The sequence below is a fragment of the Rhododendron vialii genome, chromosome 7a (assembly GCF_030253575.1).
Source record: "Rhododendron vialii isolate Sample 1 chromosome 7a, ASM3025357v1".
Taxonomy (NCBI): domain Eukaryota; kingdom Viridiplantae; phylum Streptophyta; class Magnoliopsida; order Ericales; family Ericaceae; genus Rhododendron; species Rhododendron vialii.
In genome coordinates, this window is record NC_080563.1 from 22282060 (window position 1) to 22426238 (window position 144179).

The 144179-nt window shown below is 40.1% G+C and overlaps 6 protein-coding genes, 2 long non-coding RNA genes and 1 pseudogene across 9 annotated transcripts; 4 read left to right on the top strand and 5 right to left on the bottom strand.

Annotated features, from left to right (window-relative positions):
* Positions 1–20082: 20082 nt before the first annotated feature.
* Positions 20083–38424, top strand: LOC131333280 (uncharacterized). Its single transcript, XR_009201765.1, has 3 exons — positions 20083–20204; positions 36517–36608; positions 37652–38424. It is a non-coding gene; the product is annotated as an uncharacterized LOC131333280 (long non-coding RNA).
* LOC131333281 (uncharacterized) lies at positions 31455–31877 on the top strand. Its single transcript, XR_009201766.1, has 2 exons — positions 31455–31621; positions 31698–31877. It is a non-coding gene; the product is annotated as an uncharacterized LOC131333281 (long non-coding RNA).
* Positions 38425–41873: 3449 nt separating the features above from the next.
* LOC131334139 (uncharacterized) lies at positions 41874–53124 on the top strand. 2 transcript variants are annotated; one of them, XM_058369016.1, is made up of 6 exons: positions 41874–42233; positions 43079–43213; positions 43327–43394; positions 44136–44291; positions 47149–47400; positions 51387–53124. In XM_058369016.1, the coding sequence occupies exons 2-6, from the start codon at positions 43153–43155 to the stop codon at positions 51729–51731; spliced, it is 882 nt and encodes a 293-aa protein (XP_058224999.1). In that variant the 5' UTR covers positions 41874–42233; positions 43079–43152; the 3' UTR covers positions 51732–53124. The 2 variants fall into 2 exon arrangements, with proteins under 2 accessions (XP_058224999.1, XP_058224998.1); XM_058369015.1 differs by lacking the exon at positions 41874–42233 and having other exon boundaries at positions 42888–43213.
* On the bottom strand, positions 52790–55090 carry LOC131334140 (uncharacterized). The gene is made up of 4 exons (XM_058369017.1): positions 54957–55090; positions 53258–53415; positions 53071–53179; positions 52790–52988 (listed from the first exon to the last, which is right to left on the bottom strand). The coding sequence occupies exons 2-4, from the start codon at positions 53389–53391 to the stop codon at positions 52887–52889; spliced, it is 345 nt and encodes a 114-aa protein (XP_058225000.1). The 5' UTR covers positions 53392–53415; positions 54957–55090; the 3' UTR covers positions 52790–52886.
* Positions 55091–56803: 1713 nt separating this feature from the next.
* Positions 56804–59470, bottom strand: LOC131332808 (uncharacterized). Its single transcript, XM_058367107.1, has one exon. It carries the CDS (start codon positions 59468–59470, stop codon positions 56804–56806), a length of 2667 nt encoding a protein of 888 aa, XP_058223090.1.
* Positions 59234–60525, bottom strand: LOC131332809 (uncharacterized). The gene is made up of 2 exons (XM_058367108.1): positions 59892–60525; positions 59234–59802 (listed from the first exon to the last, which is right to left on the bottom strand). Exons 1-2 carry the CDS (start codon positions 60523–60525, stop codon positions 59759–59761), a joined length of 678 nt encoding a protein of 225 aa, XP_058223091.1. The 3' UTR covers positions 59234–59758.
* A 3959-nt stretch (positions 60526–64484) lies between these two features.
* LOC131333440 (uncharacterized) lies at positions 64485–65995 on the bottom strand. Its single transcript, XM_058367965.1, has 5 exons — positions 65700–65995; positions 65499–65560; positions 65096–65387; positions 64917–65014; positions 64485–64829 (listed from the first exon to the last, which is right to left on the bottom strand). Exons 1-5 carry the CDS (start codon positions 65716–65718, stop codon positions 64524–64526), a joined length of 777 nt encoding a protein of 258 aa, XP_058223948.1. The 5' UTR covers positions 65719–65995; the 3' UTR covers positions 64485–64523.
* A 3371-nt stretch (positions 65996–69366) lies between these two features.
* On the bottom strand, positions 69367–77910 carry LOC131334063 (protein NRT1/ PTR FAMILY 1.2-like; annotated as a pseudogene).
* Positions 77911–116274: 38364 nt separating this feature from the next.
* Positions 116275–131679, top strand: LOC131333333 (uncharacterized). Its single transcript, XM_058367797.1, has 4 exons — positions 116275–116672; positions 117264–117380; positions 117522–117592; positions 131244–131679. Exons 1-4 carry the CDS (start codon positions 116490–116492, stop codon positions 131494–131496), a joined length of 624 nt encoding a protein of 207 aa, XP_058223780.1. The 5' UTR covers positions 116275–116489; the 3' UTR covers positions 131497–131679.
* The last annotated feature ends 12500 nt before the right edge of the window (positions 131680–144179 follow it).

Sequence of the window (144179 nt, forward strand, 5' to 3'; positions counted from 1 at the left end):
AAGCTCCAGATCCAAAGTCGTTCTTCTCAATAAATACTGTCTGGAAAGAGCCCATTTACAGAATTCTTTATCGAATAAAGAATCAGCCCTATTTCAAATGGCCTCCAACTCTAGGTGGGAATAAAGATGCAAAGCGTGCTACGAATCAACACTGCAGCTACCATAAGGATTGGGGCCATATGATAGAGGATTGTGAGATGTTTAAACAGCATCTTGATGATCTGGTCTCGCGAGGTTATCTCAAAGAATTTATCCAAGAAGATCTCAAGGATAAAGAAAAAGCAATGGAATTGGATTACGAACAGAATCCAAAGGAAGTAATCCATATGATACATGGATTAGCCGAGCCTTATATGAGAAATGAGGTGAGATTGCTTCAGAGACAGATTAAACACGACCAACATATGATGCAGTTGGGAAAAAAGAGAGGGCGAAGCGAAGAGGCATGCAACGAAGGCATAGTTTTTTCAGATGAAGATCTGGGAGGAGTCCAGGTACCTCACAATGACGCATTAGTCATAACCCTACGAGTTGGGGAATATGACATGGAAAGAATCCTGGTGGACTCTGGGAGTTGCACTGAAGTGTTGTATTACAATGCATTCAAGAAATTGGGACTGACTCAAGAAGACTTGGTACAATCAGTAACCCCTTTGGTCGGCTTTGGAGCAGGAGCAGTTTGGCCATTGGGAAAGGTAACTTTGCCTGTTCGGGCTGGTACAGTGGTACTACGAACCGACTTCCTAGTGGTGGATGTACCATCCTCCTATAACGTGATTATAGGGAGAACATGGTTACATAAGATGAGGGCAGTCTCTTCTACTTTCCATAAAATGGTAAAGTTTCCAGGGTCCAATGGGATTGAACAGATCAAGGGTAACCAAAAGGTAGCTCAACAATGTTTGGTATCCATCATAAAAAGAATCCAAAATGCCCACCATGTCAATACAGTGGAAATTCCAGATCAGCCGACAGTTGAGGATATCGGTAAGGATCCAACCGAGAGGGTAGTTGAGGGTTTGAAGAAAACACAGATCAACGAGACTGATCCAGATAGGTATTTTTTGATTGGGGAATCACTGCCAGCAGAGGAAGAGACTGAATTAATAAGTTTCTTAAACACTTATATCGACGTATTTGCCTGGACACCAGAAGAAATGCCAGGGGTGAGTGCAGATGTTATCTGCCATCATTTGAATATTGATCCACAGCATAAGCCGGTCATTCAAAAGAAAAGAAGGGCAGCCATACAGCACGTTGACGCTGTAATTGAAGAGGTGGACCGTTTGTTGGAGGCCAAAGCAATACGTGAAATCTACTACCCAGAGTGGTTATCCAACACCGTTGTGGTGAAGAAAAAGAATGGAAAGTGGCGAGTCTGCGTAGACTTCACTGACCTGAACAAAGCCTGCCCAAAGGATAGCTTTCCTCTTCCAAGGATAGACCAGTTGGTTGACGCAACTGCTGGGTACGAGCGAATGAGCTTCCTCGACGCATATCGGGGATATCATCAAATTGCCATGTTTGGGCCAGATCAAGAGAAGACTTCTTTTATTACACCATGAGGGTTGTATTGTTACAATGTCATGCCCTTTGGATTGAAGAATGCAGGCGCAACATATCAGAGATTGGCAACCATCATGTTCAAAAAATTGCTCGGCAAAACTATGGAGGTTTACATAGATGACATGGTGGTGAAATGTAAAACTGGGCAAGGCCATATAGCAGATTTGAAGGAGGCTTTTGAAATCTTGAGGAGATACAAGTTGAAACTCAACGCCTCGAAGTGTGCGTTTGGAGTCGGTTTTGGAAAGTTTTTGGGCCACCTTGTAACTTTGAGGGGGATAGAGGCGAATCCCGACCAAATAAAGGCCTTACAGAATCTGCAAAGTCCTCAGACAACGAAAGTAGTCCAACGGTTGACTGGGATGGCAGCGGCTCTTAATCGATTTATTAGCCGGTCAAATGACAAGTGCAAACCTTTCTTTCAGCTGTTAAAGAAAAGAGAAGGGTTCAAATAGGGAACAGAATGTGAACAAGCCTTCCAGGATCTGAAGGGATATTTGGCCTCTCCTCCCCTTCTTTCGACTCCAGAACCAGGTGAGTCTCTAGTTTTATACTTAGCTGTTTTTGAGCATGCTGTGAGTGCAGTCCTTTTGAGAAATAAGGGATCCGAGCAAATCCCTGTTTATTATGTGAGCAAAACTTTGTTAGATGCCGAAACAAGATATTTGCCCCTCGAGAAGTTAGTCCTGGCGCTAAGGACAGCAACCAAAAAATTGCCACATTATTTCTAGAGCCATAAAGTTGTGGTTTACACTGAGTTCCCATTAAAATCACTACTACGAAAAGCAGACTTCTCGAGAAGGATCTCAACTTGGTCCGTTGAGTTAAGCCAATACGACATTGATTATCAATCGCGCACAGCAATCAAAGGCCAAGTGTTGGCTGATTTTGTGGCAGAATTCTCACCCATAGTTGCACCTTTGCCTCCTACGAGAAAGGAGTGTGAAGCAAAAACACCTGTAACGAAGAAACAGGTATCAGCCGAACAAGATCCCTTGGAATGGAAGCTGTTCGTTGATGGATTAGCTTGCAACACTGGATCAGGAATCGGGGTTGTGCTTTTACCCCCTGAAGGATCAATGTTGGAACTATCTGTTCGGCTAGGGTTCAATGCATCAAATAACGTGGCAGAGTACGAGGCACTCTTAGCTGGTTTGAGAAGTGCAAAAAACCTAAAAGCTGAACGTGTTAGGGTGTATTCCGATTCACAACTCGTAGTCCATCAACTGTCTGGACAATATGAAATCCGGAGCGAAAAGATGGCAGCCTATGTACAGGCGACCAGAGATCTGCTCGATACCTTCGAAAGGGTGTATATTGAGCAGATAAGTTCTGGAAAGAATGCTCATGCAGATTCATTGGCATGGTTAGCCGCAGCTGTCCCAACAGAGTTTAAAAGAAAGATAGCCGTGGAGTATCTGAACGAGCCGAGCATTGGGAGAAGCATAGAGATGGTCTTGGACGTGAACCAAGGACCAAGTTGGATGGACCCAATTGTGGAGTTTTTACGAGATGAAACACTCCCTTTGGACAAAAAGGAGGCTCATAAAATAAGGACCAAATCTGCTCAGTTCTGGTTATCCCCAGAGGGAAAATTGTATAGAAAATCTTTTACAGGACCCTACTTACTTTGTGTGCATCCTGAAATGGTGCAAAAGTTCCTCCACAAAATTCACGAGGAAACTTGTGGAAGCCATGCTGGTGGCTGGTCCATAGCCCACCGAGCAATCACCCAAGGATATTGGTGGCCGTACATGCAAGAAGACGCTAAGGTATACGTTAAAATTTGTGAGAAGTGTCAGAAATTTTCACCAATGATTCGAACACCAGCCGAGGATCTGGTGCCGCTGACAAGTCCCTGGCCGTTTGCTCAATGGGGAATGGACATAGTGGGTCCACTACACAAAGCAACTGGGAATCGAAATTCCTGCTAGTTGCAACAGACTATTTCACTAAGTGGATTGAGGCAGAACCATTGGCCAAGATCACTGAACCTATGATAGAAAGGTTCGTGTGAAAGAGCATCATTACTCATTTTGGGGTCCCATACTCATTGATTACAGACAATGGATGCCAGTTTCAGAAGAAGTTCAAAACTTTCTGTGCCCAGTATGGGATAAGAAATTACTACTCAACTCCGGCCTACCCTCAAAGTAATGGACAGGCAGAAGCTTCTAACAAAACAATTCTTGATGGAATTAAGAAGAGGTTGGATAGAGCAAAGGGGAAATGGCCTGATGAATTGCCATTGGTACTTTGGGCATACCGAACAACGCCTACGAGGTCTACGGGAGAGACCCCCTATTCATTAGCATATGGAACAGAGGCTGTTATTCCATTGGAAATAGGTCTGCCGACCAACAGAACCACTTTGGTTGAAAGTGAAGGAAATGATAGAACCTTGGAGATTGAATTAGACCTTGCCGAGGAACGATGAGAGCGGGCCCTGGTGCACTTGGCCTCATACCAAGAGCAGCTCATCAAAAGTTACAACAAGAATGTACACCCACGAGAGTTTGGTGTTGGAGACCTTGTGCTACGAAAGGTGCTCGGCAATACTAAAGTGGCTAATGAGCAAAAGTTAGGGGCCAATTGGGAAGGCCCATATCGAGTTACAGAAATTGTGGGCATTGGGGCTTATCGATTGGCAGACTTGGACGGGAACCCAGTGCCAAGACCTTGGAATGTCCATAATCTGAGAAAGTTTTTTATATGAATATATTTTTCTTTATGCACATCGTGATTGTGTGAGAGTTACGAATTTTGTTATTCTAATTGCAAGGGGTACGAATAATGCCCTCTTGAGTTTTACAGATTATGAATGAAGTTACTTTTTTAGTATAACTGTTGTGTTCTTGGTATTTGTTTTAAATACGAACTACGAGATTAGTTTCCCTCATTCGTATTGGGGAGCAGGGTATAGGGTAAACATTTAAGTACGTGAAACTTAAACACAAGTATGAAACACTTGTGTGATTTTCAAACATTTAAGTACGTGAAACTTAAACACAAGTATGAAACACTTGTGAAATTTTCAAACATTTAAGTACGTGAAACTTAAACACAAGTACGAAACACTTGTGTGATGTTCTAAGTACGTGAAACTTAACGAATACAAGTATGGAAATACTTGTATGGAATTTAAACACTTGAGATGCATACGAATACATGCATAAAGTACGAGAAACTTAGACAAGTACGAAATACTTGAAACATGCACAAGTACGAGAAACTTAAACACTTGGCTTCATACGCATACATGCTTAAAGTACGAAAGACTTACATAAGTACGAAATACTTAAACGTTTCAAACACCCATGATAAAACCCAACATTTGGAAATTGTATCTTGAAGGGAACAATTCAAAACAGATGCCAAACAGAAAAAGAAGACTGAACTCATTCATCTTCAGTGAGATCTTGAACAGTTGTAGGAGCAGTTGTAGGAGCTGCTGGTGCAGTTAAGTCTTCTGTGGTATTTTCATCTCCAAGTTGACCACCACTGACTTCCTTTTGGCCAGGGTTGGTCATATCATTATGAGGTTCCACTTCAGTAACAGGTTGTTCAGACACGTTCACCGCCTGCTCTTCATCTCTCTCCTCTGCAATATCTTCCTCACAACCAGCAGCAGCACTTGGTAGTTCAATGTTGGTCCAAAGGGGAGATGATTCAGGAATCTCAGCTTTTGCAAGGCAGGCTGTCCAGGAAGCCACCCAAACTTGGTCCTAAATTCCAGGCATCTGGTTTGTGTAGCTTTCTGTAGCAACTTTGATTCCTTCGTTGTATCCCTTTTCAAATGCAGCTTTGGCCTCAGTCTGGCTTGCCCCGAGTTCTTTCAGAGTTTGATTCAGACTGTCCTCAGCCCCCTTCAGTTGTCCCTTGAGTCCATCAGCTACCCCCAAGGCTTGGTTTCTCTCTCTCTCGAGCCTAATAATGGTACGTTGTAACTTGGTGTTCTCACTGACAAGTTTGGCGCGTTGGGGCTCGGACTGGCTGAGCTTCTGAGCCATGGCCACCATCTTTTGCATCACCTGGAATGTTCAAAACAGATAAATATAGATACCAAACGATATGAATTACAAAGAGAAATTTACCTTGGCATTATGGGACATAAAGGAGCTCAGGAGATTGTCAGGCGACATTGCAACTTCTTTCTGCATATCTCCGGGCAACAAGAAGGCCTGGGACAATGCAAGTGTAGTCCCATCAGTCTCAACACTGTCCCAAGCAGTGATAGCTCGGTTCTCGTGAGAGAAAGAGGGAGCCCACGCAGGAGCAGGAGATGAGGAGGATGGTGGGGGTCTATCTTGGGATTCTTCCACACGTTGACGTTTTTCACGATGAAGGGCTTCAATTTCTTCTGGAGAAAATCCTAGGGGAGCATCAGTTTGAGTCTGGGGGCGACGACCATGACCTTGACCACTTTGGCCCCGACCAATGCCACGACCTCAACCAGGAATGGTGAGAAGGCTGCCTAAGTCAATTGGCCGGTTCATCTCCGGAGGTGAGGGGGTGTAACCACTGGAAGAAGAGCTGGATGTGGAAATGGAAGCCTCCTCAGCAAGAGGGATCGGTTCGTCAGAGATTGAAGGTGTCCGAGAATGCCTTTCTTCTTGTTCGGGGACTGGTCTTGAAGGACCAGCAATAACGGGATTGTCGGCTGCACGGGTTCGCCGATCAATAAAGCCATCGTACGAGGCTTTGTAGCTGAGAAGTACCTGAGCTGCTCTTGCTCGGCCTGCAAGGTATGTCCCTTCACTGTTGAATGCAAGTGCTCGTTTGATATCTGCTACATGAACTTGAGGGGTTATGATATTATAACCTCGATTGATGTTTGATGCTGAAACGTAAACAAAGCACAAATAATTAGAAGCATGAAAGAGCTTTTCCTATGAAAAAAGGAAGAACATACGAATTAAGAGGAAAGCACTAACGTGGGCTCCCGAATACGTGAGGGGCATGAAAACCAATCACTTGGCCGTCCTCATCTCTGGGTTCGAAGTTGCCCGTAACGATCAGAAAGTCGTCGTCATCCCCTCGAGCAGAGTCAGGGAGTTCAAAGACAAGTTTCTTTCTAGAATCCCTACTTTTTAAGTAATATGTAAGGGCATCCCTGGTTCTGGAGATACTATATAAATGATGAATGTCGTACAAACCTAGAGAGGTCCCTAACATCTGATTTAGGGCATTTATACCCATAACTACTCAAAAGAAATTAGCAGAAACCTGCATTGGGGAAAGCCTATAATATGCTAGGACTTGGCGAAGCAGGGGAGCCAAGGGAAACCTAACCCCGCCTTCAACGATGGCCACTACTGGAATGTGAAGGGTGTCAAAATCAAAACTTTCACGAATGGCATCCTCAGGAGCCAGAACAGTAGCTACGTTGTTAGGAATCTCGTAACGAGATCTAAAATTTGCCATGGTTTGAGGAGTATTACAGTGCCTCCGAAATCTCCCCATAGATCAGAAACGGTTTTGATACTTTGAAAAGTATAGAGAAAAGGGGACGATGAAACCCTAAAGAGATTGTAAACAATCCACCAGAGAAATGGAGCAGTAAGAAGAAGAATGGTGACTTACGAAATTAGTCGATGGAATCCCTAAGAGCGGAAAGGAGGAGGCCTTGAAATGATGAACAGAGCTTCAATGGCGGGTAAATGCTTGAAACTTCTTTTTTCTGCAAAGGGAGTCTAAGAGAAAGATTGGGGTTTTGAAAATGGGATGAAAACCCAAAAATACCCTAAAAGTGGGGTGGCGTACGTGAAACGTCACCCCAGACGCCATTTGAGTGTTCCGTTCCCCAAAACACGTCTGTCCGCATTAAATGTGAGCAATACAATGATCGACACGTGTAAAGATTAGCGCTAAAAGCTTGTGACGCCCAAACGAAAAGAAGTTTTCGCCTTGGCAAAATGACGAAAAATTGCACCAATCTATGAAATAGGGTGCAGGGACAAAATGAATTTGCTCGGTAAAAGAGCTTTACTCGTCATCTGAGTACAATATAAACGAGTAAGGCTGGGGAGCAATTGTAGGGAGGTATTCCCGAACAGGCCCAAGAAGAGCCCGAGCACGGTGAAGGAAAAAGTCAACGCACTATGGACCAGTGACATGAGAAGTCATGGGTCCAGAGAGGTTGTACGAAATCTTGGTTCAGTAAAACACGAGATGTTATTGGACCAAATACAAGGAAAGTGACATGTGATGCCACTGATTAGGTAGCTTGTTCCATGAAGAGAGAGCCGAACAGGAGGAGAGTTCCTTAAAAAGGAAATGGTCCAAATCGTTGATAAAGGACCAGTTACATGTGAAGTAACTGGTCCAGGCCGTCTGTGCCGAACAAAGAGAGAAGTCCTATTAGAGGGAACATTCTAGAAGGGTCCAGAATCACTGGTATTCCGTTAAGGGATGAGATCCCAAGAATATAGGATCTAAGAAAGATACCCAACGAGTATGGGATGTTCGGCTTGTTTTGGAAAGAGTCCTACAAGGATTAAGGAAATAAACTGATAAGGGAACGAGAATCCAAGAGATCCTAGTTTTCCTATACGAGGTAGGAAACCTAGGGCAATATGGATACTTGGGCAACAAGCATCCATAAATCTATAAATATGAGGTAAACCTAGAGAAAAGAGGTACGCAATACATTGTATTATTCGATATTCTTCTACTGATAATTAGGGTTTCTTTAGTACGAAATACTAACAAAGGCATCGGAGGGCCTTTGCCACGAGAGGCAAAGGTGCACTCACTCCTTGTCTATTTTGCAGGACAAGGGTTTCGTTGACAAATTAGGATTCCGGTTAAGAGGCACGTGAAGCCGTTGCATTCCAGTGCTATTCAGAGCACTACTTGAATTTGTCCACCTACACCAAACATCAAGCTTTCTTGGAAGATCAAAGTCTAGTCCTAGGCTTGCATGGCTAGGTTTAGTCCTTTTGATTTGAGCTTGGAAGATTTTTATAAGAAAGGAGAGTTTGTACATAGTTTAAAATTGAAAAATGTACAAAATAGGACAATGGAGGTTAGATTTTGCTTGGAAGAATATACAACCAAGGATTTTAAGTACAATGGAAGATCAAGCCCAAGTCCAAGTCCAATCTCTTCCTCTTTCTCTTCTCTCTCCCTCCTCTCTCTCTCGGCCAACTCTCTCTCTCTCTCTCTCTCTCTCTCTCCTTCTCGGCCGTCCTCTCTTTCTCCCTCTTCTCTCTCATGTACTAGTACATACACACGCGCGCGCGCACACACACACACACACATATATATATATATATACTATTATGTACAAGAAAGACAAAAATATTACGTACTTTTGGTACTTGTGTCAAAGAGATCTAAAGGCCAAGATTTTCTTATTAAACAATAGAATTAGCACATGTATACTTAGCAACATAAATATTCATCCAAGTACATATATTTATATATAACTAAGGTACTATGAATCTAGGTAGATCACACCTCTCATTAATTTAAACCAATTGGGTACAAAACCCCAATATAAAATAATATTAGAGTACTTAGGAAATCTTAGGTCTATTAAGTCCAAAAGTACCTACACAATATAATATAGGTACAATATCACATGGGCAATTAGGAATGATTTGTTTATTAAGCCCTAGTACTAAGTTGAAAGACTAACCCTATTACCCAATGGATAATAAATCCCCTAGTATTTATTGTCCAATGGACAAAAGTAATAAGAAAATTTTTATAGTTAAATAATAAAAAATGTCCTTTTAAACAACTATAAAATTCTATTTTTTTTATAGATATTAGTACTTAATCAAATCTTTCAATGAATACTTTTAATATAAAGAATAGGGTTTCTATTACCCAATGGATAAAAGTTTCCCTAACTTTTATCATCTAATGGATAAAGAAGAAAACCAAAATAATAAAAGAAAATAAATAAACAATTTCAAGTCTAGGGTTGAAAAGATTTTCAAGGTTCAAAGATGGCAAAAAGGTCCATCTATGGTAACTAGGTGACTTCCTAGCTCGGTTCCTCCAACTAATTGGTTAGAAACTAGACTTGCCAAGTAGGGCTTAAAGTCAAGAAACGAACTTTGAAGGGCAAAAGTGTAATTATGACAAACTACAAGGGAATAAAAGATAATTTAAAGCAATCTAGGCAATTTTAAATAATAACTCAAATATAAAACAATTTTATTTATTTATGAAAATTCAGAGTTATTACAGCTTCGGTTTACATGTCTCGCTCCAGGCCATTCATCCATCTATGGTAACTAGGTGACTTCCTAGCTCGGTTCCTCCAACTAATTGGTTAGAAACTAACTAGACTTGCCAAGTAGGGCTTAAAGTCAAGAAACAAATTTTGAAGGGCAAAAGTGTAATTATGACAAACTACAAGGGAATAAAAGATAATTTAAAGCAATCTAGGCAATTTTAAATAATAACTCAAATATAAAACAATTTTATTTATTTATCAAAATTCAGAGTTATTACAGCTTCGGTTGACATGTCTCGGTCCAGGCCATTCATACGCTTTCTAATTTGTGCTTGGTGGAACACCGCTGTTGTTACTTTGAACATAGTACGAGGCCTGAAGTAAGGGGACTTGATGCTTCTTTGTCCCTAGATCAATGCAGCCATGTCTTTGTGAAACCATGCCAAGATATCGATGAATTCTTCGGGTTTGTCTGATCGGGCGCAATGCTTCTTTGAAGACAGTGTTGAGCCAACTTTGAACCTTTTGGGGGTCCACTTCTTCTTTCAAGTTTATTTGAAAACTATTATTTCAATTAATAGGCTGAGAATGCCTTTCGTCTTCCCTTTCGGCTAGGGAACACATTTCATTGGGGATGATCCCATCGAAATCTATCCCTTCATCGTCAGGGTCGACATAGTTTATTCAAAAGCCAACGAAGTACTTAGAAGCAGGATAATTCATATCATAAGAAAGCCCCTCGGGGTTACCAAGTACAGCAAAAGACTTGAATTGAAAATAGAAGCTATGACATGGAGGGTCAAGAGGCACAAACTCCGACTCAGAGCTAGACTTGACAGACACTGTGTCAGACTCAGACTCCAAAATGTCAATGCAAAATAGACGCGGTTTAAAAATGCAATTTTAAAAGCTATCTTTGGCTTCCTCAGATAGAGGTGGGATCTAGAGGATATCAAGCCCAAGGAACAGCACTTCGGCTTCCTCAGCTTCTTCGACCAAACCTACTTGATGCTCCCATGAACAATAGATCTCAGCCCGTCAGTCCGCTCCTTTGTAAGCTCCTCATTACTGTCAATCCAAGTGTCGGCAGTGAAGACCCCAGTTGCCCGACCTACAGCCATCATGTTAATCTCCGGTTCAGACCGGGATGGATACGATTGGTTTGGGTTGGCTTTCTGGGACGATATAGTGGCTAGGGTTAATATGGTGGAGTTGGGGTTGATTTGAGTGCAGATGATGGATATTTGACCAACTAGAGGGTCAGAGTTATGTTGAGGCAAGGAGTTGGAAATGACGTTGGACTTTGGTGGAACTTGAACCGTGCCATTGTCAATGAGATCTTGAATCTCATGTCGCAAGCGAAAACAAGCATTGGTGAGATGGCCAGGCATTTGGTGGAAAGCACAATAGGCGTTAGGGTTGCAGCCAACAGATAGGACTTTTGGTAAGGGAGTTGGGGTCGAAGGTTTGAGATGCCCTGACTTGACAAGTTTTTCCATCACTGCGGATAGAGGTGCCTCAAAGACAGAGAAACTCCGAGGTTGGTTTTGGCGGGTTTTGAGACTAGGACGAAGGTCAGCGGAACCTTTGCTTGATTTACAACTACATTGCGTTACACCATCGAAAGAATGCACTCTTTTGCCTTTGAGGTTGATTTCATCACCGTGGATGTCTCCCTCTTCGGCATTGGCTTTGAAAAAGGATCCAGCATCCTCTTTCGGGTGAGTTCCAGCCTCATGAAATTCAGCCAGGTCTTTGAACATGTCTGCCGAGCACAGCTTGATTCCAATTGCTGGAGGGTGGTAGGCTTGAGAAGATTCTTTGGCTAGTCCCATATCCGGTTGCGGGGCTATGGCGGTAAAGAGGTTAAACAGCCCTTGGACAAGAGGCATTTGCCTATCCATTTTGTGACTCATTTCTTCTACAGCCTTTTTCAACTCAGCTAGCTCAATTTGAAACGCCATTTCGGATTCGAAAGTGACAGTGAAATAGCCCCAGCACAAGTTCCCGAGTAGGCTTGGCGCTTCCCTTCAGTGAGATGGCCTAGAGCTTTGTGCCTTATTCTCTTTGCTATTTGAAGAATTTTTTTCTAAAAATTCCCCCTAGATTCCTCCTACTTCTAACATTTCTCTCTCTATCTCTCTCCACTTATTATCCTTACTATTTTTCAAAAAACTTTTCAAAACACAAACCAAACACAGCATTGGACAGCAAAGTAAACGAGAACTCAGTGAGGTTCCTGCAACAATTAGAATGTAATGCACATGTTGCCATCTTCGGTGTCCTCCTAGACTTTACAACTAAAGACGAGTTTGTCTTATGATGTTCGGACGTTACCAGAATCCTCGGAAATCTTTTTGAGGGTGTATCCTTTGAATAGATCGACTGATCCTAAGAGATGTCAAAACAAACTAAGCATTTGTCTATTTCGTTCTTGAAATTTCCACTTGGAATTCGGAACAACTCGGTATTGATGACATGGCACCTTAACTTTGAACGCCGCAGTGTATAGTGACTTCGCACTTCAACCTGGGTAGTGGCAGTGACACGACATCCATACTTTGTGATTCCTTATTTTCGGTTGAAAATTCAATCGGGCATGAGCCAAGGATTTAAAAAGGTTTGATTTCCAAAAGTCTCACTGATCTAAGGACTTCGAAAATTAGCAAGGTGCACCATCAAGATGCACGACTCTTCATCGAACCATGGCAGCGTCATAATAAGCATAAGACAGACTCGAAAGAGAGACAACCTAGAAGCCGCCCTACAGTTTTGACAAAAACTTTGTTCTAAGCAATCAAAGCTCGTCCCTACTTTCTCTCTTGTCAGTGACACAAAGAACTCAATTCTTTAAGGTCTCCCTTCTTTGGCAAAGAGACCATAGTGTATAGCAATTACAATTTAGGAACCAAATCATTTATTAAGCATAATGCAGAAGATAAGAACAAGAATTCACTTAGTATAAATAAAATGCCCAAACAGGGGCCCAAGATATGTTCCAGTTTAATAAAAGCCATGTCATGACTTCTTAACAGCTCGGAGCTATCTTCTTTTTCCTTTTCTTTCACAGTTTTATACTCTTCTTCACCCTCTTCCTTGCCAAATAGAGCCTTTAAACCAAATTCTTCTCTAAAGCTTGTGTAGTGGCTACCTTTTCTTGAGACATGAGCAGTCCCCAGATAGAAATATCAGCCTGGGTTTCCACCCTATCTTCCTCGAGTTCCACCCTTCGACTTTCTTCTTACTCGTCCTCGTTGACTGTGTAGACATAAGGGAGATAAGTTACTTCCATTTGGCTGAATAGTGATGCCAAGGTGATCCCATCGAACGGATCATCATACTCTCCTTCCATTTCATCAAAGTTGCTTTCTCCCATTCTATACGGATTTGTGCATATGAAATCTAGATCCTCTTCTTCCTCTATCCATTGGCAGTAGTCGCATTCTTCGTAGGGATTGACCCATGGTTGCATTTGGAACTCTTCCACTTCTTCTATAAAATTGATCGTTTCCCAAACAATGGGAGGCGTTGGAATTTTAGGACGATTGGTAGGGACCACTATTTGAGTAGACTCAAAGCGGGCATGCCTTCTCATCATAATGACCCTTTTCTTTTCCTTCTTCCTATTTTCAAACTAGATACGCAACCATTCATCATCCTCTACAAATGGAATATCTGGATCCTCAAGTTATGTTTCGCCCAGGAATGCTCTTTCCACTTCCTTAGCTTTTCTTCTTTTGCCTGCTTCTCTTCATCACTTTTGTCAGACATGTCAAGATCACTCACCTTTGATTTATCGGACTCACTATTTTCCTCTTCCTCCATCATGAAACACCCATCGTCCTCTGGGAAGGTAAGGGTTGGTTTGGCTTGGGTAATTTGGACAATGTATTGGCTAGGATCATATGTGAGGTAGGCTTATGAGATTGATATTTTAGGGTGGTGATTCAGCATTATGAGTAGGGAGCGGGTTGGCTTGTACATCGGGCTGTGGAGGTTTTATGGTTCGGCTATCAATGAGGTCTTGGATGTCATGGCGGAGATGCATGCAGCAATCTATTTCATACCCAGGGTGTTGATGGTAAGCACACTATTTGTTGGGATCACGGTTTGGGCAGTAGGGTGACTGAGGAGGTGATTTGTTCAAGGGTTTGAGATGCCCTTGGCGGATTAGAATGGTTAAGCCATGGGACAAGGTCATGTAGAGAGGGTCAAAGTTGCGGTGGGGGCGATTTGAGTTTCGAGATGAGCTAGCTTGGAAAGGGTCTTGTGGTAAGGCTGGGCCAAGGGTGTTTACGAAGGCATGAGATGTACAGGTTGGGAAGGTTTTCTTGGGTGGAGGAGCTTCTTCTTTTCCAATGAGTCCCAGCTTGATTCCTTCTTCAATCTGTAACCCAGTAGCTTGCAGGCATTTGAAATCGGTGATAGCCTGAGTGTAGATATGCCTAAGATACTTGGGCTGCAGATTCTTGATAACTATCCTCACTTGGTCCTCCTCAGAGGGATGGTTCATCATCTTGGCAGCCTTTTCTCTCCATCTAGCCACAAAGGTAGCAAAGTCTTTGCTTAACTATTGCTTGGTCATCTCCAAATCTCAAGTAGTTAACTCAATTTGGACATTGTATGTGTACTGCTTGACAAAAGCGTTGGCAATTTCTGGCCAAGTATGATAATGAACAAATTCCAGGGTGAGAAACCAATCAAGAGCATTTCCAGTGAGAGTCCTTTGAAACAGTAGAGTGATGAGCTCATCACTTAAGCCCATTGGCTTCAGGGTGCTGATAACATGGCGAACATGGCTGGTAGGGTTACTAGTCCCATTGAACTTCTCGATGTTTGGCATCTTGAACTTCTCAGGCAGTTGAGAGTCTGGGAAGAGGCAAAGTCCTTCAAAGTCCAGATTTTGATCCCCTTGTGAATGGGCCAGAGCATGCTTGATTTCTTTGATCTGTTTGGCCAACTCGGGATTTTCTGCCAGCACTACTTTATGATGATTCTCATCTTCTTCCTCGTCCTCAGCATCTCTTGCTGCTTTCTCGGCTAGCAAAGCAGCAATTTGAGCTTGGAGATCGGCGATAGTGGCATCGTTGTCTAACATTTTCGTTGCCTGAAAGAATCAAAAAATGGCTGCTAGGGTTTTGAACATCGATCAAACGATTGACAGAACATTTCAGAACTCTGGAAAAAGACGATCTGGCAGTTGAAGGAAGGATCTTACGGCCAAGGAATGGTTCTTGCGGGCGAGGAATCAATCTCTCAAGGAGATTTTCAAGCAACAGATTTCACGGGTGAAAGAATGAAGTGGAGGCCATGACTCGTGAGATCAAATTTACGGCCAACAGAAGTATTTTCCCAGGTTGTTGTATTTCTGTCTGAAAGGCTATTTGGCTTGGAATTGGGTCCTCTAAGTGGCTAAAAGTACTCACCAAAAGTCCTTAGGTTTATGAGAAGTCAATGATCAGCAATTACTGTATCCATTCATCATTGGGATGGTCCCCAAGGTGGGACTTGAAATAATCATTAGGTCAAATTATGGTGTCTACACATGGCCAAGACTAACAACTACTAACATTGCAACTACTAACAAATTATTGGAGACCAAAACCCTAACATTGCAACCAAAACCCATAAATTGCAAACCCTAACCCAAAAAAAAAAACTTACATGTGAAACGGATTGGATTCAACGTGATTGAAATGGATTGGGACGGAATCAATGGCCAAAGGAAGTACGCACACGTCTCCGATTCTTCTAGATCAAAGAGGAGAGCAATGGAGACCAAAGCTTAGAGAGAGAGAGAGAGAGAGAGAGAGAGAGAGAGAGAGAGAGAGAGACTTGGTATGTATCGTGTTTTGAGAGAATGAGAAGGGAAAGAGGGTTTTGATTCATACGATGCTGTTTTATATTCAGGGGCAAAATTGTCCCAACTGTTTCACCGGTGTTATGCTTACCATGTATTGGTGATTAAAACTAATGGTACCATGTATTTGTGGTTTCAAAACTGTAGACCGTGAGAGTGGTAAATAATGCCTTCGTCCTCCATTGTTCGGTCATTTTCCCCATTTTGAATTTGGCAATTTGGGGCTGGGAGAAGTGGGTGACCACATGGGAATGCAATTTTGTTCACCCTTCTTGAAAGATGGTGAGTATTACCCTATCTCTTATTGGTTGAAATGGTGTGGATCCCACCACAAAGCGATGTCATGCTTACCATGCAATACACTTTTTGGTAAGCATGATATCACTTTGTGTTGGATTTACATCATTTCAACCAATAGGAAGGAGTGTAATGTTTACCCTCTGAAGTTGAGGGTGAATGAAACTCAACTCACCAGATGGTGGGACCCTTTAGTGCCAGGTAGGTCATTGTTGTCTTCTTGGTTTCTTTCCTTACTAATAGCATTTCTGATTGCCAAAATTATTTTCCACACACCTATCCATTTTTCCAAACACCGGTCCATTTTTCTCAAAATTGCCACATTTATTCTCCAAAAGTACACATATGTTTTTAGACAACGAAACCCCCCATTCTCCATATTATGTGAACGACGTTGCAACCCCTACCCCATATATTTTGTAGGAGCATCTCCTACCAACCCTCCAAAACTCCAAATTTTCCTCCATTCCTTCATTTTGGAGGAAAACATCACTCCTACCTTGATCCTTTGGTGCTGTAGAGCACCCTCCGCAATACACAGCCATTCGTCTCGGCAATGGACGGCTCGGATTTGTAGAAGTTCGGATTAAATTCAAGCCCTTCATATCGAGATGAAGGGTCGGATCCACCGTGCAGTGCGACTATCGCACTACAGCAACTCCCAATCCATCCTACCCACCCTCCATATTTTTCTCCATTTTGGAGGATTGAGTTTCATCCTCCATATCAATTGGGGGATGGTGCTGTGCAGTAGTGTGCATAGCACCGTGCTACACCCCTCCGAGCCATCAGATCATGCATCCGATGGCTCAGATCTCATATCGGCAATAAACGGCTCTCGATTGTGCATCCGATGACTCGGAGGTGCGCAACACAGTGTTGTGCACCTCTAACCCGAAGTCCTCCTCCATATATAGAGTATGGAGAAAAGTTTTGGAGGATCCTCCAAGATTACTTTTTCAAAGTAAAATGCAAAAAAAATATTAAATTTTGAGTGAGATGAAATAATGAAGAGTGAGGGAGTATTTAAAATAGAGTGTGAATATAGAGATTTAAAGGGTTGTGATTGGAGTTTATGTAGATAGTAAAATCCTCTATATTCACTTTTTGATTAAACAATATTAATTTGATCCTCTAAAATGGAGATATAAAGGATGTTTGATTGGAAATGCTAAGTAGATGATACCTCTATAGTACAAAACAAAAGGGTGTTCTGTGGACCTCACATAAGTTGTTAGAATGGCTCGATTGATATGATCCAAGAGCAGTGGTGCATCCTCCCATTCCCAGTTAAGTGTCCACATTCTTTGAACATAGTACATTTATGCCATCATAGATATGAAAACTAGGGTTGTTCGCGGTCCAGATTGGACCAGATTCCTAGGAATCCGAGGACCAAATTGCTAGACATGGTTTTTACATAATAAAATCTGTATCCGAATCCAAAAGTCTTACGGTTCGGTTCCAATCCAATTTGTGACTCACAAATCGGTTACGATTTTATCCACTGATTACATTACATAAGCAAGCAAAAATGAAGCTTAAGCACTTATCAACAAAAAAAGAAGAAAAGAGAGTAGCCGAAGCACATAATCCTACACTAGATATCCATTTAGCCAAACAATACACTAAACTGGTTTCTACTTTTTATATTTCATTACGGTTCATTACATAAATGAAACAAAAAATATCAAAGTGGGACAATAAATAAACACCAAAGAAGATCTTCCATCAAAATGTAAGGCACGACAATCGGCAACAATATCACTCTAGAATTGGATTAAGTGAAACATTTTGTAGAGCTGCAAATATGAATGAAGCTAAATTAGATTATAGTAAAATGTAGCATATAAATTAACTAAGTTATAAAACTGAAATACAAAAAACAAAATAAACTTAAATTATACACACACATACATACACTAGTGTTCAAGTCAAGGATCCTTGATTTTGTTTCAATCTGCTCCTCATTGTTCCCGATCGAATTTCGATGATTTTAGCTGCTGAGATGAAGCCCTTTCCTATCATATTTTTTGCCGATTTCTAACGGGTACCCATATAAACACATTGAACGGTTTGAATCATCGAAATTTGATCGGAAAAGTAGACTTCTGCACGAGATCCGGACCGTAAGAAAAATCAAGGATCTCTGACTTGAACTGGACTGTACATATATATTTATTATGTATATGTAATAAATATCTCACGGTCCGGTTTAGTTAATTCATAGTTTTGTAATGAAAATCCGTGGGCCGAACCGTGAGTCACAGTTTTCTAATTTTTCAATTCGTGTCCAAACCATTAATCCACGGACAAAATTTAAAAGGGACGAATCAGTTAGGTCCGAATCGGTTTCACAGTTTACCGAATTTTTTGAGCAGCCCTACTGAAAACTCAACTCTAAACACTGTTAGTTTCAAAATGGGAATTGATATTCACACTTTCTTTTTTATCCACACTTTCTTTTTTAGTTTCTAGTGTTGAAAGTGTAAATAAGAAAAAAGAAGTGTGAATATCAAACCCCTTTCAAAATTCAAAATTTATTCCACCCACCACACACACCAACCCCCCCCCCCCCCCCCCCCCCTTCATTTCGATTTCAAACCCTGAGAAACTTTTTGGTATACCCGGGTATACCACAAACTTGGTATCCCCTCCTCACAAAAAATGTGACACTTGGCAAGCTGTAATTTACAAGGACTTCAAGTGTAATTATTCCTTTCCAATTCATATTGGCGCTAAAACAATCTCTTTTTCCAGCACAAATGCTAAAAGCTAAAACAACTGTGCTACTTGCACTTATGTTTTTGCACATATATTTTTGTGGGGCCCATATTGAGATTTCACAAAATGATCCGAATCGTTCATCTTTTTAAAAATATTTTTATGGAAGGTTTCTGTAAAAAATCAACTCCAACGGATATTGGTAAAGGCTTTCTTAGAATTCGTAGGGCAAAACAAAATGATATAGTGATTGTAGTTTTTGTTTAATTTTTGGCTATTCTAGTTTTGTTAAATCTTTGTGCTTTCAACGGAAACTTTACTATTGTTAAATTTTACTGCGGACCTTTTATTTTTTGGAATGGTCTAAATCCTCATAATTTATACTTTACCTTTAAATTACAATTAAAAAAATAAACCCTTGAAACATGTAGTTACTTATTCATAAAATAATGATCTTTTTTTTATTTGGAGCTGGAAATATAAAAAAATATAAAAATGGATGAGAAGATAGCAAAGAGATTAGCAGGGACAGCAGCACAATGTTTGGACAAATAAGTCAATTGGCTTACTTTTTTGTCCTTATTCAAAATTTTTTCGCATTTGTTAGTTTGTCGTTAATTTTTGGGGGATTATTGCATCGTCAAATTTTTTTTTGATTTCGATCATAATTTTTTACTTTTAAGATTCCTCTCGTCATGACGATGCAATAATCCCTCAAAAATTAACGACAAACTAACAAATGCGAAAAAAATTTAAATAAGGACAAAAAAATAAGCCACTTGACTTATTTGTCCAAATAACGTGCTGCTGTCCCTGCTAATCTCTTCGCTATCTTCTCATCCATTTTTATATTTCCAGCTCCAAATAAAAAAAAGATCATTATTTTATGAATAAGTAACTACATGTTTCAAGGGTTTATTTTTTTAATTGTAATTTAAAGGTAAAGTATAAATTATGAGGATTTAGACCATTCCAAAAAATAAAAGGTCCGCAGTAAAATTTAACAATAGTAAAGTTTCCGTTGAAAGCACAAAGATTTAACAAAACTAGAATAGCCAAAAATTAAACAAAAACTACAATCACTATATCATTTTGTTTTGCCCTACGAATTCTAAGAAAGCCTTTACCAATATCCGTTGGAGTTGATTTTTTACAGGAACCCTCCAGAAATTTTTTTTTAAAAAGATGAACGATTCGGATCATTTTGTGAAATCTCAATATGGGCCCCACAAAAATATATGTGCAAAAACATATGTGCAAGTAGTACAGTTGTTTTTGCTTCTAGCATTTGTGCTGGAAAAAGAGATTGTTTTAGCGCCAATATGAATTGGAGAGGAATAATTACACTTGAAGTCCTTGTAAATTACAGCTTGCCAAGTGTCACATTTTTGGTGAGGAGGGGATACCAAGTTTGTGGTATACCGGGTCTACCAAAAAGTTTCTCTCAAACCCTTTCCATTTCCACGGTTCCACCCCTTCGTTCTTTGCTTAGAAACACTAGTGACCAGGATGGGGATGTTGCGACCTCATGGGGGAAACAATTTCACACTCAAGACTACAACGTTGGTGAGTCCGTCGCTCTCGCTCTCTCTTCCATTTGTCTTTTCCCATCTCTTTTCTTTTTTATTTTGTGGGTGTAGGGGTTCGATTTAAGAGGGACCTTGACCTGAGTTAGTATTCCTCTTCCGCTGCTCTGTTCCTCCGCCTCTGAACCTGCAACAAGTCACTAAGGCTGGAATAGCCTAGTGACCCTCCGACGATCAAGTTAGATGTAAGGAGAGATGTTTTAGGTCTAGGGTTAGGGAAAGATGGCATATCCCTCAAAGATGAATATCCCTTTGTATTTATAGACCTAGGTTTACTTGGCCTCCAAGCTAGCGCGTAGAGGTCACGCTTAGGTAACCGCCTCGGGTGACGTCATAGATGACGCGCCAGATAAGACGGTTACGAAGCACATGGCCAGACCTGGCTCTCATGATCCTTTCCGCCACGCGTCGCTATTGGTCCTCTCTTGCTATGCAACATTCTTCCAAGAGGCTTTAACGGAATGCACACTTCGGTATTTAACCGAAGCGTAGACAGGAGACTTGATACCAACCGAGTAAAGAGAAGGATATACAGAGGCCCGTGCTGATATGAGGCCTCGGTTAATGATGGTCCGGTTAAATTACCGAGGCCATGACCGAAGCCTCCACAATAGCCCCTCAAGCCCCTGGAGCTTTGCACCTCTGCTTCAGGGTCTTGATCCCATCGTATGAAATATCAGGCCTTGATCTTTTTTAGAGAATAACCGGAGAGTGAATTTGCTTCGGTAGATTCCGTTCAACCCGCGCCAGAGAAGAGCCACGTGTCAGCAGTTGCCGAGGTCTCAGAATAAAAAGGCTGTCTCGGCACGTGCCATGTCAGTTGATTGGTACGAAACGTCGCTTCGGTGACACGCGTCATTACGCCTAAGGTCTGAAAATCCGGCGCCTGTCCTCGGTGCAGGGTCCTTGATACCAGCCGTCCGATGGTAACACATGTCGATGATTTAACGACTCGGTGCACGATGCCTCGTTTCCCGCGCAGCGCTCCATCTCTCCCATTATAAATAGGAGAGACAGAGGTGAGACCATCACCTTTTCCTCCGCTTCTGAAGTCGATTCGCCGCCGCCGTCTGTTTCCAGCTTTTAGTCGAGATTTCGAGCGTTTTGGTTGGGAGAGCTTGCACTTATTTGAGGTATGACGATCTCTTTGCTTTAATCTTCATGTTTTGACCATTGTTTTTGAGTTTCTCGCCGTTTCCTGTGTATATTCCGGCTGAGCAACCGCTCGCCACCGTCTGGTATAGGGCGGCGCTGGGCTTCTCCGGCGCTGCTCATGTTTTTCCCGAGGCCTAAACTCATCCCGAGGCCTAAATTCATCCCGAGACCTAAATTCATCCTGATGCCATAGATATAGATTTCTGAACCTCAAAGACTCTTCTCGAAAGGAAAGCGCTTTCGTAGGAACCGGTAACCGAGGGTTCCGAGGAGTGATGACCATTCCGTCCCGAGCGTTAAACCTTGATTCTTCCCTGAGCATATAGCTAACGGGTTTTTTGCATTCTTTTCCTTGGTTAGGTAGAGGCGAATGGTCATCGAGCTCTCTTTGGACAGTTCCAGTAGTTTAGGCGCTTCTCCCATCGAAATTCCCGAGGATATTCGCCAGACACTTCGGGCCCTAGCATTTTTTCAGACTCCAATCGATCGCATTGAACCACTCGAGAGCTCCTCGTGAGGTGACGACGTTCGACCCCCAAGAGATGGAAGCCCCAAGTACCTCGAACCAAGGTCCGGGTCCATTCGCAGATGCCCCTGAAGAGGTTCGGGGACGCAGGAGGGCGATGAGACCATGCCCATACCAAAACCAATATTTTGATGGCTCCTCGGCTTCTTATGCTGAATTCAAGAGGGTGTACAGCGTTCCCCATGACGTTGACGTTCGGGTTTTACCGAACAGTGACCCCAAAGACCTTCCACACCAGGAGGGAGCGCTGATCTTCCCCTTGATGGCTATCACCGAGGGGGGCGTTAGATTCCCCCTACATCAGTTCGTCCGAAGGGTTCTCCGAGCCCTCTCTCTCACGTCTTTTCAGCTCACGGTGAACTCCTACCGGATCATTACAAGCATTATAGAGCTGAGGAGGCAATATAACCTTACGTTTGGACTCGAGGAGCTCTTCGGTGTTTACCTCGTTGGAGTTAACCGAGAGAGCGATCGACATTACCTTTCCTGTAGGACGGGGTATGATACATTCCTTATCGACCATCTTCCCGACTCGGAAGAATGGGCGAGCATCTACGTGTCGGTTACTGGCAATTTTATGTTTGGGCCCGGGGAAAGCGCGGACACTGCCACTACGGTTCAGTTCAAGACCGGGGCTCCTGGTCGGTAGAAATCTCTTTTTGCCTTCTGTATATGTTAGCACATTTTTCTTTCCTCATCGTATATTGATTCTTCCATTGCCTTTCTTTCAGCCGAGGGCATCGTTGCAGAGCTTCGAGGAAGGGCTATCCGAGCGCTCATAACAGCTACTTATGCCATTCCTATCACGAGTTGGTACGCACCTGACCTGCTCGGATACAAACCGACTTACACCGGTTATTTGAAAAAATAGCCGAGGCAGCAAGGTGTTCCTCGAGCGGGACGAGGACGTGGCCGAGGGAGAAGCCGAGGAAGTGGAGAAGGGAGGGGAGGCGGAGGAGCTGGGGCGCCAGAAGACGAAGTAAGTGATTCTGGTCCCCGAGGCGTGATCCGAGAAGAAATTGACCGGGAGACCTCAGAGAGGACAGGACTCAGCGACGAGATGAGCGGTCGTGGAAGAGAAGTGCTCAACCTTCGGCGCCAGAGGCCACGTGGACGGGGCGCTGGCGTCACGATTGGCTCACCGAGGGCCGGAACCTCGAGGGTAGTCCCTGTTTCTCCTCAGGAGCCTCCGGAGAAGAGGGCTAGGACTGAGGAAGAAGCCTTCGGACAAGGAAGGAGCGGGGAGCCGATCTTGATAGACGAGATAGGAGCTAGAGGAGATGAGGGAAATGTGGAGAGCAGGGGGGAGCCGACACGGGGACTCGTGTTCCGGCGAGGGAGGTCCCGTGGGCCCCCGAGGTTCGTCACTACTCGGGGCACCTAATTCATCATGCCGATAGTGCATCCTCCAACATTGAGACAGCGTTTGGGCTGCTTCGGTCGTGTATTCTTCCGAAGGACACCCGAGCCGTCGAGGGTTGCACCGAGGATCTCATAGGAGAGATAGCGCAGGCGCTTCTGAAAGTAAGTTACTTTTCTTATCCCCTTGATAAAGTTACTTTTCTTATCCCCTTGATTGAATGTTGGAACTTGATCATTTTTACTTGTGTTGGTAGGCCGGAGCTCGGGCGCTCGTGGTGAATGACCGATGCAAGGCACAAGGGCAGGAGATAGAGCTGCTGAGGAAAACCCTTGCTCAGAGAGAGGATGACCTGAAGGTGGCGAGGGAGACCTGCGACCTCTACCTGGCAGATTTTCAGAGGTGCGATCGGGAACGGGTAATTGCTGAGGGGAGGGCCACAAAAGCTGAGGAAGACGCTAACACCTTGAGGGTTGTTGGAGCCCGGGAGGTTGAGTTTGCAAGGAACAATGGCTACAATGAAGGCTGGGATGCTGCAGGAGTAGAATATAAGAAACAGGTCCGGGAGATAGAAGCCGAGCTCTTCAGAGATCGGTTCTTAGACAGAATTCGGTACGGGCATGAGGCCTTGATAAGCAAGCTTACTCTGCCAAAGGGTTCCGAGCCTGAGCCCCCTCCTGAAGAGCTCGTGCTACCAGAGGAGGAAAGCGAGCAGGTGCTGAACCCAGAGCCCGAAGCGACCGAGAAACAAGTTGACCCCTGCACCCCTGTTTCCTGATGATGCATAGGAACTTTATCCCTCGTAGCTCTGAAAAATACTTTAATCTTTTGTTTGAATGGTCAGTTTACTGGACGGCTCCGGACATTTGGAGTTTGCCGTTCCAGGGATTGTAATTGTTTGATAATGAAGCAGTACCCTTTTGTTTATGGTTTGTGAATGAATGCTCTTCTTTTCTTGAATGTTTTATCGTTGAAATGCTTGTTTGATTGGTTTGCTCCTTAGGTTATGATGCCCCTACTTCGGTGGGACTTGAAAAGTTTGTAGAAACAAGTTTAACCGAAGCGTTAACCGAATCGTTTTGTCAAGCATAAAAAAAGATGTTTAATCAAGAAAAAGTGACTTGATCTGAAGCCCCTGCTTTTAGGAGGGTTTGTAGGGACCGAATTAGAAGCAATTTTTTTAATGAATTTTGGGTTTGCACGCCCCTGTTTGTTTAATGGAAATTAACATAGTGAGAGGGCGCGAGATGGTAGTACTGCTTGGGGACGTAGGCTGGAGTCGCGAAGGGATATGGCTTCTGCCATAGGTTCGAAACGTAGCGAGTCCGAGCAGTGAGAGACTCTTGGTGGGTCGGTTTAAGGGGCTCGGGAGGAAGCCGAGTATCCTTAAAGCGAGTGACCAGAAATCCAAACGACCGAAGAGGCCTAGGCGACTTGGTGGGAATTTTGTCCGAGGGTATCACCTAGGAGAACAATATCCCTGAAGTCGGTATGAAATGGTCTGGGCAAGGACGGACCGAGTGTAAATAATTTAAACAGCAAAGGGTACGAATAGAGCCAAAGAGAATTCTCATTCAAACTTGTTGGATTGCCGTCAATACATAAGGACGTTGCCTTCGAAACTTTAAAAGAAAATGCAACATAATAGAGATTAATTGGGCTTCGGTAACCGAGAACTATTCGTAGAACTTCTTCAAGTTGTTTGCATTCCAAGACTTGGCAATGGGGGAACCATCCAGCTTCTCCAATTTGTAGTTACCAGATCCGAGGTGCTTGAGAACTCGGTAGGGACCCTCCCAATTGGGCATTAGCTTTTGCTTTTTGGACTTTTCCATCACTTTTTTCCAGACGAGATCGTCAGGCTTGAACGACCTGAGGTGCACGCTTCGGTTGTAGCCTTTTGCAACCTCCTGTTGGTATGATGCAAGCTTGATCCTTGCGTTGTCTCGTTCCTCTTCGGCTAAGTCGAGGTCCGAAGCAATGCTGTTGTGGTTGACCGACTCATCGAAGTTTTCTGTACGCATTGTTGGGAGTCCGACTTGGAGAGGGATGACCGCCTCCATTCCGAATGCCAAGGAGAAAGGAGTGCGACCGGTGGATCGCCGAGGCGTCGTACGGTAACCCCAGAGTACCTTGGGTAGCTCTTCGGCCCATTTTCCTCGTCGTGACTCGAGTCGTCGCTTAAGTCCAGATGAAATTGCTTTGTTTGCAGCCTTGGCCTGTCCGTTGCCCTGGGGGTAAGCCGGAGTGGATGTGTTCCATTTGATACCATATTCGTCAAGCAGGGCCCGGTACTTCTGCCCTGTAAACTGCCTTCCATTGTCAGTAATTATGGCGAACGGCACACCGAAGCGAGAGATGATGTTTCGCCATACGAAGCGGATGACGTCTGTTTCTTCAATGGTAACCAGGGGCTCGGCCTCGACCCATTTTGAGAAATAATCGGTTGCGGTTAGGAGGAACTTGAATCCACCCGGAGCGACTGGGAGCTTTCCAACGATATCCATACCCCATTGGGAGAAGGGCAAGGGGCTGGTGAGAGGGCAAAGGTCCCGGGCCGACTGATGGATAATGGGAGTGAACATCTGACACTTCTTGCAACGTTTGATGAACTCTTCAGAATCCTTCTTCATTGTCGGCCACCAATACCCCTGAGTGAGGGCTCGGTGGGCGAGTGATCGTCCACCGGAGTGACAATCGCTGTCGCCGGCATGAAGTTCTTCGATGATGCCCGGGACTTGATGTGGGTGTGCCACCAATAAGTATGGCCCAGTAAATGATCTTCGGTAAAGCTTGCCGTTGGGATTGAGCCAGAAGAGAGCGGCTTTGTTTCGGAGTCGGTGAGCTTCCTTTTTGTCATTGGGAAGGGAGTCATCCCTCAGGTAAAGGACGATTTCATCCATCCAGCTCGGGCCAAGCTCTATGTTGAGTACTTCCTTTTATAGATCTTCGAGCTCAAAACTGGGCTTGTCAATAGAATTGAAGGAAATGGAGCGGTGTCCGGTACATGAGAATGCCGAAGCGAGCCCTGCAAGGGCGTCAGTGTGGGCGTTCTGTTCCCTGGAGATATGCTCGACTCTGATTGCGTTGAAGCGTTTAATGAGCTGGACTGCGGTGCTTAGGTAGGTACGCATGCAGTCGTCCCGAGCTTCGTATTCTTCAGAGAGTTGGTTAACCACCAATTGGGAGTCGCTATAAACGACGAGCTCTTCGATGCCAATGGCCTCGGCAGTTTTGAGTCCGGAGATCAATGCTTCGTATTCGGCCTCGTTGTTAGAGGCTAGGAAGTTGATGGAGAATGAGCTTTCGTGCAAGACACCGGAGGGTGAAAGAAGAACGACGCCTGCACCTGCGCCTCGGCTGTTGGAGGCGCCATCGACGTACATTTTCCAAACATCTCCGTGAAAAAGCTGCCATGTTGTGCTAGGGTTGGCCTGGAGTACTGCCTCGGTGCTCGGGGTGGGTGCCAAAGCGGATATGTTGGGCGGTGTGAGCTCGGCGATGAAGTCGGCCAGCACCTGAGCCTTTATTGCTGTCCGAGGCTGAAAGTGGATTTCAAAATTTGCAAGCTCAACGGCCCATTGTGAGATTCGGTTGGAGAGATCAGCCTTCCGGAGAAGAGATTTGAGGGGGAACTCGGTCAGGATGATGATGCGATGCGACTAAAAATACGGGGCAAGCTTTCGGGAGGCTGAGATGAGAGCGAGCACGAGCTTCTCCAGGGGGAGGTAACGCGTCTCGGCGGGAGTCATGGTTTTGCTGGAGTAATAGATTGGCTGGTGCTCCCGGCCCTCCTGTCGGACGAGCACCGAGCTTACAGCGTGTGGAGAGACAGCTAGGTAGAGGAACAAGTCCTCCTGGTTCTGAGGAGTGACGAGGAGTGGAGCCGTGGAAAGATACTCCTTTAGTCGCTGGAGGGCTCGGTCACAATCTTCTGTCCAAGTGAAGCTTCGTCGGCTGCCCTTTAGGAGTGCGAAGAATGGCTAACATTTGTCCGAAGAACGACTTATAAACCGATTCAGGGCAGCTGCCATGCCTGTTAGACGCTGAACATCACGCTTGTTGTGGGGAGCCGAGAGCTGATCAATAGCGCGAATCTGGGAAGGATCGGCCTCAATACCGCGTCGGGAGACGAGGTGGCCAAGAAATTTGCCGGAACTAACACCGAAGACACATTTCTCGGCATTGAGGCGGAGCTTGTGGTTCTTGAGTATCTCAAAGACTTCGGCGAGGTGAGTGAGATGATCACCGGCGCGCAAACTTTTGACCACCATGTCGTCAATGTACGCCAGCATAGTGTCGCCTAGTAATCGCTCGAACATTTTGGTTATCATTCGCTGGAAAGTTGCCCCGGCGTTTTTTAAACCGAAGGGCATGACAAGGTAACCGAAGATCCCGTGGGGGGTAATGAAGGCGGTGTTCTTAATGTCGCCTTCGCTTGGCAATCTGGTGATAGCCTCGGTACGCATCCAAGAAGCTGAGTCGCTCATGTCCAGAGGTGGCGTCGACGAGCTGGTCGATACGGGGAAGAGGAAAGAAGTCCTTTGGGCAAGCGTCGTTGACGTTTGAGTAGTCGACGCAGACACACCATTTGCTGTTCTTTTTCTTGACTACGACGGTGTTGGCCAGCCACTTGGGATACTGGACCTCTCTGATTGCCCCTGCGTTCAGGAGTCGGTTGACTTCTTCAATGACGGCCTCGGAGTGAATAGGAGAGGACCGTCGTGCCTTCTGTACGACCGGTCGTTTGTCTTTGTCGATGTTGAGCTCGTGGCAGATGAAAGAGGGGTCGAGCCCGGGCATCTCATATGGGGTCCAGGCGAACACTTCAATGTTTTGGTTGAGAAAAGCTACCGTCTCATTCCGATCAGTGTCACTAAGTGAGGAACTGACAAGGAAGAAACGGGAGCCGTCTTCGGTTATTGGGATGGTGGCCACGTCTTCAACGGTTTTGTCGTCAGGGGATCTACCGACGTCCTCCAAAACTGGGGCCTCGGGGGCTTCAATGAGATTCACCCGGGAGGTCTGTTTGTTGCTTCGGACGGCGTTGACGTAGCACTGCTTGGCCGCGGTCTGGTCTCCGTACAAGTCTTCCTGGTGCCCGTGAGTGCCAATGAAACGTACCACTTGGTGATAGGTGGAGGCAATCGCTTTAAGCTTATGCAGCCAGGTTCGCCCCACAATGGCGTTGTAAGGGCCAGGGACGTCAACTACCATAAATTCCATTTGAAGTGTTACCGAGCCGGCGCGGACAGGAAGAGTGATCATACCGATGGGCCAGACAGGAGCTCCGTTGAAGCCGATAAGAGGAACTTCGGACGGACAGAGGTCGGTGTCGGGAATCTTCAGATCCTTGAACAGAGAGTAGTACATGACTTTGGCCGAGCTGCCCTGGTCTACGAGGACACGACGGACGTTGAAAGTTCCGATGCGTAGCGTGACCACGAGGGCGTCGTTGTGGGGAAGTTGGATGCGGTCGAGATCCTTTTCGGTAAACGTTATTGTCCATTTGGAACCGTCATCGGTTCTGGGGCGCTTTGGTTCGGGACCGACTAACATGACCTGCTTGGAGGAGGAGGCTTCATTCAACTCGGCCCGGATGACGTGAGCGGCCTCGGGGTTCAAGGGACCGTGTATGACGTGGATTGTCTGGACCTCTTCCTCGGTATTTGTTTCGGTCCATTGTGCCCGAGCCGTCGTCTTCTCGTGATCGATGAAGTTGCCGAGGTGGCCACCCGCAACAAGCTGTTCCAAGTAGGCCTTGAAGGGCTTGCATGCTGTGGTGAAGTGACCTTGTTCGCTGTGGTAACTGCATCGGACGATGGGATTCTTGATTTTCTCATTCTCGGTTCCTAGGTTTTGATTTGGGAAGGAGAAAAAGGGCTGGTCCTTCACTTGGTCGATGATCCGGTAGATGGGAATGGTGAAGACAATTTTTTCAGCGTTGAAATCGCTTGGCTTCGGTCCCCTCCTCGGCAACTGCTTGATTGTGTTGACCTATTTCTTCGGTGTTGGGACAGGTGTGGGAGCCGGTATGGATACCGAGGTGTTTAACGTCTTTGAACTCGTGGGCTTCCCGATGCCTCTCTCTGCCTTGAATTCGATGAGCTGACACCAACCCTCAATTCGAGTCATAAGGTCCTTTATAGAAATTGGCTTATGGCGAGCGAGGTCGTCGTAGACTTACTCGTCCTGGCAGGTGAGACCGAGCTTGAATCCTCGAGCAAAGATGACGCCGTCGCAACCCTCTATCTCGTTGAATAATTCCCAATAACGGCCGGAATACTGCCAAAGCGTTTCGTCGTTCCTCTTGCGGAGGGCTAAGAGGGAATCGATCTCCTTCTCGTGCTTGTTACTTGTTACGAACCGGGCCATGAAGGCATCACAGAGGGAATCGAACAAGGAGATTGACCGAGCCGGGAGTTGATTGAACCAGGTGAGGCCCAGGTTGCCGAGGCTTGCAGGAAACACTTTGCACAAAAATGTGTCGTCCGAGGGTTCATTCCGAAGGAACAGAGACATGACAGTTTTATACTGAACCAGATGAGTGTACGCCTCGGTTTTGCAGTCATATTTGGCAAACTTGGGTTGGGTGAATCCTTTGGGGGGGGGGGGGGGGGGGGGGGGGAGGTGGTAACTGAGTCGATCTCTCTCGTAAAGGGAGAGGTCGTGAGTCGTGTAAGTCGCGCGTCGCGATGAGGTCGGATCGAACGGTCGGGGCCGTCTGGACACTCAGTTGCTATACGCTTCTTGGGGACAAGTTTGTCCAATCGTTCATGTTCCTTTCTCTTTGGAACAATACTAACCGATCTTCTGGAAAAATGCTCTTGGCGATGATGGCGGTAGCTGTCCCGAGCGGAGAGCTCGAGGCGCTCGGTGATCGGGCTCCTGCTGTGTGCGCCTCGATTCTGGATCTCGACAAGGCCGTCATCCCCCCTGGCTGCCCTTGTGAGGCTAGGGGTAGATTCCCGGCCTGTCCTGCCCACTAGGACCGAGTGGGTGGAGGAGGCAGAGACGCTCCCACCACCGAGTCTGTCAAAGGCCGATGGCCTCCTTCGAAGTTGCACAGGGGAGCGGGAACGGTCCCTGTCCGATGCATCTTTTGGGGCTCGAGTGTGCGCCGCCCTTGGTGACTCGAGACGATCCTTGACTGAGGGGTAGGGTTTGTGCTCTAGTAGGTAACCGGCTTCGTGACTGCGTGGGGGGGGGGGTGTGACGGTTTTTCCTTCCGCCGCGACTTCCGGAGGAATGAGATGGGGAGATTTGGAGGAGGTGTTTGATCTCCGCCAACTCATCTCGGACGTGTCTGTCGCGGTCCATGACCGTCGTGAGGTCGTCGATTTTCCGCTCAAGATGGCGGATGTAGGAGTGGAGCTCGGAGGATGGGCTTGCGTCTGGAGCTGACGCTCCGGCGCCAACTCCGATGGATACATGGGTCTTTCCAAGGGCGGTTGCCCCGCCGGAGGCCAGGCTGTGGTCCATGAGGGAACCGAGCCCGTGGGCGGCACCACCGTGAAGGGCGTCGTCGATCTCAACCATGTTTGATTCTGGACGTTGAACGGAGCAGAAAGGGGGAGGTGAAAGTTGAAAGGGTGGTTCGATCCCTAGCGGAGTCGCCAATTGTAGGGGTTCGATTTAAGAGGGGACCTTGACCTGAGTTAGTATTCCTCTTCCGCTGCTCTGTTCCTCCGCCTCTGAACCTGCAACAAGTCACCAAGGCTGGAATAGCCTAGTGACCCTCCGACGATCAAGTTAAATGTAAGGAGAGATGTTTTAGGTCTAGGGTTAAGGAAAGATGGCATACCTCTCAAAGATGAATATCCCTTTGTATTTATAGACCTAGGTTTACTTGGCCTCCAAGCTAGCGCGTAGAGGTCACGCTCAGGTAACCGCCTCGGGTGACGTCATAGATGACGCGCCAGATAAGACGATTACGAAGCACATGGCCAGACCTGGCCCTCATGTTCCTTTTCGCCACGCGTCGCTATTGGTCCCCTCTTGCTATGCAACATTCTTCCAAGAGGCTTTAACGGAATGCACACTTCGGTATTTAACCGAAGCGTAGACAGGAGACTTGATACCAACCGAGTAAAGAGAAGGATATACAGAGGCCCGTGCTGATATGAGGCCTCGGTTAATGATGGTCCGGTTAAATTACCGAGGCCATGACCGAAGCCTCCACAGTGGGTTTAATCTTTGTGCCTGCTTTCAACTTTGAACTGCCAAATCCATTAGCGATCTCGCTCTTTCTACTGTTTGGAAATCCACCTGGCGTTTCCTTTTCCCGCCGCAATCTTAATTTTGAGATCAACTTGGTATTCCGCCGCCACAGATCTCACAAAATGGTGGAAGATGAGTCTGCGTCACTCCGAGTCTTCGGCCACCACAGGACTTGAGGGATGGCCACCCATCATTAGCTTCACCTATAACAGCTTCCTTTGTCTCTGACGGCATCAAAGCTGTGTGAAGTGGCAGACCCACTCTTTCTCTCAAACTGCATTACCTTCATGATTTAGAGTGTATTGTTAGCTCACTACCTGTTTGATGAAATGTCTCAATGGATTCCTCAGGTAGATGTTCTTAGTCTAAATGGAAATTTCTAACTTGAGATGCTTTATGGTTTGTCTAAATGTAAAATCTTTACCTGAATTACCCAAAAAAATCTTTACCAGAAATTCTTATTGGATTGGGCCAGTTCTCTAGCCTTGCCTCTATTTCGTTGAAACCTTAAGAGAAATAATGTGGCTGAGTTCCTTTTCAATATGGCTGTGTAACGACCCTGAATTTTGGTCAGTAAAAATTTCGTTAAAAATTTGAATTTTATTTAATTTACTTATTTTCTTTTGAGTGGCTATATGTTTTCTTGTAAATTTCGTTGTAGTTAGATTTTGGTCTCGACTAGAAACCCTACGTGACCAATTTAGTTAGTTTTCAACTGACTACTTGGAGGAACCAAGCAACCAACGTACCTAGTTACTCGATGAACCTTTTGGACCTTTTGAAACTTTTGAACCTTTGCCTTTACCCATTGGACCATAATGGTTAGGGTAATTTTTGTCCATTGGACAATAGGCCTCCTATTAAAATATTTTTGGTAAGTACAAGATATAATATGTTAATGGCTTATAAAAACATGTGCAAAGTACATTTATTCTTTGTATATTGAGGATTCTCCCACCCCTCCATTATCCATTGGTTAATAACCACAAGGGTAATTTTTGTCCATTGAATAATAAACTTTTTATTATAAAAAGTACATGTAGTCTTTTCAAAATTTTATTTTAATAAAAGGTACTTGTACTCTTTTGTCCAATGGTTATTAACCGCAAGGGAAACTATTATCCATTGGGTAATAACTGTTAGGGAAGTTAGTGACCATTGGATAATAGAGACTTTTGACCAAATAAAGTACCGATGTGACTAGAGAATCTTCCAATAAAGTTGATTTGACTAGTCAACCTTTTTCAACCCTAGAAAATTACTTATTTATTTCCTTTTATTAATTTGGTTTTATTCTTTGCCCATTGAACAATAAATTTTAGGGAAACTATTATCCATTGGATAATAGAAACCCAATTCTTTATATTAAAAGGATTTTTGAAAGATTTAAACAAAGTACTATAATCTTTTGGAAGTAGACTTTTATAATTACTTTAAAAGTACTTTTTGAATATTTTACTATAAAAAGTACCCTGGTAACTATTGTCCATTGGACAATGATTGTTAGGGTAATCTTTACCCATTGGACAAAAGCTTTTCCTTTATTATATTTGGCTAAGTACATATATATAAACACATGGGTAAATTTCAAAAAGGACATGTAGTCTTTTAAAAGACTTAAAATTATGATTTAAAGTACTCATACCGTATTATCCATTGGACGATAACCGTTAGGGTATTTATTATCCATTGGGTAATAGAGTTATTCTTTCACCAAGTACATGGGCTTATTAAACTAGTCATTTTTCCTAATTGCCCATGTGATGAAGTACCAAAATTTTATTTTAGTAGCCTTGTAGCCTTTAAAGCTTAATATTCTCCTAAGTACCTTTTTATTATTTTGTATTGGGGTTTTGTACCCAATTGGATTTGTTTTATGGGAGGTGTGATCTACCTAGATTACAAAGTACCCTAGTTTATTTATTTTCAAACATGTGCCTAATTGGATTTCTTTATTGGGTATTTGATTTTGGAAATCTTGTACTTGTACTTTCTTATTCTTTCTTGTTATATATATATATATATATATATATGTGTGTGTGTGTGTGTGTGTACCTTTGCAAGAGAGAGAGAGGAGAGAGAGGCTGAGAGAGGGAGAGAGGAGAGAGAGGCCAAGAGAGAGGGAGAGGAGAGAGAGAGCCGAGAGAGAGATAGGAGAGAGAGGGAGAGATTTTGTTGTACTTCCATGATCCTTCCTTGATCTTTCTCCATCCTTGGAGTATCTTTCTCCTAACCAAACATAACTCCCATTTGTACTTCTAGGATTTGTTCAAGACTAAATCTTGTACTCTTGTCTCCTTCTTTCCAAACAAATCTCCCATAATCCCATCCTTGGTACAAACTAGCCATGCAAGCCTAAGTTTTAGCCTAACCTAGCCATGCAAACCTAGGGTTTAGCCTTTGATCTTCCATAAGTGCATGCCATGTGTCAAAATTTGAGGTAGAGAGAGAGTGGGGGGGGCCGGCCATGAGAGGGAGGGAGAGCCCAAGAGTTTTGCCTATAAATAGCAAGCCATCCCATGCCATTGAACTCACACCTTCACCTAGCAACTTCTCTCTCTAGAAAATTAGTGTTCTTTCTTTGTTCTTGCTTTCGTTCTTCTTGTTCTTGAGTTGTTCTTGAGTTCTTCAAGAAACTCATCCTAGGCCGCCACTCGACCACCCTTCGATCCATGAAGTAGTAGTAGTTTAGTCAAGTAGAAGTTTCGAGAGAAACCTTTCTCTTTCGAAGCTACCGGAGGCCTACCGTAGGAAGTTACTCCGCCCGACCACCGACGTACTTTCCGTAGCCGACTACCGCCAAGAAGAACGGTAGATTATCCCTATCTACTACTCCTAATTATATGTAGTTCATCCTTACGTACTTATCGTTTGTTTATAAGTATTCGTATTTTGATCTTTAAGATAGTTATGAGTATGCGTATGTGAGTTGCTTGTATTACTTGTGGTATGTGATAAAGCATAAGTGATTTCACTCCAAAGGCGTCCGTACATGTGGCGTTGTGCTTTGAATAAAGCATAAGTGATACACTCCAAGGGCGTCCGTACATGTGGCGTTATGCTATAAGTAATGATTGAGCGTAAATAGTAATATAGAATTGGATGATCTTGATTGGGATGATTCTTGCTTACGTTTGTCCTACCGCGGAGTCTTTACATGTAAACGAGACACAAGAACCGAGAAAGTAGAAACATGACACCTAGGGTGTGGTTAATGAAATGAAATGTTTTTCAAGGAGAAAATATTTTTGAAACAACATAATGACCGATTTCGGGTGGCATTATGTGAGTTGTGTGCGTGCGTAAAAGAAACATTTGAAAAGATTGAAAGGTTTTGGAAACCGCGATGTGGCCGGACGTGGTAGCCCATCGTGTGGATTTTGAAAACCGCAACGTGGCCGGACTTGGTAGCCCGTTGTGTGTATGAAAACTCGTAATGTGGCTAGACTTGGTAGCCCATTGCGTGGATTGCGAAAACCACAATGTGGCCGGACGTGGTAGCCCATTGTGTGGTGTGTGTTTTGTGTGTGTTCCAATGGGAATCCGGGAAAAGCGGAACCATTGTGAGGTTGTGTGTGTTCCAATGGAGATCCGGAAAAGCGGAACCATTGTGAGGTTGTGTGTGTTCCAATGGAGATCCGGAATAGCGGAACCATTGTGAGGTTGTGTTCCCATGGGAACCCGGACCGGCGGAACCATGGTGAGGTATGGCTTGGTTATCCGCGGAGAGGAGCCAATGCAATTGTGTGCCAATGGGAACCCGGCGCGGCGGAACCATTGTGAGGATACTCGGGAGACCGGCGCGGCGGAACCGAGGTTGGGTGTGTTAAAAACAAATTTTGGAAACCGCAATGTGGCCGGACGTGGTAGCCCATTGTGTGGAGTGTGTTTTGTGTGTGTTCCAATGGGATCCGGGAAAAACGGAACCATTGTGAGGTTGGGTGTGTAGCTTGGTTATCCGCGGTACGGAGCCAATGCAATATTGTGTGAGTTAAACAAATGATTTTTGAAAGATGAATTGGTATGTGAAAATGTTGACACGGTCTACGATGAGTCACGTAGGAGAAGCCTGGAAATCTTGGTCACCAACGATAGATGATTAATGAATGTGGATGTGTAAATGATTAACTGCGTATATATGTATGATGTGGAAATCGATGTGTTATTATTTCCTGTTGTTTTAAGTTATGGGTTAGTGAGTAAGGATTACTCTGCTGAGCTTTGTAGCTCACGGTGTTGCCTTTTTGGTAACCCTGACATATTATATGGGTGGCGACGCCGGTATAATGTGTCAGATTTCGTAGATGATCAGGGTAAGCAGATCACCGTGGAGACTTTTGGAGCTGAGGAGCTGGCAAGAATAGAGGAGCTGAGGAACTGTAGTTAGGAACCCTAGAATCCCCCTCCATTTGTGTAAAATATTGAACTCTTGTGAGAGTAATTGTTGTAATAAGAGCCAGACTCCATTTGATTGTATGAATAAAATGTCTTCTTAACGTACCCGAAATTCGGGGCGTTACAGGCTGGCTTCTAAAGACGGGGACCAGATCCTGCTCAGTTACTGAAATATGCATTTCAAACATTTTTAGCTCTAGAGCTGAATGATTTGCTTGCGTGTCATGTTTCATGATTCTACGTTCTTTGGGATTGTTCTGTGAGTTGAACTTGGCGGTTTGAATCATCCAACCATGGTTTACAACATTACACCATTTAGTTTTTCTAAGTTTAATCTTGGAGTTGCAATGGTCTGCCGACCACGTACATCTAGCCTGCTAGCCAAATCATCTCTGCTTGGTTGCTTCTCCATTGCCTCCGCAAATATCCTTTGCCACCCCCTTGACCCCGTCCCCATTAGCGGCCTTTCAAAAGCTGGGCTATATTGCAGGAGAGAAAAAATAGACGTTTTAAGTGTTTTAGTTGTTTTCTTTCTCTGTTTATCATAGAAATTTGCTGTCTTTTCCCCATTTGTATTTTTTAAAAGGAACCAAATTATTTAGAACTAACATTATAATGCTCTTTTTTGTTTCATAGGAAGGGTGGTCTTTGATTTGGTTTTGCAATAGTGAATAACTTGATGGAATCAAAGAAGAAATCCTTTTTCTTCTTCATCACTCCTTAATCAGGTATCTCAATTGGTATTTGTGTTCTTACTTTCCTTAGAATCACTATTTTCCCTCATTCTATGATTTTTTTTCTAAGAAGCACGGATACGAGATACGGAAACAATGCAATACAAATACTCGGATACTTGATTTTTCCAAGAAGAAGGATATGATACGTTGGGGGATAAAAGTAAATAAAAAATATAGTAGTATTATATATAATTTTTAATTCCTAAAATTTCATTAATGATTAAAGGTTTCTATTACACAAGTTCACCATTTCACATGCTAAGATATATATATACTAGTGCTAGCCCGTACCTACGGCACTACGCATTCCGGTTGGAAGGGGATGACAGTTGTGTGATTTAGGTGAAAACCATGGGCACTTAATCGGGAAGTGAGAGGATGCAGTACAGCCTTTGGATCAAATGAATCTAAGCCGTTTCAACAACTTGTCCCTACACCCTTCTGTTTTATAATAGAGATATATATACAGAGAGAGAGAGAGAGAGAGAGAGAGAGAGAAAGAGAGAGAGAGAGAGAGAGACTTACAAGGTTGTCGAAAGAGATGAGAGACGAAAGGGAGGATATCGTCGGTGTGTTTCTGGTGTCGATTGATGGGGGAAAAAGAAAAATATAGTCCTAATTGCAATTTTAACATTTTAAGTAATAACATATTTACCCTCGCGCGTATCCGAAACATATCGGGATACCAGAAAATATTTCTGAAGGTAGGATAAAAAATTGTATCGGATATGTATCCGGAGCGTATTCGAGAGTATCGATATCCGATACGTAACGTGAGGCCAAAATAGAGTATCCGTGCTTCATAGGTTTTTTTCATTCTTCTTTCCAAGTGATGGAGGAACTGGAAATTTTGGAGTTTTGACGATAACTCAGTAAGTATGACAAAAGATGCGCAGGCGTAATAATCCCAAATTTATAACTTATAGTATGAGCGCCAAAACTATTTGACCCCCTCTAGAAAAAGATGTCAAGTTTGTAAATCCTCTCAAGTTTCTTATCGTCGCCGATTCCTATCAACATGGTGCATCTTTTAGTAGAGGGGCGTGAAAATGCCGTGGAGATGCTGAGAAACATATACCCGGCCAGTGACAGGATCCAGACACCTATAGCCCTTGTGCTGCGAACTGTACTCTACTTTTACTCTCCCGTAGAAGGGTCTATAGCTTGGATTTGCCCATTCTTCTTGACATGTACTAATGTTAGCTTGCGTTCTCGGCCTAGTATCCTGCACCTCGTGTTCATGATTCCTGAATTGAATGGTAATAGGAATTGTTTCTTTTTCTTCTTTTTTGTATGAATTCAAGGGTGTGGGCGGGAAATTTGTGGTTGTGATGTAATTTGTTTCTAATTATGTAATGTTGATGTGAACTTGGCCATGAAAAAGGTAAACTTGGTGCAAATGTGTCAATGATTGTAAAAAGTCTAAATGTAGTCGATTTAAGCCATTTGGGCACATCAGTGAAAATTAGGCTAATGTGATAAGAAATCTTTGTATTCTACAATCAATGGTTAGTTTTGACTATAGTCATATTGTGTTCACAGAATAAGTTTAGTGTATTTGGTTTACAAATGACTCTCCTTTTGTTCCTTTGAACAAAGATTTATGTTAGCACAGGATTTAAGTTACTAGATTCATCATCATTTCCATTTTTAATTTCTCAATTTTTTTCGTGTTAGTATTAGATATCGACCTCGGTTAAGTTTCAAAGGTCTAGCAGATTTAAAGGTCTAGAAGTGGATCACATACTACACCCTAATGAATCGATCGCCAAAATGTTTTGAGCCACTATTGAGATTCAAAAGATAATTCCAATTGGGGATAGTGCCTTAGATATGGGCAATTCACTAGGAGTAAGTACTAGTAGTAGGTAAGGCCTCCCTTTGGCCTAATGTTTTGGCGACTTTTTGGAGCGATTAAAGAAAATCTTTTTAATTTTTTTTTCTCGGCAAACAAAAATTGTTAATGTTTGAAGATAATACAAAGATTAAAAGGATCATGAACAAACAAAAGCCACTGAAAATGTGAAAAGCATGCACTACACCAAGACCAGAGATCAAATTCTCTCAGGCGACCAACACTGCTTATAGCGAAATTGTTTGAAATACCATATTCCTTCTTGGGGGACCGTGCCCTTAGGATAAAGCCATGGATGGTCTGGACCGCTGGAGTTTATTGTGGAACGCACCCCATCATTTTAGTGCACAATAACAACAACAATAATAGAGAAAAACGTGCTATTTTTTGGGTTAAAAAACAATAATTTTTTTGGTATAATGTTTAAATCATTTGATGCCAATTTAAAAGATTTCAATTAATTTTTTAAACTTGTGCAAAAAAAAAAAGTGCGTAGTAAGTGCACATTTTGAAAAATGCGGAGTCTGGAAAGAGTTGATGTATGCAGGTAAGGCCCCCCTTTGGCCTATTGTTTTGGTGACTTTTTTGGAGCGATTAATGAAAATCTTTTTCATTTTTTTTTCTTAGCAAACAAAAATTGTTAATCTTTGAAGATAATACAAAGATTAAAAGGATCACTAACAAACAAAAGCCACTGAAAATGTGAAAAGCATGCACTAAACCAAGACCAGAGATCAAATTCTCTCAGGGGACCAGCACTGCTCACAGCCAACGAAATTGTTTGAAATACCATATTCCTTCTTGGGGGACCATGCCCTCAGGATAAAGCCATGGATGGTCTGGACCGCTGGAGTCTATTGTGGAACGTGCCCCATCATTTTAGTGCACAATAACAATAACAACAATAGAGAAAAACGTGCTATTTTTGGGTTAAAAGACAATATTTTTTTGTGTATAATGTTTAATCATTTGATGCCAATTTAAAAGATCTCAATTAATTTTTTAAACTTATGCAAAAAAAAGTGCGTAGTAAGTGCATGTTTTGAAATATGCGGAGTCTGGAAAGAGTCGATCTATGCAGCCTAAATTTCCAAGCAAAGACATCTTTGTGTTTGAGAATTGAACCCATAACATTCATGCCACAATGTGGATGGCACTAAATCCGCCTTCAAATTTGTAAAAAAAATTTACAAATTATGAACGACAATATATCATGTTATGATTTGAAAAATAATATGACTTCCCTAACAAACTAAAACAATAACCAAGGGATCGGAGTATGAGATAACCGTCCTAATACTTTGAACCAATCGATGAGTTTGGGCAAGCCACAAATTTCACAGGACACATGTAGCCAGCCATTTACTATGGTGTAGACAGACCGAAAAGAGTAGAATTACACCAGTAGTATTAGAGGTGGGCAGCCCATCATTCAATATAGAGTTGGTAATGGGCAGGGGAGGTGGTACCCACCCTTATCTTTGGTTTGGAAAGCATTTGGATGAGGGGATTGTTGGGATTCCACCCAAGTGGGGTGGTGTGCGCGAAGCACAGAATCACTCCCTACCTTATTTCCTTACTAGTATTAGGGTTTTCATTTTGCCTATGTATTGATGTATATGAGAGCAGAGAGGTGTGTGACTGAAATCATGTGGAGGAGAGGGTGGGGTCGAGTGGGTGAGCCGGTGTGGCTCACCAGAGTGGTGGAGAGCCGGTTGTGCCTCTCCCGGAGAGATTTTTTCATCTTGTATTATTGTGTAAATAATATTAAGGGAGTTTTTCCTTATATCGTTATGTTGTTGAGTGACCTCGGATCCTAACGACTGGTATCAAAGCACAGGAGAGCAAACGGGGGTCACCGAAAAAAACATACGACCTCCATTGACGCACGATTTGTGCGCCTCACAGAGACGATCACCACGGTGTGTGGGCGGTCGAGTTTCGTCACCGGAAGAAGTCTCGCAGGCGTTCGTGGATTGTCAGACACGAATTACGGCATCCCAAGGTGTGATGCGGGCGGTCAAGCAACGGAAGATCGCGGATAGAAATGGGTCTGCTGAGGACATCTCAGGTTTGAGATGTGGAGCATCCAGGTTTGGATGCGGGCACTTCGGACGGGGTGCGAGCACTCTGTTGAGGGGGTGCTAAATATCGACGAGATGTCGATATTGCAGCCGGACAGCGCTGCGGGTTCAACTACGGAAGATCTAGTCTTGCAGGGAGACACTCAGTCAGGCGTGTTGAGGGGGTGCTAAATATCGACGAGACGTCGATATTGCAGCCGGACAGCGCTGCGGGTTCAACTACGGAAGATCTAGTCTTGCAGGGAGACACTCGATCAGGCGTGTACTTTGTGAGGGGGTGTCGAGACGTTGACTAAGGTAGTGATAACAGACGCTTGCTAGAGTAGCTGAACGGTTTGACGATTACCCCACTTGGTTGGAACGAGGTGATTGTTCGGATTCCACCCAAGTGGGGTGGTGTGCGCGAAGCACAGAATCACTCCCTACCTTATTTCCTTACAAGTATTAGGGTTTTCTTTTTGCCTATATATTGATGTATATGAGAGCAGAGAGGTGTGTGACTAAAATCATGTGGAGGAGAGGGTGGGGTTGAGTGGGTGAGCCGGTGTGGCTCACCGGAGCGGTGAAAAGCCGGTTGTGCCTATTCCAGAAAGGTTTTTTCACCTTGTATTATTGTGTAAATAATATTAAGGGAGTTTTTCCTCATATTGTTATGTTGTTGAGTGACCTCGGATCCTAACAGGGATAAGTTATGTGGAGATGAGTTTATGCGGGCGAACGGGGGCACACGTGTATTATTTTTGAATGGGTTTCGGGGTGTTATTAATGAATACTCTCTCCTCATCCCCCCTCCACTCATCTTATTCCTCAATTTCAACTACAAAATAACATTATCCTTCTATTTTGTCTATCATCCAAACAAAGTACTATTTTATCTTTTTTTTTTAATATATTATCCAAACCAACTACTTTGTCATCTCCCTCCACAAAAGTCATGTCAATATAGGTCCACTATCCATAAATAATACATTCTACTATCTTATACCCTTCCATAAATAGTACCCAAAAACTAATTCTACCTCCAATCGGACCCTTGGCTCTAAAAAGCGGAACTAGAAATAAAGTTACAATAAAATAATTAAAATGTAGAAAAGAAATAGAGTTTGAGTCATGGGCTTCTGAGCTTCTCTCTCTCGGAACAAATAGGAAAAGTCTAGGGAGCATGAATCCAACCCACGACCCAACCCATGATGCTGACGTGGAGGGTGGGTTCCACGCCACGTCAGCAACAACCCCAAATTAAAAAAAAAAAAACCAAACACACTCAAAATTTCCCCCACCCAGATCTGAATCTTTTAGAGAGAGAGAGAGAGAGAGAGAGAGAGAGAGAGGGGAGAAGGAGGAGGTCGACACCCACCACCGCCGGCCTCACCCCCAACCCTTCGCCCATTACCCCCATATCCACAACCACGTCACCGCCCGTCTCCACTACCACATCCACCGTCGGTCCACCCGCCTCTTCTCCTCCTACCTCTGCTTCCACCTCCACCAAAATCCTAACACCCGCCGCACCGACTCAACCGACAGCGGCATAACCCTCCCCCGCATGATGACACCAAGGACGACCAAAACGCCATCGTCGGCCTCAACCCCACGTCACCACCACCGGATTCACCTCTGGCGACCAACCCTTCGCCAAAATTGACGCACCACCACCGACAACAATCCACTGCCAAGGTCTCTCTCTCTCTCTGTAAAAAAAAAAACCTAGGTGGAGGGGGGGGAGGGAATTTTGAGCCTTTTTTTTTCTAATTTTGGACTGTTGCTGACGTGGCATGGGACCCACCCACCACGTCAGCATCATGAGTTGGGTTCATGCTCCCTAGACTTATTGCCAAATTATTCCACCAAAATAATGTGGCAATAGCATTTTCTAAATAAAAGTGAACTTGCCTTATTTGTTCCAACAAGTCTAGGGAGCATGAGTCCAACCCATGACCCAACCTATCTGGATATATAGCTCAGCCAAAATAGCATTTTCCATTTCATATCTGGATATACTATATATTTTGAAGTAATTCTATGGATCCCAAAAAAAAATTCTATGGATATACTATATATTAATGATTGAGATCTACTTTAATGTGTAAGACCCAAATATCGAAATAAATTTTAACCATTGATTTATTTTCAAAGACATTTTCGGAGAAACTTTTTGTGGTCCGTAGCATTCGTACTAGTGAAGGAGCCTAATTAAATCTGAGGTAAAACTTCATGTGAATTGAATCCACAAGAGTAGAACATTTAGGTGTTCCAAATATGAATTAGGAGCAAACCCAAGTTTGATTCTTGTCTATAAATTTGCTTCATTAGTACCTCAATCCTCAATACTGTAGTTCCAAAACTCTCTCTCTCTCTCTCTCTCTCTCTCTCTCTCTCTCTCTCTCTCTCTCTCTCTCTCTCTCTCTCTCTCTCTCTCAGAGTAATGGAAACATCAGCCTCTAGATCTATTTTTGTATTTCTTTGTGCTCTCATGATCATCACATTCACCTTCCATGAAACGAGTGGTGCTTTACATGCAGAAACTCAACGCCAGATCAATCAGGCTAATAAGAACGGCCCATATTTAGGGTTGGTAATTCCAAACCTATTTGAGATGAACCCACTTCTTCAATCTCCCAACTTCACAGCTAGTGACCTCAAAATAGATTTTGCAGGTAAATTCGTAAAGAAAACTCCTACATGCAAGATACACATCTATTTTAATTAGTTTTTGCAAAATCAAGTGTGTTTGCTAACTTTCCCTTATATGCAATGCCCTCTTGTTTAGGAAGGAGATTTCGATTTGGAACAATCCACAAAAAGCAAGTCATATTGGTCATGACTGGATTGGGCATGGTAATCTTTTACTTTCATAAACAACGCTACAATCTGCGTCTACACAAAAAAAAAAAGTACGCACTTATTAATCTCAAAGATAGCTTAAGTGGCAATATAGATGAGTTATAAATTAAGCCAAGTATCCTGAGTTCGAAATTTGGCAACCTCTTGACTCTCGAGGCCAAGCCGCGGGAGAGAAATGTATATTCTCATGTGAATCTGTAGACCCAACATGGATGATCTATCTTTGACCGAACCGGGTGGAGAATAGTCGAGATGAGCACAAGCTGTTTTGGACACCCGGCCTAATCGTTGAAAAAAAAATTATGTATTCAAAAAATTGCACCCAAGTTTTGAAACCTCTGGACATGATTCTTTCACGCCAACCAGCTTGTAGCCCAATGACTCTTCCTCACCTCTTCCACATAGAAAGTGAGGGTTCAATTCTTATCAGGAACGTGAGTATACTTGGTGTGGTGGTGGATGCCTTTTGGGTTAGCCCCACTCGTTTGCCGCTTGGCGATATTCCTTCTCCATCCCCTTAGGAGTAGGCTAGCAAAGTGGAAGAAGAAAAAAAAAAAAAAAGAGTTTCTTTCACGAGTATACATGGCTCCACAACAACTTTGAATCTATACCGTAATTCCAGAAATTTGAGCATGTTTGTGACATATAGCATATTGTTTTGTACTATTATACATGCTAATTACAGTTAACCCCCTCTAATCTATACTTATTGTTTTGTATTATATACTATGATAGATAAATGCAGGTATAACTACACAGTTATTGTTGAGTTTATTCAAGATTGAGGGAATAGTGCATTATGGAATAGCTGGAAACGCAAACCCATCTCTAAATATTGGCGATGTCACCATACCTCAGTATTGGTCTCACACTGGTCTTTGGAATTGGCAGGTAAGCTTGATCACTGTTTGCACTTTCACCTTTTTTAAACACAAGCTACGCACTAATTTCAACTTAATTGGTAGTAGTATATTAATCAAAGGACGCGCGTGTATAATGCCACGCCCAAGTCATTTAGGGGTGTTTGGGAGATGCATTTTGCATTTTCTAATTTTCATTTTTGAATTTTGGCTGTTTGGGTGCCCCATTCTAAAACTCATTTTGGGAAAAGCCATTCATTGATTTTGGCAAAAGAAAACAGAATGGAAAATGAGGTCCGGAGGTCCTTTTCTCAGTTTTGGCTATTCCCATTTTACATTAAATTACCAAAATACTCTAAGCATTCTTACCTATTTACGTGTACTGTTGGACTTGTTCTACTTTTTTTATGAGGTTAGTGAATTGTTAAATTAAGATAATGATTTTTTTTTTTTCGAATATTACTTATAACATGGTAATATTTTTTCATTCTAAACTACCAAAAAAAAACATCGAATGTGATTACTGAGCATAATTTTTGGGCGGAATTGGAAGGGGATGGGAAATGGAACTTCTCCATTTATTGCTCAGACTTGAAATATGAAAATTCAAAAAAATAAAAGAAAGAAATATTTATACATCTTTTAACAATAATAAAGGCCAAGGGCAATCTGGTAAAAAATTAACCCATAATTCATTTTCATCATTCATCTACCAACACTATAACTATTCCAAAATACATTTTGCACGTATCTCCTAAACACTCCTATCGTTCTCAAAAATACATTCTGATCACAATCTAAAAAACTAAAAAAACAAAAAACAAAAAATGAAAAACCAAAAAGTAGGCTCTCAAATTATTAGTGCTATGACAATAACAATTTACCCTCATTTCTCTCTTTGTTTTTCACGTCTCTCTGCAAGGGCGGAGCTATGTTGGGGCCCGGCCCCGACTTCCGAGTGTCCGAATTTCAAAATCTTTATTTTATATACTTGCATTTGAATATTATATATTGATAATTAATCGTGTATGATTACTTATAATCTTAATAGTTTTAGTTTGATTTGATAAAAAATCAGATATTTTACATTCTCATTTATCAATTTCTTTCATATATAAAAAAATAAGCACGTGACAGTTGAGTAGCCTAAAGAAAAAAAACAAAATGATTGATATACTATAACTGCATTAAGTTAGAATCATTTCAATATATATATGTAATGTATTGAAAATCAAAAAACTTTATAATAAAATAAATATATGTTCTGATAAAAAAATACTCCCTCCGTCCCAAAATGTTTGTCCGGTCCGCAAAACAGGGTGTTAAAAATAATACAATTTTTGCAAGAAAAAATCAAAAAAATTTTAACAACTTACTAGATATCAATGAGTATTTTTAATTTGTGAAAAAAGTTTGAATTTTTTCTTGAAAAAATTGTATTATTTTTATCACTCCGTTTTGCAGACCGGACAATCATTTTGGAACGAAGAGAGTATATGTCTATTAAGCCGATTATTCGTTTACTTCTCCCATGTAATCACTTTCTCCCTTCTATAAGTTCTAATGTCAGCAACTTTATTTTCTCGCACATTTCATGCCCAGAAAGTCTACAGCCACCACCGCACGCCGTGTGGGCCCCACTCCGGACTTCGTACGGATAATCCGAGTTGTTCAATAATTTAAAAAAAAAATCGAGTAGGCATCGCGAAACATCAACTCGATTCAATATATGTAGGTGCGTGGATCAAACTTCTCATCTTTCTATACACCAAAAAACCAATCTTTCCATTTTTTTCGATTTTTCAAAGATGAGAAGCTTGATCCGAGCACCTAAGCATATGAATGGAGCTGATGTTATGCGGTGGCCATTTGGTTTTTTTTTTTAAATTATTGAACGGCTTGGATCATCCGTGCGGGACTCAAAATAGACCCACAAGACGTACGATGCTGGCCACCGCATTTTTGGTGCAGTGGCTGTAGCTGCTCTTTCATGCCTTCCTATAAACCCATATCAAGATCTGAAGATCGGGTCCATACGCTTTTCCGATAATTTCCCCTTCTCTTTAATCCTCGTACATAATGATCTTCGATCGGTTGCTGCCACCCAAATCCATTGACATCACCATTGAGATAGTCTGTTAATTTGTCGCTGTCACCAAAATCCATTAGCAATGCCATTGAAAAGGTCTGCTAATTCGTTGATTTTGAGAGTTCGTCTTCATCTCAGTACTGCGGGGGATCCACCTATTGACGAAATGTTATTGACGACTTGGTTGATGGCTAAGATAAGTGGGACATAAGTGTATGCATTACCGATACGGTGGGGAGGAACAATTATGAGATGATGAGAGAGAAAATGAGGCTTGGGGGTGGGGAGGTGCGGAACGTCCTTGGGGGGGGGGGGGGGGGGGTGTGTGGGCGAGGAAGATCGAAACACATGGATTCCAATAGAGAGCATTGAATGTAATTGGTGAGGATAAAAATGTCAAGTAGAGTACATGTTCGTGGCATTATAGAAAGTTATCATGGATCTAGTATTACCCTAATCCAATTTGAGAGGAAAATTTTAAGTGAGTCCAAAAAGGCAAATGTTATGGTGTCTCCTAAGTCCTACTATACCCAAAAGGAGACGCCGATTATACCTCCCAAAGGTTCTTAAAAGTTCGCAGCCTTAATGTTTCGTAAATCAAATTGTTAATGACAACAAACTTTTCATTAGCATCTCTCTGATTCGAGAACTCCACCGTCACACGGTCATCGTAATATATTAATCTAGATAAAAGTTTTTCTTGTGAACTGTTTCCCTTTATTAATTGCAACGTATATACGTTTGTTTGTATATAGTATGAAATTTAAGAAATTAAGGAGATGGGTAATAATGCATGTAGAGGTATGGAGATGGCCCTGAAGATGAACTGGCCCTTGAAGAGAATGGAGACTACACGAGACAAATTGGTTACTTAAAGTTTGCAAACTATGCTCCGAACGTGACTGGATGCAGCTCACATCACAATTTCCTGAACAATGTTTGGTACCAACCCGAGGAAGTATTCCCAGTGGATGGGATTCCAGAGGAAAGGGAACATGCCTTTTGGCTCCCAGTTGATGCCCATTACTTTAAAATTTCCAAAAAGCTACAGGTAATTATTAATTTATAAAGCTAGCTAGCTAGCTCGCTCTTGAGAATTCATTACGTACTTCTCCAATAATCTTCTTTAAATGTTAGGGTCACTTAACCTTAATTTTTTTTGATTCATCATATCATAACGGTTAAGATAATATGTTTCTCTTCCATTTAGCTAGTTAGCTAATAAATGTCCTGTTTTCAAGTTATATATAGTCCTGTTCATATGCACAAATTGTAATGCCCCTAATTTTGGGAACGTTAAATAGGCAATTTCATTGAAAAACTAAATAGAGTCTGGCTCAATATTACAACTTAACTCTCAAAAGAATACTTTTATTCAATAAAAGGAGGAAAAACTAGAGTTCCTATCTACAGCTCCGCATGTTCCTACATCCTAGCCAGCTCCTGGGCTCCGAAAGCCTCCAAGGTGTAGAGATCTCACTGTTCATCTGCGAGGTCTGACACATTATACCGGCGTCGCCACCAATATAATATGTCAGGGTCACCAAAGGTAACACCATGAGCTACAGGAGCTCAATAGAATAATCTATATCCACTAACCCTTAACTTACAAACAATAGATCATAAATTAACAATTCCACAAAGTACACTATATATTTGACAAAATGGTTAACAATGACACATCCATATTTACTATTCAATTAACGTTGGTGTCCGTGTTTTCTGAGTTTATCTTATGCGACTTATCGTAGACCGTGTCACAAATTTCCACGTTTCATATACCACATCATCATTTCCAAAATTGTTTTTACACACCCAACCTCGGTTCCGCCGTTCCGGTCTCCCGAGTATCCTCACAATGGTTCTACCGCACTGGGTTCCCATAGGCACACAAACTTTGCATTGGCTCTTCTCCGCGGATAACCAAGCCACACACCCAACCTCGGTTCTGCCATTCTGATCTCCCGAGTATCCTCACAATTGTTCCGCCGCACCGGGTTCTATTGGCACACAAAACACACACCACATTGCGGTTTACAAAACATTTCACCTTTTCAAAACACGCATTTTCATTAACCACACCCTAGGTGTCATGTTTCTAATTTTCTCGATTTTCGGTCATGTTTTCATGCATAGACTCTGCGGTAGGACTTTTCACAAAAGTAAACATAAATCATTCATTGTAATCTTGAAACTAAACTAGCAAGATCGTCCAACTCTCCATATTATTTATCATGCTCAAATCACAACTTAAAGCATAATGCCACATGTACGGACGCCTTTGGAGTGAAAATCACTTATGCTTTAGCACACCACAAGACAAGTAATTCTAACAATTATGTATACATACTCATAACTATCATAAGATCAAAATACGAATACTTCTAAACAAGCGATAAGTTTCTATCTTTCAAAATCCGTTCTTTCCTCTTTTGTGGGAAGTTCAAAACAACATATGTTTATTGAAGTAAAAATTGGTTATTCAACATGCTCATACTTCCATTAGCAAAATAAGTTTATTAACTATCATGCATTTCAAACATATAAGTAATATACAACTTTATATATACTTGGAGAAAGTAAGTAGAGACATTCTACGTTTACTTTAGAGATAATGAGGATGGAAAAAATCTACCGTTCTTGGCGGTAGATACGGCTATGGAAAAAGTAAGTACGTCGGACGGAGTAACTTCCTACGGTAAGCTTCCGGTAGCTTCGAAAGAAAAAGGTTTCTCTCAAAACTAGATCTTGACTAAACTACTTTAACTTTTGGATCGGGGGGGGGTGTGGTCGAGTGGTGGTTTAGTGGCGGCTTAGGATAAGTTTCTTGAAGAACTCAAGAACAAAGAAGAACAAGCAAGAATAAGGCAAGAATACAAGACTTTCTAGAGAGAGAAGTTGAAAGGTTTCAATGTGTGAGTTGAATGGCAAGTGAGAGGTCTTATTTATAGCAAAACTAACTTCTATTGCCCAATAAATAAAATTTTCCCTAGCAATTATTGTCCAATGGTTAAAAGGGTAATTATAATAGGTATGGTCTTGTCTTGTCATAGGAGGGGCTGCTTACAAGAAATATCAAAATTATGGGCTAGGTTTATGATTAAAGAAGCCTAGAAATGAGTTGTCAAGCTTGTGTGTGAAGTTGGCTAAAAGAGGTAGCTTAATGGAATGTACAAAACACATGCACACACACACTTCTCTCTCTCCCTCTCCTCTCTCTCTCTCTCTCTCTCTCTCTCTCTTTCTATATATATATATGCATTGTACTAGGGGGAGAGAGAGAGAGAAAGGCCGAGAGAGAGAGAGAGAGAGAGAGAGAGAGAGAGAGAGAGAGAGAGAATCTAGGAAAGTAAGTCTTGAAGGGTAATTATTAGGTTAGGGCAATAAGTCTAAGGTTAACATGCATGACAAGGCTAAGGTTGCTTCTTTTGGAAGCAAAATGATGGCTCCCTTTTGTCTTGTCAAATCTTTGTATTCTTTGGCATGTCTAGCTTTCATTATCCAAGGGATAAAGATTTCCTTAACGTTTATTAACCAATGGGTAGAGAAATAAATATGATAGGTATGGGCTTTGAATGATTAGTCATGGGGTATAATGATTACCTCTAATGGCCAAATGGTTCAATTAGGATTGGGGGAGGTTTACAAAGCTCAAAGATGGTCAAAAAGGTCCATCTAGGGTTAGGGAATTGTAACTAGGTGATTTGGTAGTTCGGTTCCTCCAAATAGTCGATTGAAAACTAATTCTACTTGCCATGTAGGACTTCTAATCAAGAAATATAATTTTAAAGGACTTAAATCTAATTATGACGGATTATAGAAACGGAATTTTAAAAGAAATCCAAGTAATTAAAATAAAATTTAAATATTTAGTGAAAATTTTATTTACTAAAAAATCAAGGTCGTTACACAAATGGCTTTATGGGACCCACTTCAAGATTCCACACAAACAATCCGGTCCGTTCATTGATTTTAAAATGCTTTTTCGAGCGACATTACAGAAAAGTAGCTCAATCGGATACATGTAAGTGCTTGATCTAATCTTTCAGTATTTTTCATTTAGAATTTTAGATATGAATGCTGAGTGAAACATTCAAAGATCAGATCAAGCACTTACAGTTATTAGATTGAGTTGATCTCTACTAGGGTCACTCGAAAAAATATTTTATGTCAATGAACAAACTAAATTGTTTGTGTGAGACTGCAAAGCGGGTCCCACAAAAATAACTAGTGTTTGCTTCTTTTCTTTTCTTTTTTTTTTTGATCATGTGCACATATAGTGTTTTCGCTAAACAAACTAGTGCTAAAATATCAAAAATACCGAAAATCCCGTTTAGGTAGTCAATTGTAGAAATAGGCTTGCTTTCTACCGTAAACATGCAAACCATAATAGTACTTGTGGGTATTCGTACCTTATTTTTAGGGAAAATGATGGGCCAGGACGTGTTTTGATAATTAATACCCGCCAATGACATGTTGAGAACATTTGTTAATGCTAAAGATATCCTTGACGGGTATTAATTATCAAAACATATCTTTGACCGTTATTTTTTCTTATTTTTATACGCAACAAAAAATGGGCTCAACTACCAGGCACCAGCCCAGTCCATCATATTGAGAAATTAATTTGGTTGTAAGTATTGGATAACGATGACAGCTTTGATCTCTCCAAAATACTAAATGAAAGAGGAAATGGGATATGATATCAATCACGAGCTAATTACATTAATCCAAAATAAATGACACATTTTTATGGGCTAATTACATTAACCCCTATGATGTTACTAATAATTGCCGGCAGAGTAAGTTGTCATCATCAATAGATCGATATAATAAGGGTTTTACAAACAAGATGTAATTAAGAAAATTTGTTCACGAAAATCTAAGGGGAGGCCAGTGTAACGAAGAAAATTAATGTGTTGCTCCTATATAGTACTATATTGATTCCTCTTTGACTGTCATGTCATGTCATCTGAAACTAAACAATTGACATGCACTACCTCTATCCTTAATTTGTTGTTGATCTCATCACTTCAGGGGTTGAAACTACAAGGCTGCCTAAACTCAACAACATGTCTGAGTAAGACACCAAAAGTGACTACAGTTCTAAGGGGTACTAGTGCTAGCATTTACCTAGACAATGCTGCATACAGGGGCTTCATATATCGTAAATTCAATATAAGCCCAGTCGATATGGAAAGTGCAGCTGTGGCACTCATTTGCCTTCAACAAAGGCTACCTTTCATCACTATTAGGGCTCTCTCTGACTTGGCTGGCGGCGGTTCTGCCCAGTCCAACGAGGCTTCCACTTTTACTTCTCTCGCCGCCAATAACTCTGTTACCGTTGTGGTGGAGTTCATCAACAACTTAATTATAAGATAACATCATTAATTTCATGATTCTCAAGCCAGTTTGGTTTCCATGCATCATTGTGTATATTTATGTACTATAATTGTCCTTTTACAATAAGTAAGCGGCTCAACAGCTAACGAGCTGTGCGATTTGTTTATCACTTATTTTTAAATAATAAATAAGTGAATCAAAAGACCCCTTAATTTCTAGAGTCTGTTGATTATTTCTATCATGCTTGGATTGATATGAGTAGAGATCCTTTTGGATTCATTTCTTTTGTGTTTGTGTTCCACCATTCTTTTTCCCAACTTGTTCTCCCGGGTAACATACAATAATATTGTCTGAGTTAATGATTATGATTTTTCTTAAGTTATGAGACATTCAGGAAAAAAAAAAAAACTAGTAGCAAACTTTTACCAACTTAATGTTGTTTGTTGGAAGCCATGGTAAACTTGATTCACAAAGTTGGTCAGAACAACTGGTGAGGCTATTGAATGCATTGGTTAGAGAGTTTTGTAGGTTGATTATTGAGGGAGACTAGGTAGGCACAAGTTTGTTGACAAATTAAGCCAATGTGTAATTGTCTAATATCTAGCTTATTTATATGTACTAGGTGCGTGCCAACGTGCACAGCACGTTAATCATGCCCGTTTTGTGGATGGGTTTGTTTTTCTGTTGAAATTTTGGATGTTGTTGACGATAGTGAAGCTTATATGAATATATTTGGTGAAGCGTCTGAATAGAAGTAGTTACTTGTAGTAGTTATGATTTTGATAAGTCTTTGTGTTGAACAAAAGAGTTGAGGTTGTTTGGTTTCTTGGATCTTGGCTACAGGGGTTTTTATATAATTGCCAAAGGGCTAGACAAAGCAAAAGGCAGAGTTTGTTCTACTTAGATAAAGCAAAAGTGCTTGGTCTGTGATTTCTTGATGCCAAAAGGTTATGAAGTGTTGGAGCTGGTGGAAAGTGATCATTTGTCTGTGCTGGGGCTGCTTGGAGTTTCTTCAGCTGTTGCGGAGGTGTCTGTTGCAATGTTGTTTGCTGGGTTGGAGGCTGAGCTGGTTGAAGTGTGGTCTGCCTTTTTGCTTCTTTTATTTGGAGTGTTTGGTGGTAGAGCAAGGAGTGCTTCTAAACGATCTGCTGCTTCTGTGCTGTTGTCAAGAGAGATGGCATGGACAGTGAATTTTTATTGACTGATTCCGGCATATTTGTGCATGTATGCTTTCAATGTGGCGAGGCATTTTTTTGGTTCAGCTAGCATATGAAGCACTGGGAGGGTGAGTTGTCCCTGTATTTAGTTGGTGGTTAGATAATTTTGTAATGTGAAGTAGTTGAGTTTGTTCTTAATGAATGAAGGATGTTTTTCTTACATTGATTGCATCTGTTGCTGAGATGTTATAGAACTCTGCTGCAATTTCTGAAAAGACTGTTGCTTCAATTGTTCCAGTTGGATCTGTGAGTTGGATGTTGAATTTGATCCTGTAAATAATGGGAATTTAGTGCAGTTATGTTGTTGCAAATGAGAAATGATATGAAGGTGGAGGGAAGGTTTTTTACTTTGTGAGTGCTGGGACTTTTTGGTTACAGTAGTTGCACCAGAAGTCTCCATCTCCATATGCATTTGTCGCTTTCTTGCAGATTGAACAAGCTAGGTAGTAAAAGTTTTGCGCAAAATCAGTAACTGTTGCCATGGCTTGCACATTGAGGTACTGTGTCTGCATAAGAGGAATATGAAAGGAAGCTTAGGGTTAGTTTGGTTAATGAGTAGAAAAGGTTTAAGAAAAATACATTGTAATAAGCTTTTATATTCCACAGCTTAGTATGTACAATGTTAGCTTATGCAGGAAAAGAACAAGATAAGAAGTAACAGAATTCAGATACAGAAACAGAATTGAGAATTCAAAGTTGGTCATGGAGTAATTGAGAGAATATTATTAAACGTAAAATCAATGGTTTCAGAATTCAGATATAGAAACTACAATTCTGACAGAATGAAACAAAGGTTTGAGTTGTTGAGATAACTGGAATTCTGGAATCAAGTGGAAGCCTCCAGAGTTAGTATTCCAAAATGATCTAAATGAAAAATATTTAGCTTTCATATCAGATAAGAAATGGGTTTTTTTTTTTTCGGTGTTTGAAGTTACAGATGATTTTGCATGGACAAAGGTAGGAGCAACACGTAATCAATGCAACACAATAGACCCTACTGTGAATATTTGGTTGAGCTAGATGATATTGTTCTATGTATCGATGTTCCGCAGGCAAATATAGAACTTTAGCTAGTAATTAGAAAGTAGCATATGGATTCATATATAGCAGGTCATGTGTGCCCATGATCATGCACAAGAGTATGAGCCCTTGAATAAGGAAGATGCAATTAAATAAGAAGATAGCTATACAACTTATTAGGTATGATTAGGCCATAGATCAAAGCGGTACTGCAGTAGCAGGAAACAGAAGCTGCTAGTTGCACTTGTTGCTATGGCTTTTATGGAAGAGGTGGCAGAAGTTATGATCATTTCTGAATTTGCTATTATGATACTTGGATGTTGCTATTTATTCTCTTTTCAACTCGAAAGTAATGGAGGGCTAAAAGGCTCAACTAATGTTATCATTCTTGTTACTCTCTTCCAACTCCTAATCTTACGAGGGCTAAGAGATGGTTCTGGTGCTGTTTTATAATCGAGTTCCAGGAGTGTCCCGAGCCTTGCACTACTCTAAATATTCTCACCAGTTACACAAGTTCTTCAAGCTAATTTAGAAAAGTTCCATGAGATTAGCCCCGGCAAAGTCCATTGGGTGGGGAAAACCGCCTAAAAGTCGCATACATGTATGTGAAAAACCACTTAATTTTCCTAAGTTATCAATATTTTTTGTTTCTGCAAAGTAAATTAATGGATAGGAACATATATGAACAGAATCTGTTTGTACCTGAAACCTAATCAGCAGCTATTAACAGTTATGCATTGTACGTTTTTTTAAAACTTGGTACACATACATGTTTTAACATGTCTGAACATTAATTTTCTTATCCTAATCCTATTTTTGTATGAGAAGATAGCAGAGTTATTACTCTTTGATGGAATAGCTAAGTGGAAATATATCTTTTTTGTAATCCTATTGTCTAATGGATAAATCTTACTACAAATGAGGAGGAACACTTGTATAGCTATGGAACTACTGATAGAGCAATAGATTTATCAGTACCTTTTCTACAGCTATGGAACAACTGATAAAGCAATAGACTCATCAGTACCTTTTCTACTGATATGGGCAGGTTAGCAATTTTGGTGGTATCATCTTCTGGATTTTCATGTGGTCTTGGTATCGGAACTTGTGCTGGTTCTGTTGCTGCTAATTCCCTGAGTTTTTCTGTATTTGCTAGAGCCCTGCAGTAGTTGGAAGTAAGTTAATAGAGTATATAGTTGGTATTCTCTGAATTGAGACAATAATATTGTGGTAGGCCTTGGATCGTTTAGGTATTTTAGTAGTTACCATGATTATAGTGCAGTTGCTTCTGGTATCAGTGTGTCAAAGATGAAATTTGATGTGTTTCATGTGGCAAGTGTCCGACCTGTATTTGCATATTGGTGTCAAAGTTCATGTGGCAAATGTGATATTTAGTGTTGTAAGCAAACAGTACAGTACCATCGTATTTGGAAGTTTTCAATCGCAGACCAATTGCCACTGGGAAAGTGCCTGGTAAATTTGCCGTTGCAGGTGCTTCATATTCAGAGAATTGGTCCCAGAGTGATAGAATTGAGGGTTGGAGGCTGGCAAGATTGTATAGTAATGTCATCAGCAGTGTTCGTTTTATAAGCATAAGTTAGTATTACTATTTTTATATACCATTTACGTTTGATCAACTATTCGGACATCCACGACATATGTATAGTTTATGTATTTGCGTGGTCCAACGTTCAGAATTGCAAACACCACATCTGCAATATGATGAAGATATGAATCATTTATTATTTATGCGAATTTGTTAGAATAGAGGCTTACCTAGTTTTGGATTGGGCTGTTTGATATGTGGGAGAGCGCTGATTGGAGTGAAGTTGTATTGCATCGCCCTCATTGTGAGTCCATCAATGTGCATTCCTTCAACTGGCGTGCGTGCATTGATTGCCAATTGGTTCTTATTTTCCAGAAAGCGGAATATATCCAGAGTTTTGGTAACAGCAGCATTTGTTATGGAATATGTATGATACAGTTTCAGTGAACTTTCTAAAATTTTGATGTTGTATCCAAAGATTGTAGCTTGCATTTTGTTTCCCTGTTCAATAGAGGAGTTTTTTGTGCTGTAAATTGATAGAGCATTTATATTTGCATGTATGTAGGAAATGATTATTGAATTTGCATGAGTGTTACCTCTTTGTCTTGCAACATGATCCTTTGATATAGGGAAGAGCTGGTTTTTGACATTCTTGGAATGTTTTTTTCAATCACCATAGCCTGCACTGTATAGTTTCTGCTTGTCAATGTGACATATTTCAGTGGTATGATATTTGGAGCCATCCAGACCTATCAAATTAAGATGGATTGGAACATATAAAGTCAATAATGAGATTAGAAATGAATAGGTTTTGAATTGAGCAGGATAGTATCTTGATTTCATTGTAAAAGTCACAATGTTTTTATACAATCACGGGAACTAAGTAGTGAATAGCATGGAATTAGATGCATAAATGAATGAATGATATGAAATATACCTTTTTGTTTGTTCACTATTTATGTATCTATGTTTTTTATGATAACTTATCTACTATATAACTATAAGCAATTAGCTTCGTCTAGGAGCTCTTTGTATACAATATTCTTCGTGTGGTAGTGTGGTAATAGCAGATTTTCTGACTGGTTGAGATGTACTCGTATTTTGGCTGCTGTTGTTGCTCGAGATAAAGCGACATAGAGTTGTCCATGAGCAAAAACTGGTTCAGGTAGGTATATACCAACAGTACTTAATGTCTGGCCCTGAGCTTTATTTATGGTCATGGCGAAACATGTTCTGACAGGAAATTGGTGACGTGTAAATTGCACTGGGTAATGCTGAGGATCATTTGGTTGCAAAGGGATCCTTGGTATGAAAATTGTAGTGCCTTTTCATTCGCCTACTGCTATCTGAGCAGTAATCAAATGACTCTTGAATTCTTTGCATATTAATCTTGTGCCATTACATAATCCTTGGGAAGGATTTATGTTTCTTAGAAGCAGAATTGGGCTGTTCTTTTTCAACCTCAAATGATGAGTTGGCATTCCTTGAGGAGTTACAGAATTCAGGAAGTCAATGTAGAGCCCTTGTTGAGTAGGATCAGATGCTTCATCGAAACTTAAGTATGTCTGCTCTTTCCCTGGGAATTTGGCAATCATTGCTTCATTAATTTCATCAACTGCTTGGTTTTTGGGAGTGAGAATGGCCAAGTTGGTTAAAGAAAGTGAGTCTACTTTGTGTAGATCAAAGGAGGGGAAAACAAATTGGATTAGTTGGTCCAAAGGTTGCATTCTTGTGATTGGTTCTAGGATTAGGGATGGTTGCGAGTTGATTTCTCCTGCTTCATTTTCTTTTTCCGTACCATTTCCAACTCGAAGAATGTATGCGCTGAATGCTGGGTCAATCTTTGCTCGCATGTTTTCCTTTAGTTTGAATTTGATGAGTCCTAGCCATATGTATGATCTGACCAAGCTTGCGTTAATGCAATCAATCTTTGTTCCGTTAGGTATAACAGGTAGAACTTGCCTGAAATCACCTCTTAAAACCACAACTTTGCCCCCAAATAATGTATCATTTTCTGTGAGATCACTTAGGAGGTAATCCAAGGCTTCGATTGATTGCTTTTTTGCCATCGATGCTTCATCCCAAATGATACATACAGCTTCTTTAATAAGGGCAACCAAACCGGAATGTTTTGAAATGCTACAGCAGAGTTTCCCATCACCATTTATTGGGATTTTGAAGCGGGAATGAGCTGTTCTTCCATTTGGTAAAATTGATGCTGCAACGCCGGAGCTGGCTGTGGCTAGTGCAATTAAATGCTGTGAACGGATTTTTGCAAGTAAGGCTCGATAAAGGAATGTTTTGCCAGTACCTCCAGGACCATCGATAAAGAAGCTTTTGGGAGCTCGATTGAGAATAGCAGCTAGAATTTCCTTGTAAGCTGTTGCTTGCTCTAGATTGAACAAATTTGGGGCTTGCAAATCATCTTCTGATATTCGGACATTGATTTCGTCCTGTACTTCTTTTGGTATTGCTTTCTTTGTTGAATCAGAAGTAAGAAGATGGGATAATTGGAAATCATGTAGCTTCTTGCCCATAGATTCAAGCTCTGCATTCAATGCTTCAAGTAAAACTTGTCGTGCAGCATCTTTGGTCAACTTTTGTATGGAAGCATAATCTTCTATCATATCATCTTCAAATTTGAGGAATAACTCTGATGGATTGACAGGAGCACAATAAACGAGGATAGTAGAGAATAGTTGCCACAGTGATAATGGCATTCGATATAAACATGCCTCCTCCATACATTTTTCATTGTTGTTGTCATCTTGCAATAAACCATGGCTAATAGCTGCTTCTCTATATGAATTAAAGGTCAGTCCATTGACTATTCTGAGATGTGCATAGGAGGTAGGTGTTGAAATGTAGGTGAGCAGCAATCGGAGATAATATCTTTCACCTTCAGTTGGATTTGCTGTAACAATCCGACCAATGACTTCTTGTTGTTTTCGCTCTATCCATGTTCTGAATGAACCATTCCATACAAAGTGCTGCAGGAAGTCTTTGTATAATAGCTTTAATGATTTAGCTTTATCATTATGCGCGTTCATCCAAAAAAATTGTGTGAGCATTGTTCTTGACATGAACTCATTATCCATTATGTTATGTAGATTTATATCCTTCTTTAATGGTATCAACTGGCACCCTTCTAGGTGTAGCTGCAAACTGATAACAGCTGGTCGGATTTCATGGAGAGGAAATCGATATATTCTCCATGTTGCCTCTGGTGGTGATATCCATCTTGCTGCTTGGAATTGCTGGATTTCATCAATATCTTCAGGGAATTTTGATGTTACCAAGCGATAGATGATTTTGTCGTGTCCTTTGTATATATATTTATAGAGATATTTGACTGCTTTGTTAGTGGAGCATACTTCAACGTTAATATGGCAGTCAAACATAGCTAACAAATAAGGATTGTATGGAACAACCCATCTGTTGTCGAGCATCTGGCCACGAATCTGCACTTGTTCACCAGTTAGACGCCTTCTATATATTGGGTAGCCATCAGCGTCAATAGAAGTTTCAGCACAGTGACTCCTTGGATAATGATTCTTGCACTTTCCATTTTCCATGCATGTTCTTCTCATATCCAATTCTCCACATGGTCCATGCATCATGTGTTTTAGGACCATTGCATATAGATGAGGATACTTCTTCTTATCTGGTATTTCAGCTGAAATGAATGCATCAACCTTATCAATTGTGTCAAGCTTGAAGAACTTTTTAAGAATTATCAACATATGCACATAGGGGAGACCTCTCTTCTGAAATTCAACGACAAATGTATATGCTGCTACCAGACCAAAGAGTTGATTTTTAACTATTTCTTTCTGTAAATGCTCGAGTTTACTTCTGAACACTCTAGATACCAAATCTGGTCTATTTTGGGCTTCTTCATGTGGTTTCATTTCGTCCTTGATCTCTTGCCAATTTGGATTACATGTCATTGTGAGAAAGAGATCAGGTTTGCCATATCTCTCTACCAACGTCATGGCATTTAAATATCGCTTTCGCATATCCCTTGGTCCTCTTATAAAAGTGCCTGGGAGAACAATTCGTTTCCCAATCTTAGCAGGATCGGATTCACCATGTGCGATGCTATCAACAATTCCTTGGTATAAATCTGCTCGGATCTCTTCTTATCTGTTTTTGAAGTAGTCTAACCTCGAAGTTTCAATCTTAACATACATATCAACTGCAAACTGTTGCAGCAGACGTGCAGATTCTAATAGTATTGAGTTAGTATTTCTTCTGATCTGCAATCTGTACGCGTAGAACTCTCACGCTGAAACCATGTTGCCTTTGCGTTCATTTTCCTGTCGCACTAAACAAAATGAAATAATTTCAGCTCTGGTATAAATTGGGACATATTGATCAGATAACGAAGTGAATTTGAAAAGTAATGACATTTACCTGCTGCTTCATTTGCAATTAATTCCTCTGCTGTTGATGAGTATTGTGGCAAGACTTTACCTTGGCCCAAACAAATCTGTGAAGTACTTGATGGCTTAATTTTCTTGATTCCCTGATGCCATCCTGGCTCGCCGAATGGGAACAAGAGTGGATATTGAAGAGAATCGTAACAACCATAATAATAGCTAATTGTCTGACTATGACCATCATGCTTCTGAACAACTATATCACGTTCTTGTAGTTCTGGGGCATCTTCATTTTCTACCCAAATGGCAGCAACTTGTGGCACTGTTGGTGGTAAAGCAGTGTAGTCTTGTACTTTAGGATCAGCTTTTAATATGATTTGGCATTGATTCATATTTGGTAGATGAGTAAGACTACGGAAAAACTGGGAATATGGATTTCCTTGTAAGACATCAATCAAGGTGGAAATAATGTGTGGCTCCAATTTGTCTTTATCACCTCTCCTGAGTTCAGCTTCCTTTTGTGTGTCATAAAAATATAGTTGTAGATATGATGGCATTTGTCCCGAAGGATAGAGACTATCAATAAAATGGTAGATCTGTCCTTGTGCTCGAAAAGTATAAATGCCATTAACTCGCTTGGCATATGCTGGATCTAGGTGGACTCCCATTGATGTAAATGCCAAAATTTCATTGTAGGGCTTTATGTATTGAAGAAAATGAGTTGAGTCTGGGCCTAAACCTGAGTATAACTGTTGAAGTTGAAGAGGATGGCAATTGGATAAAGAGAAACTTCTCCACCAGAGCAACAGAATCTTGAAGTTTCGTAAGGAAATCTTTTGGCACCACAATGTTGACAATTTTGCACAGTTGGTAATTTGTATGTTTCAGTTGGGATAGGTCGCTGTGGTGTTCTTGGTGTAGGCATGAAAGTCCCTACTGTTATACCTATATTTGAATTTATCAAATTACCAATTGGATTTTGCAATCTGAATGAATAAAATGAAGGTTTATGGTCATACCTATGGAGACGTCGTATAGCATACCTATACAATGTTGAAAGGGCAAATATGAAACTTATATTAGTAGATGGATTTTTTGGATTGAAGGAAGCATATAGGGTTAGTAGGTATCATACATTCGTCAGGATTTCTTGAACTTGATGGCAGGGTGAGAGAATCTATAGTATCAAGATTAGAGCCATGTAGCATGTGCTGATGATTGTAAGTATTGTCTGGTACATAGCTCTGGCCTAAGCTTGACTCAATATTTTCTTCTGCACTAACTTGTTCTTGTATTTCAACTGGAATGAGTGTATTTTGTCTTCTGGACGTTCGTTCTGCATACAAAGCTCTCCTTCGTGCATTTAACCTATCTTTTTCTTCTTGTGGTAATTCACAATATTGGATTCTCACACGCTTTTTCTGAGGCATTTTTGTCTAATTGCTATGAAAATATGAAGAGTTTAGTTAGATTAATATCATATAGTAGTTCAGTTGTACCTGATTATTCTTAAATGTATATAGATACGCCATAATAAGAAGTATGAATTTGCATGTGTGATCTAAACAGAATGAAATTTCAAATAAATCAAATAAACATATATGCTGTAAGAAGATATCACGCAGATAAACTTTGATTGTCTGGTATGGAGTGCAGGAATTTGAAATGTTATGAATAGGATAGCAGAAAGGTGTATTGTAAGTTAATGTACTAATATAGGGTAAGATTTGGTATAAGACAAAGGGCAAAAAAAGAAGCATATGTGTACCTGGAGGATATTTTCGTTTGGAAAGAGTGGAAGAAAGCTAAGCACAGCAAATAGTGTACACTTGAGGGAGAAAGCAAAATCAGAGAACATTGCTACTTAACGTAATCGTTTGTAATGTAAGCATCAACAGTCAACATTATAAGTACAACTTCTAAAAATGCCTATCCAGTGGTCAATTACTTCTCAAGACAGATATATTACAGTTCATGCCAAGTTGTGTCTTGTTTGTGGAGGAATCTAGAGTCTCAAGAACTGTCTTTATTCTTCGTAACTTTAACTTAGTAAAAAGATCTTAATTTGAATTATGTGTAATCAATTAATGTGGTAGAAACATATAGAATTCTATGGCAAATTTTTTTCTTAAGTAGAGCCCTCAAGTCTATCTAATAGAGAAGAAGGAAAAGTTAGAGACTTTACTATCTGTAAATGCCATATCCAGTGTATAGGAAAGTAAGACCACATGGCTACTTCAGCTCTTTTGGGATGATAAGAAAGTTTTGTTACTTTTGAGATTAAGGAATTGCCTAGAGGGAGACATAGTGAATAGGAATTCTCTCTATTCTAGACAGTGTACGCCTAGCACTAAACTTCAGGTATTGGCAATGGTCGTTGTGCATAGTTAATTGGCATAGTCTTTCCTATTTTTTTCTTACTTCTAATTGGTGCTATGATGAAACTTGTGGTGTATTCTGTCATGAAACTTATGTTCTCTGAAGTTGGTCAAAATTGTGCTGTGTCTAAGTTTTTTTTGCCACGAGTTTGGTGGAACTCTGGATTAGGTTTGGAAGCTCTTGTTTTTTTCTTGTAAACTGTTGCTATTTTCTAGTGCTAAATTAAGTTTGCGGCTTGCTGGAGAAGATTGGGATTGCTAGGTATATTTATGCTGCTTTGCTAGAGTCAGCTATATGGTTGCTGGATTAGCTTTAGGCGTTTTTCCTTAGTTTATTGGTATTTTCTAGGTGGTGATGGAGCAAGTGAGCCCAATCTGCATTGGTAGTATGCATTATTTTTCTCAGTAATTTGAATACTAATCAAGTTGTCTTTTTTCTAATAGTTAAACTCACTTATTTTGGTTTTGATGATACCGAATTCGTTACTAATGAAACTTGAATGTAAACTTTGGAAAATTGGTCTGCAATTTCTGCAAATCTAGAGTTATGTTGATCTTTTGTAACCTAAGCATCAACGGTCAACACTATAAGTAGAAGTTCTAAAAATGCCGATCCAGAGAGCACTTATTTCTCAAGATAGATAGAGTATAGGAGATGCCAAATTTTGTCTTCTTTGTAGGGAAATTTAGACTCTCATGAACTCCTACCAGATGTGAACATGTAAGGATGATCTAAAGTGATGGAATTTGAAATACATCAAATAAACATGCATGCTCTGAGAAAAGATGAAATAGATAAACTTTCGTTTTCTCATAAGAACTGGAGGATTTAAAGTCTCATAAACAGCATAACGAAAATTTATATCATAAGTTAATGTGCTAACGTAGAGAAAGAATTGTCATAGCACAAACAAAAGGAAAGAAGAGTACGTGTACCAGAAACTGCAAGAACTGAGGATTAGTAAGTAGAAGTTCAGTTATTCAACTCCTAGCTTAGTACCAGATGAGATTCAAAATTTTGTTGCATGCGTTGGATAAAGATGTGAATATTTTGGAGAGATTCTTTGGTGTAGAAACTGTGGGCTTTGTTCAATTCTGAAGGTAAAGAAGTGGAGCTAGAAAGTGGAGGATTAAGGAATTGAGGTAGAGTATAAAGCTGGTATTCCTCAAGAGGTGGAGGTAGATAGTGGAAGCTTAAGGTGTACGTGGTACAATAGCAAAGCAGTATCACTGAAGCAAGCTACAAAGTGGGCGGTGAAGAGTTAATTCCTCCATGTGAAAGGAAACGAAAAGTAGGCTTTTGTGTGGCAGAGAAAGCAATATATATCTATTGTCTCTAATAATTGTGTATCTTTTTTGGGGAAGGATATTTTGGTATGATCTAAAGTCGATTTTACTTGTTTTTGTGTGATATATTGTCTGATAATTTGGCCAGATTTAGATTTTTTGCATCAACAAGAATGTCCAATCTCAGAAAGAACAATGGGCAATCGTAGCTTGAAGGTGTGAACAAAGTCATATTTGGATTTTTCCATAGCATGAAGACAATACATGAGTTGAAGAAGAATGCACCCAAAATACCAATAATCTCACTGTTTTTCTCTATGCTGGTGGAATCACTGGTCCAAATTTAAACGTTAGTACTCACTTTTTCATCCTTTCTCATTTTGTTCTTGCATGGTTTATCTGCTTTGGTTTTTGGTTTTTTTGTGTTTATAATCTGAATCACTTCAGAACATCAATCTTGTGAAGAAACTCATACTTGGATTTCTCCATAGGACAAAGACAACACATCACGTGAAGAACAATATACATTAATTTATTAAAAGTGCAGAATGAATTAGCAATATCTCAGAAAGACTTTCTTAAAAAAAGTGCAAAATGAAGTGAATGAAATTAACCAAGAGTAAATAATCCACAAAGTGAACATACATTAATATATTTGTTCTTAAGCAATACAATAAAGCCAAATACATCTCCAAAAGTTCTAGTATTGTTTGCTCATTACTTTCCAAAAGCCAACACATAAGTAATAGTCTATCAGAATTTGCCAAGAAGAATTTCTGATGCTACAAGACAGAAACCAGACAGAAAGACAAAAATAAATCAGCACTGTTAGGCTTGCCAAGAGAAACAAAGTTGGCTAATGATTCTGCATGCCTTCTGTCATAATGTTCCAAGAGCGCCAGTCGGAAACTTGAAACTAAAACCAGTCATCGAAAAAGGAACAGAAAAATAAAGTAGCACTGCTACACTTGTCAAAAGAAACATAGTCATCTAAGGATTCTTCATTGCTTCTGCCATGATATTCCAAGAGCAGGAGATGTAAATTCCAAACTAAAACCAGTCATAGATCCTTTCTCTATTATTTGGAGAATCCAGAATGACAACTCTCTAACGTCGAGGTTTGGTAACATAATGATTAGCACATAATCATAAAGCTGAAGCTGCAAAGCATCCAAGACTATGTTAAACATAGCAGCATTCAGTTGTGCATTATCAACAGATATGGACCAAGTTCTATTGCCCATTTGAACTGAAATAAGCTGTAAATTCAGGTCTTCAAGCACAGGCTGAAGCCTAGTTTGGAATTCCTGCATAATACATGCTTTTTATAAAACCACTAAGTCTGTAATATATGGAATAATAGTAATACAGAAGGATAGCTAATTGAACCATACCCGCAGATAATTTGTGTGTGGGTTGCACCAATAGCCAGACTTCATAAGTGGCAAATTATGTTGGATTGTTGATGGCAGACAAGCGGTTATAAAATTACCTGACATTATAAAGAATAGTTTTAGTATAAACTTTACTAAATGAACCTTCAACTCTACATGGTTTTTTCCAAACTACTAACCTTCAAAAGCATGGAATGTTCGCCAATGTTCATTGAGTAACATTGTCCAATCATATGAAACTTCCACATCATTTTGATCAAGAATTATTGCATTAAAAATCCACCTCCGCTCACACGCTAAAATTAGCTTGTAGTTAGTTGTGAGAGCATGAGTTGTATGAAACTCATGCCAACCCTTTTGCATGACAGCATTCACAACTTGAATAGGCCAAACCTTACATTCGCGTTTTATCAAGATCCAAATAGTCCTACTGATGCCTTCGAAAGAAGAGCGTAAACCGTCGGGCAATAGCTCGGCAAGACAAAACAATATATTCTGGAAAATTAGTAGCCTATGAATAATTACATATGAACTGAGCAGGGCTGTCTTGAATAATCACAAGGATAAAGACAACAAACAGACCATAGTTGGCGCAAACACGTGAAGCTGGGACATATGCTTAATATACCAGCATCGTCCAACACCTACAAAATACAAAACCAGAAATAATATTAAAATTATAAGCACTTCGTAGTCACAACAATATCTTCATATTTAACATGCTAAAACCTCATGCATCTGTTAATTATAACTTATATATTATATGTTGAACTGAAGAAATACCTGGAGTGCTATATCGCATGAAGGAATTATGCACAAGAGCATCCAACCATTTGACTAAATCATCTCGTACAGTCCTTCCAAATTCTCATCCAAACCCAATATGTCCCTGTACTCGCGCACAAAAAGACTAAATGCTTTATACTTGAGGTGCCCAGGAGATGGATACGTTGCGACAGCAGCAATCACCCTTTGGCCTTGAATGGGGAGAAGGCAATAAAACCCTCCATGTGGAATTTCAGCATTCCGATGCCTCACATGCAACCACCGGCGAAATGGAACATGCACAACCATACTACTGAATCATAAAACCAAGGATCGAGAACTCATTGAATATGTGTTCTGAAATGAAAATACATATCGGAATTAAGTCCATATACTTAACTATATTAATAATAGCTTCATATTACCCTTCACTTTGCATTCAACAAATACTCTTGACTCCACATTGAAGAAATCAGATGAGGAATTTTAAAATGTACAAATCAATTGGCCTAAATAGCTCCGCACAAATCAAACACAGGTAGTAGCTTATTACTCTTGACTCCACATTCAGCAAATCAAATGATCCAAGACACATGCAACTACCAAAACAACCAAAGAATAAAAACAGAGCAAGAACATAACCTCCCACCAACGGCAACAGCTACAGCAGCCACAGCAGCCTAAAAATCATACGACCAAATAAAAAAGCATCGACGAAATCAAGCGGCGAACATCGAAGAAACGCCAAGCAACAGTTGAGGAACTTGCATACTGGACTAAGCCTCTCTGTTTTTCCCTTTTGTTGTAAACCCCTCATGAAATCCACCTGTCCAACACATACTGTCACATAGCCCACTACATGGCACAAGCAAAATAACCAATAGCCCACTACATGACCCAGGCAAAATGACCAATTGCCCCAACATTCCAACAACACACTCATCCAAATCAAGGGCTAAATTAGTCCAATCCAAAAAAGTGCCAAGCGAAAAATTGATTGGAACTCCCTCTTCTTATAGAGGAGGAGGATATGTATTTTTACTTCAATACGTGTGGGAAAACTAACATTAATGTAAGAGGAAGATAAAAATAGAGACAGAATTTGAGAGTGTGTGTGTGTTGTGTGGAACAAGTGAAATTTAATTGAAAGTAAATTGGTGTGTCTGATTTTATCTCTCGAAAAATCCCAACCAGTGATTTGCACGTGAATTTTTCCTACTTTCAATTTTTTTCTCTATTTTAATTCGTCATGTTTTTTATTTAGTAAGTAGCAAATCAATTTATACCTATCCCATTTATATTTCTTTTTTCCCCATGTTGCATGCATGTAGAAATGTTTTCCTAGGTTCATAAAGTTAAATATAAGTGTTTGCTAATGTATTGTTTTTGCCTTTTTGGTTATGTTGATTTTTTTTTTTGGTATCAGAAAGTCGTTCGTTAATCGTTATGTTGTGTGCTTGTAGTATTTGAGCAAAAGGCAGCAAGACCAATATAACCCTTCTATATAGAAATCTGTTGATTTCATGCACTGTTTGCAAGTTTATACACAGTTAATTTGGGCAAAGCACAAGCAACGAAAACAATAAGGTTAACTTCTCCCTTGGATCCTTCGCAATCCTTCCTAAATTAATCAAAAAGATCGTGAAATATTTATGGTGTTACTGTTTGCATGCAAATTTATTGGCTCAATCAAAAGATGACATGTGGCCACTTACATTGAACAAAATGGAACACACATGGGTTGAAACGTATAGAATCACATAGTTAAAAGAGCGATGACGTTCTGATTAATTCAATGTACGTCGTTTCATGAAAAAGAATGAACATTGCCAGGTGTCACTCAAACAAAGAATCAGAAGGAGCGTACAGTTCGAAGCCCATAGGTGCGAATTGTCCCATTCAAAACAAGAGCGGTTTATATAGGTTTGACATGGTCAAAGAAATTGAATTTTGGACTTAAACTGCCCACTATGGGCACGATGCAGTTGAGGGGAGTGAGATAAGGGATGAACTAAGGCACTAAAGGCGGTTACAAGCAATATAGCCATGGAGGGAAAGTTTGAATTCAAACTTCGAAGTGACTTCGAAGGCAGCTAAGCGGAGAATGGAAGCCGTTGAGCAGACCCCAAGAGTTTGCTTAGAAATAGAAGAAATGAAAGAAAGAAAACCCCCCCAAACAAATCATCAAACAAACCGCTATGCTATGCTTGGTTTGTCCATTAAGCAGTAATTTAAAAACTTAGACTTAGTTCGCAGTAGTTAAGAGTAGTTCTTAGTAGTAGTAATCACACTGTAATCTGTTCTGTTCGTTTTTGAAGTTGGAGAATCAATTGGAAAGCAAGTTGATTTGAATTGATCAAGGTATCTTGTTTCTTCTTTGGTTTGTCAAATTTCTAGTGAATCGTTATGCTGTTTCAATACTTCTAGAAAGAAAAATCCTCTTCGTTGAGGTAATTGAACCGACGCCACAATCGTCTGATTAAGTTTGGCTTTTATAAGTTAAATCTGAAAAGATAATTACAAGCTTTTTTGGCACGCTTGCACACAATCATATTTTTGAAGTACCTAAAAATCCCAGCCAAATTGTTACACAGTAGATAGCCAACTACAATATTATACATAGAACCTGCCACCAAGGGAGGTAGCCTATCTAGTGCTTCATAGCTTACTCCCAAGTGGTTTCCAAGGTTCAAGTCATGCTAATGAGTAACGAAGCCCTTTCGAACTTTGCCCTCCTGCGAAGTCCGGTTGTGTTCCACTAGCCCTTGATGGGGCAATATTCGTTGCACCTCTTTGGTCCCTAACAAGACCCGCCACGGGTCTAGAGTTCCTATGGTCACGTTCAAGGGAGAGTTACAAAGAAATACTTACTATATGTAGACCCTCTATTATACACATGGGTTGAAACGTATAGAATCACATAGTTAAAAGAACGATGACGTTCTGATTAATTCAATGTCGTTTCATGAAAATGAATGAACATTGCCAGGTGTCACTCAAACAAAGAATCAGAAGGAGCGTACAGGTCAAAGCCCATAGGTGCGAATTGTCCCATTCAAAACAAGAGCGGTTTATATAGGTTTGACATGGTCAAAGAAATTGAATTCTGGACTTAAACTGCCCACTATGGGCACGATGCAGTTGAGGGGAGTGGGATAAGGGATGAACTAAGGCACTAAAGGCAGTTACAAGCAAATAGCCATGGAGGGAAAGTTTGAATTCAAACTTCGGAGTGACTTCGAAGGCAGCTAAGCGGAGAATGGAAGCCGTTGAGAAGACCCCAAGAGTTTGCTTAGAAATAGAAGAAATGAAAGAAAGAAAAACCCCCAAACAAATCATCAAACAAACCGCTATGCTATACTTGGTTTGTCCATTAAGCAGTAATTTAAAAACTTAGACTTAGTTCGAAGTAGTTAAGAGTAGTTCTTAGTAGTAGTAATCACACTGTAATCTGTTCCGTTCGTTTTTGAAGTTGGAGAATCAATTGGAAAGCAAGTTGTTTTGAATTGATCAAGGTATCTTGTTTCTTCTTTGGTTTGTCAAATTTCTAGTGAATCGTTATGCTGTTTCAATACTTCTAGAAAGAAAAATCCTCTTCGTTGAGGTAATTGAACCAACGCCACAATCGTCTGATTAAGTTTGGCTTTTATAAGTTAAATCTGAAAAGATAATTACAAGCTTTTTTGGCACGCTCGCACACAATCATATTTTTGAAATAGCTAAAAATCCCAGCCAAATAATTACACAGTAGATAGCCAACTACAGTATTATACATAGAACCTGCCACTAAGGGAGGTAGCCTATCTAGTGCTTCATAGCTTACTCCCAAGTGGTTTCCAAGGTTCAAGTCATGCTAACTAGTAACGACGCCCTTTCGAACTTTGCCCTCCTGCGAAGTCTGGTTGTGTTCCACTAGCCCTTGATGGGGCAGTATTCGTTGTACCTCTTTGGTCCCTAACAAGACCCGCCACGGGTCTAGAATTCCTATGGTCACGTTCAAGGGAGAGTTGCAAAGAAATACTTACTCTATGTAGACCCTCTATTATACAAGCGTATGGTTCATGTACATATCTCATGCAGCTAGCTAGGTTAGAGGAGGAACCAACTCCATTCATCTCTTACACATCACTGATCGTCCCCTTCCTCCCAGGCCCTACTACTCCTTTCTCCCACACCAGGACCATAAGCCCTACTACAAACCCAAAAGTACATAACATTTACCAAACTCAAACCAGCCAAAACCCAGAAGTAATAATCATAATGACCCTTATTAATATTACTCGAAATCCAGCTCTCCTCTCCTCCCCTCCCAGTGAAATCGTTAACCGCGCTCATAATAAAACTTGCGAACAAATTCCCAACCGACATCCCTACAAAAATAAGATTCGAAGCGATGCTCAACATGCTTATGGGGAACTCTGAGAAATAAAACTCGTTTTGCCCCACAGCATTGAACCCCTCCGCCAATCCGCTTAAGCAGTGTTGAGGCACGAGCCAGAACGCTGACATGGCCACCACGGCATGTGGGTCATCCGAATACCCTTCCTTAACTGCCATGGCCCGACGAATACTCTCCACAATTGCGGCAACTACCATTGATGTGAAGGAGAAAAAAAGGCCGATTCCCATTCTCTGTTTGGGGCTAAGTTGAACCGGTTTCCCTGCAATTTTTGAGGCGAGGGGAAGGATTAGGCGGTCATAGAGAGCAATCCACAGGGTTAAGGAAATCATTACAAACACGCCAAAAGAGGCGGCTGGGATTTCGAAGTTTGAAGTGAGGTGGCGGTTCATAGAACTTGCTTGGAGTACAGGGAAAGAGTTTTGGGTTAGGCTTGCGGATATCATGATTCCGGTAGACCATAGTGGGATGACCTTGATTAGTGCTTTTAGCTCCTCTACTTGGTCTACTGTGCAAAGACTCCACGGATCCGAAGCCCTTCCGTCTGCAGTTAGGTCTTGTTCTAGGTCTTTAATGATACAAGCTTTGTCCAAGAACCTGGGAAAAGGCCAACGAAGAAAACAGAAATGAAGTTTGTAATTAGCCATCATGCTTTTGATATACCACGGAAAAAAATGATTTACTAACAGAACTTTATACACAGCTCCCCTGGGTGACTAAAAGGAACCGAGACCCCCGGCAGGCTCTTTGAGAGTCAACTACCTATAGGTTTCTATTGCCCCACCAAGGGCTGGATTCACAGGAGGGCAAGGTTCGAGGGGGCGTTAACCGCATGACTCAAATCTTGGACCTCTTTGACCATCCAAATCACTTGGGAGTCAAACATTTTTAACACATGGCACCTGCATTTTGGAATTATGAAGCAAAAATGAAAGGATCACAAAAATTAAAAAAATAAAAATAAATCTGTACGAGAAGTGGTATGAAATTATGCCCTCTTAGTGTTGCCAAAAAGTAAAAAGTTACCGGTTCAACAAGTCACACCTACCAGTTCGATCAAATTCAGAGAACCACATAAGAACGTTTCACCTCTATTCGGTAGCGTTTCTGCTTTCAATGCTTGTGGAAACAATCACAATACTCAGTTGGACGTCATCATCGCATTTTCATTTTCGTGCAGATTTTTTTTGGAGAAATTCAAAACATGTTTTGGTGTTCTTGAGAGGTCAGTCGATTTTTGAGAAACTTTTCAATAGCTCAGCCAAAAAAGTTTTCCGTGCTTTCCCAAATAAAATTGAAGTATCTCCCACATGACAAACATACACTCTTACTCCCAAATAAAAAGTGCAGATAGAATACAAAATCGAACGCACATTGTGATAATGATGATATTACCATACATTAGTTTCTCAGTGGGGACAACCAGCATTGATCCCTTTCTGAAGTTATACAATAATACAATACATCCGGGCGTTGCGATGATAATTCAAGATGCCTGTTCTTGTAAGAGGCTACAATCACTTGAAATATACCAGTGAGCAAGCTCGACTTAGCCTTCAACTTGATATAAAACGGAGAAGCCAAAAAGAACAACGCCGCCGACAAAAACATGAGCACGACCGGAACTCCAAAACCAATTTCCCAACCAATGTTATCCTGAAGGTACACAATACAAGTCATGGCAACAAGAATGGAAAACGTGGTGGAAACATAGTACCAGCTGAAGTAGCTTTCCAAGGCACGGGGATTTTTACGGCTGTTGTGTTTTTCCAGCTGGTCGGCACCAAAGGCTAAGGAAGATGACCTGATGCCCCCTAGCCCGATCGACATGAGGCTGAAAGAGGAGCATAAAGAGATGAGTTGGAGAGTTGTGGGAGAGATGCAGATGGAGCTTGTTTGGTTGCAAGGAGGAAGTTGTGCTTGGGGAATCATGGTGGTTAACCATAGGAGAGCCATCCCCTGCAATTTAGGAAATTAGTTGAACTAGAGGGTGACTGGGAGGCTATGACTTGTTTGAATTGCAATTGAACGAAATTCACACAGGGAAAGTTGGATTGGGTGTTGAAATAGGTATTGAAGTGATGATCCATCTAAAGTCTTGCATTATGGAGAAGAAATATAATTCGGTGGAGTAGCATAAGTTCTTTAAACTCGGGAGGAAATGGGTTTCGATAGAAACCATTTCAGATACGATCGAAGACATTTCTACCATTGAGTCTAAAGGACTCATCGGTACTGGCAAGTAGTATATTGGTTGTGCTTTTTATAAGAGATTGGGAAAAAAAAAAAACCAATAGGAAGTCTGCTAAGGAATTGAACATAAAACAGTTATTCTGAAATTCAAATTATCCTGCCAGGAAGTTCTTTCAGAATACTCACCAAAAGAAGTGAAAGAACAGAAACAAAGAGAGATGAAATGTCCCTTGTTTGTTCAACATTTCAGAATTATTTTTTTATTTTTTCTTCAGAAAACTATTCCGAAAGACAAAATATGGAAGTCTAGGTATAGATTTATTTTGAGTGAAAATGGTGTTTTAATTATATCATTTTGGAGTTATCTTAATAAATAGTCGTTAACTATCAAGTCTAAACAAGCAAGTTTCGAAATCCATAAACTAACTGAGATTTATTAAGGAAATGATGCAAAATTTGAGTTTTAAAACATGCTTGATGATAAGGGTATTAGTGTATTACAACAAATGATCTATTGGTGAAGAAACTAGGTGGTGTTCATTCCAATTTGTTTGTTTTTATTATGAACGTATACGTGTTATCATAATAGCTACAGAAAGCACTTATTAATTTGTCACATCTCACATCTTCTGTGATATAAAAGAAACTACAGGGCCTCCTAAACAATTGAGAGCTACCCATAGCTAGCCGGGTTGTTTCAGTATATACATTTATACAAGATCAAACATTACTAAAAGCCTTGTCCTGATATGCTATGCCTACCTGAATCATTTCCCATGAATCTGTTCTACTAAGGGCTATATATATTAATTTCATAACGCAACCTCAGTGTCAATTCTTTTCCATCATAAAAGTAATCGCTGATACGCCTGCACTTTGTTTATTAGATTCATGTGTTCGTATACACAGTACTCCTGGATTATTTAATCACAAACAATTGAATTATTCAATAAGCCAAGTTTAAAAAAATAAAAGTCGGTTGTACTCAAACAATTGAATTATTCAATAAGCTGTCGTGGAAAGTGCAGGATGAACGAAACATAATTTCTGTTGGAAATTGGAGTGGAAAGTTTACCAGGAGACTAACAATGCACCCGAACCCGATCATCCGAAACTGGCCCACTGAAGAATCAGCCATGAACGCCCCAATAAGAGGCATGAAATTGGTGGCAGCTGACCATAAAAAGAGTAGGTTGGACCCAGTGGCCATATCCATGTGATATTCAGTCATTAGGTAAATTATCATGTTTGGCATGACCCCAATACTTGCTACCCTCTCAAATGCCTCATTTGCTGCCAAAAATAAAGAACACAAAAAATTAGAAAACCATTAGCTATAGCGAAGAATTATCTAAACAAACCAAACCAAACTAAATCAGCCCAATCAAAGAATCAGTTGGGTATGCTACATGAATCCCTTTTTCACATTGAGTTTTGTCGAGAGCATCTGGTTCCACTCCATCAATCAAACAAATGTAAGCCTAAATACATTCGAACTATCCTCAATTTTCACATACCCCTATAGTTATAAAAAAAAAAACACATTTGCTGCCCCGAAAAAGTTTTTAAATAATTAATAGCCAAAAAAAAAAACGCGACAAGTTAACTGTCCAATTTCCTGCCCAAAAAAGAATTTTAAAAAATTCCAACCAACAAGTAACCATGAAAATTAAATGACCTCTTACCTCAGGAAAAAAAAAGCAACCTGAAATCACTGAGAATTTTCGTACCCTGAAAATACCCAAAAACCGAAATTTATGAGCCAAAATAATTTTTGGGTGAAACACTGAAACCCATTTCACATCAGCTGTGGAGAACCTTATACACACCCTCAAATCCTTGTACACCTCATTTCTCTGATTATTTTTCTGGGAGCATAGCATTTCTGCCCACAATACTAGAATTAGTAAACCAAGAAGTCTACCCCCTGGCACGGTTTCACCGCTCCTACCAAACGGCGTCTTTTTGCGAAATGTAGGGAATGAGCGGGAACAGCCCCTTGGTCCCTATTTGGTGCCATGGGCATGATAATTGATGATTTTGTGTAGGTTCCAAAAATAATTCAAACCGCAAGACTTCTTCAAATGTTTTTTATGGGTAAAAAATTAGGGTAGTGATAATGTCAAAATTGTTTTTGTTAGTGCCAAAACTTTAATGCATAAGTGTAACACCCCGATTTTCCAAAGAATTTCGGAAGCATTAACCCTAAAACACACTGAATTTTATAAACTACTAGGCCCCTATTTGTCGTTATACAAAATTTATATTAAAAATAAATACAAAAAAAATCTAACATTTCTATTTAAACATCTTCAGAGCGACTCTAGTCTTGATAAAGATTCCAAGAATACTCAGTCTCCGCTCTTGGTATTCCTCCTGTCTCAAATAGCTCCACCATTTAACCCTGCATCCTCTGGCAAATTGATCGCCAAAGCAACCGATTTACCAGGATACAAACGTATCCGTGAGTGACAATTCACCCAGTAGAATAATCTCAATCCTACCAACCCCTTACTCTACAATTAACAGTTCAACAATATAACAATTGATAATACACAGAAGGTACAGAATAATAACACATCATCATTTTCTTTACTATCCATTAACTTATATGAAATCTAAGAATCTTCTCCATAAGATCCTTTCCTCCCACATCCACTAACTACAACCGTCTCATGGGTCCACCATTCCTCTTGCTTGTCCTGCACCAGGGCCCTAGGTGAGCGCACCTAAGTTATGTACCTAGTATGTTCTCACTTAAGACCATAACAGGAGGATCGAGTCATCCCATGACGCATCGTACATTAGGGTCGCACATCACCTACTACTAACTATAATCGTCTCATGGGACCTATTTCCTCTTGAACAAAGAAGCAAATTTTCCCATGACGCATTATACATTAGCATCACAATATTTCTCAACACTGGGCCTCGTTGGCTACCCATTTTAACACAGGGCCCCATTGGTTACCCTTGCCATCACCATGGCTCAAATCACAATCCACACAATCACACTTCCAACACTTTACCAATTTCCATTTACTTAACATCGTCTACGTGAATCACTACTCGTAACCACCCAATGAACCTAAGTCCATTCTAGCACGTACAACATGATACAATTAATAACAGCTCATTTCATAGCATGATACATTTCAATGAGATAAAAGTACATATCAAATAATATTGGGCGAGTAAGTAAAGACATAATATTTTAATTATGATTAGGCCGATGCCCCTTTGGGTTGCTTAAACTTTTCATAAACATCTCTGTTCATTAATAGTTAACCAGGATAAATGAGTCGTAACACACATTCAAGATTTTTAATTATCAAAGTGTGACAAGTAGGGTAAACATGAAACAATACATAGTTTAGGGTTAATTCTGGAATCAACGTAAGCATGAGGGGCTAACTGCAATTTCAGTACCCTTTTTTTAAAATAGTAATCCTATGTGTACCGACCATTTTTGGACCGAAACCGTACCGACGGCCGCGCGCGGCCGTCTCCGGCCACCGGACGGCCGATCCGAGCCGTCCAAAAATTTTAAAAAAAAAAACCGAGGGTATACACGAAAAATAGGGTGTTTAGATCAAGCACCCTACACACATCGGATGACGTTGATTCCCGCGTTGGGCCCCTCGGTTTTTTTTTTTAAAATTTTTGGACGGCTCGGATCGGCCGTCCGGTGGCCGGAGACGGCCGCGCGCGGCCGTCGGTACGGTTTCGGTCCAAAATGGTCGGTGTATATAGCAGTACTCTTTTTAAAATTTCAACGTTCATGAACAGTGCTCATTCGAAAAAAAACAGAGCAAAACTTCGAATCACTGGGTTTTGATCCGTGAACCGATTTCTTCTATTCTAACTCATTAAAATCATCATTTCAGGACTGAATATACTTAGGGAGAGGTAGGAGAAGGATTATAATACCTCGGTTCCGGCCGAAACAGCGGTTAACGGGTTCGGACAGTTTCGGACTATTTCAGAAAAATCGGAGAAGACAACGGGAACGGGGGACCTCGAGTGGCCGATTCGTGACTATTTTCTGACGGTATTGTAGCTATTTGTTTTCTAGATTGAAGTGGGCTGTTATGAAGTTGAAACGGGACTGCATCTAGGTTATTTCAGAGCCAAAACAGGGCTGGTTTTGGGACTGGTTTTTGGGCAGTTTCGAAGCTTAAATAGGGTCGGATTGCAGCTGTATTGGGCCGGTTCCTGGGAGCTTCAATGGAACTATTTTTCGAGATGTTTCGGAGAGGAACGAGGCTATTCGGGGACCGTCGTTTCCAGGCCGGAACGGGGCTATGTTTGTGGCCGAAATGGTGAAGGAGAATAAGAGGAGAAATGGGTTAGCTCTAAAAAAAAAATGGAGTTGGGTTCTCTGTAACTATGTGCCGAGATAAACAAGGAAGTGGAGTGGGTTATTTTTGTAGGGATAAAAGTGGGAGTAGTTGGAGTGTGGGAGTATAAGGGTGGAGGTGGTGGAGGGTGCCGAATGGAGAGAGAGAGAGAGAGAGAGAGAGAGAGAGATTCGGGAGATGAGAGATGGAGCATAATCCCTCATTTCCAGGAAACAAACTATTGCTATATTTACATATACATATATCATTACAAATATTTAGATGGTTAAAGTTAATTTTAACATGTAATCGATTAAATTTTGTTACATAATAATTATTGAACTAACTAGTTAAAAGAAATTAATAAAGTTTGGGATAACAATAAATCTTTTTATTTAAAAAAAAAATTGGTTCAAAAATCCGGGTCGTTACAATAAGTCTTGTACTCTGCACATGGTACAAGCTTTTTGTGTACTAGAATTTTGGTACTAAGAAAAACAGTTTTGACATTATCATTTTCCAAAAATTATCTCAATTAGATATTCGTAAGGACTTTTTCAGCATTCGTAGGGTTCTATACGAATGCTGGAAAAGCCCTTAACTATTTATTGATGATTTTGTGGCAAAAATGATTAAAATCGCAAATTATTATAAAAATATTTTTTTATGAATTCTTTCAAAAAAATTAGCTCAATCCAAAATTAGTAAGAGTTTTTTAAGCATTCATAGGCCCTACGAAATCTGGCCACAATACTAGAATTATTAATGCCTTGTTCTCTTTCCTTTTCAAAAGGCATTTTTAAAAAAATACCTCCTGGATTCTTTCTACCTTCAACATTTCTCTCTCTGTCACTCTTCACTTATTACCCTTACTATTTTTTCAAAAAAAATTTCAAATCCAAATCCAAATCCAACACAGCTTAAAAAAAAAAAAAAAAAGGGCCCTATTCGTTCTCGTTAAATATTCTTCACCCCACTCCAACACACACACACACACACACATGGTGCCAATATAGGAACGTAATTTGTATTCACAATGGGAAAATAAAAAGATGAGGGGGTACTGCACCTAGGATGAATGGCATAGTTCTGAAGCCACCGTTTTGGTTGCCCAAGAGAGGCTCTTCGATCATCTTCTTTTCATCTGATGGACTCTCCCTCCCTATCAGTATCTTCTTTTCATCTGATCGACTCTTCTTCCCCCTCAGTATCTTCTTTGCAATTACACAAATTGGTCCTCACACACACACACAGAGTGAGAGAGAGAGAGAGAGAGAGAGAGAGAGAGGTGTTCTTTGTTGGGATTGATGGTTTCACAAGCTACTAGAGGCCGGCAGTTTGCTTATGCTTGCGAAAGGGAGACGGGTGGGCCCATCACAACCGTTCAATTAAGGCAATTTTCTCCAGCTAGTACCCAAATTTTCAAACAAAAAGAAAATCTAAAAGCATAACGATGAAACCCTGTTCTCCAAAATAATCCGAAAATACCCCTGAGTTAACGGTTGACTTTCAGCCACGGGACATTAGAGCATCCACATTGTGATAAGCAAATTAATATGGATAACCAAACTTAACAACAATGCTAAAAAAATACCTCACATTGTAATAGTCAAAGTTACAAGTCTTTTAGCAAATAACCAAATTCCACCCATTCCATAACCAAACTTAACAACTTTTATCAATAACCAAAACTCAATAATCAAACCCAATAACCAAATTCAAAACTAAAAAACTAAAAAACGCCCCACATTAGAATCGTCCCATCGAGAAGAATAATTTGGTGTGGTCGGGTGCGTGATTAGAATTCGTTTGTAATTGGACATAGGTGCATTACGTATTGTGGGGTTTTTTTTATAGGGATGCAAAAATAACCAATGTGAAGGTAAAATTTGTTAAGTTTGATTATGCACTAAATAGATAATCAAATGCTGACGTGGCACATTTTGATTATTGATTTTGATTATTCCCATTGCGGATGCTCTTATTTGGTGGTCTTGGAAGCTGGAACGTTGCAGCCTGTCAGAGAATCTCCAACACTAACCATTTCTCTCTTGGCTATTGTACATGGGGGGAATTGCAATTAAATGGGTGTTGGGGCAAATAAATCTAAAGTCATGGATTATTTTTTCGGAATTGTCCAGTCATGTGAAGAAAATAATAATTTTCAAGATATGGTGTTGAAGACAAAAATACCCCTCTCTCCTGAATCAAGTGTAACTTATGTTCATACACGGGACAACTAAAGTTCATACATGGGGCAATTAAGATTCTGTAGACACCCCAATCCAGGCATTTAATGTTCTTTAAATTCTCCGATAATGAAATAAAAGAAACAAAAACCTTCAAGAGCTTGAATGTGGACTTCCACCATAGCAAAGCCCAAAAGCCTAGGATTGAGCCTTTAATACCGCACGGGACACCTCTACACCACGCGAGGTCATGAGGTACACCGCACGACATTTTAGCAAAGTTCTGACTAACTCAGAAAGGTCTGGGCCACGCTCACTTGAGCCTCAGCTCAAAGTCGGCCCGGCAGGGAATACACTTTTAGTCGGCCTGGAAGTCACCTCCCCCATTTGCATTGATAATCATTGGCTCTTGCCTATAAATACATCCCTCCTCTTAAGAGAATGAGAGACACACTCCATATTCCTTAGCTCTTATACCCATTACCCCCAAATCTTGAGAAAGTTACTCTGACATTCTCTCTCTAGAAACATTCCGACTCCCTCAATTGCAAAGTTTGGTACTCCACTAGAATTGGGATCTCACCACTCAAAAGTCCTAAACCCACTATCATTTCACACTCATCCACATTCATCCACTCTCGTTCAAGCTCAAAGTCAAAGGTAAAAACAAGTTTCCTTGGGCCAAGCAGTCATATTTGACCCTTTTGGTTAAGTATTGACTTAAAAACTATTTTTACAAAACTAAAATAGCTACTGAAACAGGCCCACTACATCGTGCGGTATTATAATGCACCGCACAATGTAGTGAGGAATCTCGTATGACATTTTGAAATTTATTGGTCATCTGTTTTGACTGTCTTGATCATTATTAAGTCTGTTATTATTGCTTGAATACTGTTGTAGACATATTTCAGAATGAGATCATATCTACAAGCCATGCTTTATTTTCCAAAAGAAGCTTTCTTGATCATCCTAAAGGATCAAGTGCACCAAAAAGGGTTTTATAAACTTCTTTTTATCAGAAAAATAAGAAAGCTGCTTTGAGTCAATGGTTTGGAGGTATGGCGCCATTATGAAATATGTACTGAACGGTGTTCCAAAGGATATCGTATGGGGTAGCTAACGTACCGTGCGAGGTTCGGAGCAATAATAATGTCCTAAACAACGAGTTGATACATCGCACGGGCATACCTTAAAACCGTGCCTTAAATCCATTTATACCGCGCGGTGTTGTGTTTGATCAAGGCAGTTTGTTGATATCCTGTTATTTCATTTTTGTACATCACCTTATCATCATCCACTATACAGCAAGCACCACACGCACGCTAACGTGATATGCTCAATCCCATGTCTCTTTCCCTTATTTGCTTATTAAGAGTTTGATCTTCCAAACGATATTGAAAGTTTTCCCCTTTGAAAATGCTTAGTAGTGACCAATTCCTACCAGGCGAGTGGGGTGCTTTTTTTTTTGTTTTTTAACAAAACCTTCTCCACTCATAATGTAGCCTCCGAACCTAATGTCTGAACATTTTTGCTAGATCAAAAGTCTTTTTCTCAAAAACAAACTCTTGGTTTCTCGGATCATCCATCTCAAAAAATCCGGGTGGCGACTCTCGAGCGCGCCGGTCGGGGAGCCCATAGATTCATAAACAGGGCAACTTAGGTTCCTACACAGGGCAACTAAGGTTCATACACAGAGCAACTTAGGTTCATATACGAGACAACTTAGGTCCAAATTCAGTTGTTCTCAAAAATAAAATATGATTTCATCTCTATTATAAAACAGAAGGGTGTGGGGATAAATTATTACAACGGCTCAGATTTGTTTGATCCAAGGGTTGATATGTACTCTCCAACTCTCTTAAAAAAGTGCCAACAATCTTTCAAATGTTTCACAAAAATGTCATCTCTTCTTTTTACCCAACTTCTGTTGTTGGCATAATAAAGAATAAAAATTTCAGCTCCTATCATTTGGGTTCCTGTTACGGCCTAGCTTTTTATTTATTTAATTATATTGGTCATTTATTAATTGAGTGTTATTGTTGGGTCCAAATTTGTATTTTGTGCGCTATGGGTATGTATTGACATGGTAGTAATTTTAGAGTATAAGAATTCATTTTGTTAAGTAAATAAGTATATGATAATACAGTTGGTATTAGACCAGATTTCATAATTAGTAATATGGTTTATATTAATATTACGGGTCTATAATACCTAGTAGCTTATTAATAGGGCCAAGAGAGAACGTGAGTTAGAGGAAGTTGTTATATTAGACTAGGGTTATTATTTTTGGGACAGAGAAGGCGCAGTCAAGGGTTTTGCTTGGTTGGAGATTGAAGCCGCAGTAAAGGGTTTTACTTGGTGGGGGATTTGCCGATCGAAGTGGTTAGTTCCTCTTCAATTCTTGTTTCTCTTTTCCTTTTCCCGTGTTCCAGTAGTTTATGGGCTTCAACTAGAAAACAAAACTTGGGTTTATTGAAGGTGTAGATCAATGGAGTTAATAAAGGAAAAAAATGGGTTTTGCCCGTAGCTTTGCAAAAGTTTCACTGGCACCAATTCGTTTCTTTTAATGCTATTGGACCATGGTGCGTAGGAGGATTGGGCTGGCATTTTTTTTTGTGTGTGGGTGCATGTGCGCAAATGATGAATGGTGTTTATGGTTTTGAATGGGTTGGGAGAGAACAAGAGGAATACATAGAGAGCAAAGCACTAGGTTTTTGGGTGTACGTGGTTGAACAGAAGGTTATTGCAATGGGAATGGAAATTGGATAATGGTTTTGGTAGGATTAGTCTTGAATCATTCTTAGGCTTAAATTAGCATAGTTCCAGGAAGCTTTAAACTACCGTAGGTAATATTATACTTGATACAATTCGTGATAATATTGCTATATGATGCTTTGTTCAGGTTAGGCTCGTTTTGCGTTGTTCGATTGCATTATTTTTGGACTCAGGTGAGTGGTTAAGCATGTTACGTACTTTCAAACTTTCCCGTATCCCTTAAATTATTGTTTTAGAAAATTGATGATTGAAATTGGAAACATGTATTTGTTTTATTTTGGTTGTTGAAATTGGCATGCGGATTGGTAAAACTATTTATTGTTCGGTTAATATTTTGGTGAGAATTTTGTGGATATCATTGGGAACATATTTTGAAAGTCCAGGAAAATTAATCCTCTGTGCGCGGGTGACTCTGGCCATTAAGGAAGAGACCGGATTAGGCCGGTGACCCTAATGCTTAACGGTTGTTATTGACCGGATCATTCTTAGGGAAAAGTTCCACGGGCTTGCCTACTCGTGGTGACTCTAAGTTTTGATATTGGATCCAATTTTGAGATATTTATTCACTGGCACTTGGTACTATTGATTTTGGTTGTGGTTCCCCATTGTTGTTGGAGATTGGATTGAGAACACCATTAAGACTTATCGGATGAATCATTAATTGGATTAATGGATTATTTTGTTGTTCACCGTATATGCCAAATTTATGTTGACATGGTAAATTATTTTGATCTCTATTTTGGAACTGTATTTAATATACATGCTTTGCTACTCACTGAGCTCGTCAGCTGATGGATTTATTCCAACTTCTTTTTCAGGCAAGTTGGGCAATTAGGAGGACTTTGGTGGCATCTCGGGGATTTAGTTTGGTTGACCTCCTTAGGGTGTCTCATCATATTTTTATTTTATTAATCGCTTCCACATTTGAAACATTTGTCAATTATCGAATTCTTTTATTATTGGTGGATCACTTCGTATCACTACAAGAAAAAAACACCATTCCCGACTAAACATTTAGTCGGCAATTGTAGCCATTTTAGTCGGCAAAAGTCATTCCCGACTAAAAATTTTGGTCGGCACATTAGTCGGTGGAAGAGAGTCGGCAAAGGTCGTTGCCGACTAAAAAATGTTTAGTCGGCTAAAGTATATACCTTTTACCGACTAACACATTCCGACTAAATACTTAGTCGGCGGTATTTGTATTTAGTCGGTAAAGATTATACTATTTGGAGACTAATTCTTTAGTCGGAGAATGGAGATATTTGCCGACTAATAGTTTAGTCGGTAAATTTTGATCTATTCGGCGACTAAATACTTAGTCAGGAAATGTGTTTTAATTATTACCGACAAATTGTTTAGTCGGCAAATATCTTTCGAATCAAGTTATTTGCAGCCTATTTGGCGACCAAAGTTTAGTCGGGAGATATAATTTTTCTATTGACCGACTAATTGTTTAGTCGGGAAATGTGTTTTAATTATCACCGACTAATTGTTTAGTCGGCAAATGTCTTTCGAATCAAGTTATTTGCAGCCTATTTGGCGACCAAAGTTTAGTCGGGAGATATAATTTTTCTATTGGCCGACTAATTGTTTAGTCAGAAAATGTGTTTATTTATCACCGACTAATTGTTTAGTCAGCAAATGTCTTTTCGAATCTAGTTATTTGTAGCCTATTTGGCGACCAAAGTTTAGTCGGGAGATATTTTCATACCAATTTATCATTCCAAAATATTCTACAAATTATTTAGTAGGCAAAAGTATATACAAATCATCATTTGTGGCTGTTGGCAACTAAACAGTAATCGGAAAATATTTCATACCAATTTATCATTCCAAAATATTCTACAAATTTTTTCCACATTATTATTCCCTGTAAATTTCAGCCAACAATCATTAAATCCACAAAATTGCCAACCTAATGCAATTAATACAAAATAAAAATTCCAAGAAATAAATACAAACTTTCATAAATAGAGGTATCCACCAAATAGTTAACAAACAACTTGCATGTATCCAAATTCCTAGAGTGCAAAATAACAACACGTCCACCACAAGGGGAAAATATATATATATATCCAAGCTCAGTGACGATTTATCCAAACCTCGTGGACGAGTACTTGAACAAACGGATAACCAAAAAAAATCCAAGCACGTCCACAACCAAAATCTTCATAGTCAATAACCAACATCCTGCACGATACTCCATTAAAACGCCGTCCCTGTAAAAAACCAAAAAAAAAGAACAATCTACCATTAGTATTTAGAGTTTTTTATGAAAACATCTCTCAAACTATCACTCATTTTTCTACTTCATCCTTGAACTATCAAAATCACCTATTTCGTCCTCGAACTATCCATATCCCATCCTACTTGGTCCATAACCTAACGCCATCCAATATTTTGGACGGCAAACCCAACAAAAAACTACACTCTCCACCAATGTAAGGGCAGAACTGAAATTTCACCTTCCCAACACATCTGTGATAGATCAACAACAAGTAATATAAACCATTTACGCTTAAGCAACAAAACAATTACACGAAACTAACATCACCTAGTGGAGCCTTGGTTGCAAAATTCATCCTGAAAACATTACAACAGAGACCATGGGAATTCATGCAAACCAGAAAAATTGACTAGTGGAATTGCAACAGAAAAGTGATCATTTAAATGCAAACATTGGAAAGTATGCAATGCCAAGACTATCGAATTGTTAAATTACGCTTAGCTTGGTTTCTGATACCAGTACTTGCAATTATCCACACCACACTATCGAAAGTATACCAGTACTTGCAACCCCTACATATTCCAAAAGGTATACGAGTCCAGTTTCAAAATAAACAACCCGTGCGCTAATCCGATACTTGAGCTAAAAGATATGACCATTTTCCCAAAATGTGTCCGTGCAGCAAATACAAAACTCAACAGGGACATACCAACTTGTAAAATCTGCCAAACTTAGAATATGCATCTAATAAACCCCAAATTTGGTACACACCATTATCACACACCAAAGTTCATCCCTGATTGTTTCCAAATTTTACAAAGTAAGAGAACCTAGTTAAAATCACCTCCAAACTCAGAAATTCTGAGCAGCAAAGCATAATTTTCAGCAGAACAGTCTGTGTTCAAATATTTATTAAAAATTGAATAGTTAATACTTTTTGGTAATTCTAACGCAAAAACATCACCAACTTATCAATATTTCAGACTCATAAGGACCCATAATCAAGAGGATCACTTAACTATAAAAAAATTGATGAAAGACGCAGTTCTGTAAGCTGTTTGCTCAAAAACAGGAATCCGACCATAACTTGATTTACGATTTTTATCTTTTTCCACACTTTTCATAAAATTCTGAAAATTTAACACGATATAATAGACACAAATATAAACATCCAGTAATTATTACAAGAATTTAGAAGCTCTCTAGGTACCTCGTACAAACTTTGTAAGATACATTTTTTGCTAAGTTTAGTTACTTTTTTTTTTCCTGCAGGGATGACCAGATTATGTTCAATGGGCTTTTGTTCTACGTAGTGTACATTATAGTGCCAGGAGCTTCTCACCTACCCATATGGAGAACAGATGGTGTAGTCCTCACTGCTTTGATTCATGTTGGTCCAATGGAATTTCTCTACTACTGGCTCCATAGAGCACTCCACCACTATTACCTCTACTCTTGCTACCATTCCCACCACCACTCCTCCATTGTGACGGAACCCATTACATGTAAGACCATAAGTTTTAGAAGTTAAATTGAACAGGAAACTAGAGCGACAGCTTAGATAGTACGGGATTTCTACAAATTAGTTATATATATACGTATATATTTGGACTTCAACTGGCCCATATTTCTCTTCATGACTGAAACTAGACTTGCATAAATCAATCTATCAGCAAAGTCCATCTCCCTCAGCCCCCACAAAATAGCTAATTCCTGCAGTGCCATAATAACGGTACTCTAGAAAAACTATTGACTTCAACGAGCAGGCCAATGCTAAATAACTGTCATTTGCAAGTTATAGGAGGAACCCATAAACAATCAAGTCTCCCTCCCTCCCTCGACGGGGAATTACCAACAAATAGTTGGGGATGGACTGAATCAAGAAAGAAATAACTCTAACATCAGAGCCACGCAATCTACAATATTGGTTTAGCTTACAACACGGATAATGCAGCTAGAAAATAGCTCTACTAGAATTTCCTTAACTGGATCAGAAAGAACTAAATTTATGGGCAAAAAAGAAAGTTGAACTTCTAATTTCCAGCCTATGAGAGCAGTAGAGGATGAGAATATACATGGGACACGCACAAACACATATCAGGTAAGAAAAAAATGCAACTCTCGGAAGACCGACTGGTGTATTGGTCCTGCCTGACATGAACTTTCACTTGAAATGTAGCGACAGTGTTAAAACTATGGTCATTTCATAACTCGCACTTTCAGTATTTCCATGATTCCTAGAATCTTGTTCTATTCTTGATGCCTAAATTTGTACCAAGGGTTGTACATAGTCTCCTTTGTAACGTAGATCATTTTCTGTGAGCTAAGTAGTAACTATATCTTTTCCTCTTTTGTTTTTGTACTCTCACTCTTTGAATGGTATCCTCTGCTTCAAACTTGATCTTATGTGCATTAGTATAGGAGTCCAAGGGCTTGGCTCAATTATCCACAAAATGAAAAGGGCTCCACTCATCAACTATATAATTCAGGGGCTTTAAGAAATCCTCCTTGAACTTCTAATAAGACATCCTTTTAAATCACATTTTGAAGCTTATAATATACTCCTGAAATCTATCTTGATTAACAGCTGCCCCTCACATTTTGGCGATACGCATTATTTATAAGAAAAGAATCATTATCATTAATAGACAGGTGGTGATACTCCTTAAATCTATCTTGGATAACAGATGCCCCTCACACTTTGGCAGACCTAATAGGACAGTTTATCATCCACCTGTAACACAGCTCATGATTTGTAATCCTAATGAGGCATCACCGTTTAAATGCCGCAAAAGTTGCACTCTAACGACGCCATACTTGGCGTTAAGTTTTGGGAACTTATCCATAGTCCACAGAGAGGTTTTTCTTTCGGGAGTACGAAATTGCAACATTAGTAATGAACTATTGAAAGCAACCTCAAAAAAATTTTAAAAAAAATTGCAATTCCAGATTTCCTACTTAGCATCAAAGTCAATTGTAAAAGTGATATTCTCAAATTACTTACCATATATTTGAGCCACCATCACCCTGCTCCCATGTTGCCTCGCCCACCATTTTGCATTTGGCTCATAAAGCTTTTGAATACCTCCATCTCTTTTAGAAGTATAGACCGCTCCTCATCTTGTCGCCTTTGTGTCTCCTCCCACCGCCTTTTATCCTCCTCATACTTGTCCTCACGTTGTCTTTGTTCCTCCTCGTGTCGTCTTTGTTCCTCCTCCCTTCGCGTCTTCTCCTCTTCCCTCTCTCTTCTTTGCTCTTCACGAATTAAATCCAACTCACATTGAAGTTTTTGCGGCTGGTCCTGGCGTGCTGACTGTGAGTTGGATTTGGAAAGATAGGTAGATGGCTTTGGCCCATTCCCGAATACTTTCAATTGTCAAGACCTTAAACCTACCAAATGAATTCATACATAAAGGATGAGTGAAGCATTCCGTCAAACATGAAAAAGGCAGTCAATTGTACCTAAAAAAATCAAAGAGTAACACTACTATCCATAAACTTAAGCACACAAAGATATGGTAAGGCCAACAATCAAAACCAGAAAATAAATACAGCACTTGTGGGTCCAGAGAGAGAGAGAGTGGAGAAAGAGGAAAATTTGTTGTTTAGATGACGTCATTTCTTGCCACTGTTGCTAACTAGCCTTAATGGGATAAAAGTAGATATGCGTGTAACCTGGCACGAACACTTTGAGATGTCATAATGAAAAATATCGATTGCATCTTGACATGACCCAACACACTTGCAACAGGTGTGTGGAACTTGGTTTGGACACCTTGAGTTGTCAGAAAAAGAAATTATCGAATGCATCTGGTCATGACCCAACACACAAGCAACATCTTGTGGGTTCCATTCACTACAAGAAAAAAAACCAATGGTGACATCTTTCAGGGACAAAATTCTATGCTTGTCACTAAAAATTCCTTGCCTTTAATATTCTCAGCATCAACTTCTCTCAGACGCCTCTCTCTCTCTCTCTCTCTCTCTCTCTCTCTCTCTCTCTCTCTCTCTCTCTCTCTCTCTCTCTCTCTCTCTCTCCACGATCGTCTACGTCTCCACAATCGTTGTTGTCATTATCATCAAGAACAGAGCCGAACTCGATTCTGTTCTAGGGTTCATGTGCATTTATTTATTTTTGATCAGAGGGTTCAAGTATTGACCATCCCATTGATGTTCAGGTTTAAAGAGAAGATCATGACTACGTCGATGGAGGCCGTCAGGTAATATCGATTCTCCCTATTCTTTTCCATTTCTTAGCAATTCTTCCTCTTTTTGTTGCTGAGAAAAATGACAGGAACATAGAGGACAGCACCTGAACACTACGACTGATTAGCAATTCTTCCTCTTTTCCATTTCTCAACCTCACTGATTGCTACCACACAAATACAAAAGCCATACAAGGGGCCTCAGGTGGAACTACGGCTTGATATGGCACAAGAAATAAGGGAGTCTTTAATGCACTGTGAGCTCCTTCAATTTTTCGTATTTACTGATATCCTTGCAGCTGCTACTAAACCACCAATCTTCTAGAATCCTATTTGAGAGCTAACCAAAAAACTCTACATGTTCGGGGTGCTACCCGTGGAATTAAAATTGAACGCTTAATTGCTGCTAATGATGGCACCAAACTTGTTGCAGAGGTTTCTCGGGAGGTAGGAGCTCTAGTTGGGTAATTGCCACGAGGTTTGCCACTTGGCTTGGTGAATTAGCACACGTGCGCCATTGAAGGACATGGACAAGTGGGATCATATTCCTACTGCTATATATTAAAGCACCTACCATACAGGCTGGTCATTAATGGCAAATGTGATACAAAGAGCTCGAATGAACACAATAAGAAACATGACAATGACAAATGTTCAACAGGCAGCACATTTTGACTCTAACCAAACAAAAAACTTAAGGAACACAAAAAAATAGCAAGGTACAACACTTGAAATGCCAAAAAAACAGCCGTGTACCAGGACTCAAGTTTTAAAAAATATTATGCCATCAACTGGCATAATGGCTAAAGCAATATCCAGGACCTTACAAGGTTGGGGGTCAATAAAGGTGTGCCTTGATTAAAGAAAAATTATGCCCAAGTCATCAGAAGTACCAGAAAGTGAAGAACACAAATTAATCAAACACAACAAAGTGAACAAAAACTTACAAGCTAATATATTTTACTGGCTAATCGAAAATATTACTCAACCACAATGATAACCTGACAAGATCACAAGTGCAGATCAACTTATAAGTTGAGATCCATGTGCACGTTCAGAAACACGCAGCGGCAGAATGTTTCTCAACATGACCTTCAGTATAATTTCATTTTTTATTTTCGCCTCCTGAGGTGAGGGGGAAATAAAGTATCGCTCATTACATATCTTCCCATAACTATTTGTTAGCATGCTGAAATGTGTTGTGATCTACTGTACCGGACTACGGGTAGGTCAATACAGTAAAAGCTAAAAGATAGAGTACATGTACGACTGGATACGGCCGGAAAAATAGTGTTTTTATATTTAGAGGTAGGTGTTACATATAGTAAGTATTCATAAAATTAAGGTAATAGTGACATGACTTAATTAAGAAGAAAAAAGGTAAGACTTAATCCAAAAATAATCCCGCTTTTCAATGCCAAACTTAAGGTACAAATAAGATTCAAATGTCATTATACCAACCAAATAATAGACCAAAATCTTAATTCTCCGAGCATGCAATGCATAGGAAAAAGTCTTGTGAAGTTAGCTTCATTTTTACGTAAAACAAAATACTATTTGGGATGTGGAATGACTTAGGTATCTATTGGAAAAAGTCTGAGGTACGGCAAAAATAATACAAAAAAACTTCGGTAAGTATTTCACGTAAACACCTGGTACATTATGGGTACTAGTATGGCATGGTTTTAGAAGTACCCCCTGCGTCCTAGGTTGTGATGCATTGGAATATCATCTCAACACCCCAAGTCCCAAAAGCTTCTCCATGCAGCAATGCAGAAAGGCCAATGCATTGATTCTATAACAGAACTTATGCCCAGTTTTTCAATAAACTACAAATGGAACATACTGACAGCAAGGTAAAAAACTTGTTATCACATAATTCAATTCAAGAAGAGATATGTCTCAAAAGTCATCCTCCGAGTTCTAATAACAAAAAGGTGAAATTTGTTCATGATAGCATATCAGGTACAAAACGCACTCTAAGTTCACAATATTCTTCATCAGTTCATCTATGTATTGGAATGCACTGGGAGAGAGGTAAGAAGGCAGTTCCAGGAGTCCTATACTCCTATTCCATAAAGACAGAGACAACTAGTATATAAGGAAAATGGAAGAAAACCCAGATTAAGAGAGCAATATACCAAATCAGTAATTAATGTGAAAGTAAATTTGGGGGTTCAATGTGGTACATTTTTCACCATATAACAGTCACATGCAAAACCCAGATTATGAGAGAAATCAACCAAATCAGTAGATAATCAATATATTCAACACATGCAAAACAAAGACTGAGCTTGGATTGTACCTGTTGAGGAGAAGCAGAGCGACCTCAGCCTTGAATAACGAAGACTGGGCTCCGATTTCTGTTGTAGTTTGAGGAGAGAACACGGCTACAACGAGGATGGCATTGGGGAGACAGAGATAGAGAGCGGTGTTGGGCGTTGGAGAGAGAGAGAGAGAGAGAGCTCCAGATTATGCGCCCATTCTCCTGCAATATTCATTCACGCCAACAACTATATGAAAGCTACGGTTGAGCCCCAGCCGCCAAATTGGAAAACCGAGTAAACCCAAATTGATTTTTTTGTTTGGAGATAGAGTGGGTACCTAGCAAGAGCGAGCGAGAGAGAGACGCTGGAGATGCAAAGTCGGAGGAGAGGGGTTTTCGTCGGGGGGTTTGATTGAGAGGAGCAGGAGGATCTGAGACCACAATCGAAGGAGTGAGGGATTTTCGTCGGGGGTGTGGCAGTGGCGGCGGTGCTGAACGGTGGAGACCGTGGCTGGAGAGAGGGGTTCACGGCTAGAGAGAGAGTCAGGGTCGATTGGCAAGGGATGGACTGATTAACGAAGTGATGAGGGAGATGATAAAGTGTATAACTTGATGGTTTTGACAAGGTGCAACGGCGCCGTTTCTAAAAGAATAAAAGACTAGCCGACTAAATAGTTAGTCGGAAATTATCTAAATCCCGCCATTTTTTTCCACGAAAATTTCAGGTTGGCGCAAAAAATGTATCGTTGCCGACCAAAAATTAATTAGTTGGTGATCTTTGTTCTTGGCCAACTAAATATTTAGTAGGGATTAATTCTTTGAGTCGGAACGCCTTTTATTATGTCCAAAAACATTAAAGTCTTATAACACACCACCCGAGCCCCACTTGAGATTTTTTTGCGTGATCAGAACAATTTATCTTCTCTAATATTATCAATTAGATCATTCTTACTAATATTACAGTTGATCTTTTTCCGTTAGACAATTGATCGAACAAAAAATATTATTTTTCTAATGAATTCACGTCTCGATAAAGGGATATTCTAAACCTGATCGAACCGCAAATTTACGGGAACGAATAATTCAACAAGTGCAAGAAAATCAACGATCTTGATTGTCAAGATTGTCTCGCAATCTTGTGGCTACTGTAATAACAAGTACAACATAAGAATTAGTTAACTATCAAATACATCAAACATATATATAGTTAAGGTAACTGTCAAGTCATTTTTTACAATGATTGATCGGAATCGTTAGGATTTCACGTCTTACTTATTATAGCATTGTCACTAAAATTGGAGATCATTTGGTATTGGTGACCACATTATTGAAAGACATTTAATGCATTTGAAGACGGTTAACTATTATAGTGAACTAACTGAGCCCCGCTTGAGGTATTTTTTCATGATCGAAATCATCTATCTTTGACGTAATACGAATTTAAACATTCATACAAAGAATGAAGTTAACCGCATATGGATAGGCACTTAATCGGACAACAAAATTCTTTACATTTAAGAATTTATGTGCCAATAAAGGGGCTTCCTTGGCCCGATCGAGCCAAAATTTTACGACAATCTTATGATAAAGAAGGAAAAAAAATGAGCGGTAGCGATCGACAAGGTTGCATCGTGATCAATGTCGTTGGAACAAATATTTCATTTCTTTGAAATTTTTAAAAAGGGGGAAAAGTTGATATTCCATGACTAAATCTATTAGTTGGGAAATGTATTTGATTTCTTAATTCGGATTAAATGATATTATCCTACTTAAATATATTTGGTCGGAAAATGTAATTTCATTTTCTATTTTATTAAATTCAAAAAAATGATATTTATGACTAAATTGAACTTTAGTCAGCAAAAAAGAAAATTACAGACTAAATTTGTTTAGCCGGAATTAATTTTTTATTTTATTAAATTCGAAAAAATGATATTTCACTACTAAAATGACCTTTAGTCGGCAAAAAAGAAAATTACAGACTAAATTTGTTTAGTCGGAATTAATTTTCTATTTTATTAAATTCAAAAAAATGATATTTCACCACTAAAATGACCTTTAGTCGGCAAAAAAGAAAATTACCGACTAAATTTGTTTAGTCGGAATTAATTTTCTATTTTATTAAATTCAAAAAAATGATATTTCACGACTAAAATGACCTTTAGTTGGCAAAAAAGAAAATTACCGACTAAATTTGTTTAGTCGGAATTAATTTTCTATTTTATTAAATTCGAAAAAATGATATTTCACGACTAATTTGACCTTTAGTCGGCAAAAAAGAAAATTACCGACTAAATTCGTTTAGTCGGAATTAATTTTCTATTTTATTAAATTCGAAAAAATGATATTTCACGACTAAATTGATCTTTAGTCGGCAAAATATATGTGTTGGCCGACCAAAATAATTTAGTCGGCAATTGTTTTATATTTTGCCGACTACAAATTAATTAGTCGGTGATTTGCTTATATTTTCCGACTAAACAATGTTTAGTCGTGAAATTTTAGTCGGGAATTGTGTATTTTGTTGTAGTGTATTATTTGGTTCGTGGGATGTTTGTGTCCCATGCTTTTGTCTAAACCTTTTTGGCTGATACTGTTTTGAAATAAAATTTACTTGGTGATCAAAGCTTTGGCATTTAATTTATTTTCTTTTTAGGCTGCGTGTTCCATGGGTTAGTCCCATGGTTCATGGCCGGTCACTTACCATTTTGGGGTGTGACAATTGTGGTATTAGAGCCTAGGTTTGAAAATAAAATAAATAAATAAAAACTTTTGCATTCATTTTCTATCATGTTCATCTAGTGGAGGTCCGAGTCCCTAGAGTCCTACTGCCTTTTTGGAAACATTTGTTATTTGATGTGTATTGGTACCCACAGAGTATTTAGGAGATAATAGTCATTGGGTGGCACAATTACGGTAAACATTATTTTTTTGTAGGTTTTGAATAGGGTATTGGAGAAGAATGTAGAGAGTGATTTTATTTGATATTGGGATCGTTACACATATTTTATGAGCTCTTTGGTGACTGAATGGAGTTGGACTATCATGTTATTATTGAATCTCAAGAATTAGTATTGGTGGTAATACACTTGGAGATCGACTTAAGTATGTAACTTAGAGGACTGCTACAAGTTGGTATTGACGATGGGCTAGTTGGATTGTGTGAAGGTGTGCTAAGATTTTCTTACTTGTAATACTCAGTACATCCCGGATATTCCTGAATTATTGTTGTTTGATCGGTCCTTCGTTCCTAGGCTTGAGATTCTAGTAGAGATTTGGTTATGTTCTATTAGGAAAGGTCAATAATTATGTTGTCTGAGGAACTACCCCATGAATTCCTTGATGGTTGTTAGGTGAATACCCTATGAACTCGTTGATGGTTAGGATTCCTATGTTTCATCGATTCAACCCAAAAAAAAAAAAAAAAAACTTGGACGGCTAGGTGGATATAAAGTGGGAGTAATTGATCGTTGAAAGTGGATTTTTCTAAACGTAGTAGTAGCTATTCGGTTTTGAGGGTTTGATAGTAAATAGATAGGTTTTGGCAAGGGTTTGGTCACTTGATTGGTATTGGCATGCATTGGGCTATGGTTGTATTAGCATGTGAGTGCTTTGGTTGGTTTGAGTCTATGGATGGGGATTGTTACAGTTTGTTTGGTGATTAGATAGTGAAGTTATAGAGTGCACTGATTTAAAAGTTTAATGCATTACAGTATTACTGTTGTGGAATTATGGAAAGTTTAGAAAAGAGAAAATATGTGTAGGTAAACTTATGTGATTGGAGTTGTTATCGTGCCTTTTGGAAGTAAATAAGGACAAGGGACAATTTATAATTCGATATTTTGTGGTGTTAAATTTTTGGGTTAGTGCATGGAGTTGGTCTTCAAGTTGCAAAGTGAATTATAGGATCTTTAGGCGGTGATGTGTATTATGCGTTATTTTGGGAAGTGAGACTAGCAACTTGTTAGTTCGATTATTAGTTTTGAAGACACCATTGAATTTGGGTAGTTGCTAAAGGCCGTAAATATGTGTATAATGACCCTTGAAATTTATGGATCATTCAGTGGAGTAAAATCTTGTTTATACTTCAGCAATATTATTGGTAGCCGTCTTGAACTTTGGTTGAGATGATCCAATTAGATTGCATTTATTGAATAATTCTGGTCTTGCCACCATTGGGAATATGTGGAATATAGTCAATAGACTACGAAGTATGAGAGTCTTGTTTGTTACCAAAAATTTAATCTGAATTTGATTATTTATTTGGACTCTCGTGAAGGTTTATTTGAGAATGGTTCAATGAAGTAGTTTGGATGGTATGGACACCGTAGGACTTGTGATACTTTAGTAAATATTAATATCTTTGATGGTTAAGAAGTTGGATAGTAGAAGTTTGGATTTTTGAGGTTGTGTGGGTCTTCGTGAAAAAGAAGAAGAAGAAGAAGTTGTATGGGTCATAGTAACCAATTGTGGATGTCGAATACTTAGAGTTTGGCTTACTTGGTTTGAGCTGTAATTATTTTGATTCTTTCCTCGGCTACTAATTCTAACCGTTATTGATTAGTTGGTAGATTATCTTATTGTTAGTTTCAAGTTAGGTCCTTTTAGGTGAAGTTGGAGTATTGTATCAAGGAGATTTTTGTGAAAGTATTCCTGTTGGTTCGTAGCTATGGATGGTAGTAAGGCATCATGAAGAGTAATACGTATTTGAAACTTAATTGTTAATGGAGTTGAATGTGTGAATAGAAAATTTGATAGTTAGAGTGATATTGGATCTCGACGTATCACTTCATTTATAAAAAAAAAAATAGAAAAGAGAAATATGTGATGTGTTTTTAGACTTCATTTTTGTGTGTGTGTGTTATTGATGGAGCCTTACAGCAATACTGCTATACGTTTAGGACTGATGGATGTAAGTAATTTTACGGATTTGGTTTCTATTTTGGTTAATAATCTTTGTGAGAGCCATAATTATTCGGTGCAACATATATTCATTGATTGGTGGTTTTGGAAGCGTATGCGATATGCTGCGTTGCAAGAGTGTGGTTAATGTTTAGGTGGAACGACACTAAAGAATTGGTAGTTTATTAAGTGCTTTGGATTGGGGGATGCACCATGGATTGAGATAATGAATTTGGAGTTTTGCAAGTATGGTAGCATAATAATGGTCTTATGGAACAGTTTCATTAAGGTTCTGTGATATTCTTGATTGCCTACTCGAACTCATGGATGTGCATTGGAAAATAAGTACTGGGGCAGTAACTATTGAATGGTTGGCAAAGTTTTGGGAGTTTTTGGATTTTCGAGATGTTCAATCTTATGAAGGCATGATTCTTTTCGGAATTTGAAATAACTACTTACATTTATTATTATTATTATTATTATTATTAGTATTAGTATTATTGATGTGAGTGATATGGAGATGTAAAGAGATTGGAACGGTTGTTACATGAATGTCAAGTTGGGGGTTGTGGTTGATCAGTTTACTAAGCCAAGACATTTTGCTTGCTATTAAGATGATATATACATTGGATCGTTTGGCGCGGTGGTATGTTCGGGAGATTGTTAGACCCCATGGTGCACCTGTATCAATTGTGTCAGATCGTGATTCCTATTTTGTATCTGAATTTTTTTTTTTGGGTACCTTATAGGCAGCGATGGGTACCCAGTTACTTTTTAGTTCTGCTTACCACCCACAAAATAATGATCAAAGTGAGAGGACTATACAGACTTTGGAGAATTCATTGAGTGCATGTACCTTAGAGGAAAAGAAATTAGGATGATCGATTGTAGTTGATGGAAATTGCTTACAATAATAGTTACCACTCGAGTTTGGGGACCTGCTCAATATGAGGCTTTGTATAGGCAGAAGTGTAGATTCCTTATCTGTTGGTATGGGTTTAGAGAAAGGCGAGTTTTGGGACCTAGCTTGGTGGAGGAGGTGAATAAAAAAAAAAAAAACAATCCACTATTTTGGAAAGGTTTGTAAGTGCTCGGAGTAAAAAAATAATAATAATAAAATTGTGCAGATAATCGTAGGAGGAATTTTGAGTTTGCGATAAAAGATATTGTACTTCTTAAGGTATCCCCATAGAAAAATGCTGTTCGGTTTGGCAAATAGAAAAAGTTGAGTCCTCACTATATTGGGCCGTTTGAGGTTTTGGAAAGGATAGCTGAGGTGGCCTATCGTTTAGCGTTGTCGTCTAGTTTGGCTCGAGTTCATAATGTTTCCATGTGTCGATGTTGAGGAGGTGTGTTCATAGTCCATCCCATATTATTAATTATGAGCCACTTCATGATCGGAATGATTTAACTTATGATGAGCAACCCGTAGAGATTCTGGATACGAAGGAGAAAGATGCTTCGCAATAAAATGATTCTATTGGTTAAAGTATTGTGGCGCAATCACGCGGTTTAAGAAGCCACTTAGGAGCGTGATGAGGAGATGCATGAGAAGTTCCCACATTTGTATGAATGAGGTTAGTATGCAATTTCGAGGACGAAATTTATTTTAAGGGGGCAAGAATGTTACGGCCTAGCTTTTTATTTATTTAATTATATTGGTCATTTATTAATTGAGTGTTATTGTCGGGTCCAAATTTGTATTTTGTGCGCTATGGGTATGTATTGACACGGTAGTAATTTTAGAGTATAAGAATTCATTTTGTTAAGTAAATAAGTATATGATAATACAGTTGGTATTAGACCAGATTTCATAATTAGTAATATGGTTTATATTAATATTACGGGTCTATAATACCTAGTAGCTTATTAATATGGCCAAGAGAGAACGTGAGTTAGAAGAAGTTGTTATATTAGACTAGGGTTATTATTTGTGGGACAGAGAAGGCGCAGTCAAGGGTTTTGCTTGGTTGGAGATTGAAGCCGCAGTAAAGGGTTTTACTTAGTGGGGGATTTGCCGATCGAAGTGGTTAGTTCCTCTTCAATTCTTGTTTCTCTTTTCCTTTTCCCATGTTCCAGTAGTTTATGGGCTTCAACTAGAAAACAAAACTTGGGTTTATTGGAGGTGTAGATCAATGGAGTTAATAAAGGAAAAAAAGGGGTTTTGCCCGTAGCTTTGCAAAAGTTTCACCGGCACCAATTCGTTTCTTTTAATGCTATTGGACCATGGTGCGTAGGAGGATTGGGCTGGCATTTTTTTTTTGTGTGTGCGTGCATTTGTGCGAATGATGAATGGTGATTATGGTTTTGAATGGGTTAGGAGAGAACAAGAGGAATACATAGAGAGCAAAGCACTAGGTTTTTGGGTGTATGTGGTTGAACAGAAGGTTATTGCAATGGGAATGGAAATTGGATAATGGTTTTGGTAGGATTAGTCTTGAATCATTCTTAGGCTTAAATTAGCATAGTTCCAGGAAGCTTTAAACTACCGTAGGTAATATTATACTTGATACAATTCGTGATAATATTGCTATATGATGCTTTGTTCAGGTTAGGCTCGTTTTGCGTTGTTCGATTGCATTATTTTTGGACTCAGGTGAGTGGTTAAGCATGTTACGTACTTTCGAACTTTCCCGTATCCCTTAAATTATTGTTTTAGAAAATTGATGATTGAAATTGGAAACATGTATTTGTTTTATTTGGTTGTTGAAATTGGCATGCGGATTGGTAAAACTATTTATTGTTCGGATAATATTTTGGTGAGAATTTTGTGGATATCATTGGGAACATATTTTGGAAGTCCAGGGAAATTAATCCTCTGTGTGCGGGTGACTTTGGCCATTAAGGAAGAGACCGGATTAGGCCGGTGACCCTAATGCTCAACGGTTGTTATTGACCGGATCATTCTTAGGGAAAAGTTCCACGGGCTTGCCTACTCGTGGTGACTCTAAGTTTTGATATTGGATCCAATTTTGAGATATTTATTCACTGGCACTTGGTACTATTGATTTTGGTTGTGGTTCCCCATTATTGTTGGAGATTGGATTGAGAACACCATTAAGACTTATCGGATGAATCGTTAATTGGATTAATGGATTATTTTGTTGTTCACCATATATGCCAAATTTATGTTGACATGGTAAATTATTTTGATCCCTATTTCGGAACTGTATTTAATATACATGCTTTGCTACTCACTGAGCTCGTCAGCTGACGGATTTATTCCAACTTCTTTTTTAGGCAAGTTGGGCAATTAGGAGGACTTTGGTGGCATCTCGGGGATTTAGTTTGGTTGACCTCCTTAGGGTGTCTCATCATATTTTTATTTTATTAATCGCTTCCACATTTGAAACATTTGTCAGTTATCGAATTCTTTTATTATTGGTGGATCACTTCGTATTATTTGGTTCATGGGATGTTTGTGTCCCATGCTTTTGTCTAAACCTTTTTGGCTGATACTGTTTTGAAATAAAATTTACTTGGTGATCAAAGCTTTGGCATTTAATTTATTTTCTTTTTAGGCTGCGTGTTCCATGGGTTAGTCCCATGGTTCTTGGCCTGTCACTTACCATTTTGGGATGTGACAGTTCCTCTCTCTCTCATCTTTCGAATCCCCACCGAGGTCTACAAATCCCGTCGAAAGCTAGGCCAAGAAACATTCCTTTCGATTATCAAAAAAGAAAAAAGAAACATTCATTTGGGATTTTTGATTTATTTCGGCGAAGATTGTTGAAGAAAGCTGCGTGAAAGCTGGGCCAAGAAAGCTCCGTGAAAGCAAAGGTAATGGGTCTAGCAAAGAAACCATTTTTTGAAAGCCGTGTGAAACATTCCTTTGGGATTTTTTTTGGGAGTTTTTGGTGTCTGTTTCTTTTCAAGGTGCAAGTAGTGTTTAAATTTCAATCTAGCTGCTGTTCCGGGTGGTGAAATTTGTGTCTGTTTCGAGTTTCAAGAAATTTGGATAATTGTTTTGGTGTGGGTGGGTGGGTGTGTTGTTAAATGTTACACATAATCAAGTTTTGTTATTTTGACTCCTCTTGACGTTCCGTTTTGAATGATAGTTTAGTAGTGTAGTCCGCGTCCAGGTCCATGTGTTTTCAGACCCTTTTTTTTTTTTTCTCCCTTCCTTTTTCTCTTATCATCGGGTTGCCCATGCCTACATGGGTAGAAATTGATGCAAGTCTTGGCAGAAATTGAACTTCAGAATAGTAACTCCATGGGTACATAATTTTCAGCAAACTGAGTCAATTCCAATCGGGGTGGGTAGTGCCGTAAGTACGGGCAAACACTATGCCTCCGGTGATCGCTTACACTGAGGTATTTCAACCAAAGGCTGAGTTCTCTGTAGTTTTTTTCGATACTCTATTTTTTTCTCGCTATCCGAACTATTTTTTTTCTCTTTATATGGTTAGTTTATGGTGTTTGATAACTATTAGTAATTGAAGTTACATTGAAGTTTTTGATTTCTGGGTTCTAATATGTTCTTTCATTTCTGCAAATGGGTTTAATGTATGTGGTGGGGGATCCATAGTAGTGCTATTTTAACTTTTTTACTTGGTATTTACTCAGATTCCATAAGCAAATTGATAGTTCTTTATAGCTAGCTTAAAAGTTTAGTTGGAGGAGTGCTGTAAGCATGGGTAATTCTCTTTTGTACCTCTAAGAAAATGATCACATACTACACACTAATGAATTAATTTAGTGTTTGAGCCACTAGCTAGCAAGTGCCATAGGCACGGACAATTCCAATCGGGGTGCGTAGTGCTGTAGGCACAGGCAAACACTAGTATCACACAAAAGGAGCAATGGTTCACTACAACCTCCTGCTCCTCATCCACATCTGGACTCCCACCTCTGATAAGCCCGTCGCCGCCCCACCTCACTAGGTTGCAATACTGCTTCATCACCATACACCTAAAATCTGACGGCACCGAAATCTCGTTGACGACGTCGATTAGCTTTTGGACTAGTGCTCCTTTCTCGTCTTCTATGGTGGCGACGGATTTAGCTTTGCTTCGGAGATCTAGACCGTAGGATATAGTCTCTGCAGTTGAATCATGGACTGTTTTGTGTGCAACCGATTGGGGTTGACAACATCTGAGGGAGAGAGAGATCTGTATGCATACCTCTTGGCCGGCGTTGTCCCAAATTTGGGCCTTGAAAGGGGAAAAGAGGAGTACGGTAAAGAAAGGGGAAAAGAGGAGAATTGATTTTAGGGTTTCAATAGTGGGGGTATATTAGACATCTTACCTTGCGTTCTCCATAAATTCCGAATTATTTTTTTCTGTTTCATGAAAGGAGCAATTTCATGAAAACCTCTCCATGACTTGAGACTTATTTGCCCCAACACCCACTGAAATGCAATTCCCCCTTGTACCTAATCAAACTCAAAGTTCAATGTTTCAAGAGGCTCTTTACTTGGATAGGCACTTTGCCTTTTTCTACTTCAACTACGTTACTAAAGTCTATGCAATACAATTTTTGGGTTTTCTCCTCATTCAAATTTTTTTTTTTTTTTTTTTTGCGTTTATTAGTTATACGCGAAAATTTTGAAAAATATAGGTAAGTAAGGACGAGAGGAATCGAAAAAGTAAAAAATTATGACTTTTAAACAAGTATTTTAAGATATATTGAAGAAAAAATTTCAAAAACTGACTTTTTAAGCTTTTCTTTGGATATCTCCCAAAATACTTTTGTAAAAGTCATAATTTTTTACTTTTTCGATTTTTCTCATCCTTACTCACCCATATTACATAAAAGCTTAGTGTAAAACTAACAAATGCAAAAAATTATTTTGCATAAGTTAATCACTACCGTAATAGAAAGCAAACAAGACTAGCTACTCTATTCCTCTCTCATTTTATTTACCTTTTCGTCACTCAATTCTATGGGTAAATATTCAAGAAAATAAATTTATTTGGATAGAGAGCAAAAGTAGAGAGTAGTGTTGGGATTTATTGATGGAAAAGTGAATAGGCAACATAGATATCTTTCTTTCTTTTTTTTTTGGGTACTTTTTACTAGGCAAAATGGAGAGTAGTGTTGGAGATGCTCTAAAAAGGTACAAAAAGGGACAATATCTAAGGTTGAAACGTGTGTCGTCCAGTGCAAATAGCATTCTTCCTTGTCCGCACGCGCGTTGAAAAGTGATACAAATCTTTTCGGAGGGGTCTCCCTAAGGTTTTGAGGCATTCAAGACGTCGTAGCGACATCCGTTTTTTGAGACTATTTTCCAATCTTTGGAAAAACAATCGTCTGGTTCTCATTCAATTTTAAGTGATACATGCAATCGGAAGTCCAAACGAAGTCCATATGACCTGAGATTTTAACAAGAGCTTTGTAATAATGAATATGGATTTTGTTGAAGAAATTTGATCTTGAAGTATGTGAACAAAATACAACCTATTTCGAGAAACGCGGTGTGCGCAAAAATATCAAACGGGCTTCGATAAGCATGAAACTTGCCTAGAGGCCTTTGAATACCATAATATCATTAAGAATGATGTTTGGTGAGATCTGGAAAATATTTGATCCACTCAATGATTTCTGAGTTCAAATAGGGTAATTTAATAGTAACTGGTAAAAGTCTGGTGATGATCCAACGATGAAACATCCTTGGATTCCAAAAAGACTTGGCAGTTAAATTAGAAATGATGAAATAAGCACATCTATCGGTGTTGATCTTAGTTTGGATGTTTCGAAGTACATGCATGCTGTTTGGTTAAGATTATAGTTACCAGGACCCATTTTCTGACCGTTAGCTAAAACTAGAGTGTACTTGTCTGGAGATGGCATGCCTCATTGTTAGGCTATGCACATGTGGATGTCTTAGGATGTTTGTCATATCAAATGACCGTTTGACTTCCTATGAGAAAACTTGATTCATTCAGCATCATTTTTTGCTTATTGGGAGTTGCGCAATCCTTTTCGACATTGCCTACATCAATGGGCTAGGGGCTAACGTTTTTGACTCGTGGGAATAGTGAATATTATTGGGGCAAAATCTAGTGTTTTACAATCATATGTATATTTTATCGTGAAATTTGCCAAAAAAGAGAGACCGTGCCATATGTATCGTACAAAGATGAGGGCAGAAGGTAGAGTCGAGATAAATAAAACTGGTTAGGGTCAAAGGAGAGGGTCACTTTTGACCAAAAGAGAGAGAGAGAGAGAGAGAGAGAGAGAGAGAGAGAGAGAGAGAGAGAGAGAGAGAGAGAGAGAGAGAGAGAGAGAGAGAGAGATGAGAAGGTTGATTCGAGATAGATTTTTCCTATATTACACGAAAGACAATGGGTGGGTTTGCAATATTTGTGGATACAAATTTTAGATTTTAGCTTCAGATTGTGCTGCAAATTTTAGATTCCTGATTTTAGTGGAAGTTGAGAAATCTATTTGGTGGAACTGCAAGAATATGAGAATTTCATTCATATTTTAGGGAGTGTTTGTGATAGCTATGGATACAGATTTTAGATTCTAATTTCAGATTCTGCTGCAGATTCTAGATTCTAGATTTTAATAGAAGCAGATAAACATGTTTATCATAGTAGTGAAATTATGATCAAGTTACAGTAAAAGTTCGTACTGTTTATGTAGAGACCCGTATTTTTATTTCAATAATTTTAATATTCTAATAAAAGTTAGAAATTATGGGATAATGCGAAATGTAATGTGAATATGTGATTTGGGTTGAATATGTGAATATATATATGTGTGTGTATGTGTACATGTATGTGTACATGTATGTGTACATATACGTACATATATATATATATATATATATATATATATATATATATATATATATATATAAATATATATATATATATATATGGGTGTGTGGGTGTGAGAGCCACACAATCATTTTCCTCACCCTCTCTTCTCACACACGACACATCTCTCTCTCCCCCTCCGTCTGACTCTCTCTCTCTCTCTCGGCTCATCTCTTTCCCACCTCAATATCTTGCAATACACCTCAAATGCTCGGAGATACACCTCATTTCCATCGTATTGAAGTGTTCTTGAGCCGGAAATCGCGTGGGTAAAGCTTGGAGGAAGAGTTTTCATAGTGGGTTTTAAATTTGGAAGCTAAGGGCTTGCTTGGGATTCAGGGGTTTTGCTAAAAACCCATTCGGTAGGGATTTCTCACTTTTATTATGTGTTTATGTGTTGATTTGGTGTTTAAATTCATGTTTGATCCTCCCATTTGGACCTTAGTGAGTTCTATCAAAAATCTGGATACTTCTGCTCGAAACCATCTAGTATCGATACCATTTTGGTATGGTATCAATACCCTCGCGTCTGTATTCTTGATAGTCAATTGGTATCGATACCACTTTGACATGGTATCGAAACCTAGGGTCTTAAGATAGATTTTCTTGTACCTTCAAACGGGCATAACTTTTTCATCCGAACACTATTTGGGGCAAGTCATATATCAAAATTGATGTATGAAAAATCTACTTTCTAACTGTGGTAGTCTCATAGCCAAATTCTAAACCAATAATATGTGGTAGCCAACATAAGATAGATATAGTTGTATCCGTTGGGTATCCCTTTTTCTTGAAATCGTTTGAGTGTGACACAGATGTCCTTATGTTCGCCTGAGTACTTAATTGAATGATCTAACGTGGACAGTGGTATGCTTAAGGCTTTGTGGTGGTCGTCGGGTTCCGTAGGAGTCTATTGACATCGAAACAAGAGTTTAGAGAATGTAATGAATATAGGTGAATGGAAGTTAAATGTGTTGACATGCGATGCGAGAAACGGACATGTAGGGCCCTCCTTTAAGATAAACAACACTAGGTGAGTATATGAGAGATATTTCCCTACGTTTGATATGTGATATATGAATGCCTATATGAAGATATGAGAAATTAATGGCGTAATGATAACAACTTGACTGAAGTGAAATTATCCCCACCACTACTATGTGAATAAGTCTTCATTGTGAATTCACTATATGTGATTGAGATGAAAGACTGAGTTGTAAAGTGTATTGGAGAAAGTTTGGTAACCTATGATGTGTGACCTGGATTAGCTCCATCATTGAGGGAGGTACGAGTGGGGGGGGGGGGGGGGGGGTAGCATGACTCCATAAATAGTCCGAGAAGAGCATTCGTTCATGAGTTGAGATGTTGGTTTGCAATGATGACAGATAAACGAGAGAAGGGTTAATGTAATGAATCCATGAGTAGAGCGAGTGGTAACACGATATTTTAAAAGTATACTTGTTTTCTTTAAGCACGTGTGGTTATGCATATTATGGAGTCAAGATGTTAGATTGGTGAATCGGAATAGGATGAAGAGCAATAGTAGTCATGAGTAAATCATATAGATAGTAAGTCATCGTGGTCAGACTAGAATCTTGGTGAGTAATCATTGTACTTCATTTTCGTCACCTACGATGAGATAGTTACTAGTCGTGTCTTGTTTCTCATTTGTGACATTGAACCCTGCTTCTGTTGTTCATTCTACTTGTCATCTCATTTGCATATAACAGTTGTATAGATTTCTCTACTAGGCGCGTGTTTGCTCAACCCTTCATTTTCAAGTATGAGCCTGGAGCTGTAGCATGGAGTGATGTGCATGCATTCGAGTGCATACTTTTGAAAGCAGAAAAAGTGTAAGATATTTTGTTTACTTCAAGTTCACATTTTGAAGGTGTAATGTAAATTCTTATCATCTTTGTGGGCACGCGCCCCAAAAACTTTCGTTTACACAAAACTTGGGCGCGGCCCTTTTTCGGAAAGCGCGGCGAAATGCTTCGATTCAGAGTCGCCACTCGGGTTTTAGCGGTGAGATCACCCAAGGAACCGAACTCGAAAACATTTGCCTATGTTTGTTTGATTTTGAAAAAGGCTTGTAGACTGGTCCGTCGTCACCTTCGATATCTGAGGTTCGGGAGCCAGGTTACGAGAGGGGAAGGGTTTTATGGCACCCCTCTCGCCCAATCCGGAGATCGGTCTCTACTCGAGCATTTCTTTGTAAAACATTTGCATTTTTCTCTCATTTGATCATTTTCTTAGCCAATTAGGGCGGGGGAACAGTTAATAGGGGTTAAAACCGTAACAAGTTGCAATTTATGTGACAAAATGTTTATGGATGATTTTGCTTGCAATGATAGACATAGATTGAGAACAAGCACTGGGAGCAGCCTGAATAAATTGGGGTACGCTGCCCCAGAGGGTCGTGAACAGGCTCCGTATCAGCGTGCACTGATCAGCGTGCACTGATCCCACCAGTGCACGCAGGTAGGACCTGCGCACGCCATAACTCGACTGGCGTACTCCACTCATTAGGCTTCACAGTCCTTGTTTGCAATCCTCTGGGCTCTGGAAAGGGACCAGCGCACACCCAGGACAAACCACACAGTTAACAGAGCAGAATATACATAGTTACAGACAGATGAAATGGCTTGAGGCCATAAAAATAGACAGGAAACCTCCTAAACAGAGTGAGGAAATAGAAGAGGCCAGGATTAAGCTAAGATGCAAGGGCTAGCCACTGGATCCTAGGAAAACTGCCGTACGCCAGTTGTAGACAACCGTGTGCCAGTTTGACCCTAATCCAATGCTTGGCTTTGCATCATCTGGGCTCTGGAACACGACCAGAAGGATCCCAGAGGCCTTTTGAACAGACAAAGAGATAGCAGTAACTACCACATCTAAACAGTTCTAAATATACAGGAAGCAGTAAACTTGTTATTTAGCATGCAAGGGTGATTGACAGAAAGATAAAATGACAGAGATGACGATCCATGATCCCCACACCAGTAGTGCTCGTTCTACCATTACTGGCGTATGACATATGGTTACTGGCGTGCACCATGTGTCACCTCATACTATTGTTGTATTTTACCAGTCCAAGGCCAGGACTAGTATTGTTTACTAGCCTGGGCCTTGCTGGTTCCCCTCAGGAGTCGAAAACAGAAAAGAACGTAAAGGTGGTATACCTTTTTGTATTGAGGTTTGAAGGAGGTATTGAGCTTATGGATTGAAGATGGAGGCTTAGAAGGTGGCTGTATGTCAGCAGGGTGTATGGAGGTGGGTTGCTTTCCTTTCTCTTTTAATGAAAGAAGAGAAATAGAGAGCAAGAAGAGAGGAGAAGAAAGCTTTGTGCTTCTTAATGAGGCTAACCCCTTGCAAATGAATGCAAGGGGGGTATTTATAGAGGGGAGAGTGTGGGCACGCCACCCCGGAAATTTTGCTTGGGAAATTGGGTGCGGCCCTTTTGTGTTTGGAAAAGCGCGGCGAAACGCCTCGATTCAGAGTCGCCACTCGGGTTTTAGCGGTGAAAGCACCCAAGGAACCGAACTCGAAAACGTTTGCCACGTTTGTTTGATTTTGAAAAAGGCTTGTAGACTGGTCCGTTGTCACCTTCGATATCTGAAGTTCGGGAGCCAGATTACGAGAGGGGAAGGGTTTTATGGCACCCCTCTCGCCCAATCCGGAGATCGGTCTCTACTCGGGCATTTTATAAAACTTTTGCATTTTTCTCTCATTCGATTATTTTTTAGCCAGCTAGGGCGGGGGAACAGTTAACGGGGGTTAAAACTATAACAAGTTGTGATTTATGTGGCAAAATGTTTATGGATGACTTGATTACAATGCTAAGTATAGATTGAGAACAAGCACTGAGCAAACTGGACAAATTGCAGTACGCTGCTCCGCGGGGGCATGAGCGAATTCTACCAGCATGCACTGGTCGAGCCACTGCATGTTGGTTAGACTTGTGCACGCCACAGTACGACTGGCGTACTCCACTTATCTGGTTTCACAGTCTTTGTTTGCAATCCTCTGGGCTCTGGAAGAGGACCAGTGCACACCCAGGACAAACTATGCAGTTTAATAGAGCATAACATATATATTTACAGACAAGAGAGACGGCTTCAAGCCAAGAAAAGTGGCATAATACCCCAAAAACAGTGTGGGGATATAAAAAGGGCCAAGATTAAACTAAGATGCAAGGGCCAGTCACTGGATCCAAGTTTTAACTGCCGTACGCCAGTCATGGACTGCCGTACGCACGTTTCGCCCTAATCCAGTGCTTGGCTTTTGCATCATCTGGGCTTTGAAATATGACCAGAAGGATCCCAGAGGCCTTTTGCATAGATAAAGAGTAGGCAATAACTACCACATCTAAACAGTTCTAAATATACAGAAAGCAGTAAACTGGTTATTTAGCATGCTAAGGTGATCGACTGAAATGAGAGATAACAGAAATGAGGATCCATGATCCCCACGCTAGTAGCGCTCGTACTGCCATGACTGGCGTATGGCATATATATACTGGCGTGCGCCAAGGTCCATCTCATACGTTTGTCGTATTTTACCAGTTTGAGGCCAGGACTAGTATTACTTACTAGCCTGGGCCTTACTGGTTCCCCTCAGGGGCCAAAAACAGAAAGGGACACAAAGGTGGTATACCTTTTTGTTTGAGGATTGAAGGTGGTATTGAACTTAAAGCTTGGAGATGGAAGCTTAGATGGTGACTGGATATCAGTAGGGTGTGTGGAAGTGGGTTGTTTTACTTTCTCTTTCAATGGAAGAAAAGAGATGGAGAGCAAGAAAGAAGGAAGAAGAGAGCTTTTTCTTCTTAATGAGGCTAACCCCTTGCAAATGAATGCAAAGGGGGGTATTTATTGGGGAGAGAGACTGAGATCAGTCTGGGACCAAGGCCTTGTTTGGCTGGTTGGGGCAAGGTTGGAGCCTTCCCATGCATTAAATGCATGGGACTAGTTGATGGGGGGTGTAGGAGAGAGGGGGAGCGGGCCTGGCCGATATAATCATCAGGGGCTACTGTGGCCGACGTCAGGGTGGCACAAAAGTTTCGTCCATGTGGCTGAATAAAGTTGATTTGACTGGGTTTGACTGGCGTGCGCCACACTCGGACCGGCGTGCGCCAGTGATAGCTGAGTCAACGGTCGATGACTGACACGTGGCAGCTAACTAGCGTACGCATCCAATACACTGGCGTATGCCAGTTAGGTTTTGCTGGGGCTGTTTGGCTCTAGTTTGAAAGGTTTGAAACGGGTTTAAGAAAGGTTAAGGGCGCTCAAAGCTCAACCACACCTTTGTCCTTAAACTGTTTTCGACTAAAATCATCATTGGGGAAATAAAAGATCGACAAATAACGTTATCTGGACAGTCCAAAATGGGGTGTCTACAGAGAGTGACTGAGATTAGTCTGGTCCTAAGGCTTTGTTTGGCTAGTTGCTTGAGGAGAGTCTCCCATGCATTAAATGCATGGGACTTGCCTTGATGGGGGGTGTAGGAGAGAAGGGGGATGGGCCTGGACAATATAATCATCAGGGGCTACTGTGGCCGACGTCAGGGTGGCACAAAAGTCTCGTCCATGTGGCTGAATAAAGTTGATTTGACTGGATTTGACTGGCATGCGCAATATGTTGACTGGCGTGCGCCAGTGATAGCTAAGTCAACGGTCGATGACTGACACGTGGCAGCTAACTGGCGTATGTCATCAAGGTACTGGCGTAAGCCAGTTGGGTTTTGCTGGGGCCGTTTGGCTCTGGCTTGAAGGGTTTGAAAGGGGTTTGAAAGAGGTTCGGGGCGCTCAAAACTCGAACACACCATTATCCTCAGACTGTTCTCGACCAAAATCATCATTGGGGAAATAAAAGATCGACAAATAACGTTATCTGGACAGTCCAGAATGTGGTGTCTACAATCTTCTTAACTCATGTATTTATGGAGTATTGAGTCGTAGTTCCTCATGTTGTAATATTTGAAACTTCAATTCGAGAAGGTTGGTAAGAACTCTTTTGGGAAACATTTATAGGTATCAAGTGAGGATATCGTTTATGAAAAATTATTAATATTTATGTTGAAAATCAAGGGCGTGACAACTTGATATCAGAGCATAGGTTTAGAATACCTCGAGACTATGGGGAGACTTTTAGTCTCATGGGTTCAAAATCATTACATTTTAATAAAGCTTATGCATAGCTATGTGAGTGACATTCATTCAACTATGTGGCATTGCATTTATGTTACCGTAGGCTGGCATAAAGTCGTTAGACTGTATTGGTAGAGTTAAGAGATTCGTAGTGTATCTATTGTTGATGATTCTTTATTGTTTCTTTGTAGTGAGATGCCTCCAAGACATGAAAATTGGCGGGGTAGGATTGGGAATCCGAGAATGGGGGCAGGACAGAATCAACTTGCTAGGGAAATCGTAGCAGCGCTTGCAACATCTAACCTTCTGAACCCAACAATAAGGGCTAACACGAATGACTGTGCCATGGAAGTGATGAGAGGGTTCAGCCGTATGAAACCACCTAAGTTCGATGGGGAGAGTAGCGACCCCCTTGTGGCCGATCATTGGCTTGCACAAATTTGTAAGATTTTCAATGCACTTAAGATTATGGAGGATGACCTACGAGTAAGTATAGTAGCTTGTCAACTTACCGGTAAGGCAAACAAGTGGTGGGAATTTGTTTTAGGAGTAAGGAGAGATGCTAGGAGGGCGGCTAGGGTTGTAAATCAGGAAATTGAACTGGTTGAGGAGAGTTTAACTTGGGCTGAATTTGAGACACTTTTTGAAAACCAATACTTTTCGGAGTCGTATTGTGAGCAACTTAGAAACCAATTTGAGAGGTTAGATCAAGGTGACATGGCCGTTTCAGAATATGCTACTAGGTTCCAAATCTTGTCCTGTTTTGCTCCAGAATTAGTTACAACAGAGGATAGAAAATGTAGGCATTTTGAAAAGGGGTGGCATCCATCAGTTAAGAAGTTTGTGGTAGGTCAACGAATTGGAAGGTTTTCCAACATTGTCGAGTGCGCTAGAAGTATTGAGTATACGGAGGAGATACCAAAGGAAGTGAAAGTGCGAGAGTCGAGGCAATAAACCATTAACAAGAATGTATCTATAAGAACGTTTAGGAGCCAAGGAAGGAAGAGACATAGAGATCAATTTCGATCCACCTTAGGACAACATAGTTCAGAACCACCTAAATTTTTTAGGACATCGGGAGTATCGTCGGGGTCAACGATTGTGTGTTATCGATGCTGTTAGTCGGGCCATCGTGCAATGGACTGTCCTCAGGGGATAGAATATCATGGTAAGAGGCCACCTCTGGTTTGCTACCGGTGTCGTCATCTGGGACACTTAGCGGTAAAATTGTCCACAGCTGACAAGCAGAGGGAACGTACGGAGACCTACGGGGTCAGATCATGCATCTTAAGCCATATTACGAGGTGACGTAAATTTACATGCTTGTGTTGTGATTACTTGTGTATACTTGATTGCTGAATGATTGCCATTATGAAAGTGTATGGTCTATTCTAGTATCGGACAATGTTGCTAAATTATCTATGTGAACTTGTCTAGTAAAACTTAAACGGATGTGCCAACTGGGTTAACTGAATAAGAATACTTGAGACGGATAAAATGAATAGAGATTGTGTAAGGTTTAACGAGATTGAAATGAACATGATGACCAATGGACTTCTTAGAGCCATGAGATATGAAGTAATGGGCACTATGTGAGCCTGTGGTGGTTATATAGGGTACTGTGTGCACCCATGGTAGTATTGGGCACTGCGAGAGCCTGTGGTATCTTGAAACTATGTGAGTCCGTAGTGTGTTGGGTACTGTGTGGGCCCGTAGTCTCTTGGGTACTGTGTGAGCCCATGGTTGTATAGGGCATTGTGTGAGCCCGTAGTTGCACTGGGTACTGTGTGAACCCGTTGGTGTGTTGGGGACTGTGTGAGCCCGATGTTGTGATGGGTACTGTGTGGGCCCTATGTCGTGAAGGGTATTGTGTGGGCCCGATGTCGTACTAGGTACTGTGCGAGCCTGATGATGCAATGATATATTCGGTGATGTGCGGACTATTAGTTGGTACAGTGAATCCATGGGCCAGTTGATTTATTAAGCTATTCGGTGCATAAGTTATGCAACCATAGTGTATGAAATTTGCTTTTAGAATATGGTGATGGATAGATAATGATATGTGTGTGGATGTATGCTACATGCCAAATAAATGATTGATAAAAGGTGTTTGAGTTAGGATTACTCGAATCTCTTAGTTAGGTTTTAACGCTATGTGATTATTGGAACCTCTCGTCTCAACTCTTTATTTTATCGCAACTTATGATTTGATGATTATTTTATATACCTTTCAATTTCGATATTATGGTCTTATTGAGATTACTACTAGCTTAGTTGATCCTTCATCAAGATAGTGAAAGAGCAGGACTAGTTTGGACGTTGCAAATCCATGTCAAATCTAAATTGAGTTCTTTACTTGGGGTGTCAGATGAGTATATGGAGGAATGTGGAGTAGTGACACTTTGTTTCGAGAGTTATTTCAGATGTACCTATTTAGAATTCAAAGACTTTCAAAAAAGAAGAAGAGAGGAGATAATGTTTGCGAAAATTCATCCTTGGCATACTTCATCTTTGGAAATGAATGTAAGACTACTTACTCTTTTTCTCTTAAAATACCTGTGGAGGTTTCGTTTTGTAAAATCTGGTAGATGTATATTGGTTATCTACGTATGAAAATTGCTGTTATTTCGTTAATGGAAATGTCTTATTAATATGTTCGAAAATCGAGTTGAACCCAATTTTTTTTGAAAAAGAGTGTTGTGGTATGAAAGTTGATTCTTTGTATAGTTCATTTTGGAAATGATAATGGTACAAATTTGGAGTCGAATACATCATAGCAGAGTGGATCTTATCTTGAATTCATTTATAGACTTTCTAAATTATTGTAATTTTCAGGTGACATATGAGGTGTTTATGAATGGTCGTTGACAATGTCTATCAAAATGAATATCCCCTTTTCAGAACTTTGTAAAATTTCATGATGGAGGGACAAGTTTTAAGAACTTTGAACTACTTACACTATATGTATATTTTCTTTTTACATGGCTGATTTTTCGTTGAAATGGCTTACTGGCATGCGAGATTACAATTGTGCTTTGGAAACTGTAGGCTAGAAATTCATGGTTGTTATTTAGTTTAGACTTCATCGTGTCGGACACTTTGGTAGTGAGCTAGCGTTTGTTTTTTTTTAAGAGAACTTGTCTTGAGTTAGTGTTGAGAACAATTAAAGTTTTACTTGTGTGAGTCTTAGGAACGAGAATAAGTCGAGAAGTAAGAAAACGAGATGAAAAAAAAACCAATGTATGAAAGTTGTTTCCCTTATAAGTGTTCGTGAAGAATTTTGTAAATCTTGAGATAGAGAAGTTGATCTTAGAACATGTTGATTATGTATCGCTTGGCAAGGTTGTTGAGTCACGACGTTATGAAATTTTCCTATGTGTTTGGACATGGTCCTTGGAGCCAGAATTGGTTAGTCGAAAATAATGAGAATGGATACAGTTTATAAGACCGGAACCGATTGGTAACATATTTGTGTCTGTTGCGAATACAATAACTTTGTGGTTTGATGGGAAGCTGTACTAGTTGACTGTGGCATTACGAAATTCTCTTGCGTTTAACACAGGATTGGTGGATACAGAATGTTATGGAGTGGACACGGTTCTCTTCTGGACTAAAATTTCCTTGATGGCATGTCTTCGTTACTTTGCTTAAATTTCGGGAAAAAATTTCTTTAAGGAGGGTAGAATGTAGAGACCCGTATTTTTATTTCAATAATTTTAATATATTCTAATAAAAGTTAGAATTATGGGATAATGCGAAATGTTATGTAAATACGTGATTTGGGTTGAATGTGATAGAACTTGGAAGTTAGGGGTGTTAGTGTAATGCAAAAGAGTGTGTGTGTGTGTGTGTGTGTGTATATATATATATATATATATATGGGTGTGTGGGTGTGTGAGAGCCACACAATCATTCTCCTCACCCTCTCTTCACACACACACACACACACACACACACACATATATATATATATATATACATATATATCTCCCTCCGTCCGACTCTTTCTCTCTCTCTCCCACCTCAAGATCTTGCAATACACCTTGAATGCTCAGATATACACCTCCTTTCCATCGTATTGAAGTGTTCTTGAGGTGGAGATTGTGTGGGTAAAGCTAGGAAGAGGAGTTTTCGTGGTGGGTTTCAAATTTGGAAGTTAGAGCTTGGTCGGGATTTAGGGATTTTGCTCAAAACCTATTCGATAGGGATTTCTCACTTCTATTATGTGTTTATGTGTTGATTTGGTATTTGAATTCGTGTTTAATCGTCCCGTTTGGGCTTTAGTGAGTTTTGTCAAAAATCTAGAAATCACTGCTCAAAACCATCTGGTATCGATACTATTTTGACATGGTATCGATACCCTCACGTCTGTATTCTTGATAGTCAATTGGTATCGATATCATGTCACTTTGACATGATATCGATACCTAGGGTCTTAAGACATAGTTTCTTGTAACTTCAAACGGGTATAACTTTTTTATCTGACCACCATTTGAGGCAAGTTATATATTGAAATTGATGTACGAAAAGTCTACTTTCTAATGGTGGTGGTTTCATAGCCAAATTCTAAACCAATAAGATGTGGTAGCCAAAATAAGATAGATATAGTTGTATCCGTTGGGTATCCCTTTTTCTTGAAACCATTTGAGTGTGATACGGATGTCCTTAGGTTCTTCTGAGTACTTAATTGAATGATCTAACGTGGATAGTGGTATGCTTAAGGCTTTGTGGTGGTCGTCGGGTTCTGTAGGAGTCTATCGACATCGAAACGAGAGTTTAGAGAATGTAATAAATATAGGTGAACAGAAGTTATATGTGTTGACATGCTATGCGCGAAACGGACATGTAGGACACTCCTTTAAGCTAAACGACACTAGGTAAGGATATGAGAGATATTTTCCTACGTTTGATATGTGATATGTGAATGCTTATGTGAAGATATGTGAAATTAATGGCGTAATGATAATGAGTTGACTGAAGTGAAATTATCCCCACCACTACTATGTGAATAAGTCTTCGTTGTGAATTCACTGTATGTGATTGAGATGAAAGACTGAGTTGTAAAGTGTATTGGAGAAGATATGATTTGGTAACCTATGATGTGTGACCTGGATTAGCTCCATCATTGAGGGAGGTACGAGTGGGGAGTAACGGGACTCTATAAATAGCCCGGGAAGAGCATTCGTTCATGACATTAGATGTTGGTTTCCAATGATGATAGATAAACGAGAGAAGGGTTAATGTAATGAATCCATGAGTAGAGTGAGTGGTAACACGATATTTTAGAAGTATACTTGTTTTCTTTAAGCGCGTGTGGTTATGCCTATTGTGGAGTCAAGATGTCGGGTTGGTGAATCGGAATAGGATGAAGAGCAATGGTAGTCATGAGTAAATCGTATAGATAGTAAGTCCTCGTGGTCAAACTAGAATCTTGGTGATTAATCATTGTACTACATTTTCTTCACCGACGATGAGATAGTTATTAGTTGTGTCTTGTTTCTCATTTGTGACACCGTACCCGCTTCTGTTATTCATTCTACCTGTCATCACATTTGCATATAATAGTTGTGTAGATTTTTCTACTGAGCGCGTGTTTGTTCAACCCTTCATTTTCAAGTATGAGCTCGGAGCTGTAGCATGGAGTGATGTGCATGCTGTGCATACTTTTGAAAGCTAAGAAAGTGAAGATATTTTGTTTACTTCAAGTTCATATTTTCAAGGTGTAATATAAACTCTTATCATCTTTTTAACTCATGTATTTATGGAGTATTGGCCCGTAGTCCCTCATGTTGTAATATTTGAAACCTCAATTTGAGAAGGATGGTAAGAACTCTTTTGGGAAACATTTATGAGTATCAAGTGAGGATATCTTTTATGAAAATTTATCAATATTTATGTTGAAAATTAATGGCATGACATTTTATTTTAAAAAGTTGAAAATCCGCTTTTATAAAACTTAAAACCTAAAATTGTATCCAAAAAGATTCAGAAGAAGCTACCCAAACCTAGCTTTGGGATTTTCAGAATTTCATTCATTTTTTGAGTTTTTAAAATCTGTAGAATCAGAAAATCTGTTATCTATAATTTTTGGTAAATACTCTAAATTGATTTTGAAAAACTAAAATATCAAAATCAGCAAAAATATTTTTTTGTAAACACCAACTTAAGAATTTGTGTTGCAGAATCCCAAAGCTATGCAAACCCAGTTTTTGAAATTTTGAGAATTTTTTTTTCTTTTTAAGGTTCTCAGAATTTGTAAATTCTAAAAATAATTTATGTAAAATTTTAACAAACATTCAAAACTGATTTTTAAAAGTTAGAATCTAAAAATTTGTCCAAATAATATTTTGCGCACACCCACAATAAAAATAGAAATAAAATTTGACGGGTACTTAGGACAATTGGGGTGTTTGAATAAAATTACCCCAACCGTACTCCTTGGCAAGACAATGATAACCCTTAGCCTCGGTTTAGATAAGGAGAATCTTGAGAAAGAAAAAGAATGTAACTTCATATTCGCATATTTCCATTGTTTGGAACATATTCAACCATAAATCACATCTTCAATTGAAAATTCGATCCCTTCGCTACTCAATGGTAATCTAGAATTCTTGGCTCAATCTATAAGAAAAAAATGTTTATTCCAACAAATATCCAAAATGAATATTTCATGAACAAAATATCCATATTACCCCAAATACTGGAATCAAATTACTTCACGTACTGTAGTAAATTAGTAGGATTTTCTTTCAGGTAATCGTCCTCTCTTATCCAAACTTAAATGCATCATATCTCTCTCATAAATAGGGGAGTGATTTTCGCATGCACTACTACATTTCTAAGGAGAGTGTGAAAATCACTTCTAAAGGGAGTGTGAAAATCAATGCACTCTCCAAATTTTTAACTTTTAGAAGTACGAAAATTAATATGAAGTTGATTCAGGAGAAGTGTGATTAATAATTTGGGGTGCGAAAATCACTTCCCCATAAATAAAGGCAATAAAGACAAAATGTGAAGTGGAGTATACTCCGTACATTTAACACGTGCATAGCAGGTGGCCGGCCGATGATAAAAAGTTAAAAACCATTAGCTGAGGGTTATTTTGGTCAATTCACAACAACTAACTGCCATGACTGCCCTGGGAGTATATCCAGTACAAAACAAAAGGAATCGAAAAAGAACTCTACCCGACAAACAACAATAAAGGGGAAGGCAGTTAAACAGCATTTTACCAGCATCTTCAACCTTGGCCGGCCTCAACCTTTCTAGCTCTACTTGGATATTTCACATTTCACAGTCTTCATCTTTCATCAAGAATTTCCAGAATTACAAGGAATATAGAGGAACATACACAGATCAATCTAGGGAGGTCTAAAGAGGTAGGGTAGGGGCAAAGACATGGCTTCTGAGACCAAATCTACTGTGGTGAAGGTCAAACCCATCAGCCAAGATGGTGGTTCTTCTTCATCAAAGCCCAAGGTTGATTCATCTCTCATCAAGAAGAAGGCTGTTGAGAGCTCAACCAAACGGATTGTTGTTGATTCAAAGCCTAGATCTACCTCCACCCCTATAAAAACCGAGGTAAACCCATTTGCAAAAAAGTCATTTGCTTTTATGGATTTGGATTTGGTGAATTTGCAGATGTTTATCAGCCCCAAAAGTGACATTTTTTTCTTGATATGTTGAATGGTGTGATTTCTGGGGCTTCTAATTGGTTTCGTTAATTCCAGAATTTGGGTCTTTCAGATTCAGTTTTTATTCATGTTATGATTAATTGGCTGATTTAGGTTTATGTATTTTGTCTTTTTATGTGATCCATAGTGGGAGGAAGATTTTTGGGGGTTGTTTTATATGTTCTTTGATGGTCTTGAAACTGGGAGTTCGACAATCTATTGCATAGTTTTTCTTTTGGAGTGTTCTTTGATGTAATCTGAAATTGTGCGCTTGGAAGTCTGTTGCATATTTGGATACCCTTTCTGTGTGTTCTTTGGTGAAATTTTAACTAGTTACTCGATAATCTTGTAAATCTATTACTACATATTTGGGGCTACTCATTTTCCATGTATTTTACTGGAAGCTGAAACTGGATACCTTGCAATCTGTTGAGCATTTGTTTAGTTCTGTGTGTATATGTGTTTAGGTGGGTTTTAATATACATTGGTTGAAGTGAAGGTTAAAGGAAAAACAACATTGAGTTCATCGAAAATGACAACAAAAACCACTACAGTCAAGACAAGAGAGAAGAAAGCTTACAGCTTGGCGGGCCAGAAGTTTGATGTTCCTGAAGAGGTGCTGGGCTCATTACATGCTTTTAGTTCTGTTTTTATTTTTTATTTATTTTATTTTATTTGTTATTATTATTTTATGGAAATTCCATAGCTGCTGGGTCCCACCAGTCTTATATCATATGTTAACGCTTTTTGTTAACAGAGAGAACCATTGAGGATATTCTATGAGTCATTATCGAAACAAATACCGTCAAGTGAAATGGCAGAGTTTTGGTGAGTTTCCTTGTGAATCCTTACTAATTGAATTATTTCTGGATTTCATCACACTCCACCATTCATAAAGTTAACTCTCATGAAATTGTTGTTTTGAATATGACTTAGCTACTCAACATTACAACCAGCTTTAAATATGAAATTGGAAATAAAACTATACATGAAGTATGTTATGTAAGTCTTGATGCAGGAGTGGAAACACATGTTATATGGGATCAGATTAGTTTTTGAGTTTTAAGCATTTATGCTGTTTGTACACTGAAAGACAGAGAGGTTATTTACCTTTTGGATGGAAATTACGCATCTATTTCAGTTTGATGTTGCACATCAATGCCAAGACATGTTCTGTAGTTATATGGGGGTCACATCCAGCTGCTAGGTCGCCTTGAAGAGGCTCAAGTTTGAGTATCCTTAAGTTTTCTTTTAAAAAATGGGTGCTGGGTAAGTGCTTGTACCTGCCTTGTATATTAACTTATTAAGGACTTCAGGCTGGGTTGTTAAAAGGCTAGATTAGGTCTTTACCTCATTAAAGGAGTGGCATGCTATATTGGCATCATCACTGTTTTACTTTCTAAAATTCCCCCTGTGGGAGGAGGAATAAGTGGCAACACGTGCCGACTCCCACAAAGACGTGTGGCCCGTCCCTCACAAATAACCGAGGCGGGGACAAGTGGACAACTATCGCACTAACTAAGGGTTGTGTGGCGTGCCAATCAGATAAGTGCAAATGGAAGAAGAAAGAGAAGGATGAGGAGAAGATGAACAAAACTCCGGGGGAGGGGACTTGCGGTGTTATGGAATGGCCGAATTTGCTCCAAGTCCTAGAGACGTACTTTGGCATAGGCATCTAAATTGTTGAGTACTCAGGTCCATTGGCTAGACTCGAGGGGCCCTATGAGGCTTGGCCCTGGTATTAGCAAGACCAAGTAGGGTCTTAACCTTGTCCATATGGGAAAATTGCGAGATCTAGCGACTTGGTGCTAAAAGAACAAGTGGTCTCTGCGGTGGTTGCGGAGTGGCTCTTGCAAGATCTCTGCGGGTCTTGCAGCCACTGCGGTCTGACAGCGAGGATGAAATATTCTCACATAATCCCGTGCTACGGTTGTTGAGAGCTTGGGCCTGAGAAAAAGCCATCCTTTTGCCACAGTTCCCAAGATAGATTCTTGGGCCTTGTAAGAGTTTACCACTAAGAGGCAATCCGCTTAGAAGGATATTATCCCGCCCAACAATGCTACATACAGTACACTCAACCACAACACCAACCACAACACTCCCACATGGGGGTGGGACACCCCCATGTGAGAGTGTTGTGGTTGGTGTTGTGTACATATCTTTATTATGTCCCACCAAGTTTTCTTCTCTACTGTTTGCCTTGTTCCCAAGTCCCTGATCTGACTGTTAATGATTTCCACCTCTTCCAAGAATCTTTTGAATATTAAGTCTTAAATTTTGGACCTCTTATTCCTCTAAATGCTTCCACACTTCCCTTATTTCTTACAAACTTTATTTTTGGCCAAAACTAATTTGGTTATTTTTTATCCTCAACTTTATCTCTGCAACACTAGTTATTCTATTTGTTAAAAACAACTTATTCGTCCAATTTTCTGACTATTTATAATATTTCTGTTTCTTTGGGTGAATTAAACATGTAGAAGTAGGGAGAGTAATATATGCCAACGGCCACGCATTAGGATTTGTTAGCCCTCTTGTTGCTATTAAGCTTTTGTATTGTGCCTACTCCGTCAGTTGGTTCTCCAACACTGGGTATAATTTAGTCAGGTTATAAATAACATATGAAATTATTTTGGCTTATGGAGATGTTCTTTTCCATGACAGATAGGTTTCAGTCGGGGTTTTTTATGCGATAAAGCACTTTGAGTTTTTATGCGACAGATTCTCTCATATGAAAAAGAAACAAAATTGAGAACAGAGAAGTTGAAGGACAAGAGAGGTTATTGGGGAGCTGGCTATGGAATCTCTTTAGTAAATCTTTTTTTATGAATATACTATCTCCAATAAATATCTTTTCGAAACTGCCATTGCTTCAAACTTGAGCTTTAACATTATTAGGCAAATAACTGTTGGGAAGACATCGTACTTCTACTAATCCAACAGGTTTAGGAGTTAGGAGTTATGACTAGTGTTCCTTAGAGGTGATGTATATTTTGTGTTTCTTCCCTTAAAAGCTTAAGAGCTCTTCTATCCATAACCCCCCCTCTTTTCTCTTCTTCCTTTTTTGTTCTCTTTGATATTAAGCGGTAGAAGCGTCACATTCAACGAATTACAATAATGGGACACTACATCAATTATGTGAGGTCTTCAACAACTAAATCAAGCCCAGTACATAACATTTCTCTCCTATACATGAGAACTAATAATCAGTTCTTGCCTTTGGCAAGATTTGACCCCTTGAAGTGGAGAGTGTACGAGGTGGCCAACTAGGCTAACCCTAGTTGGTTCATTTCTCTTCTTTAAAATCGTATAATGTGGACTAGATTTTGCTTTGACTCCTTGTTTCTTGAGTCATTTTCATCATTATTGTAGTTCATGATTTGACAATTTTAGGTATTTCCTCAACTGTTACATTGAATCGGGTATGATTATCAAGTGCGGATAGGGGTGAACATTTGTAAGGTCGGGATGGTACAGGCCAGGCTTTAACTACATAATAACGCAGCTAATGTGTGCCCAAGCCCGCCAATTTGTAGATGGGCTCCACTTGATATTCCCAAGTCCAGCCTTATCAAAGTTTCACAGCTGAGGTCCTTCCAATTAACCGTTTATTCTGCATTCCCATAACAATTGCATAATTTGCATAAAAAATATTGGATGAGATCGTGGGAATAAGTCAGATGCGATGAATTACGGTAGTGTTATACTGTGCTATGACTTTAGGAATAACTCAGATGCAACAACTTTATTTAGCAGTCACTGGAAGTATTGGGATGTCACAGTGTTGAAATAGAATTTAAAACCAATATAGACACTTTTTACCATTTCAGAAATACAGAAAAGTGGATTGGCCCACTAGATACTAGAATTGGTAGACATATATTTGTTCTGGAATTTAATTTCTATGAAAACAGAAAATATATGAGGGCTCGGCTAGGTTAGATATCAATGGATAGTCCCATGTGTCTATGCCGTTTTGTAATGGCCTGAAAAGCTCAACCCAGTCCAACCTATAGTCTTACATATCAATCCAAATCCAAATAATTATAAAAGTGGAACCAAGGGATGTCAATCTAATCTGCTTCGACACCATCCCCATTGGGGCGGATCATCGATCATCGATTACTTGTATGGGTTTTGATTTGTGATTTGGGGGATGAAATGAATTACAGGTTTGGTTTGAGGTGTGTTTCTATTACTCTGCCTCCAACCCGACCCAATTTTTTTTTTAAAAATATTTCCTAGAAGATTATATCGAACCATATATACTCCACCCTCTCTAGATTCTAGTATTTTGTTGTTATTACCTATTCATTTTAGCCTTCTGTTCCAAAAAAATAGTGCCAATGTCATCTTTTTAACCAAATAATTTATTTAGAACAAACGTCTATGCTTTTTTGTCCATATTACTGATTTTTGGATTTTTATATATTAAGAAAATATATACATTATCGATTGCAATGTTGCAAAGTGCTACTTTGATTTCTTAAGATCAGAGTGGAAGATGGGGAAACCAAGCCATTAGGAGCCTCAAACCCCATTAAGAGCGGGATTTGGTTTCCAAGAAATTCAACAGGAATTGGGGCTGATTTGGAGGTATAAAAGATTTTTGGGTTTGGGGCCAGAGGAAGTAAAATCCAGTCCCGACCTGCCCTGTCGCCATTCATAGGCTAGGTGGCTAGTGTGCACCCCCAAGTGCGGGTGCATGTCAATGAGGTGATTATATTTGCATGTCTCTCTCAATTTGCCGATCGTTGAATGAACTCATACTAACCAATTGAGTAGTAATAGGCAATCCCATGCTGCTTATCATATTTGCATGTCTCTCTCAATTTGCCAAACATTGAATGAACTCATACTAGCCAATTGAGTAGTAATAGGCAATCCCATGCTGCTTATCGAATATGGAAGCTAAGTAACTGGTTTGCTCTACCATTTAGGAAGCTGTTTGATTGAGAGGATTTCTTCAGCACATTGGAGTGAGGCCAATTGACTCAAGACACCACTTAATTTTATAATCAATGGGCACCACTTCAAGTCAGCCAACTCTACTTTGATAGTTTTACATGCCTAGGACCATTTGATTTTTAAGTCTACACATCCTGTACACCCCTCTTAATGTACGGTGGATATTAGCTGGACAACTTTCATGGATTAGTTGTTGTACAAATTACGTAGGAAGTATGCCATTTTGTTTGTTCATGAGTGGAGTTAACTTGACATGATTAGGTCGATAATTGTGCAAGAATATTCCCATTTTATACTGGGGAGATGATACGTCGATAGTGTACATTACAAGGGCTATGTCTTAATTGGTAAGTTCCCTAGTGGCAGTGTGACTGAAGTTGAGTCACTTGATGTCCCAACGGAGGGATTTCAGGCAGCGTTGAGTTAGGTAGTGACACAGAGCTCTATGAGATGCAGGATAAACATGAAGATGAATAAGGACGAGGAAGAAGTTCCGTATGCTTTTGGGGATAGTTGAAGCGACTTTCCAATCCATGCACTTGGTTTGTATGGAACTACATGGAAGCAAGCGCCCCACCCTCGTTATCGTTTCGAAATTGAGGGCCAGGATTTCATGATTGCTCTGAGTCATAGAGTTTATGTTTAGAAGTTGAAACAATTAAAGATGTTTTGTTAACCCAACGAAGTGCTAGCAAAAAATTTAGTGTTGTATTGCCAGAGAGATGCAAGCCACGAGTATTAACCATGCTTGGAACTTAGTTGATCTTCCAACTGGGTGCATGACCATGGAATTGATGGTTCTGAAATTGAAGTGCAAGGAAGATGGTTCAATAGAACAATATATGGCACGCCTTGTGAAAACATAACACCAAATGGGAAGGTCTAGACAACAAGAAAACCTTCTCTCCAATAGTCAGGTTTCCTTAAATTCGCTTGATTCTGGCCCTAGTTGCGAGTTTGGACTTGGAACTATGTAAGATGGACGTGAAGACTGCATTTCTCGATGGAGAGCTAATGAGAAGATTTAAGTAAATAAACATTGGGGAATTTACGTAGCAAGCGAGGAGCATAAGGTTTGCAACTCCAACTATCAATTTATTGACTAAAACAATCATCGAGATAGTAGTTTCATCACGTTTGTAGTTAAGATTCAATAAGGCTCCACAGCTGGTCTCAAGAGACTTCTAGTAAGAAACTTGTGAGCTAGATAAGGTGATCGGGGGAACCAATGAGATGCTGAAGGCTTGAGTTGCCGAAGGTGGAGGAGGAGAGAACCCAAGGCAGATCAGAGAGAGAGAGAGAGAGAGAGAGAGAGAGAGAGAGAGAGGGCGGGGGGTGGGTATGGTGAGATATGAACAACCTTTTATGATAGCCTAAGTGCCCTTATAGATGGGAAGGGTTCCCCCAAACAAGGTCTGGCTGATGGACACATGGTGGCTTCCTGATGGTTATCTGGCTGAGGGGCAAACCTATGACAACCAAGTGTCCTAGGTCAAAGGTTGTCGAGTTTGAAGGCTTACAAGGGTGCACATGGAACGGCGGAAGGCATTTAGTAATTTGATAGAAGGAAGGAAGCAACCATCTGAGGTCTAGGCCTTAAGGCACGAGGGTCTATTGACCGAAGGTCAATGGTATGTGGGGTTTCGTATCATGCGATTTCTGACCTCGGAGGTCGCATGAGTGTCAGGTGTGGTAGGTGGAGGCTGACTCCTCAATCTGAGGTTTCAGTGGGTAGGTATGATACGGATCTTGATGAAGCTTGAGTTTCGGTTCGCAGATTTGCCTCTCTCCCTAAGATTGGTCTAAAGGCTAACTCTTGAGGGGATTTTTGGCTTTCAAACGATCCCTTGAGTTCAAGCCTACATTCCACTATCCTCCTCTTATTCCGAGCGACTTGGGTCTTGCCTCCAACCTAAGCTATCACACCCCACTCCGGCCAACACTCAAATGAGCCCAAACCAACGTGGGGGTGCAACATCAACCACCAATCCAATCCTACCATTCAAGTTCTAGCAATTAAGTTAACCAACAGTTACTTTATCGATAACGCAAAACATATCGTTCTTACAAACACAACAGAAGTCTCAAGAAAGCATTAAACTATACAATGAACTAAATATAAACATAGGCTGCAACTACATCCCTATCTACAATATTTCGCCAAAACTAGTCCAGCCTTCCCGACATACTACCCTTAGCGAGGGTACAACCACACGACAATCAACAGTGGATATCTACGCCGCCTGCAAAACTAGATTCCAAAATGGAATTTGGGAGTGTTTATGAGACATGGATGCAATTCCATATTAAAGGTACAACTAAAAGATAATCTCAACTTGTCAACAGTTTATCAAGAAATTATAAGCAACGCTGGGCACACAGCCAATAGTCTAAGGCATAAAGCCTTTTGGCATTAAGCCAATCACCGGGCACACAGCCAATAACGCAAGGCATTAAAGCCTTTTGGCATAAAGCCAATCACCGGGCACTAAGCCAACATTCAAGTTCAATTCAATATAGAACAACATCTATGAATCAAACACTCACCTCGTACTCCAAAAGAAAGTACAACTATAGTTTCGGTGCTCCTTGATTCACCGACTCGTCACCTATCCACAAGCCAAACATTTTAGTATAGAAATACTTGAAAGGCTTGACAAATGCATTAACAATATGCTGCATCAACTCGACTACATAACAAATGCCAAACATAAGTAAATTCACCAATTCGCACCCCAAAGCTGGAAATCTCACAAAGCACACACTAACTAGCAGAACCATTGATCGAATTCTGACTATAGTATTCTATAGATTCAGAGTTAGATTCCAAGGCTATAACCATTAGAAAGCACACTCTCAGAACATCAATCTCGATATAAAATTTGCCCTAATCGGAGTCCGTATGACCAAGATACGTTCAATTAAAGTAACACATCTTGAAGCAGAAATCACAGTTTCCAGCAGAACAGTTTGCGATCGAAAGCTCATTAAAAATCACCTACTCGATATTTTCCAATGATTCCAACACTAAAAGATCACCAATTGATCAATGTTTAAGACTCATGAGAACCCATAGTCAGTAAGTACATTTAACTATGACAAAGTTGATGAAGAACACAGCTCCAAAAGCTGCCCAAATTTCCAGAATTACCAAACCATCAACTTCGGAACAAAAACTGATTTTTCCTAGAAGGAACTAAGGCACAAACCTTACATATTCAGAAAGGTATGTAAGTCTAGTTTCAGAATCAAGAAATGGTGCGTAAAACCGATACCCGAGCTAGGAGATATGTCCGTTTTCTCAAGACGTGTCGGTTCTGTCAGCACATACACGAATCTGACAGCAGCTCGGTTTATGATTTTTATCTTTTTCCACACTTCTCAGAAAATTCTGAAATTTTTACAGCATAAGCTACACACAGAGGCATCTACAGTAAAAATACCAGAAAATAACATGGTCGGCGTGTCGATGAGAAAAATTCGTCAAAAGCAGGACAGATTCAACTTGTTCAAAACAGTTAAGCATATTCATAATATACACGAATTTTCTGAAATAAAAACCCATTTCCAACCTCTAAAACCCTCCCCCAAGGATTCAATCCAACTCTAATAACTTCAATCAAGTGCATACTAGATGTAGAACATGAAACCTAGCATGAAAAACATGAAATTCAACACTTAAAGAGATGAAAATTACCTAATTAAGCTTCAATTCAATCTAACCCTAATTTTCTTCTTTTTTTTTCTTCCACCACTGGTCTCTTTCTCTCTCTCTCTCTCTCTCTCTCTCTCTCTCTCTTCTAACATAGAGACGACAGAACCTCCTTTGGGTTTTTTTTTTTTGTTTTTTTTAGATACACCTCACACACATGCACAACTCTAAAGGAAAAAAAAAAAACACTTTAGCCCTCTAAGTTATTAAATATAACTTTAAAGCACCTCAAATATAAAGGGTGTTACATAAGCGTGAGCCAACGACCTCAAGAGTGGGCCATCCTTCAACTAGGCCTCTGGGCCGTCCTCAACTGCGATCTCCTTCGCTCCTGAGGTCTCCTTATTTCTTTCAAACCTTAACACTTAATTCTATGCACCCACAAAACTTAAGTACGATTTTGGATGCAGAGTTGCAAACTCGTTGACATATTTGCTAAAAGAGAGAGCCTGGGCCTTGAAATGGGTCCAAACTCCTAAGACTCGTGAGGAGAGAAATAGATGGCTCGTGTACCATACTACGATATAGTTGGTAGTTTGATGTATGCAATGATGGGTCCAAGATTTGAGATTTGTTATGGTGTTGGGTTTGTTAGTCGTTACCAATCTGTCGTAACTCACTAGAAGGTGGTTCATTTGATATCACTATGTCAGTTAGGGAATGCGGATAATATGCTTCTTTACTAGAGTTCAAACTTTCATTTGGTTGGCTATTGTGATGCTGATTGCAATGGTGATTGTAGCGAGACTAGAAGAGAGAAATTCTACTATTCAAAATATGTGTTACAAGGGGCCATTACATGAAAGGACAATACTACCCTTGCAACTAAACATTAATAACATCATAACACCACTATTCTAACACTCCCCCTCAAACACATGATGCAAGCATGGAGAGCATCGTGAGTTTGCCAAGATGAAAATGAGATACTCCGATTGATATCTTTGACTGAAGCAATCCAAAAGGCAAAGCCAAAAAAATTCACGCAGTAATTCAACTTCAATCCAATTCAAAATCAAGAATCACTAATACTTTGGTACCTGAACAAATGCAACGAATGGTGAAATATGGGTCAAGTTCACTCCCCCTCATGTGTGAACGAGAGATAAACAAAGGATCCAACAAGGATCTCAACAACGGATCCAACAAGGATCACAACAAGACTAGGTGCCAGTGGCACAACAAATGGGGATTTAACTTTCAAACAATGAGACAAATACTTGCCCATAAATTCACCAAAAATCGAGAAATATCCACAAGGGACCAAACTGTCACACTGCTACAAAAGTAGGGACCAAAACAAATGCTGCAAAGTTCAAGGATCAAATAGCAAATCTCAAAGCTTTTGGAATCAAATTATAATTACCTAAACCTCAGGGACTGGAATTGCAATAAAAGGAATTTGATGGGATCGAAAAGAACTGGGAGGGTTTTTAATCGAAAAGGACCGAGACTAGGAGAGTTTTTATTGTTTTTTTTTTTTGTCAAACAGAAATTCAAGGGTTTTTACTGTGGACTTTGAAGGAACAATTGAAACTTTGCAGAACTCAGATTGCAATTAAAATCAACAGACGACATCTTGGAATAAAGAGAAGGACGGAAGAGAGAGGCTGATGGAGAGAACAGTAGATCTGAGGAGCGAAGAGAAAGAGTGACCAATCAGGAACCACCAACCAAACCATCTTTGTTCATTTTCTCACGTAAGGGTGGGTTTTGTCGTGGTGTTGTCCGGCGGACGGCGGTGAGCCATAAGCTGCCCGCCAAAAAGCAAATATCCCATTGGTCTAGATCTTATGGTCTGATACCATGTAGCGAGACTAGAAAAGAGAAATTCTATTATTCAGAATATGTGTTACAAGAGGCCATTACATCATTATATACGGAAAACATAGAAACCCTAAGTAAACCCTATTACATGAAAGGACAATACTACACGTGCAACTAAACTTTAATAACATCATAACTCCACTATTCTAACATTGACTTTAGATGAGCGCAAGTCTACACCAGGACGGGGTTTCTTGCACAATGGTGGGACCATTTCTTGGAGCAATAAGAAACAATAACGTCTACACCAGGATGTGGTTTCTTGCACAATGGTGGGACCATTTCTTGGAGCAATAAGAAACAATCACGTCTCACTCTATCGATTGAGGACGTGGAGTATGCGGGGCATGCTGTCTTGCTGTTTAGGAGGCTGTTTGCCTGGGAATGATCCTTCAGCACATCGGAATTGACCCACAATAATGCCACATACTGTACTAATAGGAGTAGGAGGGTAAACTAGTTGCCGTCAGTTTTTTGAACTTAGGCACATTAGTAGGAGAGTGAACTACTGGCTGTAGGGAAAAAGGAGGAAAAGGTGAAGGAAACTGTTTATGCCCATTTTTGGCACCAAACCTTGGACTAGCGCCGGTGGGCCATTTAATTAGATATTAGTTAAAATGGGCCGATATTTATTGTTCTCTCGGGCTAAAAATTAATGGGCCACATTAATTCTACCGATTTGGAGTAAGGCCCGATTAATGAAAGTCCAAGTGAAGCCAGGTGCACCAAATAATTTTCCTATTGAGATCAATTTATTGGAAGGAAGCTGGGGTCTATTTTTTCACCATTATTATGTGGAAGAATTAGATGCTATGAAGGCGGAGTGGCCCATCAATATAGGAAGCAGTTGGCCATTTCAATTTGAAAGTGAAAAATGTTATGGACACTTGGCAAGTTGAGGTGAAATCAGGGCCGGCCTAAACCAAGGCCCAAGAGGCCTGGGCCTTGGGCATCTCAAAAATTCCAATTCTTAGGGGCATTCCAATAGTTTCACTATTTGGGTTTGAGTAGGACTCTTTTTAAACCCAATAGAATGAAAAAAAATGCCTAATTAGAGTAATGAGTTAGCCTAACCCATTATCGCATAAGCCCAAGTGCCCAACCCACTATGTCCCCAAAATCATTTCCCCCAAAACCACCGAATAACACCTCCCCAAAATCATTTACCCCCCAAACCCACGCCAAAAACTTGACGATCTCATATTTTGTATTCGCATGTAATGATTAATGGAACTTTATATTGGTTTGGCTTTCTCGTATTGTGATTGTTGTTGTAAAAATTGTTAAGTATTAACTCTTTAAGGGCACACTTTTTTTATTAGGCCTTGGGTGCGAAAAACTCTTGGGCCGGCCCTGGGTGAAATAGTAGCCCATTTCCCATCCATTCAAGCTGTATTTATATGGCTCCAATGCCCATGATCTTGAAACCGCTGCAAACTGCCGTGGGTGTGCAATGTGCATGGGACACTTGGCCAATATTGGAGGAGTTGGCGATGATTTTCATAGCTTTGTGGAGGGGACTCTCGTCTATAAATACTAGTTTCGAAGACAAAAAAAAAGGTCCAGTACCAATTAAGCCCAGTGCTTCAACAATCTTTCCTACTTTCAGCAAAGTAGAATTATCCAAGTATCTTGTACTCAACCCCATTCAATTTACTTCTTCAAGTAATTTGAATTTTACTTTTCCGCTGTACTCAACTTTATTATTCCGACATAATAAAGTTTACGCTTTACGTTCCATTTCCTGTACGACTAGGAAATTCTAAGTCCACAACCGTGTGGCAAATCACGAACCGACACCGACTTGTGATCTTTACCATTTGGATCACGTGCAATCGCTCTACGAGTTAGAAGTCAAGATTCACGGCAATCATCATCCAAGTTAGGCGCTACAAGTCTTTGCACGCCCACATTTTACCAATCAACGCCTACAAACGCATTCGCGCCTTGCATGGCATACGTGTGCCAAAAACAAGAGTTTTCAGAAACATAATGAAAAGAAGCACCATGCTTGCTTTTGGTTGATAATGACAGGTGGTTTCCTCAACTTCCCAACTCAAAAAGTGTGAAATCCAGTGTAAGATGTTTCCTGATGAATTGGGAAAGCAAGTTCACATTTGGTTTCATGTTGTTTCCTTTCACATTTGTTGTCCTTAATTATCTGAAAAGCTTTCTTCTTCTTTCTTCTTGAAGATTCCCATTCAACCACGAGATAGTAGCCATGGAAGGACTTTCTCTTCCCCTTAAGTATAATGCGTGGCATGTGCTATGATAAAGCATGACAATGTGCCTTTATTTAGTATCTGGTCTTTGGAGATTTTTTATTCCTGTCGACCTATTAAAAGCTTACACTTTTGTCTATTCCTGGGAATACGGTAAGAAAACTAAAGAAAAAGCCTTCTTGTTTGATTTATCACTAAAGAAAAGCAAGTGATGTATCACTTGCTTTGATTTGGGGGCGTGGATCCATGGCATAACTTCTCTTGAGTTGCTCAATTTTTGGACGTATGGGGCCCGCTATTTCAGTGGTGTAAAACTTTTTAAGAGTAGCCACTTTGTGCATATATTGTCAACGGTTATGTTTGTCTCCATTCTTCTCCTGCCCATACCCCTGCGATTTGGGATTACATGGGTACTGTTATTGTTGTATTCACATGTGCTTTGTACTTAGATTGCTGAATAAGATTTTCTTTAATTAGCATATTGAAGAATAGATAATACCTTCCATTTATCTTTAAGGGTCACATTATCTGGTATAGAGCTCTTAGGTTCATAGTTGTTTAGCATCGTCGTATGGCAAACGCGTTCAGTTCTACTGATAATCTGTGAGAGAGAGCTTGCATACTAAATAGGTCCTGAAAGGGAGGGTCTACAGACTATACAATCAGATATTGTTCAGCAGAACATACAGAAATTAGTTGTTGTGAAGTGGGCTAAGAAGCACAGACATATCAACCGGCTTTATGTACACAGGCCAGATCCAAACATGACACGTATCTGATACGCCTAAACATCCTCCAGACTTTTTTTTCCAAATATTGTATTGGTCAGATTCACCAGGAATATACTACACACTCAGGACATACAAGCGCCACTTTAGGACTTAATAGTGCAATTTAAGAGAGTTTGACCAGGGCCAAATTTTCATGGATATTGGATGCTTAATTCATGACCCCTTATTTCGAGGGCCCTTGCGAAAAATCAGCTTAATTTGATACCTATAGGTTATCGATCCGATCATCTAACTTTTCATTCTGATTTTAGGATCTTAAAAAGTTAAATGATTGGATTGAGCACGTATAGGTATCGGATTGAACTGATTTTTCGCGGGGGCCCTCAAAAAAATATTTTACATTTAATAAACGGCTCTTATCATTTGTGTGGGACCCAGAGTGGGCCACACACCGTGAACTGTGCACGATTGCAGTGCACATATGCTGTGTAGTTAGACTTTCTAATATAACAATGGTTTGTTCCCTAAATATTTCAGAAAAAAATGTATGTGTACGTATCCTGTCGTGTCATGTTCATATCCCATGTTGTATTTGCGCTTCTTAGGAATAATGCAATCCTAAAAGACCTAGCTAACAAAGGGGATTTTGTAATTTGAATTTATCATGTCCGACATACTTCATGGACTATGCCTGGAACTCCTATGTTATGCATGGAATGCTCTATAATGCATTTTGTATTCTATCCTAGAAAAATTAAACAAATAGAAGAAATTTGATTATTTTGGCACATTCCCAAGTCCTTGAGATGGAAGTTAGTGATACTTGCACCTGATACCCATACCCGAGTCCATGCGACATAGCTTAACTTTTAAATCTCATGATCAATTTTAAGGCCGCACAGTTTTCTCCTTAGTAATTCTGCTTTGAGTTACCAGTGGCAGATACAGCTTATTTAAATACAAAAGGAAACATACAAAATAATTGTTACTAATAGCAGAGAACGCATGCCAAAATGCAGGATGATGGAACATGGCTTGTTGTCACCTGATAAGGCAAGGAAGGCATATGAGAAGAAGCAGATTAGGCAAAAGCAACTTCGAACGGGAACTCCTATAAAATCTCCTCCACCACGGCCACCAAGTAAACCTGAGACTTCAAAAAAGCAGCAGCAGACTGTGTCAAAGAATGGAGAAGTAAAAGCCAAGAAAAGAATAATTGAGAGCGATGATGACGATGATTTCATACTTAGTCCCAAGAGGAGGAAAGGATAAGAACCAAAAAAAAAAACATCGTCTTTCTGTCTGTATCATGTGTAATTTCAATCATGGTTTCTAATTGACCCCAAAGAGGCAAGTGACTGAAACTCATCAAACAGGCGATAGATCAAGACATTCTTGTCATTGTTGATGTATGCAAACAAATAAAGGGAAAATAAGTTCAGGATTCTTGTTTAACTCTGTTTTATATCTCTGATAGATGATGTCCACTGTAAGTTCTGGCATACCAAGCACATAAAAGTACTACATTCTGCACTACATAACTCCCTTGTCTAGTGCACTTCGTGACAATTACATTGATCTTCTTTTTCAAGGCATTGATCATTTGTGACGAACAAGTTTGTTCAACGTTAGATGAATTCTTTAAAAAGTCGTAAGTACCAGTGTCGGACACTTTACACTCGTGTAAGGGTGTAAGATATGTGTTCGATTTCGATATTTGTAGCTGCCTATGAATTCAAATGTACTAGTATATATTTCTGCTCAAGGCTCCCGTATCATGTGAGAAATGCTCTCAAGTCATCTCAGAAATACCATTTACCTTAGAATATAGGAACACAAAACAAAACAAATTATTTTCATTGTGTCCTTAGAAGTTGGGAACAAGAAATAGATGAATTTGATGCTTAGAAACATTTCGGTCTTGTTCATTTTAGGGTCTTAGAACTCTTGGACACTGTCTCCAAAAAAATTTCTCCGTTTATAGACCATCTATATCAAGGTTCATGTAACATAGTTTTTGACCTGATATACTCGCATCTTGAGTTTGCATTTGGAACTGGAGCTATCTTTTTGCCTAGGAAACTGAACCACTTAATAAACCATGGAGTTTCATATAGGTTGGCTTTTTACCTTGAGAGGTGTATCACATTGATTCCCGTAGCCAGATTAACTTAGGCCAGGAGAGTAGAAAATTGCAGGGCTAGGTTCATTTGACCAAGAAATGAGCCATTGAATGGGGAGTCACCATCCATCCCCATGTCTAGTCTGACAATATATGTTCATTGTCATTAATAGACTTTGCTAAGATAGCAACAGTATCAAGAATAGAAGCTAGCATATGAACAGTGGCATGGAGCAGTATTGTGAAGAGAAATTCTATGTACCATGAAAGATTATCCCGAATTTGAAAATCGATAGTTCAGATTGACTTGAGGACCATTAATTTTGAAATTCGGGATAATTTCGGATTAATCTTTCTAGGTACCTAGCACTCCTCTATTGTGAATGGAACAAAATAAATAAGAAAATGACAGTAAATGAGACTAGAGTTTCATTTGAGGAATGAACTGGAATAAGAATGTGATTTATCGCATTTTAATTTGAAATCAATTAGTACGAAGAGGAATTGGCCCAAAAATTAGATAGGGTTCAAGACCCTGTCAGGCGCGGCAGCTAACTAAACAAAGGGCTTGTTTGGTACAATTGTTTATTTGCTTATTTTGCGTCTCAATTAATAGACAAAAGATTCAAACACAATTAAAAACATAAGCAAGCTAGGGTTATGAAGAAGTTCTTAAGTAGAAATCTAATCTCCACTATCCCTTATGGCAATCTCATATGTTAACCATATTCCTTGGTCGGATAATCTTCCGGTAGAACTCTCTGTTACTGCTTTCAATCTTCGCTTTGAGTTTTCGCTCTCACAAGTTTTAGTAGTTCAGGATGCTTTTGAAAATTGTTTTCATGCTTGCTCTCCTACTCCTGCTTCTGCTCATGCTCACACACGTGAATCGTGTTACTTAATTAGTTATATCACTAATATGTTTTTTTCCTTAGCTACGATTCCCATTGGATTCCTAGCAATAATCTCATTCTCCCTCTGGATATCAGCCACCCACACATATCCGCAGTGTTCGCTGCTGACTGGTAAAAAGACCCCATTATTCATTATTTCTGGTAGGGGCCATTTGATTCAGGGTATAGAAAATGTTGGGACTTTGGTGTGTATTTATAAATCATTGTGGGCTCGTCCCGCATTGTCTAGTTACAAAACTCTTTTCCATCTTAAATCAATTTGCACACTAGTGGGCTTGTGAATGAGGACCTAATGAGAGGTCTCGCGCGCTCGGAAAAATGGGCCGTGGCCCAAGGCAATTTGGAAAAACTGATTCGGAAATTAGTTAATCGGGTGCGCGCCACGGGTTATTCGCGGTGGGGATGGGGGTCCGAATCCGGGATTTGAGCCTTGCGCACGTAATATAGCCCTCGTTCTGGTTGATTAAAAACGTGTGCAAACCAATTAACCGGGTGCCCGTCATGCGTTATTCGCGCGCAGGGGGGGTGAAAATCCGGGATTTGAGCCTCGCGCACGTAATATATTTAAGCCCTCGTTCTGGTTGATTAAAAACGTGTGCATAATTAGCGGGATTTGTTATCCAAAACCGTGGCCACAGCCCGCTCCTCTTACTCCTATAAATTCAGCATTTCAGAATTGGCTTTAACACAGAAAATACAACTCTCTCTTCACCCCCAAAAGTGTTTTCTGAGTTGCAGAGAAGGCCGAGCAGAGGTGGTGAATTCTGGGCTAATTTATCCTGGGGACGGCGGGGCATTGACGAACTGCTTGCACAATCTGGACAGAGTGGCGAAACGTCTTAAAGAAAGCGACCTAGTCCGCGACTCAACCCAGACAGCGTTCTACAATTTGATATTCTGTATTTCAATAGCAGAATTTCGAGGTAATCCGTTCTTGTTTTACAACAGTTAATCCAACAGAAAAGGCAGAGTACATATAGGATGGCAAGAGTATTAAATGTGTAGGGGACCATTAATTGACTGCACAGAAGCTACCCCTTTTCAACCAGAAGAATTTCGAAGATTTGATGCAGCATCTAAGTGTTTTTTTTTGGAAAATGGCGGAGGAGGGGTGCAACCGGTAATAGCAACCTTCCCGAGGCGTGACCACAGGGATGACAAGCCCCTTGACGGACCAGTACGTTACTCATAAGTTTCTACCACTCCATCGAGGGCTAGCTAGTGATCACAGCTTGGCCTGCAGCCTGCCGGAGTGGAAGACAAGAGGGGGTAGTGTCTGCACGCATTGAATCTGCAACCGACTGGGCCCAAACTCTTTCAGGGAGCAGTAAGTCATAGTTACCACTATGCTACCAACCCCGGTGGAGACGCAGTGAATGACTCAAATGGATATGTTTGTATTTTTTCAGCTTTTATTATTCAAATGCACATGTTTGTGTTCTTTCGCTTTCCCCATGTCTTTTCTGATAGTACTCTATCTAGGTTTGATATGGATGAATGGGGTGGGGTGGGGGGTACAAGGAAGTTTATGGACACATGGGGTTTGTTTTTTTGATCGGCACACATGGGGTTTGTTTTACAGGTTTTTCGGTTTGTTTTTATTTTTTTCCAGGTTCGTGATCATATCACCTATTTGCTGGACTAGCCAAACACGGTTAAAGCGATGCCATAGGTTTAGCTATACGCTGGGATGATGAAATGGGACCAAATTAGTTGAGCTCAACCTTCAACGGGCTAGGTAAACAAGTCAAGTTTGAACAAGTTCTTAAAGTCTTTACTCACATGGCATAACCCATACTCGGCTCAATAAGCTTAATTTTGACTCCACAATTGTATACAAATTTAATTACCCAAGCTCGGGTCATTATTGACATTGAAAATTGACTCGAAACTTCAACACCCCCTAACTTAGTAGTACTAGAATTATGAGGGTATTTTGAGGAGTTTTTATTTTTAAAAGCATTTGACAGGCGATTGTACTTTATCTTGTTTCTTTGATAAATGGAGTATCCTTTCATATATTATCTCTAAAATGGACAAAGTAGTGTGGTACACACACTTACAATATTACAATAATGTGTGATGAAAAAGTTTGCATGGTTTCCTCATACTTACAAGGGGCATTTTTGAATTTGGAAGGTTCACCCCCTAACCTTACAGCCTAGTGTTTCCAAGTTGATGTAACCTACACATATAGTCCCTATGTCAAATCCCAATGACTAGCCCTGTTTTCAGGCTTACAGTTCATTCCTTTCCAAAACCCCCAAACATTTAAAACATAGGAGTAATTGTATCAACTATCAAGATGTACGGCTTATGTTACCCGTTTGGCTATATATTCAATCAACTATCAAGATGTACGGCTTATGTTACCCGTTTGGCTATATATTCAATCAACCATTTACAACTTGCACCCTAGAGGCATGCTAAGCATACTAGGGATTGCATCATGGGAATCATGCTGGGTTATGCATGCACAATTTTAAGTTGATTGCTAGTCATTGTAATCAGATTGTGTCGGTACTGTTTTTTGATTCAGCATGATTATTTTAACGGTCTTGCTATTGTCAGCCCTGGACTGACGATAAATACACTAAAAGACAAGAAAAATACGTATTCATGTGTAATTTATACATCATTTAATACACATTCACACACTTACTATTGTCAGCCCATTGGACTAATTTTAGAATTTTCCTTATTTTAATTTAATGGTTTATTTCACAAATCCTTAACAATGACCGGTTTTGATCATGTTAACGGTCTCAAGAGGCTGCACTGCGCACTACCCATTCAAATCCAAGAACACAACACATTCATCTCCTATTAAATAGGGCAAGATCGATCTATAACAATAACCCAGCTTACTTATAAAATGTGTTGAGTATCCTAGTAATTTCTAAGATATATTTTATCCATGGATTTAGGGGCGGGAGCCATTCAATGGCCGGAGGGGGCCATGGCCCCACCCCTTTATGCTAGTTAACATTACATATGCATAATACTGTGTCAAGGTTAAGAATGTTATTGGTTCAAACATGTATTGGTGCCTTCCCTCCTTGAATATTCAACAGCTTTAGCGGATAAATAAACAACTTAAATACTTCCTCCGTCCCAAAATGATTGTCCGGTCGGCAAAACGAGAACTAAAAAATAGTGCATTTCTTTTGAGAAAAAATTTAATTTTTTTTCATAAATTTAAAGAACTCATCGATATTTAGTGAATTGTTGAAAAAAATTAGAGTTTTTCTTACAAAAATTATATTATTTTTACGTCCTTTTTTTTGGACCGGACGAACATTATGGGACAAAGGGAGTAATAAAGAAGTCTTGTTGCTTATTTGGAATTCTCTCATTTCACCGAGAATTTACAAAAGAGATAAACGTTTTTACGGCAGAGTCGTGAAAATAATTTACGGCGCTCAATTGTGCTCGTTCAAATGTGTTTTGGACGGTCCGGATTTTGAAAAAACTATTCGCTAAAAGAGTTTAACTCTTCGCACAAATAGTTTTTTTTTTAATTCGGACTATTGATTGAAACGGATAGTTTTTTTTTTAATTCGGCCGACTATTGATTGAAACGGACGGCTGATCAAGATTGCGCGGCTGTGAATAAATTTCTCTCTTTACAAAATAGTAGATTTCATTTTCATATTCATTTGATTTGTACTCTCTCTCACTCTTTAGATTAAAGTACTTAGTAGATTTCAAATGGACCAAATCCATTTTGATTAAGGTAGATTATCACTTGACATTATTGCATTTTGTCACAAGTCTAAGGTCTTCTCTTTCACAAGGTTCGACCGCTCCCGAAATAAAATCATGGCACCACCCTGCATGTGTTTTACAACCAACCCCCCCCCCCCCCCCCCCCTTTAAAATTGATTGGCGGAGCTAATCAGTTGTTGATGATCTCACCCCCTTAAGACTGTTGTATCAAGAAACAAAACTATGCTCCTCTTTTAGGCTATCGCATGACTCCAATTTTACAGAATGTAGACACCCCAATCTGGCTTCCCAATTGATTTACTTTCTTTTTCAGTTTCTTGTTTTCCCGATGATGAATCAGGTCAAAAACAGTATTGAAAGTGAAATGGCTTGAGCTTGGAGTAAGCAAAATCCATCCTAAATCCAAAAACCCTAAATAAAAACCTTGACCTCAGGGGTTGACCATCACGCGATCCATTGAATCGCTCGCGTGACGCCTTACTTGCCAGGTGTTGGTCAAAGTCAATTGTTGACCATCACGTGGGTGGGTAAAACCATCGCGCGATGGTCAACACCCGTCACTTTCAGAGGGGCCACTGTCCTGAGGAACCCCGTTTTCGTCGATTAAACAGTGTTCTGCAGGTGCATTGGTTGCACCACCCTCACAACCACTCCCATCACCTTTTGGGATGGCCTTGGCTACCAAGTAACCAAGGCCAGCCTTGTTGGCTGGTCTCTACACCTTGTTTGCCACCCACTAAGCACTCTCTCATCTCCTATATATACCCCCCATTGATCATCTTGCAAAGAGTTACAAAAAAAGATAAAAGAAAGAAAGACAACACCATTTTCAAACACTCCCCATACTTCATTACTAAAGTCACTTCCATACACTCATTTTCCAAGCCACACCACCTAGTTCAATCCAATTCCGAAACACTCAAGCAAAGGTATAATTCATTTACTGTTTACTGTTTTGATCCCTGAGGGGGGCTGGCAAAGCCAAGGCTGGTAATCAATACTAGTTCTGGCTCTAAAGTCAGCAGAGTTACAAGAATCGTACACCAATCCTCCTGCGCGCGATGGACTCACTCAATCGCATGATGCTTCTAGCTGTCGCGCGACAGTCCTCGCGGGGATAGGGTTTTGGTTCCTTTCTGTTTTGTTATAGCATAAAAAGTTATGTTGAAGCATGATTAGAATTAATTCCACTGTTTTGCATGTTAAAAATCCATAACTTAGCTTAATTTGTTTAGTTAGTTACTTTGGAATGCCCCTGGGTTGCTCTTGAACATGTCTTAGAGCCCAGGCATGCAAAGCAATTCCTGAAAGTCCAGTCTTGAGCCTCGCGCGATGATCTGACTCCATCGCGCGATTGTGAGCCTATTTCCAGAAATTGCCTTTGCATGGGCAACTTGGTCCACGACCTTTGTTTAATGCCTCCACTGTTTAAGGGTTTGTATTTATTCTCTATCCATTCTGTTTGTAATAATTATTTGCTTTCAGTACATATAAACTGCTTGGTTTGAATCCTGGGTGTGCACTGGTCCTTCCAAAGCCCAAAAGGAGATAAAATTGAACCTGTTGGAGGGAGAATAACCATCGCGCGATGGTATGAGTTGGTCGCACGATAGTTAACTTGCATGCTGGTAGAGCCATGCATGCAAGTTGGCTGGTGCCTGTGCCTCATTCATATCAACGCACTGTTTTGATGCCCAGTAACAATGTTGGGTTTTATCTCGTTTATTTTTCAAGCATGCCATCCATTCATATTATCTTTGATCACATGTTGCAAGGTGTTACAGTTTAGAATCCCCGATTAACTATTTCTCCGCCCTAATTGGCTAAAATTGATTAATAAAAGAAGAATCGCAAACTTTTTCACAAAATGCTCAAGTAGAGACCGATCTCTGGATTGGGCGAGAGGGGTGTCTTAAAACCCTTCCCCTCTCGTAACCTGGCTCCCGAACCCAGATATGGTTATGACGGACTGGTTCCTTAACTTTTTCAAATCAAAAATAGCGCGGAATGTGCTTTAAAATACGGTTTCTTGGGTGTCGGACCTTCAAAACCCGAGTGGCGACTCTGTATTTTGCGAGCGCTTGTCGTCCAGCTAAGCGCTACCTCAATTCCGGGCTCTCGCATTTGGAAATTTGAAAATTTTCAGAGGGCATGCTACCCACAGTGGCGACTCCGCTGGGGAATCGAACCAATATCAAATCCATGCTTAAAAGTTTAAATACACTTATGAACAATCCCTTAAAAGTCTGTCAAAACGGTAAGCTTCGCGCTGCCGAAGGTCGGAATGGTGATTTAACAGGACCTCGTGTCCGGCCAATCCAATCTGGGACTTTTCCGATTGATCATTTGTGTATTTTTCTTTTAAAATGGACTAAATAAAGTGAGCCAAATTTGAAAAAGCATTTTTGCGATATTGTGATTCTTCTTTTCTTAAATCAATTTTTAGCACTCTTCATTTGCATCGATGTGGGATAAGCCTCGTTGGATCGTTTTGGCAATCCAGTGTAGGGAGGTATTCCCGAAACAGATACATTTAGTTGCCGAACACGTTATGTATAAAAGCACGTGAAAGATTGGACAGGACTTATCGCCGAGTAGTGTGTTGAACGGCGATAAGGGCCAATAAAGTGAGAAGTCATTAGTGTAAACTAACTGTTCGGCAGATAGAGACATTCCGATTACATTGGACCAAGTTACATGTGAAGTAGCTGGTCCAGGCAGACTGTTTGGCTACGATGCAACCAAACAAGGAAAGAGCTCCAATCAAGAGCAAGAGCAGAGGGAGTACTCTGGAAGATTCCAGAGTAGTCATGAATGAAATCCCAAGAATATAGGATCTGAGAAAGATACCCAACGAGAATGGGATGTTCGGCTTTTAATGGAAAAGAATCCTAAAAGGACTCTTTTATAATGAATTGATAAGGAAAATGAGAATCCTTGATATTCGGGGTTTCCTATACGAGATAGGAATCCTAGGGCAACAGGGATATGCTTGGGCAGCAAGCATACGCAAATCTATAAATATGAGGTAAACCTAGAGGAAAAAGGTACGCAATTGATTACGATCTAATCTCGTTCCTACTGATAATTAGTGTTTCTCTAAGTACGTGATACTAACTTAGGCATCGGAGGGCCTTTGCCACGAGAGGCAAAGGTGCGCTCACCCCTTGTCTGTTTTGCAGATTAGGGTTCCGACGACGAAATAGGGTTCCGGTGAGAAGGCACGAATAAGCCGTTGCAATCCAAAGTGATCCGAAGCATCAATTGTTTTCATCCCCCTACAATTGGCGCCGTCTGTGGGAAGTGAACCAAAATTTTCTGAAAAATAATCATGATGAAAGAAGATCCAGTTACGCCGTTTAGTCCAAAGGACCAGTTGGATGGGGGAAGAGATAAATCCCCACCAGGTGCTCCGAGAAAGCCCACCGGTAGACATGACAGAGATCACTCCAAAGAAAAAGGAGACAAAACTACCACTGGCTCCACGAGAAGGAGTAAGTCTCATCGAAGAGAGGAATCAGTCACCCATTCAAGAAGTATACACAATGATAACGATGTCCTCGATAAAAAGAGAAGGCAAATCGAGGAGTACGCTCGTTTGATTAGAAAATGAGAGTACGAGATACAAGAATTACAACGGGTACGAGAGCACCCAGAAGATTCCGGACTTTCTCGAAGAAATTCCCAGAAAGACAAACGGACTCTAGTAGTCCATAAGCAGGCTCATTCGCGAGGAAGAAGGAGCAGGAGTCCTATCATAGGGCGATACGAAGCTTCTCCACGAAAGAAGAGAAGCAGAAGTAAAAGCCGAACACCGAAAAGAAGGGCTTCTTCGCGAAAAAGGAGGAGCAGAGACCGAAGTTCCACCCCAGAAGAGGAGGGAACAAGGAAGCATCATTGGGATAGGTATGAGAGGCCTGATGCTGATTGGGTCAAGGGTACGGCTCACAAATCGAAGGAACACGAGGATGGGACAGTGACTGCACGAGAAGCAGCACGTAAGGCCCTAAGTAATATTGCAGCCTCCCCCTTTGCAAAGAGGCTACAAGAGGCTAGGTTGCCGAGCAGAGTGAAGCATGGTACGTTCGTACTTTATGAGACAAATACGGATCCCGTAGCTCACATACAGCACTATCAACAAACTATGTTCATGCACGAGGGGGATGATGCCATCTTATGCAAGATGTTCCCCTCCAGTCTAGGCAAGGTGGCTTTAGCTTGGTTTCATAAACTGGCCCCACGATCCATACTAGGATGGAGGCAGTTGACTGAGGAATTCACTGCTCGGTTCTTGACAAGCAGAAAAGCCCCAAAGACTTTTGAAAGTCTTTCCACCATGAAACAGGAGGAAAACGAGCAGATAAGGGATTATGCAAAGAAGTACTGGAAAACTTTCAACGAGATTGAAAGCTGCAGTGAGGAGTATGCAATTGCCACCTTCAAGACTGGTTTGCCTGTTCGGGGAGAGCTACGTCGCTCATTGAATAAACATCCGGTAGCTACATTGGCTAAACTGATGGAATGGATAGAGCAACACGCTAGAATGGAGGATGACATACTCCGTGAGGATGGCAAGATTGTTGCCGAACAGCCAAAGGCACCTGTCAAAAAGGTGGATAAGCCAGAGCCCAAAACTTATAGAGAGAGAAGGGAGTATCGGCAGGCTAAGAAAGAGCCGTACAAGGATAAGCAAGCTCCTGACCCCAAATCATTCTTTTCTATCACTACGGTTTGGAAGGAACCAATTTATAGGATTCTTTATCGAATAAAGAATCAGCCATATTTTAAATGGCCCCCAAGTCTAGGCGGAGACAAGGACGCAAAACGTGCTACGAATCAGCACTGCAGTTACCATAAAGATTGGACTGAGGATTGTGAGGTGTACAAAAGACACCTTGATGATTTGGTCTCTCGGGGCTATCTTAAGGAATTTATCCAGGAGGATCCAAAGGAGAAAGGGAAAGCCATGGAACTGGGTTACGAGCAAAATCCTAAAGGAGTAATCCACATGATACATGGTTTGGCCACACCTTATACGAGAAATGAGGTTAGACTATATTACAAAGGCAAGTCAAGCACGATCAGCATGTAATGCAATTGGGAAACAAAAGAGGGCGAGGGAACAATGTGTGCAATGAAAGCATAGCATTCACAGATGATGATCTGGGAGAAGTCCAACTACCCCACGACGATGCTTTGGTCATAACCCTACGAGTTGGGGAATACGACATTGAGAGGATTCTAGTGGACTCAGGGAGTTGTACAGAGGTGATGTACTATGATGCGTTCAAGAAGTTGGGGCTGGCCTAAAAAGACTTAAAGCAATCTACAACACCCTTGATTGGGTTCGGTGCAGGAGCAGTCTGGCCTCTTGGAAAGGTAACACTACTTGTTCGGGCTGGATCAGTGGTGTTGAGGATAGATTTTTTAGTTGTCGATGTTCCTTCTTCCTATAACGCGATTATAGGGAGGACATGGCTACACAAGATGAGAGCAGTCTCTTCGACTTATCACCAGATAGTGAAATTCCCAGGATCGAATGGGGTTGAGGTACTTAGAGGCAATCAGAAAGTGACCCAACAATGTTTAATTTCCATCATTAAAGGAGCCCCAAAGGCCCACCACGTTCATACATTAGAAATACCAGATCAACCAACTATCGAGGATGTTGGGAGAAGTCTGGCAGAAAAGGTGGTTGAAGGCTTGGAGAAGATTTAGATCAATGAGACTGATTCTAAAAAATATTTCTTAATCGGGGAATCATTACCAGCAGACGAAAAGGCTGAATCGATAAGATTTCTAAAGGAATATATTGATGTATTTGCTTGGGTGCCAGAGGAAATGCTCGGGGTAGATGCAAGTGTGATCTGTCACCATTTAAATGTTGATCCTCAACATAAACTGATCATTCAGAAAAAACGGAGAGCAGCCGTGCAGCATATGGATGCTGTAATTGAAGAGGTTGATCATTTGCTAGATGCAAAAGCAATACGTAAAGTTTACTACCCGTAGTGGTTATCCAACACCGTTGTGGTGAAGAAAAAGAATGGGAAGTGGCGTGTCTGCATAGACTTCACAGACCTAAACAAGGCGTGTCCAAAAGATAATTTTCCTCTTCCAAGGATTGACCAGTTGGTTGACGCGACCGCTGGTTACGAGCGAATGAGTTTTCTCGATGCTATCGAGGATAGCATCAGATTGCTATGTTTGGGCCTGATCAAGAGAAGACTTCGTTTATCACACCACGAGGATTGTACTGCTATAGCGTTATGCCATTTGGGCTAAAGAATGCTGGGGCAACATACCAAAGACTTGCAACCATCATGTTCAAAAAGCTCCTTGGAAAGACTATGGAAGTTTACATAGATGATATGGTGGTAAAAAGTCAAGATAAACGGGGACATATAGCAGATTTAAAAGAAGCTTTCGAAATCCTGAGAGAGTATAAACTGAAACTCAACGCTTCGAAATGTGCGTTTGGAGTTGGTTCAGGAAAGTTCTTGGGCCATTTGGTGACCATGAGAGGGATTGAGGCTAACCCCGATCAAATTGCAGCCCTACAAAGGCTACAAAGTCCCAAAACCACAAAGGAAGTACAGAGGTTGACTGGAATGGCTGCAGCACGTAATAGATTTATCAGCAGGTCAAGTGACAAGTCCAGAGGGAGGGATTCGAATGGGGAGCAGAGTGCGAACAGGCCTTCCAGGACCTGAAGAAGTATTTGACCGAGCCCTCACTTTTGTCAACTCCACAGCCAGGTGAGTCTTTAGTTTTGTACTTGGCTGTTTCTGAGCATGCAATAAGTGCAGTCCCGTTGAGGGATTTGGGAATCGAACAAATCCCTATTTATTATGTTAGCAAGACACTACTGGATGCAGAAACGAGATATCTGCCCTTAGAAAAAAACTTATCCTGGCACTTAGGATAGCCACAAGGAAATTGTCACACTACTTCCAAAGCCACAAGGTTGTGGTTTATACTGAGTTTCCATTGAAATCACTACTTCGAAAAGCAGACTTCTCGGGAAGGATCTTGACGTGGTCCGTCGAGTTAAGCCAGTTTGATATCGATTATCAACCACACACGGCAATCAAAGGCCAAGTGTTGGCTGATTTTGTGGCAGAGTTTTCTCCTACGGTGGCTCCCCTACCTCCTACGAGAAAGGAACAGTCGACTAAGACATCACCCAT

Coding starts and splice junctions, on each gene's coding strand:
- LOC131333333 (XM_058367797.1), top strand. CDS start 116,490: ATGGCTTCTGAGACCAAATCTACTGTGGTGAAGGTCAAACCCATCAGC. Junction 116,673..117,263: donor CCACCCCTATAAAAACCGAG/GTAAACCCATTT, acceptor GTTGAAGTGAAG/GTTAAAGGAAAAACAACATT. Junction 117,593..131,243: donor AGTGAAATGGCAGAGTTTTG/GTGAGTTTCCTT, acceptor GCCAAAATGCAG/GATGATGGAACATGGCTTGT.
- LOC131334139 (XM_058369015.1), top strand. CDS start 42,982: ATGGAAACATCAGCCTCTAGATCTATTTTTGTATTTCTTTGTGCTCTC. Junction 43,395..44,135: donor TCATGACTGGATTGGGCATG/GTAATCTTTTAC, acceptor ATACTATGATAG/ATAAATGCAGGTATAACTAC. Junction 47,401..51,386: donor AAATTTCCAAAAAGCTACAG/GTAATTATTAAT, acceptor TCATCACTTCAG/GGGTTGAAACTACAAGGCTG.
- LOC131333440 (XM_058367965.1), bottom strand. Junction 65,388..65,498: donor ACGTGTTTGCGCCAACTATG/GTCTGTTTGTTG, acceptor TGTCTTGCCGAG/CTATTGCCCGACGGTTTACG. Junction 64,830..64,916: donor CACACACAAATTATCTGCGG/GTATGGTTCAAT, acceptor TGTATTATGCAG/GAATTCCAAACTAGGCTTCA.
- LOC131332808 (XM_058367107.1), bottom strand. CDS start 59,470: ATGACGTTGGTAGAGAGATATGGCAAACCTGATCTCTTTCTCACAATG.
- LOC131332809 (XM_058367108.1), bottom strand. CDS start 60,525: ATGGGAGTCCACCTAGATCCAGCATATGCCAAGCGAGTTAATGGCATT. Junction 59,803..59,891: donor AATTGCAAATGAAGCAGCAG/GTAAATGTCATT, acceptor CATTTTGTTTAG/TGCGACAGGAAAATGAACGC.
- LOC131334140 (XM_058369017.1), bottom strand. CDS start 53,391: ATGGCAACAGTTACTGATTTTGCGCAAAACTTTTACTACCTAGCTTGT. Junction 53,180..53,257: donor AAAGTCCCAGCACTCACAAA/GTAAAAAACCTT, acceptor CATTATTTACAG/GATCAAATTCAACATCCAAC. Junction 52,989..53,070: donor CAGCAACAGATGCAATCAAT/GTAAGAAAAACA, acceptor AACTAAATACAG/GGACAACTCACCCTCCCAGT.